The 142,047-nt window shown below is 51.8% G+C and overlaps 2 protein-coding genes across 3 annotated transcripts; both read right to left on the reverse strand.

Moving 5' to 3' along the window:
* Positions 1–2,017: 2,017 nt before the first annotated feature.
* LOC308514087 (apolipoprotein L2-like) lies at positions 2,018–14,934 on the reverse strand (the record flags this gene model as incomplete). Of its 2 annotated transcripts, XM_081084132.1 has the most annotated exons (6): positions 2,018–3,312; positions 4,568–4,688; positions 6,883–6,991; positions 7,178–7,219; positions 14,338–14,440; positions 14,821–14,934. In XM_081084132.1, 3 exons carry the CDS (start codon positions 6,911–6,913, stop codon positions 2,445–2,447), a joined length of 1,020 nt encoding a protein of 339 aa, XP_080940258.1. In that variant the 3' UTR covers positions 2,018–2,444. The 2 variants fall into 2 exon arrangements, with proteins under 2 accessions (XP_080940258.1, XP_080940257.1); XM_081084131.1 differs by lacking the exons at positions 6,883–6,991; positions 7,178–7,219; positions 14,338–14,440; positions 14,821–14,934 and having other exon boundaries at positions 4,568–4,728.
* Positions 14,935–19,750: 4,816 nt separating this feature from the next.
* On the reverse strand, positions 19,751–109,537 carry MYH9 (myosin heavy chain 9). Its single transcript, XM_081084770.1, has 41 exons — positions 109,333–109,537; positions 77,530–77,881; positions 73,057–73,213; positions 60,139–60,166; positions 59,357–59,450; positions 55,174–55,266; positions 54,627–54,690; positions 53,745–53,843; positions 53,198–53,341; positions 52,286–52,381; positions 51,369–51,487; positions 49,557–49,709; positions 48,169–48,342; positions 46,656–46,829; positions 44,793–44,907; positions 42,624–42,817; positions 42,228–42,349; positions 41,341–41,410; positions 40,478–40,638; positions 39,604–39,712; positions 39,073–39,204; positions 38,453–38,659; positions 37,830–37,967; positions 33,119–33,242; positions 31,887–32,058; positions 30,896–31,108; positions 30,387–30,531; positions 29,370–29,576; positions 29,067–29,171; positions 28,693–28,845; positions 27,762–28,010; positions 26,261–26,473; positions 25,925–26,137; positions 25,453–25,614; positions 24,644–24,772; positions 23,704–23,792; positions 23,491–23,614; positions 23,071–23,279; positions 22,397–22,505; positions 22,127–22,299; positions 19,751–21,290 (listed from the first exon to the last, which is right to left on the reverse strand). The coding sequence occupies exons 2-41, from the start codon at positions 77,860–77,862 to the stop codon at positions 21,173–21,175; spliced, it is 5,883 nt and encodes a 1,960-aa protein (XP_080940896.1). The 5' UTR covers positions 77,863–77,881; positions 109,333–109,537; the 3' UTR covers positions 19,751–21,172.
* Between the last annotated feature and the right edge of the window lie 32,510 nt (positions 109,538–142,047).

Below are 142,047 nucleotides of genomic sequence, written 5' to 3' on the forward strand. Positions count from 1 at the left end.
GCTACTGTAAAAAAAGAAGGAATTCTTACCATTTGCAACAGCATGGATGGAACTGGAGACCATTATGCTAACTGAAATAAGCCAGTCAATGAAAGAAAAATACCACATGATCTCACTCATTCATGGATAATCAAGACCATTATAAACTGATAAACAAAAATAGATACAGAGGCAGAGCAGCATCAAACAGACTGTCAAACTACAGCAGGAAGGCCGGGGAGGGTGGGAGGGCAGGAGTGGGGTGGGTAAGAGATCAACCGAAGGACTTGTATGCATGCATATAAGCATAACCAATGGAAACAAGACACTGGGGGGTATGGGAGGCCGAGGGAATGTCAAGGGCGGGGGAGGAGACATATGTAATATTCTTTGTAATACTTTAAGCAATAAAACAAAATTAAAATAATAAAATAATAAAAATAAAAAGTCACTGCTGGGGGGTGCGGGTGGCCTGGGAGAGGTCAATGGGGGGAAAAGGAGACATATGTATCACTTTAAACAATAAAGAATTTAAATTAAAAAAAAAAGAACATACAAATCCCCTGGCTACTAATGCAGTTCTTAGAGAACATACTTTATTATGAATATGTATTTGAGCAGCTTCATTCATAACTCTAAAAGTCATAACTGTACCTATTTTAACACAAAGCTGAGATTTTAAGGTCAATGAAGGCTTTTTATCTTTGTTTCCTGATGTATCCCCAACATTTATTAGTATGTTTCTAGATTTATGCCTTGAGCTCCCTAATTGAAAATTTGTTCTATCATTCTTACTGCATTGACAATGTAAGGTTTTGGTAGGGACTGAAAGAGAAAGTAAGAGGAAGCATGAATTACCATATATTAATTGGTTTTTATTTCTAATAGCAAGAACTTCAATGCCTTTAGCTTGTGCCTATGCAGGTATAGAAAATGAATAATAAACAAGTCATTATCTTTTAGAATTTATTTTCTTAATGAAGTTAAATAACTAACTACTGTCTGTCCAATAACATATGTGAATTTCTATGTAAGACATAAAAAAATTTCTGTAATCTTTTGTTTTGCTTGGGTAGATGTGACCATACTTGGGTCTCTTGAATAATTGCTTGGACCACTCCTATGCCACCCATAGTGTTTCAAGGCCAATGTACTTGATCTATTCATATAGGCATATTGCTCTGTGGTATTAATTAGGGAATTGTTAAAACACCTGTGATTATACTTTTAGCTATTTGGTTACACAAGCATTACTATTTTTCATTAAACTATAGATAGTAATTTAGAAAAAAAAAAGTCACTGCCTACCTAAGATGAACCGCTGGAAGACAAAAGTGAGCTGGAACTGGAAAGCAGGGCTAGAGACCAGGACCAGGGAGAGACGGGGTTCCTGCTGGGACGGTGAACCCGGGGAGGGCCAGTCCAGGAGCCACTGTAACTCCCATATCCCAGCAACTCAAACTCTTTCTCCTTCTCCCATTGTCAACTGTTTAGTAGTCAGGGCCTTCTCGGTGCTTATTCCTCCACTTCTCTTTCTTTATTCATGACCCCAATGTCTTTTTTAGTCCAAATAAATCCCCCCTCTCCCCCCCAACTCTCTTGTCCCCTCTCTTCCCTGATTCCAGGTCCAGGTTCCTTCCTTCTCTTTGACCCACCTGCCATCTGCATGAACCTCTCCTTTGCTGTGCTCAACACCTTAACACACAGTTAAATCCATTCGATCTCGCCGGCTTTTCCCTTCTAAGTGTTTATATTGTAAATCAGAAGACGCCTTAATCCAGTGGTTCTCAACCTTGGCTGCACATAGAATCACCTGGGAATCTTTTTAAAATCCTGATTTCTGGGCCTCATCCTCCAGAAATTCTGTTTGTTATGGGGTGGGGCTACAACATTAGTAACAAAGAAACAGAATTTCTGGAGGATGAGGCCCAGAAATCAGGATTTTAAAAAGATTCCCAGGTGATTCTAATGTGCAGCCAAGGTTGAGATCCACTGCCTTACTCAATAAGCCAAATTTATTTGGAGTCTTTTTCATTTCGCTAACACTAGAAGGCCCAGAGGAAATATTGCTTCTCAAATTCTGGGGCCCAATATGGTGGAGTCCTTTCTATTTATACGTTTTTCAGCTTTTTGTCTTCTGAATTTGGAACAAGACTTCCAGAACTTCTGAGTAAAAGTCCTGTGTGCTGGGCCAGGGCCGTGAGACCAGACCTCAAGGCCTGGCCTGGCGCCAGCACTGACAGCTCTGTCTGGGGCATAGTTTATGGCCTCTCTGGAATGGGAGTAGTCTTATTTTTCCCTATTATTTAAGCACGTAAATGTTTACAGAAGCCAGAATAGCAGGGTTAAAACTTTAAAGGGCAGTTTTTACCCAAGATGGAGGTTACCATGCTTCCTAACAAGGTCAGTCCATGCCTTTGTCTCCCAAACACCCCTGCTCCCTGCTCTGTGTGGGGATCATGAAGTCAGGGATCCTGTAGTCTTTCGTGAATGCGGGTGAGTTCTTCCAATCTCCTCTCCAGCTCCTGGGCCTGCTGCCTCAACTCTCTAGCTGACCGAGCCTTTGCGCCCTCATGTAAGTGCTTTGACTCTCTCACTATGTTCACTACATCGATGAGAAGGAAAACGCCTGCAGCGGCGATCCCAGCGATTCTGGCTCCTTTGCTCATGGCCAGAGCAGTGCCTCCAAAAGCTTTCTGCAGCTGCCTGCCACCTTGGGCTGACACTGCCCCCGTGCTCATGACGCCCGTGGCCTCAGCTGCTAAGACAGGATTGGATTTGGCCAGATTGAAGGCACGGGCATTCTTCACAATATTTTTCACGGATTGGAAGCACTTCGGTGCTAAGAAAGCAATTTTGGTTGTGCTGCGACTTAGAACCTTCTCGACCACCTTCTCTGTGTCACTGCCGGTTGGCACTAGGCGCCTGGCTTTTGCTTTAGCTGACGCGTTCTTTGAGGCTTCCACGATGCCAGTGGTCACACCGGTCACAGCAGCTGCTGCCCCCAGTCCGATCCCAGTTGCCGAAAGCACCAAACTAGCTCCTGCTGTCACAGGTGCCAGAGACAGGCCAACGATGGTCAGGATGCTAGACACAGCGCCGGTGGAAGAGGCCGCCACTTTGGAGATGGTGCAGTCCCTGTGCACCTTGTCCACCTCATCCGCAAGTGCGTAGAGCTTTCGTATGCGTTCCTCAAGGTCCTGTTTCACCCGAGGAAACTCCTTCATGAAGCTCTCCCAATGCAGCTGCTCTGCTGAGGGCATGTCTTCGTCCTCCTCGGCCATGAGTGCTTCCAGCTCGCGCAAGTCTGCATAGAGTGCATCTGCCTCATCCCTGCAATCATGAAGGACAGGTGATTAACGAAGACAGGAGTATGAATCCCTAGAGCTGAGGCCACTAGCGATGAGCTGGTGCGGGAAACCCTGTCCTCTATGGTGGGAACGTGTATGTCTACTCAGAAGCCCTCAGATTACACCACATTGGCAGGCCCCATTCTGACTGGAGCGGTCACTAAGCCACACTGCCTCCCTCTGGTCAGAGTTACTCCATGGAGAAGAGAAGAGGGTCCCACAGGGAGGTCAGGGGCCCTCCAGCTCGCAGACAGGGTTGGAGGACATAATCACCCAGGGCCCTCTACCCCCAGCAGAGAGGGGATCAAGTCAGGGAAGGAAAAAATGTGCCCCCTGACCCCCAACACAGCCCTCCACTAGGCCCCTGGCCTCCTCAGGCCTGTGCCAGGTGCCTCAGCTGCCTCACTCTAGTCCAGCCCCGCTGCCAAGCCTTCCTACCATCCTCCCACATGGACAACCCTTGCTCCATCCAGACCCCGGGCTCTGCCCCTGCTCCAGGCCTCTCAGGACCTCAGGACAGGATGACTGCACTTACTTCCTCGCCCTGGACCCTGCAGTTCACCACAAGGCCTTCACCACAGTCCTATCAGACAGACTTGCTATTCCATTGAAGAGGAAGATGACAAAAGCCCAGAGCCCCAGAGCCGGGCAGAGATTCAGTCAGGATTCAACCCAACATAGTGCCGCTTCCCTCCAGCTCTCCGCCTTCCAGGCCAGCAGGACCCTGCAGAGTCTGTACAATCCCTTTCTTAGGGAGAGCAGGCTCTCTAGCCACAATCCCCAGGGACACACACTGTGCCAGGATTTTCCTGGCTTGTCCCACAGGAAGTCCTGCGTGGCTCTCACATCCAACAGGAAGACGCTTGGGCCCTGTCTATTCCCAGCATCTTTTTAAAAGTTCATGTCAAGTGTCCACCTACTATGTGTCAGTCATTAGGCTAAACAGTTTACACGCATTGTCTTATTCTCCTCACAATGAAATAGAATAGATGAGTAAGACAGAGAGTGGTTAAGTAACGAGCCCAAGGTCACCTAACCCTCCCCCTGCAGGCCTCATCTTTTCTCATCCTGAGGCCCTTCTCTGCCAACGAATGATATGAAGGAAATGTTCCTCATGGACTGTTGAGAAGGGACTTCTTCCACCCCAATCACAGGATCCTGCCTGGAGAAGTGTGCCTGCCAGAGGGATCTAGATGCAGGGGAGATGGGGGGACAATGCAGGCATCCCCGGAGGTTACCTGGACAGCTTGGCCCCAGCCACAAATCTCTCCCAGGATTCATCACTCAGCAGGCGCTGCAGTTTCTCTTTGTTCCTTGGGTCCATTAAATACTCAATGGCATCAACAAAGTCTTTGCCCTCTGGATGGGAAAAAAAAAGAAGAAGGTTAGAAGAAATCATGGCAGAACGGAAATGGAATTGCGTATAAACAAAGTGGTTAAATGTTCATTTTCCTGAGAAGCTGTCACCTGGGGGACTTATATTTTTTTTTAAATATATTTTATTGATTTTTTACAGAGAAGAAGGGAGAGGGAAAGAGAGTTAGAAACATCGATGAGAGAGAAGCATCGATCAGCTGCCTCCTGCACACTCCCTACTGGGGATGTGCCTGCAACCAAGGTACATGCCCTTGACTGGAATCGAACCCGGGACCCTTCAGTCCGCAGGCTGACGCTCTATCCACCAGTCAGGGGATGGGAGACTTATTTTTTAACTCGGGGGAACTTTTGGTGAGTCACCTGGTGTTATGGACAGAACTGTCCCCCCAAATTTATATACTGCAGGCCTGACACCTATGTGACTGTACTTATTCATTTATTTTTAATATGTTTCTATCGAGAGAGAAGAAGGGAGAAGTATAGAGATGGAAACATCGATATGAAAGAAGCATCAATCAGTTGCCTCCTGCATGCCCACTACTGGAGGTTGAGCCCGCAACCCAGGCATGTGCGCTGACTGGGAATCGAACCAGTGACCTCTTGGTTCATGGGTCAACACTCAACCACTGAGCCACAATGGCCAGGCCCCAAGTGACTGTATTTTATAATTAGGGTTAAATGAGGTCATAGTGTGGGACTAATCCAACATGAATGGTGTCCTTATGAGAAGGGGGAGAGGCACCAATACTTTCCCTCCCCCACTTGTTTCTATTTTTTTTCTCTCTCTCTCTCTGTATAAATCAATAACTTTTATAAATCTCTAAAAAATGTGTGACTCTCAGGGATTTGGAGACTCTGGAAATGCAGATGAGGGACTGGGGTTGGTGTATGTTTTGTGTGTGCTGAGACAGGATGGAAATGTGTTTCCTGCCATATACACACTAGACATATTATTCTTATTTCACAGACAAAAAAAGTGAAACTCAGACAGGAAAAGAAGACCCAAGCCAAGAAGCAGAAAGCTCAAAGGTGCAATCAAAGGTCACTGGTCATATATTTCCTTACATTAGGTCAAAGCATCCTTATGTTTCAAAAATTCATGTGATTTCTGCATTCTACGCTAGAGTTCACCTCTAGGATTTTTTATAAATTTGAAAATAATGTTTCAGACCACACACCACTGATGGAGTAAAACTACCAGGCAAAGAGGATTCCTCCTGCTTCTCACAGGTGCTCCAAGGTGGGCAGTGGAGGGGTGTCTTCAAGTGGGTGGGGGTTGGAACCTCATCTCTAATCCTGTGATCAATCAGTATCAGCTCTCCCCCCTCCAGGCTGGTCTCAGGGGCCACAATTCCCCTGGGCACCTCTGACCCCACCCTCGCCCACTCCTTAAACAAGAGGTCATCTTATTTATCCTTGGGAATGGACATGAGAGTCTGCTCAGGAGCTGCAGGCTTCTGATCTCTCCTCTCCTCCCTTATGCTACAAAGGAACAAGTTTTATCCTCTCGGGGGCGGCGGACGGGGGGGGTGCGGGGGGGATTTTGGTAGCCTAGGCAATGCAGTGTTGATTTGGGTGGGCGAAGGGGTGTTTTTTCCTTTTCTTGCTTCACCCCCTGAGGGAGAAAGTAAACTGGGGTTTAGATGGAGGAAACCCAGAGCTCTGCATCTGTGTATTTGTGGGCTAGGATGTGGGTGGGTGTGGGAAATAACAAAGCTGGCCTCTGCAGGGGTATCTGATATCATCAGAAGAAGTTCCTGCCTGACAGTCACACCTGGTACCCAGGTGTTTATAATTGGGGCACAGGTCAGGGACCCAGCACAGCTGTGGGGGTGGCAGTTCTCTGGAGGGAAAGGTTTCCACCAGGAACTAGCAGGTTCCAGGTACAGTGAACAAGAAATTCCCACCTCCCATGGGCTGTCCTGGCCTCATTGGAGACATTGCATGAGTTGCTGAAGGTGGCAGGCAGTGAGCAGCCTGAGGAGAGAGCCAGGAAGGAGGTCCCCACATAGACTTCTGGTTGAGGAGACTCCCCTTGACCCTCTTGGGGGCTCAGGGACACTCGTCAATCCCCTTAGAGGTTCTTGATTTCTCTGTAGCTTAACCCAGCTTGGAGGTGCCTCCCTCAATTCTAGATCATGAGCAGGAACCAGCTAGGGAGGAGGAAGATGATTACCTGGGCAGATCCCGTCAGCTTCTGAGGTCATGGTGTCAGCAGTGGGATCTCAGAGTTTCCCCTTCAGCTCACCAGTCTGTGTCCAGCTGGAAGGAGGTGTCGCTTCACCCTTGGGGAAGAGAAAACAAATTGTGGGGTTGAAGGTGAGCCAGCTCAGCAACAGGGAGCAGCGAGGGGCTCCGTCTCAGGAGTTTCTTTCAGGGAAAGAAGGCCGCAAGTGCCAAGATGGACTCAATCCACTGTGATTCCCTGTCTGCTGGGCTCTGCCAGCTGCTAGTTAAGAGAAGGTACTCACCTCACTCCAGCCCACTCCAAGCCCAGTGACAGTCCCCTTGTCCTGTGGGGGCAGAAGGACAAGCCCATCAGACAAGGAAACACACAGCTGAGGAGTCATAAACCAAAGAAGTAGCAACACCAGACACAAACATGGGAAGCAAAGATGGGCAGGAATGTTTTGGAAATGACTTGAGGTTGGGGACATGTGTGTAGACTAATCACTCAGCTAATATTGATGGTGTGTCTACCACAGCCTCCTCACGAGTTCCCTCATCAAACACTCTCACACATTCCACGTGGTGGGTGCCATGGCGGCTCCCATTGGGACGTGGAGGAAACCATCACAAAGTCTAGTTTTTCACCTAAACTCGGGTTAGCCCAAGTCTCACAGTAGTGCTAGAGCTAGGACTCCAGCCCAAGTCTTCCTGATCCCAACGCCGTGTTTGTGAGGACTACGCTTGACTCTCTTTTATATACAAAAATGTTTATTAATGTGTCCGTGTTACTTGCAAATGACTCTTCTCATTCCCAAACGATGTCTTGCACCCTATGCCAAGTCTCTGTGGTGATCAATTCCTGGGGCTGTAGCTTCCCAAGCCTGCACCCCTCTTGCTTCTGCAAGACCCTCATCCCATAAGGCCCTGGGGTCCTGCGGCCCTGGTCCCAGCCCTGCAGCCCTGCTGTGGACTGCCCAGCTCTCCTGACACTGCCCAGTCCTGTCTGCTTCCCATGCCCACTGGTAGATGTTAGCTTGTTTCCAGTTCTTTGTGAAAATAGTGCAGAAACATCCATTAGGCATAAAAGTTCGTCTGCATTTGAGATTGCTTCCCATAAGATCCTATCTAATAAAAGAGAAACATGGTAATTGGCGTACGACCGCTACCCTTCCCATTGGCTAATCAGGGCAATATGCAAATTAACTGTCAGCCAAGATGGCGGCCGGCAGCCAGGCAGCTTGAAACTAACATGAGGCTTGCTTGCTTCAGTGACGGAGGACTGCAACATTCCCCGCCTGCCGCTGCAGGCCTCTGAGCTGCAAGCAACTATGTAACAAACATAGAAGCTAAACAAAACCCCAGAAACCTGCCGGGCTTCAGCCAGCCGGATCGCAACATTGTAAGCAAAGGCCAGAAACCTACTTTCAGCAGCGGAGGCCTAGGAGCTGGAGCCAAGCCTCAAAGCTAAAGCTGGCCCAGAATAAAAATAAAAAAAATAAAAAAAGGAGCGGTTGGGAGCTTCAGTCACCCCCAGCCTGAAAACAGCCCTCAGCCCCTCACCCAGACTGGCCAGGCACCCCAGTGGGGACCCCCACCCTGAAGGGTGTGACCAGCTGCAAACAGCCATCATCCCCTCACCCAGGATGGCCAGGCACCCCAGTGGGGACCCCCACCATGATCCAGGACACCCTTCAGGGCAAACCAGCTGGCACCCACCCATGCACCAGGCCTCTACCCTATATAGTAAAAGGGAAATATGCCTCCCAGCACCGGGATCAGCGGAGCCGCGAGGCCTCCCGGCACCGGGATCAGCGTGACAGGGGGCAGTGCCCAAACCCCCTGATTGCCCTGCAGCTCTGTGTGTGACAGGGTGCGGCACCCCAACCCCCTGATCAGCCCTGCTCTGTGCATGACAGGGGGTGGCGCCGCAACCTCCCCATCGACCCTGCCTTGAGTGTGACAGGGGATGGTGCCCCAACCCCCCAATCGGCCCTACCCTGAGCGTGACTGAGGGTGGAATCACAACCTCCCGATCGCCCTGCTCTGTGTATGACAGGGGGTGGTGCCCCAACTCCCCAATCGGCCCTGCTCTGAGCCCGACCAGGGGCTGCACCTAGGGATTGGGCCTGCCCTCTGCCACCCGGGAGCAGACCTAAGCCAGCAGATCATTATCTCCCGAGGGGTCCCAGACTGCGAGAGGGCACAGGCCGGGCTGAGGGACCCCCCTCCCCACCGAGTGCACAAATTTTTGTGCACCGGGCCTCTAGTATTTAATAAATAGAATGACTGGGACAGAGGATATCACCATAGAAAAATTCCTTTATGCCTAGAGCCACACTCTAATGCAAACAAATTGCACCAATGTACATTTATGCCCACAGGATATGAGGCGTCCATCTTTTCCATCTCCCAGTTCATAGTACTTTTCAAACACACACACACATCTTAAAAATCATAACATTTACCACCTTAACCATTATTTTTTAACATTTTTTATTTCTTGTCTTTTTAAAAAAATATATAATTTATTCAGTTTCTACAGAGAGGAAGGGAGAGGGATAGAGAATTAGAAACATCGATGAGAGAGAAATATTGATCAGCTGCCTCCTACACACCTCCTACTGGGGATGTGCCTGCAACCAAGGGACATGCCCATGACCGGAATCAAACCTGGGACCTTTCAGTCTGCAGGCTGACATTCTATCCACTGAGCCAAACCAGTTAGGGCTACCTTAACCATATTTAAGGGTACAGTTCAATAGTGTTAAATTATATTTACCCTGTTGTGCAACCAGCCTCCAGAGCTCTCTTCATCTTATAAAACAGAACTCAGTGCCCAGTAAACAATAACTCCCCATCCCCCCTCCCAGGCCCTGGAAACTGCCTCTCTACTTCCCATCTCTACGGATTTGAGTGCTTCATACACGTGGAATCACACAATGTTTACCGTCCTGAGATGGTTTTATTTCACTTAGCATAGTGTCCTCAAGGGTCATGCCTGTTGGAACATGGGCCAGAATGCCCTTCCTTTTTAAGGCTGTAATTTTTCTTAAAGGATTTTTGGGAAAGTTTATTTGATCCAAACTGCGCAAGATCTAAAATGCTCTGGAGAATAACAGTCACTCAGCTTCTTCTCTGCATTTGAAATGAAGGAGGGGATGTAAGGAAGGTTACATGAAGTTGGGAGAAAGCAGGTGGGGATTGGATTTCAGGAAAGTCAACAAGGGTGTGGTCTCTTCTTTAAAAAACAACAACCAGCAATGTTTTTATTGACTTCACAGAGAGGAAGGGAATGGAAGGGAGAGATAGAAACATCGATGAGAGAGAAGCATCAGTGGCTGCCCCCTACATGCCCTCTGCTGGGTTTCAAGCCCACAGCCCGAGCATGTGCCCTGCCTAGGAATCAAACTGGTGACCTTTTCATCCATGGGACAACACTCACCCACTGAGCCACACCGGCCAGGCCAGATTGTGCTCTCTGGAGAGTGGTTATTTCAAAGGTGTGTTCACCTAGATGCACAGAAACAATGGGCAGGGCTTCCTTAAGGAAAACAAACCTTTTACTAAGAAGTATATGCCTGGGATGTGACCCCCCGCCATGACCTGTCCAGCTAGAAATGTATGATCACATCACCCTGTGAGGTTAGTTGGCACAGAACCCATTTTTCATCCATGGTCCCCCTTTTGATGCCAAGTCAAGTTGAAGGATGCACGGATGATCAACCTTTTGGTAGGGTAGTGTTGTCTCACAGCGCTAGGAGGGCTCTTTCTTAGGAAGTGTCTGTGTCCACCTTGTCTTGGTGCCCATTGGGATGGGGCAATACTGTAATTCTGGGCTCTGGCCCTGGCTGGGTAGCTCAGTTGGTTAAAGCATTGATCCAGTATGCCAAGTTTGTGGGTTTGATAATACCATGCACATATGAATGGCACATGCAAGAATCAATCAATGAATGCATAAATACATGGAACAATCGATGTTTCTCTCTCTCGATTGAAAATCAATAATAATGAAAACACTCTGGATCATTTCAGTTCCATGAACTATCATGATGGAAAGAGACCTTTCCATGGAGAGGATTCTCTCAGTTCTGTCTGGACTACCTTGCCTTGGAGCCCAGGGAAGAAAGGAAATGCTGATTGTAGGCATTATTTCTAGAAGCAAAACAGCATTTATCAACTACCCCTCCTGAGACCTGCCTGACACAGAGAGCCAAGGAACTTGCTGGTATACTAATAGCTGATACTAAGGTGGCTCACCTGCATGGTCTTTGCTCTGCCTGGGAATGCTCTAAGACTTTGCAAATAATGGTTCACATTCTTTTAATAACCTTTGAACTATGTACCATTTGTATCTATAAACACAGGGCCAGGTCTATTGTCTGTTGCCCCTCCTGACCCCGGGTACCCTCTGCGCTCCTGGCACTGATGGTTCAAGCCTGGGGTGTGTCCCTTGTTGGGGACACAGAACAACGAGCCACTCAACCACACAGCAAACCACGGTTTCACTCCATTTGGTTTTCTTGTTGATCTTGATGAAAAAACTATGACTCAGATTTCACACAAATTTCCCACTGATTTAATGTACTTCTGACAGTTCTATCAGCTTTCTGAGAGTTCCATTTATTTCCTCCTGTCTCCTTCCTGAAGCCATCACATTTTATATGAGGAGAAAGAGGAAGAGAGGAGTGTGAAAATCTGATTCTGACGCCTGGCCTTGAGCAGGACATCCCAAAGTCGCTGCTCCCCCAGGTGGGGCGCCCAGGTCTGGGGCTCAGGCCCAGCTCTGTCCAGCCCCTCCCACTCCTGCTCACTACCTGCTGCCAGGCACTTTGCTTCCTGCACCAGAGTCTCCTTGAAGGCTGTAGGTACCATTACATCTGTCCTGCATTAGGAAGAAGAAACATGCAGATGAAGAAGAGGAGGAAGAACAAAAAGCTTCCACAACCCTGCCCATGTCGTGCAGGTCTGTGCACTGAAGGGTGGAGGTTTTGGTTCTCAGTCAAGGGCATGGACCTGGGTTGCAGGGTACATCCTGAACCAGGTGAGGGCACAGGGCACATGTGGGAGGTAACAATTGATGCTTCTCTCACACATCAATGTTTATCTCACTCTTCCTCTTCCTCCCTCCCTCCCTTCCACTCTCTCTAAAAATCAATGGAAAAAATATCCTCCATTGAGGATTACTAAAACTATCAAACAATCAAACAAACAAACAAACAAACACAAAAGCTTCCTCAAAAAATCAATCAATCCCAAAGGAATCTAAATGTAAAACCAAAAGGAGAACTATAAGCGCGGGGAAAGAAATGTTAAAACTCATGTTGACTATTTAAGGGTACAAATGACTCTTCTCATTCCCAAACAATGTCTTGCACCCTATGCCAAGTCTCTGTGGTGATCAATTCCTGGGGCTGTAGCTTCCCAAGCCTGAACCCCTCTTGCTTCTGCAAGACCCTCATGCCCTAAGGCCCTGGGGTCCTGCGGCCCTGGCCCCAGCCCCGCAGCCCTGCTGTGGGCTGCCCAGCCCTCCTGACGCTGCTCGGAACATAGCTAATCAAGATGAAAATCCCAGAAGCCATAAAGGGAAACTGTGACTGATTTGACGTCTTAACAATTAAAGATGGTAAAGGCTACCATAAGCCAAGGCAGAAACTGTGAGAGACGGGGCCACTGTGTGCAGTAGGTAGGTGGACCACAGGTGACTCGCTGTCCACACCACACAGGAGCCTACGGATCAACATGGAGAGACTGAACCCAGATTCTTAAAAATGGGGAGACACAGGAAGAAATCATTCTCCAAAACAACAATGAGGTACCATCTCACACCTGTCAGACTGGCTATCATCAACAAATCAACAAACGACAAGTGCTGGAGAGGATGTGGAGAAAAAGGAACACTCGTGCACTGCTGGTGGGAACGCAGACTGGTGCAGCCACTATGGAAGACAGTATGGAGTTTCCTCAAAAAACTAAAAATGGAACTCCCATTTGAACCTGTGATCCCACTGCTAGGAATATATCCCAAGAAACCAGAAACACCAATCAGAAAGGATATATGCACCCCTATGTTCACAGCAGCACAATTTACCATAGCTAAGATCTGGAAACAGCATAAGTGCCCATCAGTAGATGAATGGATTAGAAAACTGTGGTACATCTACACAATGGAATACTATGCTGCTGTAAAAAAGAAGGAACTCTTACCATTTGCAACGGCATGGATGGAACTGGAGAGCATTATGCTAAGTGAAATAAGCCAGTCAATGAAGGAAAAATACCACATGATCTCACTCATTCATGGATAATAAAGACCATTATAAACTTATGAACAAAAATAGATACAGGGGCAGAGATGCCTCAAACAGACTGTCAAACTGCAGCAGGAAGGCTGGGGAGGGTAGGGGGGCAGAAGCGGGGAGGAGGGGTGGGGTGGGGGGTAAGAGATCAACCGAAGGACTTGTATGCATGCAAATAAGCATAACCAATGGACATAAGGCACTGGGGGGTAGAGGAGGCCAGGAGATTGTCAAGGGCGGGGGAAAAAAGGAGACATATGTAATACCCTTTGTAATACTTTAAGCAATAAAAAAAAAGAAAGAAAGAAAGAAAGAAAGAAAGAAAGAAAGAAAGAAAGAAAGAAAGAAAGAAAGAAAGAAAAAAATCATTCTCAGGGAAGGGGCTTGCCCAGCGTCAGGCAGCTCCTGGGGGCAGAGGAGAGCCCACCCCTCCTGGTGCTGGAGGCTGAGAGGGATGTGGTGTGAATAAGGCAGCAGCTCCCAGGGGTGTCTCTGCTGTATAGACACAGGGATCTGGGCTCAGGCTCCTCCAGCTCAGACACCCAGGACCACCTCCTACGTCTCCCAAGCCCCACGGCTATGAGCGAGGCCAGCCAAGAGCAGCGAGGCAGAGCCCACCCACCTCCTGCTCAGGGTCTCAATGGGGCACCCGGGCCAGTCATTCCCCTCTCAGGGCCTCAGTTTCCCACAAGGCCCGGCACTAAGCTGAAAGGGTGAGTGAAAAAATGTCATGATTTGAAATCTCAAAGGAAATCCTTTGTCCCATCAGCCTCAGGGCAGCCAGGCTGCAAGGAACAGAGGCTCTTACTCACCTACCGTCCCCCAACGTTTCTGCTTCCCCCAGCACCCCTCTTCCTTTGGGGTCACTGGCTCCTGTCTCAGGGAGTCCAGGCCTAGCTGAGCTGGCGGGAGGATGTGAACCCACCTGAGCAGTGTCCCCCTCCCTCTCCACTGTTTAGGGGCACTGGGGTGGGGAGGAACGTCAGACAAAACTGGTTCCAATCCGGGTTCTGTCACTGCTACATGTGCCCTTGGGCCCATTATCACCCCCCTCCCTCCCGCCCCCCAGCTTCGGGTTCCCTCATCTATACAATAGTGACAATATCCTTGTCTTAGAAAGTGTGAGGATGGGAAGATGGGGAGGGGCTCCTATCCTCCCAACTTACCTAGAATTTCCCTCTGGAAGATTTAAGACAAGACCCACTTTTCTTAGCTGTGCACATCCACTCGGCAGCTGTGTCTGCACAAAAACCTCGGGGTCCAAGGTATCTGGGAAGCAAAACCGAAAGCAAATGCCCAGGTTCTGAGAACTCAGGGTCAACCACATTACGGAACCTGCACTGTGCCAGGCGAGCCCTGCTCTGCCTACTGACGCCTTAGAGCAATCCCAGGTCTGACCTCCCAGGTCCTTCTCCGCTCAGCCCATCCTGCCTTCCTTAAGTTTCTAGAAGGAACACCTGCCACAGACAGACAGTGGGATCCTGGGGAGCTTTCTCCCTCCACCCCATGGGGTTGTCCCCAGAATCCTTCTCTCTCATCCTCCCCCACACACCTTCAAATGCCCCCCTTATTCACCCTTCTGTCCCCAGCAATGAGCACAGTCTCTGAGCACAGCAGATGCTCACTGCCTCCTTGCATTGCCTTGGTACCTGCTCCTATTGAAGGCCCCGGCGAGGCAGTTTCCAGACATTTGCTTTTGTAGGTCCTTCTGCCAGGAGCACCTGCTTCTCCGCTTGGAACAACATGCTCATCCTTCAAAGCCCAACTCTGGGATCACCTCCTCTGAGAAGCCCTCCAGCATCTTCCTCTCCCAGAGGCCACTGTCCCCTGCAGGCTCTGCTCCCCTGGCCCCTGGGGGAGGCCCAAGGCCACTATGTCCGCGTCTCCCCTGACCCTTTAGATCAGGCCCCTCTGAGCCTGTCCCTGGTGGCAGAGTCAGAGCCTCGGAACCACAGCGACCTATCCGAGGAGGCCCTCCCTGGTGGCCATGGCCGTCTGTGGGAGCACAAGTTTGTGGGTGTCGGCAGAGAGAAGCTGGCTGTTTCCTCTCCGGGCCCCTTTCCTGTTGACAGCAGATCTCTCTATAGGAAGCCCAGTGTCGCCGTCACATAGAAAAGTCTGAAAATGAAAGGGACGCAGGGCTGAGTGCGTGCCAGGCACCGTGCGGGCACCTTCCCGGCCTTTCCTATTTGATTCTCACACCGGCTCCAGGAATCACCACCTGGATTTTCCAGATCAAGAAACAGGAGGGAAATGGCCCCGCCTGTAAGTGGTGCCGCTGTTGGGCTTTTCTGCTTTGCTCCCCGCCCCCCTTTTCAGGCGGGGGCTGGGCATGGACCCCAGAGGCCAGCATGGCCCCTCCATGAGGCCTGCTCATCCTGGACCGATATCCATGAGTTGCCATGGCCACTTCCCCCAGTGTTTCAGGGAGGGGCGGCAGAGTGATGATGGTATTGCATGAGGACCACACACCTGAGCCTGACATGATCCCCCAGCAAAGGCCTGGTTTCAGAGAAGAGGAAGCCAAGGTGAGGGGAGAGGTGGGCCTTGCACCAGGCCACTCAGGGGAGGGGCCAAGACTCAGAGCAAGTGTCACAGTTGGCCTCTGGCGCTGTTTACAGTTATTTTTTGTCTTGTTTTTCCTGTAACCTGCCTTCCTCCTGGTTCCTCCCCCTTTCACTGGCCTGACTGCCGCTGGTCACCCCACACCCCCTGTGAGGAGCAGAATCACGCCAGACCCACAGGAGCAGAGTCCCGTTGTCCAAAGGGCCCTCTGATAAGAACACAGAAAGGACCCCAGACAGATGTTTGTGGGCTCCGTGAACCCACAAACACTCTCCTGGCAGAACAACAGGGGCGGGGGGTAGAAAGCCATATGAGGGGAGATGGGCGCCTCTTGGCATGAGCTGAGATCACCCCACTTAGGGACCCAAAAGACCCTATTACGTTGGGCTCAGCTGGACCCCCGACATCACAAGAAAGGTCACCTGGGATGATGACAGCTCTGAGTTGGGGTCGTGGACAAATTCTTTGTTCAATAAGCCTTCTCAGCTCCCAGGCAAGCCCCGCCCACCCTGCCTCCCTCAGGATGTGAGGAGAACCCCCACTCAGGGGAAAGGTAACCCCAGAATCACCGGGAAAGGGGTCTGGCATTGCCACCAGCATCGCCTGGTAGAGGCTGGAGGAATCACCAGCTGGAGGCGCTCAGCCAGCACCCTCACCCAGCCCGGCCCAGACTCTCCAAAACGTGGGGAGGGGAGCTTGGCTCAGACACGCTGGACACGAAGAGTTTTGCTTATAGGGCAGTGGGAGTGGGCAGGAGCATGTAACTCAGGGGGCTGGTGCCGTCATCACAGTGGCTCGCCGACGGGTACCTTGGGCTGCAGAGCGCAGGGCACTGCACTCCATGCCAACAGCACCTGCCGACCTCACGGGAAGTGGCCACTGGCCTCAGCCCTTGTTGCCTCAGCCCTTGTTGCATCTCCCAGAGGACAACCTCCTTGTCTTTCCTCAGGTGGCAAAATTGGGCCCCGAGTGAGCAACAAATGTCAACGTAGGGCCAGGACTGAGAATAAAGATGACAAAACTCAAACCCATAATGTTGTGTTGAAGTCAAGACGAATGCACTGTGTTTAATGTCAGTGAACGTACAACGTGTAAGCGAACTGGGCACATTCTCAGAGTTACCAGATTTTGGATGTCAATTTAAAACAGGAAATGGAGTGATTTATCTCGATTAATGATTGTAAGTTGAAAATCACTCTGCTCAGAACAAAGGCGGAGAGGAGGGAGCCTCAAGTTCATCAGTTCCCAGCACAGGAGGGGTGGGGAGTGGCGGGCAGGGGTGCAGAGGCGGCTGTGAAAACCACGCCATCAGACACCTCTGAGGCACCGCCTCCCAGACTTCAGAAGTAGTAACATCCTGCTTCCGGAGGCACCACCTCCCAGACAAGTAATAACATCCTGTCCTGCCTAGTTGGCTCAGTGGATACAGCTATGGCCCTCGGACTAAAAAGTCCCGGGTTCAATTCCGGTCAAGGTCCTGTACCTGGGTTGCAGGTTTGATCCCCAGCCCTGGTCGGGGTGCAGGTGGGAGGCAACCAATCGATGTGTCTCTCACATCAATGTTTCTCTCACTGTCCCTTCACTCTCTCTAAAAAAATCAATGGAAAAATATTGTCAGGTGAGGATGAACAACAACAAAAAAGTAATAGCACCCAGTTACTGAGAAAGTCAAGATGGCAGCTCCTCAAAGATTAACCGGAGGCTGACATCACGATTCAGCACTTCTCCGCATGCCCCCCAAATTCAAAGCAGGGTCTCGAAGAGATACCTGTCCACTCATGTTCACGGCAGCATCACTCACAACAGCCAAAGGTGGAAGCTACCCAGGTGTCCATCGGTGGGTGAACGGATAAGAACTCTGTCACACACACGATGGAGTATTACTCACCCCGAAAAGGCCATTCTGACAGGCTACCGCATGGAGGAACCTCGAGGACAATATGCTTACCTGTAATGTCGTCACAAAAGACAAATGCTCTCTGACTCCACCTGTGAGGCACCGGGGTAGACAAGTTCACAGACAGGAAGTAGTCAGGGGCTGGGAGGGGAGGGGAGGAGACCTGGAGTGCTCCATGGGGACAGATTTCCAGTTTTGCAAAACAAACAGTTCTGAGGATGGAGGGTGGTGATGGCTGCACAATGTGAATGGACACAATGCCGCCGAACTGTGCCCTGCAAAAAGGCTGAGGGTGTATTTTGGAGCGCATCCTATCACGACTTTCTCAACATTTAATTCACCTTAAGAAGCCCAGCCCTTATAGGAAAGAAATAGCAGCATTGAGCCCTTTACACCCTGGGAAGCATTGTCACCCCCGCAATTCTAACTCTCGCAGGGCCTGCGAGGAAAACATGTATCACACCTTCCCAAACAGAAAACCAGTTCCCACGGGGTGACATGCTGGCCCTTGGAGGGAGGAAGCTGCTGGTCTGGTTCCTGTTTCGTTGTGTTTTGGACCATAAACCATTTCCCTACAGCAACAGAAGTCCTGAAAGTGTCATTTTCTGCCCTAAACGCTCCCTCTTGGCTCCAGATTTGTCAGAAAACGTCCGCACCTCAGCCCTGGCCGGGCAGCTGTAGGTTAGTGTCGTCCTGACACGCCAAGGTTGGGGTTTGGTCCCCGGTCAGGGCACGTCCGGTCAGGGCACGTGCAAGAGTCAACCAATGAATGCATAAATACGTGGAACAACAAATTCATGTTTCTCTTTCACTCTCTCTCCCTGCCTCTGTCTCTAAAATCAAACAATAAATAAAAATTTTTAAAAAAAGAAAGAAACTTCCACACCCGTTGGTCAGGTTGCAATGAGGTGGTGAACCGGAAACCCAACCCAGGAACGTCCGATGTGAGTGAATCAGGCAGCCCGGAAACCGCATTACTGAAAAGTAGGACAACCCCCCCAGTCCTATGGGGCCTGGCCCCACCTCCCTCCCAGGGCACCTCCTGCTGCTCCCTCCCTAGGGAGGAAGTGCGCCTGCTCAGGGGCTCGACTGGTCAAAATGTCCTGTCCAGCCCGGCCAGCTTGGCTCAGTGGTTGAGCATTGACCTATGAACCAGGAGGTCAAGGTTCAAATCCCTGTCAGGGAACAAGCCCCCTTTGGGGGGCATATATATATCACACATTAAAAAAAAAAAAAAAGAGAATGTCCTGCCCTGGCCGGTTTGGCTCAGTGGATAGAGCATGGCCTGCAGACTGAGGGGTCCTTGGTTTGATTCTCACCAAGGGCACATACCCAGGTTGCAGGCTCGATTCCGGTATGGGGCGTGCAGGAGGCGGCCAATCAATGATTCTCTCTCATCATTGATGCTTCTCTCTCTTCCTCTGAAATCAATAAAAATACATATATATAAAGAATGTCCTGCCCAGAGGCTCCCAGCTGTCCTTAGCAGCCCTGCTGGCCAGTGGCCCAGGCTCATGGCTGGAGTCCACACCTCGCGTCAAGTGGGTGCCATCTCCCTTCTCTGAGGAAAACCTTTGCTCCCTCCCCCTTTTGCAACTGCGGGGACACTGGTCTCCTTACTTCCCTTGTCCTCCTGGTGAGCAAGGGCCTGGTTTATTTACGCTCCGCCTTTGTTAAAAGAATGAATGACTGAGCCCAGCTTTGACAGTCCCCTGAAGGGCCTCGTGCTCCAACACCTTCAGGCCCACCCACCAAGTCCCCATTCCTACTCCCAGGGCGCTTGGGCGCCCTCCATAGGGCAGACTCTGCACTGTCTGATGACTAAGGAAGCCCACGAAACTTAGTACCTGTCTCTTCCTTGAGCCAGCTCAGTGTCAAGCACATAGCAGGCGCTCAATAACTAATGACCTAAGGCTTAAAGGAGACACTCCTAGCTTCCTTGGCCCGGGCCCAGCCTGCCTCTCTCTCTTTTTCTGCATGGCTGCCGCCCACCCAGGCCCGCCCCCAGCACGCTGCCCTGCTGGCAGCTTCCAGGATGCAGCACGCAGGTGCCCGCTGCACAAACACAGCACAGTGCCTCCAGCCCCCGCTGCGCACAGACTCCACAGACACAGGCTCATAGCACATGGACTCTTTATTGTGACGCTCAGTGGAAACCTCTGGAACCAGCTTCCTGTAGTGGTGACAGCTGCAGCACATGCTAAGGCACTTTTACTCTAGAAAAAGGGTGGGGTGCGAGTTCATTCACTCCTTTGTGACAGCAACTGGGACCTGAATTCAGAGCTTTGGAGGCATATGTAGCTTTTACACAGCTTCATGATTTGTGGACTTTGTTTCTTTAAAAAAACACCTTCTTTGCCATAAGTAAGTCTAAATGCAGCATATACATAACAGTTAGGAATACAGGGAATCAGCAACCAGTGCAGACCAGTGTAGGACACGCTCCTCTTCCAAACAGGCTCCAAAGGAAGGCAGTGACGAAGACCAGGGGCTTTACCATTTATTAAAGGGGAAGAAAACCTTTTACTTTTCTCCTTTCAAAAACATCTGTGCAGATGGTGGGTTTCTCAATGCGACCGAGTCAACGGTGCCGATCAACGACCCTCGGGCCCAGTCCTGGAGTAGGTCAAGGTCGTGTGGGAGGGTCACTGGCCCCGTCTGATGCCCTGGCTGTCAGATCTGGGACAGTCCCTTAACCATTAAATATATTTGGTCCCCAAGAGTGTTGGGAGAAGCCACTGCTGGCCTTTCCAGCTTGCCCCTAGGCCCTGTCTGCGGGCCCCCGGCCTGGCTGTGGCAGGGCAGGCTGCCCTCCGCAAAGGAGGGGAAGGGGTCATCATTGCACTTGAGACGTTCTAGAATCAGGAAGGGGACAGTGCACTGCCCAGTGGGGGTGGGGAGGAACGATGCCCCCTCCCCCAGCATTCTGTGCCCTGCACAGAGGTGGCGACCCTGGGCCTGCTCTGGCCGAACCACCCAGAGCCCACGGCAGGGGGCCGGTGGCAGAGGGTGTGAGGTCACCGCGTGTGATTGCCAACAGCAAAGAAGGGGGTGGGGAAGAGCTGGTGGCAGAGGGGGTAAGGTGACGATTCTTCTGGGGTGTTGGGCTATCAAAACTCCTTAGTCTGAAGAAAAATAGATTCGTAGAAAACTCTCTTGCCCGTCCCCGGCGGCTGCCCTTCCGGCCTCACCACCTTGCGCTTTTGGCAAGAGGAGGCTGAAGACCTGCAGGCCACTCTGTCCCCAGCCAGGGGCCCGGGGCCCTGACTCTTTGGTATCAGATTCTCGGGGTGGGAGGGAGGGTGGGGAAGCGAGGGCAGGCGAGGGGAGGGCGGCAGCAGAGAAGCCAGAGGCCCTCACAGGCGGGGCAGGGGGAGGCACAGGCCTGAGGTCCCCTGGCCTGGTGACAGGGGCTGGGGTCACGGTCACAGCAGTCCCAAGGAGGTGAGGGGTGCTGCGGGGGCTAGAAAGGGGAGGCGGAGTCATCCGTTGGTCGTTCGGTCTGTCTGTCTGTCCTTCTGGGGCAGAAGGCAGAGAGGTTATTCGGCAGCTTTGGCCTCTGCCCCATCGGCTTTGCCGTCCACCTCGTCGTCCGAGCACTCCCCAGTGCCTTTCCGCGCCATCCGGCGGGGCACAACAAATGGCAGGTCCCCGCGCCTGCAGGCAGAGGCAGAGGGTCAGAGACACCACAGCGACCCCTAGAGGCAAATGGGCGCCTAACATCCCACAGGAGAAGCAATGCTGGCCTCTGGGGCCATGGCCTCCACACAGGCCAGGCCGGCTCTCAGGGAGCAGGTGGTTAAAGTGGAAGCAAAACCCACCAGGAAATCAGGACGGATGACAAGGGGGAAAGGCACTAGAAGAGATGGAGTCGCCTTCTGCAACATGCCTCCCTTTCCTCAAACTTAGTATAAAACAGAGATGGAGATACAGGAACACAGTGTGGGAAGCCCAGCACCTTCCTCCCACCTCGTGTAAGAAAGTAGTATTCAATTAATAAAAAGCAGTGCCCAATGCTGACTAAAGGTCGGCTCTGGTGGACTGCATGCGTGAAAAAGGACTGCCGTGAACAGCAGGCAGCGGAGACTGGGGAGAGGCCTCCCGCAGCCCCTTCAGCCTTGAAGGCTCGCTCTTCCTCCAGGAGCGAGAGGCCCTCTGTCCTGCAGGTGTGGTGAGAGGGCAGCAGCTGCGTTCAGCAAGCGCTCACGGCACCGAGCACGGGCCGGACCCGCAGCTGCCTCGCACCTTCTAGTTCCAAACGCCCAGCATGGGACCCTGCCGCCGGATTGGGAGCGGCCGCGGGAGCAGACTTTGCAGATGGGATGGAGCAAGTGACCTAGACTTCAATGCCCATCCACAAGGCGGGGCCAGAGCCCAGAGGGCAAGCAGAACCCGGGGCAGGGCCCTGACGCCGCTTTCTCGGCCTCCAGGGCTGTGCTCATTCACTTGCGAAAGCAGAAATGACGGGAAGGGGCCGGGGAGGCAGGGCTCACCTGAGCTTGTTCTTGAGGGAGCTGACCTCCCGGTTCATGGCGTCCGCGGTCTCGGTGGCGTCCTCCAGCTCGCGCTGCAGCTTCCTGCGGGAGGCGTTGGCCCGCTGGGCCTCCTCCTCGGCCTCCTCCAGCTGCCGCTTGAGCTGCTTCAGGCGGGTGGACGCCTTGTCAGCCTGTGGGGATGTGTGGCCAGTGGCCATGGTTAGGCGTCCTGGGCGAGTGTGGCCTGTACGGCCTCTGGCCAGCCCACCGCTCTGCCCACAAACACACCTGGTCCTTGAACTGCTCGGCGTTCCTGCGCTCATCATCCACCTGCAGCAACACGTCCTTCAGCTTCTTCTCGGCCCGGCGCACCTGCTTGCAGGCCGCCTGGCGCTCCCTGCCAGGCACAGACAGTGCGGCTTAGGGGGACACCCTCCTTCAGGGGGTCCGGCCACACCACAGGGTGGACCACCCACTCCTGGCCTCACTGCTACTTCCCCCCAGGGAGGCCTTGGTGCTAAGGCAGCCCCTCTTCACTGGACACCCACTGTGAGCCTTGGCTTCTGGGAGGCACTTAAATTGGCCCCATTTCAGAGATGGGGAAACCGGGCCTCCGAGAAGAAAAGGGACACATCTCAGAGCATATGTGGCCCTAGGAAAAGGGAAAATTGAGATTGGGGACCCAGTGGGACCCCCACTACCTCCCAACAAGTCTCTGCCTTGCTGAGCCCAGACTGTGCCCAGGTGGTTGTGAATGTCTACCTCTCTCTGAGGCAGCCTAACAGACAGCCACACCCTCAACTTCAGAGGTGGGCCAAGGGCTCCTCAAGCTCTTCAGGCCCCAGGGAAACGGAGGAGAGCCCGTCGGGAGGGGGAGATGAGCTGCAGGGACAGGACGCTGGTTCCTGACTACACCCAGAGGGGCCTGAAGCTTGCTCAGGTGACGGGAGAGGGAGACCTACTTCGTCTCGTTGTCCAGCTGCTCCTCCAGCTGCGCGATCTTGGCCTCCAGGGCAGTGATGGAGGCCTTGTACTTGGACTTGACTGTGCCCTCCATCTCCTGCAGCTTCACCTTGAGCTCCTTGTTCTGGCGCTCCATCTGCTGCCTGGCGTTCTCGTTCTTCTGGGCGTGGCTGCGCTCGAGGTTCAGGTCTGTGTTGATCTGATCGATCTGTGGGAAGAAGGGCTCGTGAATGGAGGGAGGCTGGGGGCAGACCCCACAGATCCCCTTATAACACCAGGTCCCCCAAACTTAGCAGGGCCAGGACATGCTCCCCTAAAAAATCAGGAAGCTGCCGGCTTGGCCGAGGTGGCACTCAGGACCCACAGCCCGAGCGCGGGGCGGTGCCGAGGGAGTGCCCAGGCAGCCCAGCCCTGCCCACCTGCAGGTTGGCCTTCTTCAGCCTGTCGTTCACCAGCTCCGTGTTGCCCTGCTCCTCCTCCAGCTCCTCCTCCAGCTGGGCGATGCGAGCCTCCAGGCGCCGCTTCTCCTCCAACGCCAGGGCTCTGGGGAGGCCGGGGAGGAGTGAGAAGGGGCCAGTCCCAGAGGGGGTGAACCCCCCACAACACCCACCTTTACTTAGTGGCTCACTCACCCTTTGCCACTGCTGTTGGCAATCTCGTCGGCCAGCTCGTCCCGCTCCTGCTGGGCCTGACGCTTGGCACGCTCTGCAGCTGCCAGTTCCTGCCACGAGAACCCAGAGTGTGACCCGCTGGCAGCCCGCTGCCCTGAAAGGCCACCCCTTCCCTTCCTGGTCCTCTGCAGTGCCATCCTCCCCAAGACCCTGGCGCCCCCTCTAACCCCCTTCTGGGCCTGCCTCCTCCATGAGGTCCTTTCTCATGAGCCCCTCTGGCTCACAGGCCCGAGTCCACCCTCAGAGGTCACATGTGAGGCACCACAAGTTTAAAAAGCACCCCGCTCCCTGCCATCTAAGTGCTCGGGAGTAGGCCTAGAGCCAGCGATGTAGCGGAAAATAAGAAACCGTGTGGCCTAATGGGGCATGCTGGTCCCTCTTCATCCTGGGTAGACCAGATACCAGGAGGGACGAGCTAGAGATGTGACTTAGGACCCGGGTGTGAGGGCTCTGAAAGCCAGGTGGAGGAGAGGGGATTGACGCCCAGGGTGAGGGGCCATGGACAAAGGCCCTCATGTGACCATGGAGGGAAGGATCCCACCCAGGCCCAGGCAGAGCAGTCAATTAGCAAGAGCGGACGAGGACCTGCCTGCATGCCTGGCCCCCACTGCAGAAGACTGCCCAGACCCTGAGGAATCTATGTGCCTCATGTGTGATAGACAAGGGTTACTCGGCCCACAAGCCTCTGGGCAGGACCTCTCTTAGCCACGAGGCCATTCACAGTGAGAGGTGGAGGTTACAAACTGAAATCCTGCAGGGAATTCTTTCATAAAGACCCAGCCCAACTAAATCCTGGAGTTCCCCTGGCTTATTTTCAACCCTGACCAACAAGAGCCCAGTGGAGGCCCTGCACTGCCACCTGCTGGCCAGAGACCCAGATCGACCCTTTGGCCCTGATCACCTCCTGCAGCTGAATCATCTCGGCCTCCATGCTCTTCAGCTTCTTCTCGTTCTCCTTGGCCTGCGCCAGGATCTCCTCGCGGGAGGCCCGCGTGTCATCCAGCTCACGCATGTAGTCCTTCATCTGGGCCTGTGGGGGGAGGAGACGCTTGGTACCTCCACCCTGACCCCAGTGGCCACTCATGTCCTGCCCACCCCACCTCCCACCTCCCACCCCCCATCCCCTCCAAGGGACAACCACCAACAACAGCACCTTGTGGCTGCCCTTTTCCTTGACACCACAGGGAACAAGCTTAACTGAAAGGGCAAACAGTAACCAAAGACAAAATGTTCCTTCACCCGGCGCCATTTTATACTTATTGACCGCCAGGATCTACGCAGCATACCCTGGGCTGCGTCCGTCACCGTGTCCATAGGACCCTCGTGGCTCGTGTTTCACTTCCTACAACTGCCTGTTGGCTTGAATCCTGTGCTCCGGCCCCATCCCCCCCTGCCCCCCCCCCCCCCCCGACACCTGCTACTCTGCCAGGTTATCCCGACCACACACAGGAGCACATTTCCTTTCTCTTCGCCTGCCGTCTGTTTTAATCCTACAGATCGTGGTCAAGTAGCTTTCAGATTGTTTGTTCCCACTCAACCGCTGGGCCTGAGTCCCCGTCTGTGAGACAGGCTGAGGGCACCAAGACCTTCCTAGGACAGGGGAAGGCGGCACATCCGCATTCACGGGCCACCCCACTAGCCTCCCAGCCCCACGCTGATCCCAGCACCACCGTGTGCAGCCAGATCTGCTGTGGTCGGGCCTGACCTCACCTGCAGCTTCCGCAGCTGTTTGATGGCTTCATCGCGGTTCTTATTGGCCGAGTCGATGTGGGCCTCCAGGTCCTTCAGGTCCAGCTCCAGCTTCTTCCGAGCGGCCACTGCCAGTGAGCGCTGCTTCCTCTCGTCTTCCAGCTCTGCCTCCATCTCCCGCACCTGGGGGGGATGCCGACAGCTCGAGGCCAGACCCACACACAGACCCTAGGCCAGCTCTGAGCCCAGGTGGGTTTGGCCTAGCTCTGTGGATCCATGGGGCTCAGGGGCCATAATCATGATATGATCACTCATTCCCCCACTTCCCCAGGACAGAGGACTGGAAGACATGGCCAGGGAGCCTTCCACCATCCAGGCATAGGAAGGAGAGAGGGGACATCTGCTGGAAACCCGGCGGGGTGGGGGATTCCATGCCCACCTCTGCCCAGAGGCCAAGAAGGCCCTGACCCTGGAGGAGGAGGGCCATACGCACCTGTCTGACCAGCTGCTTCTTCTTCTCCTCGTTCTGCTCGTCCCGGCCCTGCAGGTCCCGTTCGAACTGGGCCTTCATGGCCTGCAGGTTCACCTCCAGCCGCAGCTTGGCATCCTCGGTGGCCTGAAGCTCATCCTCCAGCTCCTCCAGCTGGGTCTTCATCTCCTCCACCTGCTGCTCCAGGGCCCGCTTAGACTTCTCCAGCTCGTGCACCTGCCACCGAGGGCACCCGAGTCAGGAGCAGAGGGACAAGAGGTCCCCGAGGCTCAGTGTCCGATCCCCCACTAATCCTCGGTGCTGCCCCACACAGCCCACGCGGCCCCTCCCGGTACTCACACTCTTGCCCACGTCGTCCTTGGAGCTCATGAGGTCCTCCATCTCCGTGCGGAACTGCTTGTTGAGCCGCTCCAGCTCTGCCTTCTGCTCCATGGCCTCCTCCAGGGCCCGGGCCAGCGACAGCGCCTTGGTCTCCTTCTCCCGGGCCTCCGCCTCTGCCCTGTCACGCTCCTCCGCATACTTGGCAGAGACGGTCTTCTCCTCCGCCAGGAGCTGGGAAAGAGACGGGCGCCATGAGACTCGAGCAACGGGCCCTTAGAAAGAGCTCAGAACCTGCGGACCCCAGGCAGGTAGCACGTGCAGACTGGAGGAAGGTCCAGCGCTGGCTCGGAGGGGAGGGGCACCAGGAAGAGCAAGCACAAGCTGCTGCCTGGGCAGCCCAGCTGCCTCCCAGGGTGACAGGCACTGTCCCGTGTGTAACCGATGAGGGCACAGATCGCCTCTGCCAGCAGGATTTAGGTCCTCGTTTTGTCACTGACTAATGGTTCTCTGTCCCACAGCTCCCTCCATAAGAACCACAGGAAACATGGCCGCTCAGGCCTGGGAAGGCTTTGCTCTCCTGAACGACCTGAAGGGTGTGACTCTGGCTGCTGTGGCCTCGCCCAAGGACGTGAGTTTAAATCCCCCTGGTGCCCATTCTCCACGTGGGCCTACCCTTGCTGAGCCTTATTTTCCCACCTTCCCATTCCCTTTGCCCCGTCCCTCATTTCGCCCATGGACCTATTTCTTAAAGGACCAGCGAGTAAGCGCTTTAGACTTTGCAGGCTGTGTGTGCGTAGCCACTGCCTGCCTCTGTGCTGATAGCAGGAAAGCAGCCAGAGATGCCAGACGAAGCGGCCTGGCTGAGCGCAATGCGCCCTCTGCCCCAGCGGCATGAGGCCGGGGAGCTGAGCCCTGATTTCTCCCACTTTCTATCCCAGCCCACGGTCTGCCCGCTATATGCTGCCTCAGGTCCTTTAGAACGAGGAAGAGGCATGAACACATGCATTAAAAAATCGGTTCGTTATAGAAAATGTGAAAAACATAAGAAACCAGAAAGCGGGAAAGTCACTCCTATCAAACGAAGATGCCCTGCTCCGAGCACTTTCCCTTTTTTGTTATTAATTCTCACCCGAGGATATTTTTTCCATTGATTTTTAGAAAGAGTGGAAGGGAGGGGGCGAGACATGGAAAGAGAAACATCAATGTGAGAGAGACACATCAACTGGCTGCCTCCCGCACACGCCCCTACGGTGGGCCTGGGCCGAGGCTGAGCCTGCACCTGAGGTACGTGCCCTTGACCGGAATCATGACCTTTCCGTCTGCAGGCCACCGCGCTAGCCACTGAGCCAAGCCGGCCAGGGCCAAGCCCGTTCTCGCCAGGCCCCTCAACAAGTGGAAAGCCACACCTCTGAGCGCCTGCTGCTAGTGAGGGGATCCCAGCGCTCCCTCGGTGTCCGCGGCCGAGGCCGAAGCCCTAGTGTTTGCAGAAGGAAACGAGGAGCAGGCGGACGGCACACACCTGGTCAAACTTCTTCTGCTTCTTCTCCAGGTTGGAGACGCTCTGCCGCTGGTGGTCCAGGTCCACGAGCAGGTCGTCCAGCTCCTGCTGCAGCCGCGTCTTGGTCTTCTCCAGCTTGTCGTAGGCCGCCACCTTCTCCTCGTAGCGCTGGCTCAAGCCCTCCAGGTCCTTCTGCAGCTTCCTCTTGGCTTCCTCGGCAGTCTCCAGGCACCCCACACCATCATCCATCTTCTTCCTCATGTCGGTCACCTGGGCAGAAGCAAGGAGTAAGGAGACACCCAAGACGGCACCTGTGCCCGAGCCGGCTGGGACTGGCCTGCTACCTCATGAATGGAGGCCAGGAAGCCACCCGTTATGGAGCCCTCCCTCTTCCACCGGCAAGAGAAGCCGAGTTTCTGCAGAGAGTGTCTGCCGTGGACATGGAGTGGAGCGCAGGCCAGCTCTGCGGGGCCTCTCCACTGTGACCTACCCCTTACAAGGGCTCACCCAGAGGCGAGCATCCTCGTCACCTGCCCCAGGCAGCAGGGCCAGTGCCCTCTGGGGAATTGGTGTGCGGGAGCCAGGAGGACCCAGACACCGTCCTGCAGCCTCCTCCTTGCACCTGGACACAGAGCTGCCATCATACGCACGTGCTGGCCACTCTTCCCCCCAGACCACGGAGCGGACCGCGCACCCATGCTGAGCTCAGGGCAGGCCTCCCGACCGGGCACATTTAAGTCCCAAGACAGGACCTAGAACAGGGCTCTTGATCGGGTTTGGGTGTGGGTCCTCTGACAGTCTAGAGCAGACTACGAACTCCTGGGGACCCTGGGCTAAGAGCCCTGGGCTGGAGAGGGCAGGAGCTCCCTGAGGAAGGGCACCCAGCACTGGCAGCCTGGGTGGCCCAGTGGACCAGCAGACAGGGCCTCCTGCGGGGGAGCTGGCACCGAACCTGGGCCTGGAGGGTGGCCATCTGCTTCTCCAGGTTCCGCTTGGCCTCCTCCTCCTCCTCCAGCTGCTCCTTCAGGGAGTTCTTCTCGTCTTCCACCTGCTTCAGCTTGGTGCTCAGGCTCAGCTTCTGCCGGTTCTCCTCCTGCAGTAGCTCCTACACGAGGACAAGAGGGGCGCGGGGTCAGGAGGGACAGCGTCAGAGCCGCGCAGCCCACACACCCCTGGCAGGGGAGCAGCTGGTCCCTCGGACTCAGGGCACGGCCGGGAAACCCTGCTGGGGAGCCAGAAGGACCCAGAGGTGTGGCAGGTGATGACATGTAGGCACTGCATCCTCCCAGGAAAGGCCCAGCTGCAGAGACCTGCCGCCACCCTCACCTGTGTGTCCTGCAGCTGGGACTCCAGGGTGGAGAAGTCCTTGGTGAGCTTGCTGGACTTGCTGTCAGACTGGGTGAGGAGGCCCGTCACATTGTCCAGTTCAACCTGCAGGGACGGTGGAGACAAAGGCATGAGGCTGACCAGGCCTGCCCCAGCTCCGTGCTCTCAGGCTAAGCTGAACCAGAAGCCTCGCCAAGGAGCCAGTTTGAAGCAAGAAAAAGAGCAGGAGCCTGGAGAACTGGGCCCGGCCGAGGAGCTGCCGAAGGGACACTGCCCAGGCCCAGGTCCCGGCGGCGTCCTCACCTGCAGCTTGGTGACCCTGTCGGCCAGCTCCGTGCGCACGCGCTCTCCGTCGTTGAACTTCACCTGCAGCTCCTGCAGCTGTGCCTCCACTTTCTTCCGCTTGTGCTCTGAGTCCCCTTTGCCCTGCAGCAGGGCCTTCACCTCGTTGGCCAGCTCTCCTCGCTCACTCTCCAGGGTCTGCTTGGCCTTCTCAAGGTTGGCTTTCACCTGGTAGGGAAGGAAGCAAAGGTGTGAGAGGGACATCACCCACGCCCTGTCACGAGGCTGGTCTTTCTAGTACCATCGGGAGAACCGCTGCCTCTGCTGGAAAATGATGTTGGGTAAGTTTGGGAGGTGACCTGCTTGCCAGCGCCCGGACTCAGAAGGCTCACACTTGATCAGTACTCATCACTCAGCCGGTGTGTGACACCCGTGTGTGACACCAGCACGTGTCCTCGTCTCTGAGGCCTCAGCTTCTCCACCTCTAAACCAACCCCTGCCCAGCCTCCCTCACGGGGAGAGGGAATGTTAACGTGTAAGACGCTGTCACTGCTGATATGATGGCGTTAGTGATGATATTACAGAATGAAGGAGATTATAACTGTTCACAGTTAGACATCCAGTAAAGCCTCTTTCAAATTTGATGTTCAAAGTAATGATGTAATGTTCTTCCAAAAAATAAAGTGGAGTTTACAGAACAAACATGACAATCCCATTCTAGTCTGCACCATGCTGGCCACAGGGTCCTGGGCAAGTCATTAACTCCAACTGTCACATGAACGTATAAGACAGGCCTATCATTACCTCCTTTACAGAGGGGGAAACTGAGGCATGGGGGTAACTATCTGCCGAAGTCACACAACCGCAGAGGGCCGGAGCTGAACTCTGACCTCTGACCCTGGCAGTCTAGCTGGGGAGCTGCTCTGTCCCACAGGACTGGCCCAGAGAGGCAGCCAGTCTCCAGGAGGACCCGCCCCTGAAAGGTGCCAGACCCCCCAGCTGAAGTCACGGAGCCCGTCCCTGGGGAAGCCCACGCACCCGCTTTGTCTGCTCCAGCTGCTCGGCCAGCTCCTCCACGGCCTGTGAGTGCTTCTGCCTCATCTCCTGGATCTGGGCCTCATGGGTCTTGGCCTCTTCCTCGAGGGTCTTCTTCAGGATATTCACTTCCTGTTCACGTTTGGACCTGGAGAGAAATGCCCTCAGAATGGAGGCCAGGGAGCCTGGAGCGGGGCTGCCCCTGGGGCCAGCCAGTGCACTGGGTCTCCCGCCCCAGCTGTCCATCCTCTACAGGCATAGGCACTGCACAGGCTTCCGTACCCTTCAGCCTTAAAGCCCAGCCTGTCTCACCCACACTTCAAGCCAGGTTCTTGAATAGGGCTTTGGTAGAGAAGATACTGAGGAAGCTACAGCTTCCACACTCTGTGTATTCACACCCACTCTGTGTGTATTCACACACACTCTGTATAGTCACAGGCCTGGGAACCACCCCTTCCAGGCCTCGGCCTCCTTTCCCGTCTGTGGCTTGGCCAGTCTGCCCCATGGCACACCTGAGCTCCTGCTGGGCAGCCGTAGAATCCAGGGTGTCCTCCAACTCTGTCTTCAGAGCCTCCAGCTCTTCCCCAAGGTCCCGCTTCTGCTTCTCAGCTTTATTCCGAGAAGCACGCTCTGACTCCAGGTCTTCCTGCAGTTCAGAGATCTGAGATTCCAGCTCACGGATCTTCTTCAGGGCCATGTTCTTCTGGGTGGCTTCTTCCTCCACTCTGCCAAAGAAACCAACACCAAGATGAGGCCATTTCACCTTTAAGGAGCAGAGTTTGCAGATAAGGCTTTAGAGAAAAGCAGCCAAAGCCACTTGTGGCAGCCTGAGTCCTGGCCCTTAGGAGCCTCACTCAGCAAAAACAGTATCTGAAGCACACCATGCCAAAGAGTTAAGGGCAATGCCACTTTGAGGACGGAAAAAACCTCAGAGAAATCATTTCATTTTCCAAACTGAATTCTAGTGCTTTCAACATAAAGAGAAGTTCAAATATTAAATAAATAAAGAAATAAATCGCTACAGTCCATGAAGACTGCAAAACAATAAAAATACAAATGTGCCACAGATTTTAGGTGATAATGATGTATCAATGTAGGTTCATCGACTGTAACATATGTATACCACTCTGGTGTAGGATGCTGATTGTGGGAGAAGACTGTGTGTGTGTGTGTATGTGTGTGTGTGTGTGTGTGTGTTGTGGGGGTGGTGGTGGAGAGTATCAAAATTCTCTATACTGCTGGTTCAATTTTGTCGTGAGCTTAAAACTGCTCTAAGAAATAGTCTATTTTTTTAAAAAGCATGCCTATAGTCAATGGCTTGGTGATAGTATGGATGACTTTTGGGGATTACAAACAAACAAACGACAGGAAATGTTTTGTTGTGAACTGGTTTCCACGACAACAGCAGAGCAAGCACTCACAGCTCACTGAGGCACCAAGGCCCATAGCAGGCAGCCGCAGGAAGTGCTGGCTCTGGCCCCCTGGTGGCTGACACTGGCTCACCTGGCCAGGGCAGCCTGGACCTCCTCCTCTTTCTTGGCCAGCTGCATCTTGAGCTCGGCGATCTGAGCCTGGAGCTCGGCGATCTGGTCGCTGAGGTCCGTGGAGTCTCCCTCCAGCTTCCGGCGGGTCTTCTCCAGCTCCTGACGCTGCTTCTCCTCTCTTCGGAGGCGCTCTGAGAAGGAAGAACGGGGAGAAGCCGACAAAGCCCTTAGTGGCCATAGACCTTGCTGTCTTGGTTTTTAATTCCTTTTTTAAAATATATTTTTATTGATTTCAGAGAGGAAGACAGAGGGGAAGAGAGATAGAAACATCAATGATGAGAGAGAATCCTGCATGCCTCACACTGGGGATCAAGCCGGCAACCTACACATGTGCCCTGACTGGGAATGGAACCGTGACCCCTGGTTCATAGGTCATGCTCTACCACTGAGCCACGCCGGGTGGGCTATTTTTACTTCTTACGTAAACACTGCATATTATAAAACACATATGAGGATTAAAGGGTCACAATACAGACACTCATACCAACTCTAGGATGAAGGAAAGAACATCATCCATGATTTCCCCTATCACCCGAGTCCACTCCTCTCAAGGGGGAGGAGCAAGTGGTCCACAGACAGCCACAGTTCTGCAGGTCCACCCCATTCTCCTCACCACAGATCCCCAGGGCACAGGGAGACAAGAACACGATCTGTCACTCTGTCCCAAGACAAGCAAGGACCTTGTGATATGGGTCTAGCATTGAATAGCACACACAGCGTGTCCACAGCATTAGGCCCTTTAGTTCTCACAAATGCCCTTTCACTGTGTCCCCTTGGAGGTGAGTAAAACTAAAGCTCATGGAGATGAAGTGAGAGGCACAAGATGACACAGCCAGGAAGCGCAGGCTGGGTAGGGGTGGAGGAGGTCTACCTAGAGCCTCTTAGGAAGTCTCCAAAGCTGGTGAAAGCCATGGTGCACGATAGAAATGCCAGGGCTTTACCCTGAACGCTCCTCACTTAGGGGTAGCTCCCTCCCAACCACACAGCACCGGTGCCTGCTGGTCCAGAGTCCCATCGGGACCAGATGCTGGACCCTAGATATTGAGGGCAATGTGTGGCTGGCTGCTGCGGACCGAGCCTCACCCATGTAGAGTGGGCATGACACCAGCCTGGCGCTCCTGCTCCCGGCAGTGACGCCCGGCCTGGCCCTGAGTGGTGGATGCCTCGGGTTCCTGCCCATCACCCTCTTACCCTCCAGGTCGGTGATCATGGCCTCGTGTTTGTTCTTGAGCTTGGCGAGGCTCTTCGATTTCTCCTCCTCTTCCGTGAGGTTGGTGGTGAACTCGGCTATTCTGTCTTCCAACAGCTTCTTCTCCTGTGGGGTTGGGGGTGCAGAGTGTGAGGAGGTGCAATGTGAGGAGGTGCAGTGTGTGTGAGGGTGTGTAGTGTGCGTGAGGGTGTGCAGTGAGTGAGGAGGTGCAGTGTGTGTGGAGGTGCAGTGTATGAGGTGTGTAGTGTGCGTGAGGGTGTGCAGTGTGTGTGAGGGTGTGCAGTGTGTGTGGAGGTGCAGTGTGTGTGGAGGTGCAGTGTATGAGGGTGTGTAGTGTGCGTGAGGGTGCGCAGTGTGTGTGAGGGTGCGCAGTGTGTGAGGGTGCGCAGTGTGTGAGGGTGCGCAGTGTGTGAGGGTGCGCAATGTGTGTGAGGGTGCGCAGTGTGTGTGAGGGTGCGCAGTGTGTGAGGGTGCGCAGTGTGTGAGGGTGCGCAGTGTGTGAGGGTGTGCAGTGTGTGTGGGAGGGTGCACAGTGTGTAAGGTGCACAGTGTGTGTGAGGGTGCGCAGTGTGTGAGGGTGCGCAGTGTGTGAGGGTGCGCAGTGTGTGAGGGTGCGCAGTGTGTGTGGGAGGGTGCGCAGTGTGTGAGGGTGCGCAGTGTGTGTGGAGGTGCAGTGTGTGTGGAGGTGCAGTGTATGAGGGTGTGTAGTGTGCGTGAGGGTGCGCAGTGTGTGTGAGGGTGCGCAGTGTGTGAGGGTGCGCAGTGTGTGAGGGTGCGCAGTGTGTGAGGGTGCGCAGTGTGTGTGGGAGGGTGCACAGTGTGTAAGGTGCACAGTGTGTGTGAGGGTGCGCAGTGTGTGAGGGTGCGCAGTGTGTGAGGGTGCGCAGTGTGTGAGGGTGCGCAGTGTGTGTGTGAGAGTGCGCAGTGTGTGTGTGAGGGTGCGCAGTGTGTGAGGGTGCGCAGTGTGTGAGGGTGCGCAGTGTGTGAGGGTGCGCAGTGTGTGAGGGAGTGTGCAGTGCGTGTGTGAGGGTGCGCAGTGTGTGAGGGTGCGCAGTGTGTGAGGGAGCGCAGTGTGTGTGTGAGGGAGTGTGCAGTGTGTGTGTGAGGGAGTGTGCAGTGTGTGTGTGAGGGAGTGTGCAGTGTGTGTGTGAGGGTGCGCAGTGTGTGAGGGAGTGTGCAGTGTGTGTGTGAGGGTGCGCGGTGCGTGAGGGTGCGCGGTGCGTGAGGGTGCGCGGTGCGTGAGGGTGTGCAGTGTGTGGGTGCGCAGTGTGTGGGTGCGCAGTGTGTGAGGGTGCGCAGTGTGTGGGTGCGCAGTGTGTGAGGGTGCGCAGTGTGTGAGGGTGCGCAGTGTGTGTGTGAGGAGGTGCAGTGTGTGAGGGTGCGCAGTGTGTGAGGGAGTGTGCAGTGTGTGTGTGAGGGAGTGTGCAGTGTGTGTGTGAGGGTGCGCGGTGTGTGAGGGTGCGCGGTGTGTGAGGGTGCGCGGTGTGTGAGGGTGCGCGGTGTGTGAGGGTGCGCGGTGTGAGGGTGCGCGGTGTGTGAGGGTGCGCGGTGTGTGAGGGTGCGCGGTGTGTGAGGGTGCGCGGTGTGTGAGGGTGCGCAGTGTGTGTGTGAGGGTGCGCAGTGTGTGTGTGAGGGTGCGCAGTGTGTGAGGGTGCGCAGTGTGTGTGTGAGGGTGCGCAGTGTGTGTGTGAGGGTGCGCAGTGTGTGTGTGAGGGTGCGCAGTGTGTGAGGGTGCGCAGTGTGTGTGTGAGGGAGTGTGCAGTGTGTGTGTGAGGGTGCGCAGTGTGTGAGGGTGCGCAGTGTGTGAGGGTGCGCAGTGTGTGAGGGTGCGCAGTGTGTGAGGGAGGTGCAGTGTGTGCGTGAGGGTGCGCGGTGCGTGAGGGTGCGCGGTGCGTGAGGGTGCGCGGTGCGTGAGGGTGCGCTGTGTGAGGAGGTGCAGTGTGTGTGTGAGGAGGTGCAGTGTGTGAGGGTGCGCAGTGTGTGAGGGTGTGCAGTGTGTGAGGGTGCGCTGTGTGAGGGTGTGCAGTGTGTGTGTGAGGAGGTGCAGTGTGTGAGGGTGCGCAGTGTGTGAGGGTGCGCAGTGTGTGAGGGTGCGCAGTGTGTGAGGAGGTGCAGTGTGTGTGTGAGGAGGTGCAGTGTGTGAGGGTGCGCAGTGTGTGAGGGTGTGCAGTGTGTGAGGGTGCGCTGTGTGAGGGTGTGCAGTGTGTGTGTGAGGAGGTGCAGTGTGTGAGGGTGTGCAGTGTGTGAGGGTGCGCAGTGTGTGAGGGTGCGCAGTGTGTGTGTGAGGAGGTGCAGTGTGTGAGGGTGCGCAGTGTGTGAGGGTGCGCAGTGTGTGAGGGAGCGCAGTGTGTGTGTGAGGGAGTGTGCAGTGTGTGTGTGAGGGAGTGTGCAGTGTGTGTGTGAGGGAGTGTGCAGTGTGTGTGTGAGGGTGCGCAGTGTGTGAGGGTGCGCAGTGTGTGAGGGTGCGCAGTGTGTGTGTGAGGGTGCGCAGTGTGTGTGTGAGGGTGCGCAGTGTGTGTGTGAGGGTGCGCAGTGTGTGAGGGTGCGCAGTGTGTGAGGGTGCGCAGTGTGTGTGTGAGGGTGCGCAGTGTGTGTGTGAGGGTGCGCAGTGTGTGAGGGTGCGCAGTGTGTGAGGGTGCGCAGTGTGTGAGGGAGTGTGCAGTGCGTGTGTGAGGGTGCGCAGTGTGTGAGGGTGCGCAGTGTGTGAGGGAGTGTGCAGTGTGTGTGTGAGGGAGTGTGCAGTGTGTGTGTGAGGGTGCGCAGTGTGTGAGGGTGCGCAGTGTGTGAGGGTGCGCAGTGTGTGAGGGTGCGCAGTGTGTGAGGGAGGTGCAGTGTGTGCGAGGGTGCGCGGTGCGTGAGGGTGCGCGGTGCGTGAGGGTGCGCTGTGTGAGGGTGCGCAGTGTGTGTGTGAGGAGGTGCAGTGTGTGAGGGTGCACAGTGTGTGAGGGTGCGCAGTGTGTGAGGGTGTGCAGTGTGTGAGGGTGCGCTGTGTGAGGGTGTGCAGTGTGTGTGTGAGGAGGTGCAGTGTGTGAGGGTGCGCAGTGTGTGAGGGTGCGCAGTGTGTGAGGGTGCGCAGTGTGTGTGTGAGGAGGTGCAGTGTGTGAGGGTGCGCAGTGTGTGAGGGTGCGCTGTGTGAGGGTGCGCAGTGTGTGTGTGAGGAGGTGCAGTGTGTGGGTGCGCAGTGTGTGAGGGTGCGCAGTGTGTGTGTGAGGAGGTGCAGTGTGTGAGGGTGCGCAGTGTGTGAGGGTGCGCAGTGTGTGAGGGTGCGCAGTGTGTGTGTGAGGAGGTGCAGTGTGTGGGTGCGCAGTGTGTGAGGGTGCGCTGTGTGAGGGTGCGCAGTGTGTGTGTGAGGAGGTGCAGCGTGTGAGGGTGCGCAGTGTGTGAGGGTGCGCAGTGTGTGAGGGTGTGCAGTGTGTGAGGGTGCGCAGTGTGTGTGTGAGGGTGCACAGTGTGTGTGAGGGTGCGCAGTGTGTGTGAGGGTGCGCAGTGTGTGAGGGTGCGCAGTGTGTGAGGGTGCGCAGTGTGTGAGGGTGCGCAGTGTGTGAGGGTGTGCAGTGTGTGTGTGGAGGTGCAGTGTGTGTGATGAGGAGCAGTGTGTGAGGGTGCGCAGTGTGTGAGGGTGCGCAGTGTGTGAGGGTGCGCTGTGTGAGGGTGTGCAGTGTGTGAGGGTGTGCAGTGTGTGAGGGTGCGCAGTGTGTGAGGGTGGTCAGAGCTTAGTGTTGGCTGAGCACAGACACTAGGTCTCTTCAAAGTATGCCTCGTCCAGAAGTTTAGGACGGAATGGAAGGACAAGGACTTAAACATTCCACTCATTAGGACTCCTTGGATCAAAGAGGTCACTTTGCAAGGTCACTACCTCCCTTTAAAGAGCCGGATAAGCTTCCCTGATTGACAAACGTGGGTACCCAAGCTCTTCTTGGATTTTCCCTTGGGGCCCAGGTAAGCAAGGCTTCCGGGCGGCAGGGTGAGGGAATTCAGGCACCGCCTTCCCCAGGCCCCGTGCCTGTCCACTGGGCGGCTGTGACCTCCCACCTCCTCATGCCCCAAAGTGCCCTAGGCTGCTCCCCTCATGGATCCATGGGGTGGCCACCCCTGGAGTCCTGATCTCCGTAGGGTCTCCCCACAGCAGCACAGCCGCCGTAATAGATACAGGCCGTCACTCAGCACGAGCATCTGGCCCCTGCGTCAGAGCTGCGGGCAGGCATCCTGCCACTCTGACTCCCCCCAGCCCTCGGGACCGAGGAGGGCATTCTGACCGTGCCCCTCCTTCTCCTCTAGCTCGCTCTCCAGCTTCGATCTGCTCATCAGCGGACAGGGACCCAACTTGGTTCTCAAAAGAAACAGTCCCCACCTGGAGAAGGCTACGGAGAAGCACTCACACCTCAATGCCCAGCCACCGAGGGCCCAGACCGCCCCGGAGACTAATGTGCAATGTCACGCCGATGGTTCAGCTCTACCAAGTCAGGAGCTTATGAGGAGCTTTTCTGAGAAGAAATGTCAAACCTGTCCCTTGGGAACCATCCCTTCAAATATGACCCTGGCACCCGGGGGCCAGGGGCACCCACGAGGGGGCACAGGAAGGATCTGCTCCTGAGCAGACGCCGCGGTGCTGCAGACGGCAGAGGGGAGGGGAGGCTGTGGCCTGGGCCTGGCCCGCCCTCCACAGCCCGCATCCCGCCCGCGAGGCCTCACCTTGGCCAGCTTGCAGTTCTGGTCTTCCAGGATGATCTGGTCTTCCTCCAGCTTCTTCAGCTTCGCCTCGGTGGTCACCTTCTCCAGCTGCAGCTTCTGGCGGGCGCTCTCCTCCTCCTCCAGCTGCTCCTCCAGCTCCTGTCACAAAGCCAAGGGGCGTGAGGAGGGTGGGCCACACAAGCCCGTGGGGTGGCTGAGACGTGGCCCACCCACACGTGGGGTCACACAGTTAAGACTGGGGCATGCAGACAAGAAGCCTGGTCCAGTCATGGGGTCGCTTGTTCTGAGGTGCTTCCCTTGGCAAGCTCCCCGCCGTGAGGACGTGGCAGAGGGCAGAGCAGATCGCCCTCTGCTCCTCAGAGCGGCCGGCGCGGGACTGGGCCGGGAAATAAAACTGACTTTGTGCTCAGTTGGGCGGCACATGGAGAGCTGAGACACACATTTGAGAAACTGCCCCAAAGAGAAAGCCCCTCAAAGATTGTCCCAAGTTGACAAAAGGGGAGGATCGGCCCACCATGGCACTTCCATTTCCGTGTTCTCTCCAGTTCCCGCGTCACGGCTCCTCACGGCACCCTGTCCCCTCCTCCCCGTGCCTGGTGTCCAGGGGGGCGGAGCTGGGTTACCTGGATGTTTTGCTGCATTTTCTTCTTCTCCGCCTGCAGGTGCTGGCAGCGCTCCTCCTCCTCCTCCACCCTGGCCTCCAGGTCATGGCAAATCTCCTCCAGCTCCTGCTTCTTGGCCGTCAGGCGGGCCCGGAGCTCCTCGGCTTCGGCACACAGCTCCGTTTCAGCCTGCAGCTGCTCCTGCAGCTGCAACTTCTCTGCCATGAGCTGCAAACAACATGTGCAGAATGCAAGTTCCTTCAGCCTGCTCAAGCCGCTCCAGGGCAGACGCTCCCTAGCTCAGGCTTCCAGAGGGAGGACCGTGCTGACAAGAGCAGTTTCCATCTTGGAAGTGCTAAGTTCCCAGCCACTTTCTAACTATCACGTCCTCCATCCTTTACCACTATGACAGGAGCTGCACACCAAGATTAAGTGCTGCAGCTGGGCCTCAAACCCAACACTCATGAGCTTTCCATCCCATTGGGCAGCCCCTCTACATCACATAACCCTGAATGAAGTCTACAGAGAGATCGACCGTTTCCTAGGGAAACATCTCCTTGAACGTGCCTCTCCTGCAGAGGGCCAGCAGGTGGCAGCACTGGGACCAGCTGCACTGTCTGAGCGGGTCCACAGACACTCACCTGGGACTGCAGGGTCTCCATCTCCGTGAGCCTGTTCTCCGCAGCCAGCTGCTTCTCTCGGACCTTCACCAGCTCCTCCTCCTTGGCCATCATCTCCTCCTCCTGGCGGCTGACCTGCAGCAGCGGCTTGACCTAGGAGAGGAGATGGAGACAGACATGCTCAGCTGAAGACGTCTGTCCGGACAACAGCCATGAGGCTATCCCCTCACCCGCAGAAATGTGAGGGGTAACCAGGCACGCTGTGGGTACACACAGGGGCAATCTTTCTGGAAACCAATTTGGTGGGAGGGCAGTGCCCAAGACACGTGTGGCCGTGGCAGGTGGGCTTTCCATCGTGGAAGCTGCTGTGTGAGCCACTCTAGGCCGGCCTGTCAGCAGGCCATGGCCATCCACACCGGACAAGCACCACAGCTCACATGCCCCGGACCCCATGGGCAGGGCCACCCTGGAGTCATGCTGCCAGGCATGGGGGAGGCAAAGGCAAAACGCCTCAGGGCATGAGCCCCGACGGGAGGCCCGTCCAGGACCTACCTTGGTGAAGAGCCGCCACCACTGCCAGTTCCGCAGCTTGAGGTAGGCGGCACAGTTCCTCTGCAGGACCTTCATGGCCGTCAGCTGCTGCTGCCGCTTGGCAAAGGCCCTGTGGGCGAGGGGCACAGTCAGCACCTCAGGGCAGGGGACAGACCTCTAACCTGTCAGTCCTGATCTTGCTCCCAGAAGCTTCTCCAGAGGGATAACCCTGCCTGGGCACCTCAGGACAGAAAAAGAGGCTGCCCTTGGGGTTGAGTCCGATGGGTGACCTTGCAGAGGGTGGCAAGGACCTGGGTCACAGGCCCACCCTCCTTCATGAGGTGGAAGAGCTTGTACACTAACTGCAGATCCAAGCCAAGCGTGATCGCTGGTCATTCAGTCGATCTACTAACTTCAGCTTCTCACCCTCAAGACAGCCACTAGCGGGGCCCCTGGATGAGCAAAGGCTCTGGCTCCCAGCGCTCGGAGCTTAGGCTGCAACCTATGGCCCTGGGCTCAGGAGACCAATGTCCTGCAGCAGGTGAGCCCCAAGGGCAGCCTCCTCCCCTGGAAACTCAGGGTGCTCTGGGGACAGACAGCCAGGCTCCGGGTGTCATCCCCACACGACGGACACAGCAAGAAATACCAGTGAGCGGGAGCCTTCCCGGCAGGGAAATCTAAGCACACTCACCACCTGTCAACCTGGTCACTTTAAACATCAGGCGGAAATCCAGGAAGCAGGGGATCAGGGAGAGCCACCTGGGCCTCCCTTAGGCGGATACCTGACTGGCATTAGGGCTCCCAGGCCAGGAGGGTTCGAAGGGCCGAGTGGAGGGCAGGCTAGGGGACTGGGCGGGCTATGACCTCCCTCCTCCTGGGTGTCTCTGGAACTCACTTTCTGGCCAGGTAGCCCCTGCAGCAGGCCTGGAACCCGATGATGACATCAGTGATCTTCAGGTCCCTCTCCTCCTCCAGGTGGGCCAGGACGCCGGCCCGGAAGAAGACCTTGCTCTGGCCGATGCGGTACAGGTTGCTGTCCAGCTCCAAGGCTTTGATCTAGACAGGGGAGAGCAGCCATGTAGTGCGTGCCACGCAGAGCCCTCAATCAGTGAATGCTGAGATCCTGCCTCGGGTGGGGAGTGTGTGTGTGTGTGTGTGGAGGGAGGGATAAGATAGGGTCAGTCCTGGAGATTCTGCTTCGCTGCTTATCCTGGGGCTCAGGGGATGCTAGGAAGAGGGGCATGTGGGTTCCAGCATGGGCAGGGTTGCAAGTCAGACTTGAGGAAAACACAGAACCTCAGCTTTAAAGGGAATGTGAAGTCCTCTCTTCCTCCTCCCCCGCCTCTGCGTACTACAGTCATGCTCTTCAGAAGCCCAGGCTGCCACCCTCCAACCAGGCACCAGCATCGCGGTCACGGGAGAGGAACACACTCCAGAACAGGCCAGGCCCAGGTTTAAGAGGAGGTGATCCTCGGCCTTACCCTCTATGAGCTCACGTCTCCTAAGCTATAGAATGGGGATGCTTTAATTAAAAAAAAAAAAAGAGCTAACAACAGAATAAATAATAATACCTTCCTCACAGTAGAGCTGTGGGAATTAGAGAAGGGAATGAAGAACGGGACCTGGAGCATCGGATGGCCAATGGAGTATGGGTGTCACGTGACCCACAGGGCACCCCGCCCCCCCAGTCAGACGGGCACTGGCCATGTGGGCGCACTCCAGCCAAAGGTCCTTGCAAGCAAAGGGAGCTCAACTCACCATGAGCACACACGCCTGCTTCCCATCCATGAAGCCCTTAGGGATGGAATTGGGCGTCAGGATTTCGTATCTAAGGAAGAGAAGAGAAGCCAGGTCATTCATCCCCGTTCAATGCATGTGGCCTGGAATATCCGTGAGAGAGGGCCACCCCAACAGTGCGGCAGACTAGAGTTCCTTCCACGTTTCAAGAAAAGAAGACACTTTGTAATATGTTAAGCAATAAAAATTTAAAAAAAGAAAGAAAGAAAAAAAAGAAGACATCTGGAGAACGCCACCCTGCCCTTCCTTAGGCTGACGGCACAGGAAGCCTCAGCATTTCCCGGCACGTGAACAAAAACTCAACGGTGGACTATTTAACTCACTCAAAGGTGAGCTTTCGGTTGGACTTTCTGGTTGCTAACTGCCCGGTCTCCATGTCTAGAACCCCAGAAGGCCACTCATCTCTTCCTGACATGCTGCTGGGCACTGCCAATACACAGGATGGTCCAAGAAATAGAGGGCTGGTCATGATAGTAACTGTCACTAAACACAGTCACTAGGCAAACAGGACAGTGTCATTAACGCGCCTCTCCGCACACATGACGAGAAGCTGCAGTGTTCTATGACTTCCATGTCCTAATGTTCCTTTAATGCCCAAGTCTGGCTGATCTCTGTAAATTGCACAGCGCCTCTAACTGGAGCAAACAGTGCCAGGCCCCGCAGTGGTTAGGCATGAAAGCCAACAAGATTACTTTCATAAGAAAAGCAGGGAGATCCTTTTTGATGTAGCGGGTGGAGCAGAGAAGGAGCGTGTGAGGAGCTGGCCAGACCTCGGCGCTCGGTGGCCGAGGAAGAGGCTTCCTTGCTGGAAGGCCCTGCCGGGAGGGAGGCCTGCAGGCCCCACTCACCTCTGCCGGAACTCCTGGAAGACCACGCGGTTGGGGAAGCCCTGGCGGCAGATCCGAATGCCCTCGAGAACCCCGTTGCAGCGCAGCTGGTCCAGCACCAGATGGGGATCCAGTTTGCCAGACTAGAGAAAACACATGCGTGTGGTCTTGCTGCGGTGCCTAGGAACTCACGGCGAAGGGTGGGGGGCCCCTCTGACTCAACAGGGCCAAAGCCTCAGGAGTCCCAGCAATCCACGGGCTTTGATGCTAAGTTACACGATGCAAGTCCTGGAGAGGCTACAAGATGGCGCCACCAGGCGGCAATGCAACTTCAAGTGCAGCCCACCCCCTGGGAGCCCCGAGTGCTGTGAGGGAGGAACCACTGCTGCTGGACAGACCAGGGCGGGACGCCCGCACCTTCTTCTCGTGGTTGGGGATGATGCAGCGGACGAAGTTGGGGTTGGTGTTCCTCAGCGTGGCCATCAGCTTGGCCAGCTGCTCCTTGTAGAGCTGCCCCACGGTGCGGAACATGCCCTTCCGTGTCTTGAAGGCCCCGGGCAGCGCCGTCTCTGACATGCCGGCCACCTGGTCCAGGCCGATGATGCGGTCCACTACAGAGAGCACACAAAAGCACGTGAGTGCCCAGCGGCCCCCGCAGGGCAGGAGAGAGACAGACATCTGGACAGAAAAAGACGTGAGACTACAGAACAGCAGGAGCCTTTCTGCTTAGTCCACAGTCATCCCCAGTGAGGAGCACACTTGACCTCATGAGCAGGAAGCAGGAAAGGGGGAAGGGCTGAAAGCTGCCGAGATTGGTCTCTCCTGGGCAGCAGCCATAGCTCTGTCCACATCGCTTATCCTCAGCCCACTGGAGCAGCTACTCCCAGAGACACAATAAAGCTCGCCATGTGTTTGGAACAGTGAGCCTAGCTCTCCCTCCCTGGCTCTGGGTGGTGTGAAAACTTGTCTTACAGGATCCTGTAGTCCTATGGTCATAGCTGGGGAAAAAAAATCAGTACCCTGAATTCCATTGCCCTTCACCTGAGCACGGCCTAGGAGGCAGGTGGGGCACCAGAGCTACATGCCCTTGTCTACAGCACTCAGCACTCAGCACTCATGGTTCGCCATCAGGGACCGCCCAGGCAGCGCTCTCTAAACCCGGGACCTAGAGCTGCGTGGTGGCATCCGAAGTGGAGTCCTCCACAGAACCACAACCAACTGCGCCCGTTCCACTCCAGATTCCTCACACTCTGCGACTTGCTCTGTCTCCAAGCTCAAGGGTCTTTATCATCTGCACCAACCCTCTGAGGAGCTGCCCTTGTCACTGTGACTCATGCACAGAAGCGATGAAATGAACTGCTTCCTCCACGGCATAAACAAAACAACAAACGAACCCAAAGCAGCCAGCGACCTGAGGTCAGGTTTAGGCAAGAGCCAATGTTAAACCGGAAGCCGTCCGCTGCAAGATGCAAAGGTTACAAATTCTGTGACAGTCTGTTCCCTACTCCTTTATGGCCAGATCTCGATTATTTATTTGAAGACAGCAAGGAGGACAGAAACTCAAGACAGAAGCCAGGAGTGAGGATGGACCTGATGAACCAATTAAAATGGAAGGCATTTTTGACCTTCTACACCCAGGGCCCCTCAGCTTGCCCAGAGGAAGATCAAATATGCACCATAATAACTGGCTTCCTGTGGGCCTGTGCTGCCCCCTGGAGGCAGGTGTGGGGCTTGTGGAGTTTTTGGTGAAGGAACACACAGATGCCATTTTATTTCAGAGGCACATGCACAGGCAGCTTCACACCTACACCTCATGCTGAGAGCCCTGAGCCGTTCAAGCAGTAAGACGCCACCTTCAAACGCCAGCCAAGTGGAGCTCTGAAGAGCATATGGGTTTTTAAACAAAGTTTTGTCCTTTAAGATCTGTAACATGAGATCTCCTGATTTGGCTGGTTCTCTCCCAGGGGCCTGCGATGGGAGGAGCCTTCCCACAAGGCCGGGCAGACCAGGGCGGCGCAGTCAGGCAGGACAGCCAACAGGCAGGACGACGTAGCAGAAGCATTTGCCACAGCCCTGGATGCACCACACACAAGGGCCGCCACTCGGGTGGCCAGTCACCTGGTTCTACGTGGAGAATGGGAAAGCGTTGATAGAAATAGGCTCTCTGAGTGCTCTGCATCTCTGCAACAGAGAGGTTAAAGCAAAACCCAGGCAGAGGGAGGAGAGACCGACAGGACCGTGAGAAAGCGCAGCTCCAAGCCACCAGCCTACCCAGAAGAGGCGGCAGCGCAGGGAGGTGCGGACAGGAACCTGCGTGGCCGGGCTTTGGGCCACCTGTGACTTCCCACACGTGGAAAGCGCTGTGGCTTGCCTGCAGACAGCAAAGCCCTGAGAGGAAGTGGCTATGCAGCACATTCAAGGGCACTCAAGGGCAGCCTCAGCCCTTCGGCTCAAAGAGACACTGTCATGGGAGTACAATCCCCCCCTCGGACTCTGTCAGGTGGAGACGCACCCCTTGTTTTGTGGCTCAGCCACTGCAAAGGTGGGGAGAGCCACAGGGAGACGGGGTGGGGGCAAAGGGCATACCATCCTTCCACAGCTCCGAGACGAACTTGTCTGAGGACTGGTGCAGGAGCGTGGCGATGTTGTCATTCAGGGGGTCCATGTTCTTCATCAGCCACTCGTCGGCTTTGTAATCCACCTGCAAGAGTCAGAGTCCTGAGTCACAGGCTGCTCTGGGGACGTGACACCACAGCCTCTCGGAGGACATGTGTGGGCAAGTTAAAACACATGAACACCCCTTGACCCGGTGTTTCTATCCCTAAGAAGGAAATGATGAGTGACAAGGGCAAGGGACCAGCAAGGAAGATGTTTCCTGAGGTGTTACACAGACAGCAAACAATTTAAAACAACGCAATTACCCAGCCTACCAGACTAAGAAAACTATGCTGCAGCTACACAAGAGAATATTCAGGGTGGGTTTTTCTATTTCATTTTTAGGTAATATGACAATAAAGAAATATCCTAGAAAGAAATATACCAAAATGTTTAATATTACTTTTTAGTGATAGGACATTTTGCCTTTTGTCTTTTCAGGATGTCCAAGTTTTCTCTAATGAGCATGTATTCTTATCTTTTCTGAAATATGTCTTAAAAATACAAGTAACATGTTGTATCTTCATTGCAAAGACCCCAGAACAGTAAGAGCAGAGCAGCAGGCCGCCCTGGCCCCCTCTGTCCAGCCCACACCACAGCCCAGGGCTGACTGCTGTGCTCTGGCTGGTGGTCACGTGCACTACTGTCAACGACATGGTGATGTGGCTTCTTTTTCTCTAGGAGCAGAGTTATGTCCTGGGAGATGACCAACCCCAGGCCAGTGTCCTGGCCACCTGCGCACAGCCAGCCTGCTGGTCCTCTTAGCTGCTGCGGCACAGCCCAGGTGCCCAGGGGTGGATGCGCACGGCCAGTTTCATCATTGTTCAGACCCCCGCAATGGGGTTCGGGTGTGCCCTGGTTTTTGCATTATAAACAACGCTCAACAAAAGCCTCCCCGTGTGGTCACTGCCCGTGCATTTCTAACAGGCGGAAGTAGAGGTGCAGGCTCGGGCATCACCTTAGAAACTGCGGAAACAGTGTTTTTGTTTTTTTAATGGGTAGTTTAGTCAAGAGTTGCTTCAGCAGCCTAGGAACGTGAGGAGCGAAGTCAGAGGGCTGGGCAGTGGGGCCATGTGCCGGAGCAGCGGGCGTGGACTCGTGTGGCTCAGGAGCAGTGCTGTGAAAGCCCCCGGCTCTCCTCACCGGGTCACGCTGGCAGTAACAAAGCTTTCACCACTCAACCACACCCGCACCTCCCCATAATGACTGTTTGGCAAGGTCTGGAGACATTTCTGCTGTAGGGAGGGTGCTACTGACCTCTAGTGGGAAGAAGCCGGGGATGCTGCTAAACATCCTACACAGCACAAGACAGTCACCGACAAGAACTACTGGCAGTGCGGATGCTGAGAGGCCCTGCCTAGAGCACTGACCTGTGCCCAAATGTGACCCTGTAAGGTGGGAGTCGCCCCCGTTTTCCAGATGAGACAATCAAGGCTCAGAGGATGAGGAGCCAAAAGCCACACAGCAGCAGAGCTCAAACTCCAGAGCCCATGCCTTTAGCACAAATCTCATATCCGCACTAGAAAATGTGCCTAAGAACAACACACACAGCATTACCCTGAGTGCCTTACAGGATGGCGGGAGCTTCTGATGAAGTGCAGCACGTGACGGGGCTTTGCAAGATGGGACAGCTGTGTGAATGCTGACTACTGCCACCAGCACATTATCGGACGCGTCACTGGATGAGAATGCTATGCCCCGTTCCTGCCCTGGGGCTGCCTGGCTCATGGTCTTGGAGTCCCTCCCATCCTCCTGAGAAGGTCCAGCCGCACTTCCTGTGCGCGTCCCACTCACCTTGCCGGCATAGTGGATGATGCAGAAATCAGCTTTGTCCTTCAGCTGCTTGGGCTTCTGGAACTTGGGGTGAGTGCCCTGCTCCTGCACCACCTTCTCCACAAAGCTCTTGTCGGTGGCCTTGGGGAACCAGCACTCCTCATCCAACAGGGCCAGGATGCCAGGGGGACCTGCCTGGAGGAAGCACAGCATCGCCCAGGTAAGCGTGCGTGGGAGCTCCACCCCAGCCCTCCCCTCACAAGAGACCAAAGCCTGGGGTTTCCGGGAGTTTTCAGAACCCCCAGAATCTCACCAGAAGGTGGGCACACTTCCCCCACAGGAAAAAGAAAAAAAAGGAGCATTACTGAAAGCACTCCATGTGGGGATTCTAATTTAAAGAGACACTTCTGAGGTCTAGGCTGTGGCCGACACACCTCAATCCAATGATCCATCACAGGGATTCTCCACGCCAGTGCTCTGAAGTCACCTGGTGGGCTTCCTGGACTGTGCAGACCCCGATCCATGTGCCCAGGGGCTGCCCTCAACTGGCGCCCCAGCCCCTGGAGTCACTCTGCGACATCACCCCACACGCTCTGTCTGCACAACCATGTGGTGAGACATGACTTTTAGGAAGAGAAAGTGCGCAGAGCCCCTGAGCTGCCCGTACTGGGTACACCGTGTAGACTGCTGACAAGACGCAAAGCCAGATGCGTTCTTGTGCACTGGAAAACTCCACTGAATACAAGCTCATCACAAAACAAGTAAACTGTTCCATGCCAGGATGACGGAGAGATTCAAACCCCACCTTTGAGTAACACTCTAAAAATGCACAAACTCCTTCCCAGGCCTTCGGACCACTTCACACTTCAGTGTCAGTCTGGTGCACACGTTCTGGAGCAGCCCAGGATTCGGGGAGAACGTGAGTTCAGTGCATTGAACCCTCATCAAGACATAATCCGCACACAGAAACGGCTCGGGCTCCAAAAGAGCACAGCCCTGAAACCTAACCCACACCGCACCGGGTGGAGCTCTCCATGGAAACCGACGACAAAGGGGAAGGGCTCTCAACCTCCCGCATCCATCAGCAGTCAGTGCTGTGGGACAGGAGTCCAGTGCTGGGTCAGTCCTGAGAGGACAGACCGAGCCTCCGCGTGTGCCAGAAGCAGCATTCGGCAACCTGGGTCCACACAACCCCACACAGCGAAGGCATCTGGGGCTAGGATCCTGCCACATAAAAGCCTGCCTGTTTCTTCAGGACAAAGAAAGGCTTGTTGAGCTCACCCCTCGAGTAGATACTGGGTGGTCTTCTGGGGCTGAAGACAGGAAACCCAGGCACCAGCCCCATCCACACCTGGTCGGCAGCTGCCCCAGGCTGCCAGGCACCAGATCTAAGCCCAGAGCTTATGCCTCCAGGTTGCTCGGACGGTAGGACTAGACACCCACAACCAGCATGGGTGGGAGGTAAGAACAGGGTCCCCAGAGGGAACGAGTGAGGCCAGGCCGGGTCTGAGATCTGAGCAGGGATGGCTCTTACTGGCTTCTCGATGAGGTCGATGCAGGGCTGCAGGTCAAGCCCGAAGTCGATGAAGTTCCACTCGATGCCCTCACGCTGGTACTCCTCCTGCTCCAGGATGAACATGGTGTGGTTGAACAGCTGCTGCAGCTTCTCGTTGGTGTAGTTGATGCAGAGCTGCTCGAAGGAGTTCAGCTGCAAGGAGGGAGAGCAGTGTCAGGGGGCTGCCCACCGTGGGGCCACACCCACCATGGGCCATGCCCACCGCCCCTTAGGAAGGAGTGGAACAGGGATTCAGGAAGGACCTGCTGGGACACCTCAATGCTGCCCCTGTGGAGCCTGTGGAGCCTAAGTGATTAGGGGCCTTCCCTTATCACACCAGTAGCAGTTCTTCATTTCCTGAGGCCCGAGGACCTCTCTAGCAGCCTAGTCAAGCCCTTCTAAGCATAATACTTTAAAACGCATAAAATAGATGAATTATGAAAGAAAGAAGTTATGTTATAATATAATTATCAAAATACTGAGACACAGTAATACATTATGCTTCTTTATCAACAAGCACAAGGGCTTGGTAACTCTTAAAGTTTTGAAGTAGAAATGAACATACACAATTATTACATCTCTGTCACAACCACAACATAGGAAAACCTACTCCCAGTGCAGCTGTGGTTGGTGGAGTTTGCTCAATTCACAATGGAAAAAATGTGTCATTTCAATGAGAGGCTGGTGAAAAACAGAGGTAATGTTTACCCCACCCAAGGGCCTGGTTCCTCTGGAATCTACCATGGGCCCCCGGGTTCAGAAGCTCTGATTTACCAAAACTATCAGCTTTTTCCTACAAGGTCTCAAAGTCCTTGTGGGCAGGGGCAATGTCTTGTCCCAAAGTTCAAGAAATATTTTCTAGAAGAATAAATCCACAGAAAGACCTGCCCATGAAGCCCCCCAGGACGCCAGCTAGAAGTCCCATTTTCTCCAGCATTTCTTTTGTTGTTGTTAATCTACACCCGAGAATATTTTCCATTGATTTTTAGAGAGAAGGGAGGGGAAAAGCAGAAAGAGAAACATCGATGTGAGAGAGACACATCGATTGGTTGCCTCCCTCCCAGGCCCTGACCAGGGTTAGGGATCCAGCCTGTAACCGAGATTCATGCCCTTGACCAGAATCGAACCTGGACCCGTCAGTCCCCAAGCCGATGCTCTATCCACTGAGCCAAACCGGCGAGGGCTCTCCAGCATTCCGGTTGGCAAAGGGCATGCCTGTTTCAGCTTAAAATATGCCCAATGCTAGGAAGGAGATGGCCAATTTGGTTGCTGTGGAACTAGCGGAAAGAGGATTCACAGACAAGGAGAAGGAGCCAGAGGCCAAGGAGGCGGCAAGGAGGACATGGGGGCAGCAGGAAGAAGCTCACATCGAAGATCTCGAAGCCGGCGATGTCCAGGATCCCGATGAAGGAGGCGCCCTGCCGCTTGGTCTTGTCCAGGGCCTTGTTGATGCGCAGCACCAGCCAGCGGAACATGCGCTCGTAGGACGCCTTGGCCAAGGCCTCGATGGCAAAGTCAGCCTGGGGGGAGGAACACCAGGGGACAGCGCGTCAGGTACCAGGAGCCTTTAAACCTGAACCCTTCGCCCCAGTAATTTCACCTGCAGAGCCCTCCCCCAGGGAAACAGCCCTAAAAAGGGAGAAAAGCTTCGTGCACACAAACATGTTCACCGCAACGTTATTCACAACGACGAAGAGTTGAAACAACCTGACTATCCAACAATTCAGACGCAGTAACTTAGAAAGACATCTGCAAAGACCTTTTTAAAATAAATGGGGACATACTGAAGTACCTACAAGAAATGACAAGCCGTCTGAGATTTGATCCAAGTAATGTGGGGGGTGGGGAGAGGAGGCGCAGATAAGGGTAACGGTGAGCCAAGACTGGCCATGAGTTAGTCACCCTTGAAGCTGCCTGTGTGATGGGCACAGGGGCTCATTACACTGTCCTCCCTACTTTACCTGCAAATGTTCGAAAAGTTCATAATAAAAAGCCAGGGTGACAACTAAGTTTGAAATAAAAAGAAGGAAAGGCCTTGCAGGAAATAACAAGCTGCCCAATGACTGTCGTTGGGGAGGAACTAGGGCAATTTTTTCTTTCTCTAGACTTTTCTGTAATTCCCCAATCTTAAGTGCTTGTTTGTATAGCATTTTCGTAATGAAAAAACAAAGGTTCTAACTGCTAGGGAAATGAACAGTTGGTAATGATTATGCAGGCTGCCTTTCGAAAACAATGTCCTTGGCTCTCTCTGCACAGAATCACCCGCAGGCTGTTGGCCACCAGTGTGAGGACCGGAGCACGGCACTCTGGGAAAAGGACGAATCAACTTGAACTTCAAAATATTTCTGGGAGATGGAGTAGCATCTTAAAAACGCCTATCGCCACTACAGAAACTAGAAACTGCCAACAGAGGGGATAAGTGGTCCTGGCTAGGAAGGACCTCAGCTCCCAGGGAGGCGGGCACAGCCGTGAGGCACAACAGAGGAAAGGCCTGCCCATCTCTCACCACAGGCAGCAAGACAGCAGGTGGTGGAGAGACAGCCGCTTGGCACGGACCTCAGGGATGGTGGAGGCCGCAGCCACCCTGGCACCAGAAACATCAAGTTCTCACTTTAGACCAGAACGGACAGGCCTGTGTCCTCGCTGACCAATCAGTCTAAGCATTGGCTTGATGCAGAGGCACATCGCAGCCTAAGACTCTATTACGGATGGCCCTTCTAGGCAAGCGGCCTGGGGCATGTTATGAACTTCTCAGGGTCAGCTTCCCCGTGTTCTTTTTAAAAATACATATATATTTTTATTGATTTCAGAGAGGAAGGAAGAGGGAGAGAGAGATAGAAACATCAGTAATGAGAGAGAATCATTGATCGGCTGCCTCCTGCACACTCCCTACTGGGGATCAAGCCCCCCCAACCCGGGCATGTGCCCTTGACCAGAACTGAACCTGGGACCTTTCAGTCTGCAGGCCGATGCTCTATCCACTGAGCCAATCTGGCTAGGGCTCGTGTTCCTAATGGAGTAAACATGACCTTGTTCTCAGAGCTGATGTGAGGACTGAATAAGGGAACCCATGTGACAGTGCCTAACTGAGGCATGGCCCAGAGCAGTCCTCAAACTGGCCCCTGCCAAGACCCTCGCTGAGGCAGCGGCCCAACCCCGCTGCCAGCGGGCACGCATACCTGTTCCTTAGTCTGCGCCTTCTGGACGTAATCCCGTCCCACCTTGATGCGAGGGGTGAGGATTCCTCTGGTGAAATCAGTCACATTGATACCCAAGAGGTGGGACACTTTCTGGGCAGCTAGTATTTTTCAAAGAGAAGGAGGGGAGGAGAAAAAAAGTTTTAATTAAACTCGAGAACAAGTCCCTCTGCCCAGCCTCTACAGAGAAGAAAGCTGTGGTGGTAACTGAGCCGGCACCACCAGGACAGCTGCCTCGGGAGCCTTCCCCTTCGACCCGGCGGGCACGGCAGGGAGGAACGCGTCCTACCCTGGGCCCGGCATTGGTCCCTCTGCACACTCTCAGCCTCACCTGCCAAGTGTGCAAGTAGGTCTTACCCACAAACAGGACCGAGAGAAGGCAGCCCACCAGGCCCCGATGAGAGGGGACTGAACAGCACTGGCCCACAGAAATACCTTTCAATCCCTGCACCCACACGTTAAACATTTTTCTAAAGCCCCTAAGCAGGGCACATTAAGGCTGATAACTTAAAAGGGTCATGTGCAGTGACCCACAGGAATAGCTGTGGCCGAGGCAGATAGGTGACAACAGTGTTCCGGGGCCCTGATGCGTGCACGGAGAAGCGTGCATTAAGCCGCAGCAGCAGCCGAAATCGTGTCTTACTGAAACAACTGGTTTGGTCTCAGGGACGAACAAGGGAAACCCTAGTCCACACGATCACGGCTTTCTACCTCACTCTGATGCTGCCTCCGTGAAGAAGGGTCGTGCTCAGGTGTTTCACAAAAAGTGCGAGTGATAGCCAGCCAGTAACACACAGAAATTAAAAAGAGTGGCGTGTAGAATTCCTACAAGGCTCCCTCCTGAGCTGACCCGAGCCCAGGCACCTGCCCCGTACTCAGTGGGAGGACCACGGGGTTACCTGTGTTGTCGGGCATGGATGCCTGGTCGGTGTTACGCTCCTTTTTGAAGACGATGTTGCCGAGCTGAAGAACTCCCGAGATGACCCGCAGCAAACCTGGGATGCAAGCAAAGGCAGCTCAGAACCGAGCAGAGGGTGGAATAAGCCCTGACTGGGCCATGGCCTAGTCCACGTGGAGGGCTCAGCACCTGGAGGGCTCGCTGCCTCCCGCCAGCGCGGCTGTCTCCGGGGCCTCTGGAAGACCTCAGCTTGAACAACCCTGTACTTAGATGCGAGCTGTTATGCTTCCCAACACCTCTAAATCCAGACCAACTAAGGATATGCCTCTAGCCCAAGGGCCATGCCACTGTCTATTTTAATAAAGTTTTATTGGAACACAGCCAGGCCCATCCACTTACATATTATCTATGGCTAATTAAAGGTGGCTCCAACCTTAATGCTAGGGAATGGGTGCACTCTCCCCAACTTTCTAATAAAGCCTCAAGGCCCTTTTCACCCTCGCCACCCAGAGAAATGAGAAGACATAGGCAGGTTCCACACCATTAATCATTCTAGGCCTCACCAACACAAAGATCCCGGCCCCCGGCCCCCACCCCTACCACACTCCCTGAGACAAGGCAGGAATATTCTACTTTCAGCAAATGACAAGGACTGCAAGGGCAGACATAGTCCCTGGGCAGGTAAGCACCTGTACTGTGTTCTCCTCTGTGTAAATGCCTGTGGTTCTACAGGGAACAAATAACCCTGAAACTCAACCCTGAGGTACCATCTCCCACACACGCAAGGCTTCCTCCAGCTTCTCCAGGGCTCCCCAAGAGCCAGAGCCAACAGGAAGCTCTCCCCAGGCTCATCGAGAGAGTGATGACCAGCCTGGGCCTTCCCTCCCTCACCCCCAGGAGGGCCAGCCTGTACCAATTTGCTCGTCTTCTGGGATGCTCATAATCCTCATGGCCTCCATGGTCTCCTGGAACAAGTCCTTGTCCTGCTGACCGGGGATGGTGACGTGCCCATTGGACAGGAAGCGGTACTTGTTGTATGGCTCCAACAGGAGGTCCGCTGTGAGGGGTGGAGGCAAGGGCGGTCAGTGACGTGCTGAAACCAGGGCTCTGGTCAGCGCTGCAACATCAGGGGCCTGGGAGACTGGGTAGTGCCCTCAAGCCCCGAGAGACCCCAGGAGCTGTGGAGTAGCCAGGATGCTGACTTTCCTCAGCGTGGGAGACTGACACGCGTGGAGCCCACAAGGCCCGTGATTCACAGCTGCTGCACCCACAGTCCGCCCTGGCTTTTCTCTGCATGGTTAGAAACGGAGGCCATGTCAGAATGGCCTGGGAAACAGAGCTCATCTGGCTTCTCCTCCCCAGACCTCAGCCGGAGTTTTATTTCCCAGCTGGCGTGCTGGCCCGGTGCGCAGGAGCCCCCATGCCCAGCAGCCCCCATGTCGGCAGAGGCCATGACTCACTCTTCAGGTGCTCTCCAGCCCCGGACAGGAGATAGTAGAAGATGTGGAAGGTCCGCTCATCCTTGGCTTGGCGGATAGCACGAGATTTCTCCAAAAGATCTTTGCAAACGTTGAGGAGTTGTGCAAGCTGGAAGGAAGGCAACCCCTCCATTCCCTCTATCCCCACCACAAGCCAGTGCACTTCACCAGGTGCAAAGAACGGCACAAAGAGGCCAAATAAAATGCAAGCAAACTCTCTTGGCTCTACCCTTCCAGGGGTGTAGCTTGTCCAAAGAGGAGCGTACACATTGGGACCTTATCTATTTCAAGAGCCCCCTTCCCACGAGCCCGTGGAGATCAGAAGGCTCCCCCAGAGAAGGCTGTCATGCTGGTGTGGGGAGAAATAAATCAGCCTTCACCCCAACTCCACCCCCAGGCACCACACTGGATGATCTTTGATAGGCCCGTCCCAGGCGAGGCTGGACTTCATCCTGCCCGTGAAGAAAAACCCGACTCATGCCAGCACCAGTTTGGCTCAGTGGATAGAGCGTCAGCCTGCGGACTGAAGGGTCCTGGGTTCGATTCCAGTCAAGGGCATGTACCTTGGTTGCGAGCACATCCCCAGTGGGGAGTGTGCAGGAGGCAGCTGATTAATGTTTCTCTCTCATCGATGTTTCTAGCTCTCTATTCCTCTCCCTTCCTCTCTGTAAAAAATCAATAAAATTTATTTAAAAAAAACAAACAAACAGCTCAGAGTTGGGCTTTCAATGAGCCGATCCTGGTACTCTTTCTGATGCCGCAGAGGAGGTGTCCTAACAGGCCCAGGGAGCAGCTTCCTCTCCATCACGGTCACTTCCCTCCGCGCTAGACCCAGCACTCTAGTTACAGTAACCATAAGGATACAAGTCTCAATGTTGGCTCCCACGATGTAGCCATTGACATCAAAGTTGATGCGAATGAATTTGCCCTAAGAAAAGACAATGAAGAGGTCAGAGGCCCCATCCTCCAGTCCCTACCTCCAGACGGAAAGCCTGGATGGAGAAAACCAACGTGCCTGGCAGCCCGGGCCCCGCACCATATACCACGTGGGCGCTCAGGACTCAAGTGCCCCCTGCTTCAAGCATGGAGCCAGGATGAGGTGCGGTGGTGCCAGTTCTCCGCGCAGGGAAGTGTTCCCCACTGCCTGGTCTGACCCAGGCTCTAACGGACTACAGTGGGACAATCGGGGACCAGCAGTGACTCCCCACTCCCTAGGCTGAAGAAGCTGCATATGGAGGTGCACACTGACTAGAGTACGGCCTGCTCTGCTCCATGCAGCTGCCCAGGAAGCACCAAGCTGGAATCTTCCTCACTTCTAAAGCGAGGGCACCTATTTGGAAGGTAACATGTGCCAAGGCTCTGTGTAGTATCCCCCACCCCACGAGCCAGGACACAGCTGGCCGCCACTCACAAATCGCGAGGAGTTGTCATTCTTCACGGTCTTGGCGTTCCCGAAGGCCTCCAGGATGGGGTTGGCCTGCAGCAGCTGCCGCTCCAGCTCGCCCTGGAAAGGACCCAGAGGTGCGGTGAAGGCCAGGGAGAGGAAACGGGGGCAGAGCCCCCTGCAGGCTTGGAAGGGAGGTGGCCCTCCATGCCAGCCTCAGCCTGGTCTCCACGTCACTCAAGAGCAACCTTCCCACCAGAACCTCAGATACCTTGATGGTTTGAACTTAGTTCCCTGGACTGACCGATCAGCGGGCCTAGAAAGGGGAAGTGGCAGCTCCCCCAGCTCCAGGAACCTGGTACAAGGACCCAGATCAACCCCAGAGGATGTGTACGAGGGCAGCCCATGAACCAAAAAGAGATACAAGGCACCATTCCTTCTCTGGGACAGTCTCCATCCCAGGTACCCTGGCTTCCCTCTGCCCTCCTTACCTCAATCCCCACCCAACAGGCCACATTTTTCCTATTTCATAGGCCAGACACAATTCATCTCATCCGTGTCCTAATACACACTGCATTTCCTTGCTGGTCCCTGCCCTACCACCCCCCAAACCCACTCCTAGCACATTAGGTGGGTGTCTGAGCATGGGATCGACAAGGGTTCTGAACTGTTTATTAACACCTACTTGTGTTAATAAACTCTACTTGTGGTCACATGATGCTTTGTGGTTGACAAAAAGTGCCCTTGTGCCTTCTTGTCCCTGGATTCCCATGATACAATGGGGCAAAACAGAGTAGCCCCATTTCACAGAAGAGAAAACTGAGGTTGAGGGAAGAAGAATGGTCTGGCTGAGGTTATGCAACTATCAACTAGCAAAGCAGGTATTGGAATTCGAGTCTACCACCAACAGCTGTCAGTCACCGCCATTCTCCCGCCCTTCGGGGCTCTACCTGTCAAGTCAGATCAACTTTGGAAGCAGCCATTGTCCTCCCAGCAGACCAGATAATAACTGACACTGGCTGGGGAAAATACGGATCTTGTTCACTTTAATACCTGGGTACCCTCTGGGGGAAAGAAGATCGTGCAAGGGCCGGGCGGGGTTCTGGATTTATTAGCAAGGCTGGAGCCAAGCCAGGATTTTACGGGAATAAAGGCCGCCGGTGAGTGATGAGAAGGAAGACTGGTAGGAGCAGCAGCTCCCCGGAGAGTCGTGAACTACAGTGTTCCAGGAACACCTGCCGCAGCCGGAGTGCTGAGGATGCAGGAAGCCCACTAGAGACTGGAAGGGGCCTAGCAGACCCACCTCTTCCCAGGCCTGAGGGAGTCTTCTATTCTCACACCACACAGCTAAGTGAAGGAGGGTCAGGCAGCCAGGTCAAAGGGCAGGGGTCAAACACCCACAGCCGGCTCTCCATGTGTGCCTGGCGCCAATGGTCATAGCACACTGGAATGCAGGCTTGGGAAGGCCTGGAAAGTCTGCAAGGCAGCCCACGGGCAGGAACTGGGTGAGTGCTGCTCCCCCACCCACTAAAACACTCCTCTCAAAACACAGGCCCGGCAGCCAGGCTGGCCGAGCCACTCCCATTCCCGCAGACAGATGGGAGCGGGGCCGGACAGGAACCTGGTGCGGCCTCAGCTTGGAGGTAAACCCAAGGCCTCTGTCTCGGGCCTGCAGGCAGTTGCCACGGAACACAGACGGCCAGACCAAACTCAGGAGCAACCATTAGGGATTCCAGAGGCCAGTTCTCTGCTGACAATGGGATGACTAACCTAGGGGTCTTTCCCTCTTGATACCTAATTGAGCACAGAGGAGACTTATTTTTTCAATGAAATTTGTGGGATATGAAGTTAGGAGTTACTGGAGGCCGTGTATGCTCATAGTTTGGAATTACCCATCTGGCTTCTGAAGGGCTTCACTGGCTGGGGGTTCTGGCAGTGGGCTACAACTAGTACATAAAATATAGGGGGACGGGGGAGGTGGGCAAAGGTCAGACTATGGAATTCCACCTTGGAAGTCTTTTTCTCAAGCTCTACCTTGCCAACCTGCGCCCAGCCAAAGCCCAGCCTTCCCACAGCAAGGTGAGGCCTGGGACGTCCAGTGGGTGGTCTTGGAATGAGCAATTGAGTCCCTCACTGCAAGGGGGAGAGAGCTCAGCCAGAGCGTGCCACGACAGGCCTCGGGTGGTAAGTTCAAGAGTGACTCGGGCCCTAACCGGTTTGGCTCAGTGGATAGAGCGTCGGCCTGCGGACTGAAGGGTCCCAGGTTCGATTCCGGCCAAGGGCATGTACCTTGGTTGCAGGCACATCCCCAGTAGTGGGTGTGCAGGAGGCAGCTGATCAATGTTCTTTTCTCATCAATGTTTCTAACTCTCTATCTCTCTCCCTTCCTCTCTGTGAAAAATCAATAAAATATATATATATATTTTTAAAGTGACTCGGGGCCCAGCTGTGTGGAAAACCGCCACACAGCTTCAGGCAAGGAAATCAACTCAGCTGGTCAATGGCCTTTACAATCCAGGGCCTGAGCAACAGTCAGAAACCAGAGGCAACCTATTCACTCACTGTGGTTGGACTTGGAGTCAGGAGCACGGTGCCCATTACACACCGAAGCCTGGGGAAGAGGATGGGACAAGTGGGCTCCCACTTATCACACCCTCCTCCACATGCCATGTTACCTAGGTGCTAGGGGCTGCCTTCCCCTCCGCAGCTGGAGTCTCGGAAGTCATGCAGATGGGTCTACATTCCTGCTCTCTACCAGGGACTCTAAGGTCACCCTCTACAGAGCCAGGCGCATACTAGGCATTCAATACATAGTTGGGAAATGGATTTTACAGCAAAGTCAGAGATGGAAAACCACAGCTAGAGAACTCCTAACCTCACAGCCCTGTTTTAAAAATAGGCCTCCTATAAAGAATGGAAAATGGGGGGTGGAGAGAGGGAGCAAAAGAAACTTTATTAGTTTCTAAATATAACTCCTGACGCCCCATGGAAAAAGATTCAGAATGTCTTGAGAAGTTTGGCACATGAAAAGTTACTTTTGGTTCCATTCCAGAAAACTGTACTCATTAGGACATTATGCAGGACACACCCAGGTCTGCATGCAAAGGGACACACACCCCTACTTACTTATATGCGCGGCACACAGCACCCCTGTAAGGGGGAGCCACCCAGACAGCGCAGTTCCCCCGCAGCCTGAGGGGATACCGCGGACACTCAGATTTGACAGGGAAAAGTGTGTGCTTGCGAGGAGGAGAGAGAGAGCACCACACAGGCATGCTGAGACCGATCCCCCCGCTCTGGGCAAGTCCAATGTGGGCCTTCGAGGCACTGCTTCTGACCACACAGAGGCGGCAGGTGAAGGGGCCCACCATCTCCATCTGGTCTGAACACTGCGCGTGGGGGGCTCCTGGACAGCAGATTCCCGCCCCACTGTGCCTCGGTCAGGGTTCTGCACGGGGCGTTACGCTACGGGGCCCGTGGGGAGTTCGCGGCAGGACTGGAATTGCTGAGAACAGCTAGGTGATGAGGCCCATAACCATTCTGGTGGAGCTGTCATTTCAGAGTGCACGAGAGGTCACCGTGTGTCACACCCAGCCCCTCCGCCCCAGACAGTCAGTGAGCTGAGCCTATGAGAATAATTCTAGCCGAAGAAAGTGACAATGTGTGGAGTGAAAAGCTGCTTAGGGAAAAATACATAATTCAAGGGCACACGATGATGAGAACACGCATTCCTGGTGCAGAACGTGCAGTAAACGTGCAGCTCACCTAGCGAGGACACTGCTGAGTTCGACCATAATCCACCAAAAGGGAGAGGGGGAAAAAAGGGAGGTGAGAAGACTTTCCGATTGCCCCTTCTCTCTTCGCTGGGGGCTGTCCACCCAGGGGCATTTCAACAGCAGGGAAAGCAGCAGGGAGTCAATTGCAGGTCTGCAAGTCTCCATCAGCTTGAGAACCAAGGTTTAGAATCTCTCTTCCAACCTCAGAGGTGAAGGCCACACAGCAATTAGCTGCCAAACCCCTGGGGGTTCCAGTTTCCATAGCAACTCCGAAAGTTGGGAGGCCAAGGGAGAAGTAGGCTGGCTACCAATGGACAGCCTCCTGCAGCGTCGATGAAGCAGGCGCAGCCTCTGCTCCTTCCCCACAGGCTCTCACCTAAGCCGAGCCATGAAGCATTCAATGCTCTTCCTCCTGGGGAGGAAGGCCCACTCACCTGGTCCTTCTTGCTCTTGTGTGAGGAGGCCACGTGAGCCAGATACTGAATGACTTTCTTGGTGTTCTCCGTCTTGCCAGCTCCAGACTCACCCCTGCCAAGAGAACCAAGGGAGTTAGGAGAGGCGGCAAATCCTTGAAGTCTGTCCCTTCCCCACTGCATGCTCTACTGCCCACCATTCTGTTGGGTGCCAGTGAGGGGCCCAACACCTAGTGGCAGAAGAGGGGACGGGCAAAATAACGCTGGTTCTGGGATCCTCACTCAGGCCATTTCCCATGGCCCACTGCCTGCCCTGGTCACTTGGCAGCCTTTGCATCCAAATGTCTTCAGAAAAGTCTGAGGCAGCTGTTGACTCAGGGGTCAAAGGCACTCATACATGTTCCTTCGAAGCTGCACTTGAAGGAATGTTCTGTACCACTAACTCCCGCCGCAGTGGGGTTTATTTATCTCCTTGTCAAGTTCAAAGGATGAGGATGAGACATCCAGTGTCCTCTTCAACCAGGTAAAGAAAGCCAGTGCTCAGAGCCAGAGGAATGCATGCCAGAGGGGCCAACAGATGCCGGCCTGCTCGTCAGGTCCTGAGGAAGGCGGCACAGCTAGATCTTTGCCCATGAGATAAAGCTCATCCGTGCTGTGGGAACACTGGGCAGCCCGTCCCCTGGGGGAGAGGCAGGGCTTGAGCTGGGAATAGATTACCCATCAGCCTAGGCTTTGGTAGGAGTCTCAAGGGGAAGAGCAGATCCAGTGACACATGGCCCCGCCACCCCAACAGAAACACTTACGTGCAGAGAATGGACTGGTCCTCTCGGTCTGAAACGAAGAAGACATCAGGTTAACTTCTGGCTCCCCTCGGGCTTCTGAAGAGCTGCCCGTTCCCAGGAGAGGCAGCCCCGAATGCTGCCTCTGCAGGGGGCCCTCCACGGCGCTGACATGTGCTGGCCCCATGCCTCACTCAGAGGAGGGACATTCCTGGGTAGCAGCCACTCATCCTCCAGGAGCTCCGACTGCCCACGCTCACTGCCCTCCCTGCCCCCGTGACACCAGAAATAGTCTGTCTCTCTCACTTCGGAGAAAGTCAATCTATGGAAAGCTCCCCAGGAACCTACTTTTCTGAGCACCCAGGTGGGGCATCCCCTGTGTGTTTATAACTGGGGGACAGGCTGTTAGAAATCAGGCGTGTGGCAGGCGTTTTCAATACCGTCCCCATCTGAGTAAGGAGCATCGGTTCGGAGGCTGGGTGAGGGGTGTGGTAGGTAAGGCTGGTTTGCAGGGGCACTGCCCTGGGGCAAGATGCCGCCTTGGTCACATGCAGAGCCTCTCAGAGCCCCAGCCTCCTCCTGGGATGGGGACAATGATATACATGTAGATAACATGCAAGAAAGCACCGGTGTGGTGTCTGACACGTGGAAGATGCTCAATGATGTCAGCAGATTTGTAACACGTGGGTCTCCGGGCCTGGCTGTCAGGCACTTTCTGCACCTACCCCCAGCTCTGTGACCCTCGGCGAGTAAGGACATAAGCCACTCAGTGCTCCCCTTGGGCGCAGGGGGAACAGTAATACCCACACTTGGAAGCTAAGTTTGACAGAGATGCTTTAAGATCTTCGGCCTGACCTATGTCAGTGCTAAGTGTGCAGTTTTAAGCAATGGCTGAAAATACAAACTCACTATTTCCTCTTTTCATCCCACCCCATGTAACACCCCCAACCCGCTTGAAGTCAAGTCTGTCTGAATCCAGGACTAGGCTACTTACTGGTATTTGAGCTGTGGAGAGGTATTTCATTCTCCAGTCTGTTTCCTTATCCACAAAATAAATATGCTCCCAACTCCCAACTCCCTGGGAGAATTAGTTTGAAGAACAGAAATGACATATGAAACGGCCTGCATGGTGCCCTGCAAATAGAATGTACTCCACAAGGGGCTGCTGCCTGTTCAGGAAGCTGCCCTGAGGGGGTGGTAGTGCATTGTCAGGGCCGGGAGCACTTCGAGTTGTTAGCACTTATAGCTGTTAGCACAGGTGCTGCACAGAAACCGATGGCCATCCGGAAGGACTCCCACTGGCCCCCACCTGGCCAGCCAGGGCCCTGCAAGGCGGCAGAGGGAAGGTGACTCATAGCTTCCTGTGTGCATGGCCTCAGGAGACGGATTTGCAGACGCACAGCGAGGTCTGCTTCTTGGCAAGTAAGCCTCCAGCATGCCTGATCTCACAGCACACAGGCCTGGACTCTTACTACCCTCGCTTCTCTGTCTGCGGATCACTCAGGAGAAAAAAGGGAGTCGGGACAGAAAGAAGGAAACCTAAACCTCAAACCTGACACAAACAGCAGCTGCCCACCCAGCTCCTCTTCAGCCTCCCCCTGTCCCCATCAAGAAATAACAGGGTGGGGGTACGGAGGGAACTCAGCCTTTTGCCTTCACACAACCCCCCACCACCCATCCTGCTCTCCACTGTGGAACGCTCAGAGCAGGCCCCACGGGAGCAACCTTGCTGCCTCCATCTCAACTTTCCCACAAAACAGAGTCCTTCAAGGCTGGGGCTGCGGCTGGGGCTGGGGCAATCTCCATAGGAAAGGCAGAGGGAAGGAGCTGGGGGCTAAGAGTTGGGGGAGACAGTTTCCATCACCTGCCCCCTAAGCACAGAGTAGCGACTGAGAAGAATCTGGGACAAACACGGTTGTGATCTGGGGCCCCAGCTCCCCCATCACATCTTCCTGGGCCGGCCCCAGCTGCAGGCATGTTTAGTCAGCGCTCACAAGCGGGCAAGACCGTACCTGTACGTGCTGGCAAGTCGTGAGACAAGCAGCAGCCTGAGACAAGCAGCGGCCGACACTACCATAAAAGGAAACATTCCCATCCCTCCCAGAAGGAACCGTTTTCCCAGAACTGCCTAGGCCAGGTCCCTGGGATGGCTGGAATTCCTCTAATTGTGTGAGGAGTCAGATGCTGAACAACAGGAAGCAGAACAGCCCGCTCCCCATCCGCCCACATGTGGGTACACACACATAGGTGCACATGCACACACAGGGACATGCACAAGCTGCACATGGACACGTGTGCACCACAAGTACATGTATAAGAGATGCACACACACAGGGCCACATGCACACAGATTCCTGCACACACTCAAATTCCAATTCCAGACCATGCACGCCCCCACCCCAGCTCTTCCTCTCCTCTGACCTTTCACCTCCAATCCCTGAAGCCAAGTTAGCACTGTCAACACAGCCTAAAAGGGAAAACTCCAAAACTTTCACTTTTCACTATAAAGAAGCCTCAATTCGCCTTGCCAGGACATGCATTTGGGCAAATGCTTGTGCAGAGGAAAACTGACGGGAGGCCTATCTTATTTTCTCAACTCTGGTCCCCAAGTCTACCTGCCTTCAATGAATGACATCCTGGCCCTTACATCCGAAGGGTCTTTCCAAGTCTTACAGTAGTTTTGGCTCTGCTATCGTGTGGCCTTACAATAACCCTGGGAGGTAGATAAGGCTGCATTGTCCCTGCTGTCAGCCTCCTCTTCTGGGCAGTGCAATGGTTAGAATTCTCAGCAGCCAGTCAGCTCTCCACCTGACTCAGTTTACTCTGCCAGACCCCTGGTGCATTCCAAGGAGGCCCCTCCTTAATACTCACTCTATAATCCCTTCCTTCCCACACAGGGTCATCTCACGGGCTGGGGACACCTGAGAGTCCAGCCCACTCAGTTGTTTTGGCTCAAGTCTTTATTTGGGCCCATATGAACTAACGGCTAATTTGAAAACGCCCTTCCTTCCTCCACACCAGAGGAGACAGACAAACAGGCAGGAACCCTGTGGCCCAGACCAGGGGGACACACCCCCCAGAGATAACCCCGTTCTGGGAAACGGGCTCCCTGCCGGGATAAGGCCCTCCACCGGACTTCAGAGCCTGACGGCTCCTGCCCGGCCTCCACTCGGTGGGGGTGGGGTAGAGACAGAACTATGACTGGGCAGTGGTTTTCCATGCTTTTAAAAGAAAGAGCAGCCTTTCCTCAGATAAAATCTTTCTGAATTCCCAATATGATGAATGGGGGATAAAACTGAGAGTTGCCTGCAAGGTGGAAACAGGGTTCCTTGGAGAACACTTTGACAACCACTGGTCCTGATGTCTGGAGTAGTGACATCAAGGAGAAAGCCACTGGCCACGTGCTCCAGAGCCCTGGTTCCAAGCCTCGCTTTGCACTCCCCCTCGTGATGCCCGGCCCCTGGGGCAGCACAGCACAGGTGCTCAGAAACTGTCCTTAACAGCCAAGCCCTCTGCTGCCCAGGTCCACGGGGCACTGTCCATGGAGCAAGAAAGGTTTTAAGTTACACATTGGTGGTGAGGCCATTCCCTCTCCTGATTTTATTTTAAACCCCCAGTGCCCAAGGCGCTCTGGAGCTGAAGCACATCTCCAAATGGACAAGTGTTTCCAGGCAGCTGAGAAGGTGGGCAGAGATGACCACAGATATTTCACCCCAGGACCAGACTTATGCTTGGGGCCTATCGCTCACTTCCTCTGTGAGAGGAGCTGCGATTCTTGTCCATAAAAGGCCATGAGGCTCACACAGCGGTGACATCAGCCCCGACAGGAAGTACAGAAGGAAGAGAATGGGCCTGGTTCACCAACAGGCCTGGTTCACCAACAGGGGCTCGGGGCTGACTCATTGGAGGCTCACAAGATAATGCCTCCTGAGGTTCGGCCAGAGCTGCTCTCTCAGGGCTACACCTACAAGAGCGTCCTGCCCCCAAGACGCATCTTCAAGTCAACCTGGTTTCTCGAGAACAAGAAAAAATGGCACAAAGGGCAGTTTCAGGTTGGGTGATGTGCTGCCTGGGGTGAGACTAATGGGATGACTCATGACAAACGGACCTGAAACTTTCCACCACCAAGGGATCTGTCTTTCATGAAAACTGAGAGCAGACCCCTGGGTCAGTCACTGAGGGAACCCCTACTCCAAGTCACCTGGGACAGGAAGTGTCAGGCTGCCCCACGCAAACTCCTGGACTCTAGAGTCCTTTCCCCAGAGAGCCTCTCGTGAACCCATCAGGGTCTTAATGGGCCAAATGCATTTAAAGCATGAAGAGAACTGTGGGTTCGAGCTCAGAACCTAGGGGCTGGGAAAGGCCTAGAGGACATCTGGTTCCACCATCTGCATCTAGAGGTCAGGACACCGTGTCCCGAGAAACCCAATGACTTGATCAAAGTCACGCAGGCCGGGCCAAGCACCCAAGCCTCTGGATGCCCAGTGCTTCCCCAGAGCGCTCCTTCAGGGCGGCACTGAGCCGCCAGCAGCCCTGCCTCCGTGCTGCCCACTCGCAAAGTGTCACGTGGGGCCTTGCAAGCTGTCTCCGAAGCCAGCCCCAATTCATGAGCTTGGGTTACAAGCACCTGGGAAGCAGAGAAGTGTGAAAAAGCAGGTGCAAAATAAAGCACGTTAGCCGAGGCTGCAGGTGGATGCCGGGCCCCGGAGGCCTGTGCCATGGAGCCCCTGGCAGCCCGCCTGCCTCGCAGTCAGCCAGCGAGAAGGCAGCCGCCGTCGGTGGCTCCCAAGCACACAACATGGTCACCGGTTATGTTCTCTCCAGGGCACAAAGGTAGGCCACGACCAGACAGATGCTCGGTCAGCAGCAACCCAAGCCGGAAGCCAGCTGAACTTGGCCCAGTGCCTCTGCCTACACACTCCCCCAAGGTAGGGCTGTGGTGTGAACCCTACTGAGGAGGCCCTAGTCCCCAGTTACAAGAGGCAGAGAAACCAGGCACCCTTGATAATTAAAAAGCAGCTCAAGAGACTGCTCTTAGCTTTCATTATGTCCTAGGGCGAGCAAAGCCCCAAGCAAGCCTTCTGTACAGGTGAGCTCCCAGTACACAGGCAAGCCTGCCAGAAACCACTGCTGGTTGCTTATCCACCTTTCCCATGGGCGGGGCCAAAAGCGAGAACGTTCTGTGGGTTACAGCTGAGGCAGCTGATAGATTTGTCAGGGTGGAGGGAAATTCAAAAGCCACATGTGAGTGCTGACGGCCCACAGCAAAAGCCGCCAGGACACTGGGAGGACAGTGACACCTGAGGTCAGTTCTGCTCTGTGACAACACTGCCCTCGGGAAAAAGAAACACAGGCAGAAACCTGGCTGAGTCCTGGGCAGGGAGGACTAAGCCACCGACCTCAGGTCTGCAGAGGGCTCGGCTCGAAGTGGGGGAGAAAGAGGAGGACAGGGGAGAAGGACAAAAGGCCATGAACAAGGAACTTACAAACACTGCCAGGCAAGGCTCAGGACAAACTTGGCTCAATGTTGGAGCAGAAACAGCCCTGCAAAGAGAACAATGGGCTTTGCGAAACACCCTGTTGATGAGTTGTGTCAAACTTGCTGGAGAAAATCAGGAACATGAAGATGCTTCCTGAAGAAATCAGGGGCTCTGGCTGCCCTGGAGAAGGGCAATCAAGTGAAATGAAAGGCCAGAATTTGCTCCCAGAGCATGGCTTTTTTCCTTGGCTTTCAGCTTAGACCTCTGCCCCATTGTTCTTGTGGACCAGTTCATGTGGGAGAAACATTATCTCCATCAAGAGTCACCAAGCCCAGTTGGAATGGCATCCTGAGCCCCAATCAATACTGTTTGTTTGCCAAAGAACCTCGGGTCCCCAGAGTTTATGACAAAGGTGGACACTGGGCCAACACCGTGGTCAAGACTACAGGAACTTTACAGAAGCCACTTCTAGAATCCTTACTCTTATCCCTGCAACTTTCAGCTCTTTTCTCTCTGTAGTTTTAGGGAATTCTTTTTCTCATCTGATAGCTTAATTCCAGAAATCGGGCAGGGCAAGGAAAGCAACCCTTTTCTCCGAACGCATCACTTTCAGCCCTGACATTGTGCAGCACGGCCCTACTGCAGTCTAGGAGCCAGCAATTGAGAGAACAGGAAAAACGGGCTGGTGAGCAGCATTCACCATGCAGCGCCCAGGAGGCTGAAAGCCTAAGGGGGCTTAGCCATTAGAGACTCACAGGTGAGCTTTTGTTGTTTGTTTTGGGGGAGCAGTAACAGAGGCATTAGGCCAAGTTTTCAACCACCCCCAAAGTTTCAGGTTCCAAGAGGGCCCTTCTTTCTTCTCTCCCACTTCAGTAGCCCAGAGCAAAGCACAGTGGACCTGTTGGGTTGGATTTAAAAACAAAACAAAAAGACAAACCCAAAACTGAAACCCTGAAAAGGATCCATTAACCACAGATCCCTCTTCTAGAAAGAACATTTTACAGAAATAAGACTGACAGGCATGACCACATTATAATTCAGCAGCCTCATTCCAGGGGCTGCGCTTTCCCTTCTGGGGGCATGACAAGCAGCCTCCCAGGGTCGGCCCTAAAAGTGCCTCCTGATGCAGGCTCGGTGCATGGGAGTGGGCCCAGGGCTGCGTGTCAGACGTCTGGGTCCCCACCAGCACATCACTGATGCTGAAGAGCTGGCCTAGAGCACATATGACATTCCCCAAAAGCCCCACCACGCTCTCCTGAAGCCCCACGGAGGCCTTAGCCACACAAAGCCAAGTTCTGGGTCCGTAGACTAGATCAGACAAGTGGTGTTATGCATTCACTGCAGGGAAGGCAGCTTTGACAAGCCACTTCCTGTGCGTGCTGGTACCCAGGGCCTGAACTCTTTGAGGAGAGTAAGCCACCGCCTAGAGGAAGCATCTGGCTGTCACCTTCATTAAGCAGAGGAGCGTGGACTGAAGGGACGCATGACTTGCAGGCAGGGACAGTTCAGTCCAGAAACTGCATTGCCAGACTCCTCTTGCTACCATTTAAGGGGCACTTACCACAGGCCAGAAGCCTTCCTTAGTTCTTGCAATAACTGTGCCATTTTATTAACCCAAGAGGTAGACGAGAAAAGAAGGCCCAGTCCGAGTAAGTGACACAATCGGGAAGTGACCCAAATCCAGCCCAACCCCACACTCTCTCCTCCACACCATACTTCCTGTTCACAGGCAAGCTGCTCCCTAGCCCTAGGGCCCAGCAGCTCCCTTTTGGTGACCAACCACATGAGGTTATGTCATTATCAAAGCCCCTTGCTACGCCAGCACCCTCAAGGCTAAGTGGGGCGCTCCCTCCGTGCTAGACTCTCACTCTCCTCCTGTAGTTTATTTACCTGCCTCTCTGGACTGGGCCTTGGTCTCCTTCAGGCAGGGCCACGACTAGCACACAGTAGGTGCTCTGATAACACAAGGAACCATGTGCAGGCACAGAGCACACCCTCAGGGCGAACCAATGCCGCACATGTGGCCCAGAGCTCCCTGCAGACAGTGGGCCTCTGTGTACCGCTGGCTGGCAGGGCCGAGCCACCTGGCTGGCACATTCCTACTTAAGTGGAGTCATCACATCTGTGGCTTCCTCAGCCGACTGGCCTGGTGAGTCTGTTCAAAGTCATGCTTTCCTGTGCCTTCGAAGCATTTCCCAGCCTCTCCTCAGAGACCCTGGAAAGCAGACAGCTCCTCGGAAGCAACCCCCACCAGGGCAGAAGGAATGCGGAGAGAGGGGCAGGAGGGCGCTCCTCCTCCAAACCAGCGGGCCCGGGAGAATTCCTCCAAACACCAGCCGGAGAAATGAGGGGCAATGGCGTCCCTGGGGGGTGGGCACAGGATGGAATCAGGAGACCCTGGGTTCTGGAGCTGACAGCCTTTGGGCCTTTGAACATGTCAGCTAACATATATAGGCCTGTCCCTTTTCCTGTGAATTAGAAGGGTCTATTCAGATGTAAAGACAGCGCTAAAATTCTGCCTTCATTGTTTACCCCAAAATGTTAGGCAACCACTGAGAGGAGTGTGGACACTCACGGGGCACTTTGAGCAACTGCTTGGTGACCCACCACTTCTGGTGCAGCTTCCGCTGAGAAGCAGAGCAAAGGGTTAAAGAAACAGCTCTCGGATTCGAATTCGTTTAGGCCAGGAATGGAAGCAAACCCTGCTGCCACACCCCCCAGAAATGCCGGGTGCTCATTAAAATACCAAAAAGCCACTGGAGGTGAGTGGCTTTCTAACTAATTAGCATAGAAGAGGGTGTTTTACCCTACTCTTACTGGGGAGATAATTGGGCTCAAGTCCAATTCTTTAACTAGCAGGTTCTGTAAGAATATACAGACTCATCCTCAGAGGGAGACCCCGAGGTCTGGCCCCAAAGAAAGCCAGCAGCACCAGTTCCCCACCCAGTCACACCTTTGCAGACCACTTCTGCTTCTGTCAAATTCCCCCGGCAACCCCCAGTACCTGCCCCTGACAAGTCCCTATTCCCCCCTAGGGCTGATGTCTGCCCAGCAAGGGCAGCCGAGCAGAGTGTGTGTATGCTCTCTCACCCTCCTTCCCCTCCCAGGCTCAGACAGTTCACTTGACAGAATCCTAAGGATCGGTTCAATCCCCCAGACAGGAAGACCCATCAACGGCCACGACAACAAACGAACCAACTATGTTACCACAACTTTAATTAAACCCAAGGCTGAGGATTAAAAGAACAAACAAAACTGTGCTGGGCACGTCTGGGCTGCACTATAACCACTCACTGACACACCTGCCAGCCTGCCCACAGGATCCGACCACCACGGTGCCTTTCCGGCCACCCCAGGCCTCAGCGCCCACACATTCCTCTGCGCTCTCAAGACACCTGCCGCAGTTGTGTTGGCACCAGGTGTAGGTAGCAACTTGCCTTGTTATACAGCTCCAGCCACAGATATGTGTTCAAACATAGCTTGTCTCTCCGCTTAGACTGCCAGGGCCTCCAGGGCCAGGATAAGGTACTAAACCTCTTGATATTCTAGTACTTTCTATCTCTTATCTCCATGGCCTAATGCAGGACACCATATGCTGCCATGCCCCATCCCGTGCCCATGGGAGATAGCACTCATCTATCCCAGCATTCCTTGGCATTGAATCTTAGCTCCTTGCCAACACAGGGCTGGGCAAACCACTACCCATTGATGGGAGCTGACACTCGGAGTAAAACCAATCTGCAAAGCTTATTAGTTCAATGGTTCTCCAGAAGAACATTTGGTAGCAACATCTGGGACATTTTGGTTGTCACAACTGGAAAGGGAGTGTGGTACTGGCATATAGTGGGTAGAGCCAAGATGGTGCTAAACAGCCTACAATGTACAGGACAAGTATCCCACCCCCCAAAAGAGAAGTATCCGATCCCAAATGACAAGTGTGCCAAGTCTGAGAAATCCTGACTTAGGTAGGGTAGCCATATAATTTATCATCTAAACTGACATGTTTCTGAGAGTGAAAGGGAGCGATATATTAATACTAACTCCAGGACAACAAGCACAAATCAGGGCCTACAGGCAAACCAGAGTATGTAAGAGATGAAAGACAGAGGGAGGTCCCTTCGAAGGGTCAAACAGCTAATCTCATTAAAGTCCCCAAGCAAAGCCACCAACTACCCTATTTGCCAGAATAAATGCTAGTATGTCATAAGCCACAATCAGCCGAGAAGAACTCTTTTTTTACTTCTTGTGTAAAGAAAGAGCAGAAAAGGAACTGTCTAGCCGTGCCTTTTAAGATGTGAGTGGCAGAGAACAAACCTGTCCCCCCCAAAGCCAGGGGGGCGGCATGTGCTAAGACGTGCTCTCCAAAAGAGAGGAGCTCATTCTAACAGCCTGCTGACCCCGCCACTCCCTGCTGACACCCGACTTAAGGTGAGAACCCTATTCTCAGGAAGTTTCTTTACTAATGAACCTTCTTGTCACAACAGGGGCAACTGCTGTTAGTTAACTTCCTCCTTGCCCCAAGACAAGAGACCTATTGCTAATTTCTTTGCAGGTCAACTGTGAACAGTAAGAGGAACTTGGAAATGTCCTCAGTCAGTCAACATGGGAGCTTAAGAACTACAGCAAGTCCAAGATTAACCTGAAGGTGAGTGGAAACCTCTCAGGTTGAGGGTTAGAGAGCATGCGGACCCATCACGGGCACACACCACTAAAAAGAAACACCGGGGCCTCAGTTCCCGTGCCCGCAGATGCATTTCCTCTCCCGGGTCTCCACAGATGAGGAGTACTTTCTGTCACCCACTGGCCCTCAGAATTTGGGGCAGTTCCTCGGTTCCTATCAAGGCCATTCCCATTATGGCCAAGACTTCCTGTCGGCACAAAGGAAACCTCCAGCCCCCTGCACAGTCTCTTTATTTTTTAGAATTATCTCTAACTTGTGGAGCTGACTTTTGCCCCTCCATTTTGTTGCTGCTGTTGAACAAATAAACCATGAACAAATCTTTTTGGGAAGCAATTCCACAGGTTGTCGGGAAGTCCAGTCCTAAGAATGCCAACTCCTGGTGCCTTGCTCTGCATCGTTACATTATTCTTGTCATAACAGCCAGTCTAAAAAGGAAGAAAGCTCACTCGCTAGGACACGGTTCAAGTCCAGCATCCAAGTGTGGGAGCGTCCTGATTCGGTAGCACAGAGCTCAAGAAGACCCCAGGATGCAATCCTTGCACTTGGCCGATTAAAAGAGCCAGGAGAAAACTGACTCATAACCTCCAGAGACAGGACAGGACTCAGCTCTTCAGGAACCTCACAGGCTTTCTCCCACCAGACTGCCGTAGTTAGCACTTGGAAACAGACATACTACCTTAAAGCTAAAGGGTTGCTTCCTTGAAGAATTTTGATAGACATGAACATAAGCCAAAGGCTAGGCCAAACTTGTTCATCATCCATAATTCATCAAGCCTGGCAATGAAACACCCTCTCCACAGCACTATGGTATAATATAGACAAGACCCACATGCTGCCATTTTAAACCACTAAACCAGAGACAAAGTTGTTATCATAACAAAATTCATTACTATCACTGCCTAGATTGATTACAAAGTTTAAAGAAATAAAGGATGCACATGTAATAGGACATGAAAAACCACTATCAATATAAGATATGAAAGAAATATATATATATAACATATGAGAATATAGCCTGCCTGAAAGTTGGGCTTGACTCCAAATTACAGTAAATGCACCATATGCCAGGTCCCTGGCTAAGCTCTGAGAACCAAAAGGCAAGGTGAGTCCTACCCACGTCTAGGAGAGAAAAACAAATATGTAAACATCTAATTCAAATAAAGTATGACCAGGGCTCTTATGCAAGTCTGGCCCAGATAGCCTCCCTGAAGGGCAGTAATGCTTCAGCCGTGTCTTTAACAAAAGAACAGGGACTTGCCAGGCATTGCGGGCACAGGGAACGGGTAAGGCGGCTTGATAAAAGGAGTTCCAGGTAGCTGGGAAGCTGGAGGTGGGCAGGAGGCCAATCACAGAGGGCACTGTGTGCTGCTGGAGGGTTTGAGTAGAATCCTGGGGGCAATGAGGAGTCTTTTCCAGATTTTTCAAGATTTCTAGTTGAGATTTGATCAGATTTGCATTTTAGCAAGATGACCCTCTGGTAGAAACACTAGAAACAGGGCTCTATTGAGAGTGAAGGTTAAGAAGCCATTGAAATCATGCAGACAAAAAATTGTGAGGGTCTGAACTAAGGCCAGGACCATGTGGATAAGAGGTCGAAACATGACAAGAGATAAAATCTACAGAAAGTGCGAATGACTTGGAAAAGAGGTGAGAAAGATCCAGGTTCCAGGCTTGGATGAATGGTTGAATGGAGAAATGGCAGCTGGGAGCACATGGGGATCAGATGATAGGGCCAGTCCTCAGTCAGAAAGTGATGGAGAACCTATTTGAGTGAATGCAGCCATCACCCAGAGGAATACGTGGAGGGAGTGAGCGGACAAGACCTTGGGGAGCATCAATGTGTGAGGAAGCGGGAGTAACAGGAAAGAACCACACAGATGGTGAGGGCAAAGATAAGGGGAACCAGAGAGAGGGTCACAGGAAGGAAGGCTTTCGAAAGGGAGTGGTCAAGATTGTCCAATGCTGGGGAGAGGGTAAGTAAAATAAGAACTCATGAGTACACTGGATTTCCCAACATGAAGTGAGGGTGACCTTTGTGGGACAGTCTTGAGAAGTGGTGGGGCCAGACATCACAGATACTTTCTCTAAACAACGCCCCTGTGGACCTGGCCGAGTAGCTCAGTTGGTTTTAGCATCATCCCATACACCAAAAGGTTGAGGGTTCAATTCCCAGTCAGGGCACATACACAGGCTGTATGTTCAATCCCTGGTGGGAAGTGTATAGGAGGCAGCCAATTGATGTTCCACTCTCACATAGATGTTTCTCTCTCTCCCTCCTCTCCCTCCTCCTCTCTCTCTAAATATGTATCAGGTGAGAATTGGGGGGAAATAAAAAAACAATTCCACTGTGATGGGACAGAGAGAGTAGAGAAAAGCTAGAGTGGGGTTCAGAATTCAGAAGAGCCCTCGTGTCTGTTTGGTTTTTTTAATGGGAAAAACTGAAGCATGTTTCCACTCTGTGAGGAAATGAGAAAGAGGTGAAAAACAAGGAAAGGCAGTAACTGGTAGAAGAAGGGGTCCAGAAGTGAGAGGACTGATGCAGGAGCTTTTGACAAGAATGAGAAGCCGGGGAAAGCTTCTAGGACTTTCTATCAACATATAAACATGTCCTTTGATAGCCAATGGTCTTGACTCTCACACAATGGCTTACAGACCTCCACAACACACAGCCCCGTCACCACTGATCCAGCCACTAGATCACCGTCACTAGTGAGTGAGCACCTGCACAGGTGTCAACAAGGCTGCAGGGGAAGACAACCCCTGGGAGGCCGCGGCACTCACCTTGCATCATACTCCTGTAGGCGGAGTCTGTGATGGCGTAGATGTGAGGGGGCATCTCGTGCCTCTTCTTGCCTTTATACATCTCCACAATCTCTTCAGAGTAGATGGGCAGGTTCTTATAAGGATTGATGACCACACAAAACAGGCCTGAATAGGTCTAAAGAAAAGAGCAGCAAATAGGAATGGGTTAGGAAGTCTTCTCAGTGGTGCGCAAACTTGTGGCAAAGACCTGCTGGCTCCAAAGCCGCCATGGTGACCTGAGTGACAGCGCTCCCTGGGCCCCTTGCTCTCTGGGCTCAGCAGACCTGCTGCACATGTGGGCACACCAGCACCATCTGCTCTTTCGGTGAGGGTCCTCCCTCAGTGGCATGACTGCTACAGGCTTTACACATCCATGAGTGTGTGCATCAGAAAAGAACTGTGGCAAGTTTCACAGAGAGCAGAAATCCAGTTACAAAACTCAGGACCAAGGACAAAAAGAGATGTGTTTGTCGTGAGATGCACAAAGAGAAAAGGATTCAGCTGTAGCAAGCAAACTGTGTAGAAACACAAATTATTCTACCCTGAAGGCCTCTCAGAGATAGTTAAGCCTAAACTTTCCTAGCACTGGGAAGAACTCACTATGTTCCTCAACCAACTAGATCTTTTGTGGGCTAGTAGATCATGGACAGATACTTCCCTCCCTGGAAACTTCTGGAGACATTCACAAGGAAACCTCTCAAAAACTTAGATCACTTTCATGTCGCCTGTGAGCCTTCTCCAAGACCCTGGTCTTCTGTTAAAGGGAATCCAAGTTGTCAATAGCCTTAATGTGAGGCACCCAAACATACACTCAGTGCTCTAAGTCTGACTTGACCAGGTTAAAATTAGACCCTGGAGTCATGTGTCCTGAGTTCAAGTCCCAACAAGGGCAAGTTTCTTAACTTCTCTCTCCCTCCATGTCTCAATCTGTAAAATGGGGGTGGAAGAAGGTGGGTGAAGCAAGGCCTAGATGCCATGATTCACACACACCTGCAGTCCTACTTAGTTAATGACAGAGCTGGGAGCAGACCCCCCCTCCAGTGGGGACCTCCTTGGTCACAGAAGCCAGTTTTCTGAGCTCCTCTCGTCTCTATGTTGTTCTCATTACAAGCGGCCTCCACCCTCACTGTCTACAGTTTTGCTCCTTGATCCAATAGCAGCCAACGTCTGAGGGTTGCACTATGGGTCAACCCAATCCCTTGCTATGGGTTAACCCAAACCCTTGCAGCCCTACCTCTCTAATCCCACCAAAACTGAAGCTGGATCTTGTGGTTGAACCCACAGACAGGGTCCACCCAGGAACCAGTCATGAGGACAATGGCTCTAGCCAGCGTTGGCGAAAGGCTACAGCACTTGGATGCTCCAAGCAGAAGTTAGACTGAAAGCAGAATTCCAGAGGGACCCACTAACCATACACTGTTCTGCATGCAGAAGAGCAGCTCAGTTTGGACATGAACAAGTGGGTCTGCCTGGCTCTTCTGTCTGGAGGGCACACAAAGCCCTCAATTTCCTTTTTTCCTGGGATAATCAGTCATTTGTTTTCTCTCCAACTACTCTTGTCACTAGGGACCAGGAAAGCTCTGAAGCAAAGAGTTCTGAATGTGGTGCTGGCAACCTGAGGGTTGGGTATTATGGGAAGACAGGAGTGCAGCCGGGACTCCTGTTTCCCCTCCCTGTGACTAGTGGGTGGTGATGAGATAGAGGCCAGAGAGCAGCAAGGTCATCCCAGAAGCTCAGAAACAATTGAGCTTTGTTCCTGGGTTTGAGAAAACCCACACTCTAGGAAATCCAGCCCGATGAAAGTGAAGGACACATGGCCACACATTTAGGGCGTGCCACGGAGCCAGATGTTTGGGAACAGCTGATGGTCACAGCAGAGGGGCTAGGGGTGACTAGGACAAGTCTTTCTGACAGCTGGGTGGGCAGATGGTCCTGTGGAGAGTTCTATGGGGCCTCAAAGTTCTCTGGGCTAATCCCACGAAATCAGTGGATTTGATCAAACTGAGCCCTGGGGAATGAGCACAGCAGCTCAGGTGGGAGGAAGGAGGCTCGGCTGCAAGCCACTCTCTCTGGATGCTCGTGGAGGCGCAGACACTGAGCAAAGTGGCTTTGCTCCCACACGGGCCACGCCAGGAAGCTGCTCCATTCACGGGCCACAGAGGCTCTTTGTGCCTGACCGCCCCCTATCCCAGAGCCTCACCCCCCAAAGAAACAGACAGAGCAGCTGTGGTGCAGAATTAGCCACACCGCCCACAAGGCCAGGCAAACATGCTGCACAAAGGCTCCCGGTGTCGCAATTTGGAATGTTGTGTGCAGAGAGGTGGACTGTGAATCGGGGGGAAGGGGTGGCCACCCCCACCCAGGCAGCCCCACCAAGTGGCTTTGATCTCGCCACAGTTCTGCACCTGCTGGGGTCTTCATTAGGGCAACTGCAGCGACAACCAACTTCCTTCCTGGTGACAACACTTAGGAGGAGGAGGCTGGTCTGAGGCAAGAGGAGCTGCACACGGGAGGTGACAGCAAAGGAACAAAAAGGAGGATTTGTGCCTCCAGCCAGAGAGTTCTAGAGAAAAAGCTCAGGTCCTACCCACCATGCCCGCCTACTGAGTAAACCCACACTTTAGAGGAAAGATGAGGCAACTAACATTGACTGCACTTTAACAAGTAATACCCCTAGTTGAAGCAGGGAAAGGCCATTCGCAGCCAGCTGGCATAGGCAACTGCATGCAGGCCTCCGGCTTGTTTCACACGCAACAAATCGCTAACGGGACCCAAGATGAACAGTGACACCAGTAAAAGTCCAAGCGGAGGGAGACTTTAAGGTCCCTTCGGTTTTGCAGGTCACTAATTCTGAATTTCAGCAGTTAATATCACGAGGGGCAGGGGCTTTTCAATTTGGTCCAGACAATATTCTCACCAAGAAACAGAGAAATATCTGGGTGGAGGGAGAGTCAGGAAGCCGAAGTTCCAGTCTCAGCCCTGCCAATGCCTCGCTGTGTGACTCTGAGCTAGCCCCTTGCCCTTTCTGGGCCTTACCTCTTCCCACCTGTCATATAAGAAGGATGGGCTAAGCTGGCCTGTATAGAAGGACTTTTCCAGGTAGGCAGTTCTGTGTCTCCTCACTGACAGGTCCTTGACTAATCAAGCTCATCCCCACAGGGTGGTCCATCAACAGCAAGAATGAGGACCTCATGACCACAGACCAGCTTTGCGATCAGCAAGGCAATGCAGTCCTGGCACACAGTCTAGCCCAGTCAGGACTTCTGGGCAATCCAAAATGGCCCGAGCACACTGCAGGGCACTCAGAAGTGCCAGTCGTGTGGGGTAAGGGTAGTGCCCTGGGGAAACGTGCGTTGAAGTCGCCGTGAAATTGTACAGAAAATGGCTGGCTCTTTGGGAGTCTCTCACCCTCCCTGTAACAGGATGAGCCCGGTGTCTCCTCTATGATACACATGATCACGGGCAAACCACTCAGGCCGAGACTCAGTTTTGCCAGCTATAAAATGAGAAGGTTGTAATGATCTAAATGTTTTCTTCCTCCAACTAAAAAAAAATGTTGAGAACTGTTTTATTCCGCTCCAAGGCCAAAAAGGCCAAGGTGAATACAACAGCATAATTAAATAAAGAGCTATTTTAGGAATAATAAGAACCAGATATTTCTTCCCTACTGGAGACAAAACCAGAAGGAAATATCTCTAAACTGAACAGAAAAAATTGGGATGGATCTGAGAAAGAACTCTGTGACCCTAGGGCCAAAGGAGCTTGGAGCGTGTTACCAAGGGAATGAGTAAATAAATGCTCATCTCTTGACGTTTTCTACAGGGTGATGAGCTGCCGTCCTGCGAATGTAACCCTACTAGCTGGAGGAAAGGGAAAAGACCGCCCTGTCTTTTGCATGCTGTGGGCCTTTGTACATGCTGTTCTCTGCACTGTAAGCCTAGCATGGGACCAGCCTAAAGTGCTGGATGAACTAGGAATCCAAGCCTGCCTCTTGGTAGCTTGCCTCTCTGCTCAAAGCACACTCCTTAGGGAAGCAAGCCACACTGACAGATGTGAGGGGGGAGGCAGGAAGGGACCAGGTGGTGCAGGAGGAACAAGTGGGAAACCAGGGCACACATTCCCCTCCTTGAGAAGGAACTGATCACACTGGCCCTTCCTATCTCCACCAAGGACAGTGCGTGAGCGTACCTCACACATGTCACATCCTCCCTACACCGACCTAAGCCAGGCTTCCTGTTGTGGTTTTGGCTATGGAGAGGAGAGATAAAAGTCACGCTATGAGAACATTCCATTAGGATGTTCAGATACTGAAGTTCAAGGATGCTAACCCTGCATTCCTTCAAACCCCCTTCTCTCCCAGAGAGCCAGCACCCAGGATCTTGGCGGGGGGGGGGGGGGGGGGGCGCGGGGGGCAGACCTAGAGCCCCCTGCCTCAGAGTCGGGCCCACTTACATAGATGAGCCCTGAGTAGTAACGCTCCTTGAGGTTGTGCAGCACCGAGGCTTCATTGAGGCACGTGAGCTCCGCCATGTCCTCCACCTTGGAGAACTTGGGCGGGTTCATCTTCTGGATGTCATCCTTGTTCACCTTCACCTTCTTCCCGTTCTCCACCAGCTCCACAATGGCCTCATCGCCCACCTCTTCCTTGAGGCTGGCGGGCTCAAAGCCGCTCTTGTCAGAAGGCACCCATACCAGCTTCTTGGCAGCCCAGTCAGCCTGGGCCAAGGGGTTATTGATGAAGTTTTTATCCACATAGAGATACTTATCAGCAGCTTGCTGCGCCATGGTGACTTACAGCCAGGACCTGAGAGAGAAAAAAAGGACAAACGTTAGATATAACTACACTAGCCACACAAGAATCGCTAACATGCACCTCTTATCTTTGCAAACTAGATAGTATTACAGTGCAGTAAAACTCTATATAACCAGGCTGCACAAATTGCCAAAATTTCCTTGCTTCTACTTTTGGGAGAAAGATGTACATCGCTGAGAAAACAAGGTAATATCAGGGATGCTGTAAGAAATTAATAGGAAGGTATATTCTAGGATCGATACACGATCAACTAATCTATAAACAACTATTATGCCACATGACGAGCACTAAGAGTCTCAAAGATAGGTGTAGTTATAGTCATGCTGCCATGCCTATAAAGGCAGAAAAATGACCACACAATTTAAGAGAACTTCCAACAAAAACAGGTTCCTAATTAGCCAAAAAATGGGCAATTGACTACAATTACACACAGTGGAAATTTCCAGTTTTAAAAATTTTTTCTTATTTCACAGAGTCAACCAAAAGAAAATAAAACACCAATACGTTGCCCTAACCGGTTTGGCTCAGTGGGTAGAGCATCAGCCTGCGGACTCAAGGGTCCCAGGTTCAGTTCCGGTCAAGGGCATGTACCTTGGTTGCGGGCACATACCCAGTAGGGAGTGTGCAGGAGGCAACTGATTGATGTTTATCTCTCATCGATGTTTCTAACTTTCTATCCCTCTCCCTTCCTCTCTGTAAAAAATCAATAAAATATTATTTTTTTAAAAAAACACCAATATGTTGCCAATACATTTTAATTCCATCTTGACAATAAAGCCCAAAGAAATGCGGCGAGAAGAAAAGAAGCCAGTGCTTCCCTCTCTGAAGCACCAGTGTGCAGAGGCTACCCTCATAATTAAGGGCCAGAAGAACGTAAGCACATGTGCGTTTGCCTGTTTTGAAACTCATTTGCAAAATAAAGATGATGAAATAATAACCCCTTACACCTGTGTGGTTTTATTGTTCATAAAGCGCTTTCACATATATTTTGCTATCTGGAGAGATCCTTGTCATAATAACCCTGTGAGATTGGTAAGGTACGTGTTATTATCCCATTTTACAGATGAGGAAACAAAAGCTCCTGGAGGTAAGGGCGTTGTGCAGTCACCCAGGAAGAGCTCCGGACTCCTGGTCCGTGGCCTTTCCACAGTGGCAACCACAGAACTGCTTCCTATGCAAAGGCTCAGGCTCAGGCTCGGGTCAGCTCAGAGAACAGCTGCTCTGAGTGAACCAAAAGCAGGACTCAGAAACCCCAGGCAACAGAGCCAGCCATGCCACTGGAGGAACCGCCCAGAAGCCCACTGCCTGCTCAAACACAGGCAGGCTTTTCCCTGCGAGATCGAGGTCCCCAGCCCAGGCACTGGAAGCCAGGAGGACCCCAGATCCAAACACAGAGTCACACAGGCTTTCATGCTTCCAGATTCCAAAAGGGACTTGGATGCCAAGGAAGCTGGAGGGTTGGGAGGGAGAAAACAAAAGGAAAAGTCTGGGCTGCCCAGGCCTTCTTATCTGGGCTCATTAAATGGTTTCCAGATCAAGGCTAAAGGGCTCCCTTGGACTCACTCCAGGAGGGGCTGTTTTCCAGGAAATCTGCTGGTTCCCCCCAACAGGCAAGTCCAGGGAGCAGAGCCTGGCAGCCTCCCCAGCTCCCCCAGCTGGTGGCTTGGTTTACATTTTCAGCACAAGCAAACCCTGGAAGCCCCTCTCTGGGGACCAGGGCACCATCCACCTGCAAGGACCACCCCCCAAGAGAAGGCAGGGCCCAGGGTTAGGCAGCAGCAAACAAGGCATGAGCAGAACAGCTATAAACCACCTGGCCAGCCCTAATCTTCCGTGTGGGTCTGGGGTCTAGGCAGGTGGCATCTTACTTCCAGCTGTCCTTGCTTCCACACTGGCCAGTCCATTCAAGCAATTGAAGGCTTCTCTCCGCCAGCATAAATACCAGCTGTCATCTGCCTGTCCGTTGTTTATCTGACCACTGGCCAGTTGGCCTCTCCAAAGTCTCAGGATCCCAGCTCCCCAAACCAGTCTCCCCATTGTTCACTGCCCTGCTCAGGAACTTGCAATGACTGCCAAGCACAGGGTCTCACAGGCTGCTGGTTCTCAATCGTTTTGCAAACCGTAAACTCATAAAAGGTAAGACAATCTCCCATCAGAATGCAAAAAGGGAGTCACCTGAACTTTGTCCCCTCCTAAATCCTAAATCTGCTGCTGGTTAAGAGTTCACTGACCCAGCCCAGTGAAACCTGAGGATATACTACATCCTTTACAAGATCCCTCCAAGAGAAGGAGGGAAAGGGACTGTCATTAAGTATGTAGATACTACCAACATCAAGTTCTGTTTATTTCCAACCTCACTTAACCATCAAGCACCAAAAAAGAGCTTTTATTACCCCCAGTTTATAAATAAGGAAACAGGCTCAGAGACAGCAAGTCGTTTGTCCAGTCTCCCAGCCCAGTCATGACGCAGGATCCTAACCCAGAACTTCCTGGCCCCCAGGCCTGGGCTCTTCCCGACACACTTGTGCCTGGGGTCCCACAAAACAAAAAGTCAGGCTGGCACTGAAGCTGGGCTGAAACTGTTGATAAGCTGAGTGGGACATGGGGAGCGCAGAGGTAGGCATTCCACAGCATTCAACAAATATTTACTGAGCAAGCGGGCAGGGAGGCTGAGAATGAGCCTTCCTGGTGTGGACCATGTGGCCTGTCAAAAAGCAGAGCACAGCCTTGGCTGGTGTGCTCGGTGGTTGGAGCATCGACCCACACACTGAAGGGTCATGGTTCAATTCCCAGTCAAGGGCTCTGTACCTGGTTGCAGGTTCGATCCCCAGCCTGGTTGGGGCTTGTGCAGGAGGCAACCAATCTCTTTCCCCTCCCCACCTTCCCTTCAACTGGCTCTAAAAAGCAATGGGAAAAATATCCTCCAGGATTTTTAAAAAGAAAAGAAAAGAAAAAAGCAGAGCACATTAAAACTCAATATTCTCACTCCCCTGGCCTGTGAGCTGCTCCAAGCAGCCCATCATTGATGGCTAAATGACTCTGGCCCTCATCAAACTCCATTTCACCCCAGCAACACCACCCCTGGTGGGACCAACAGCCAAGAACCTATCTGGAGGCCTGGCATCACAGCAGCAGCTGGGCTCCCTTCAGGCTGCAGGCCTGGGCACTCGGCCTACCCTGGAAATCGGGTAGACTGCCCGGCCCTTTCATTGGTGGGTCTGTGCTGGAGGGCCATAATGCGCAGGTGACGGGGAAAATCCATCCAACCCACCGCCCTCGGCTGGTCGTTCGACCCGACCTTCAGGCCTCAGAAGGAGGGAAGGGGCAGTTACAGGCCAGCCCTGTCCACCTCCAATACCTATCGGAGACCTGGGGCCAAGCCACAGTTCCTGTAACAGAGGGAGACCCACTGCGTTCCCTCAGAGCTGGACCAACACAGAGGGCCGTGGTGCCAAGGCACCCACGGATGGTGGGCTTGAGGAGTGCCCACTCGCCTCAGTGCCTCTCTCTGGGCAGAACTCTTCATTAAACATGGCTGGGCGCTGCTGAGCCAGGCCAAGGACAGAGCTATCTGGTTTCAGCAATTCTGCTGGAATGACGCGGGGGAGCAGTAGTGCCAAGATCAATACACGGGCTGGATTGGTGGGGAGGACCACAGAGGTCACGATAAACAGTGGGGTTGCAGTTAAAGCCCTCCCACCCAGCCTGGACAGGAACATCACATTCAAGCATTCGGAGGCCACAGGGCTGCCGCTGAGCGCCACCTGTGTACGGTAAAGAGGCTCCCAGGCCCAGCGGCTGCTGAGTCTGTGTGCCCAGTGGGGAAGCCGGGGATGCGGACAGGTTACCACGCACCTCTAAGGATGCAGGTGGAGTAAGCCACCACCGTCAAGAGGTGTCAGAAATGAAATGAGGGGCACTAGAGAAAGGGTACCAAGGAGGCAGTCTACCCGATGCAGCAGCCAGCATGCCCACCCCATCCTGGGACCCTGCTAAATAGTCACTTTGAAATTAAAAAAACAAACAAACTGAATGTAATGTAAAGGTTTTCAAAATAAAGAAAAATATCTCCCTAAATTCCTGACCCTCTCCCCCCAAAAATCAGTTTTTTCTCTCTCTTTTTTAAAAAATATATTTTATTGATTTTTTTACAGAGAGGAAGGGAGAGGGATAGAGACCTAGAAACATCGATCAGCCGCCTCCTGTGCACCTCCTACTGGGGGTGTGCCCGCAACCAAGGTACATGCCCTTGACCGGAATCGAACCCGGGACCTTTCAGTCTGCAGGCTGACGCTCTATCCACTGAGCCAAACGAATTAGGGCTCTCTCTCTTTTTAATATATCAGTTTTCTCTCTTTTATTTTTTAATGGTCCTTTCTAGTCCTGGGTCACAGAAACACTTGATTTTTAACTACGTTAGGCAAAGAGCGAAGTTCACATTTGGTATTTTCCCTACTTCCTGTGACCATTTCCCCTGAGGGCCATAGTTTGCTTGTTGACCATTTTTACCAAAATGCTTCATTTTACAGGTGATGGTGCAGAGGCTCCGAGAGGGAACTACCTCCATTCAGTCACAGAGCTGGGGGAGCCAAGACTCAAACCCAAGACTCCTAACTCCAAGGCCACTTCTAATGGCTACATAATATTCCAAAGTGATTTTTAATAACTCGCTACCTACTAGATTTTTTCCTCTTATATAGTGGACCATCTTGAGATAAATTGCCAGAATTACTGGATCAAAATAATCTGGACATTTTTATGGCCCTGAGATATGTTATCAAAATGTTTGCCAAAGGGGTTGATGAGCACAGCCACTGGAGCAGCAGCCACACCAGCACTTAGAAAACTGTCTGCAGGAAAGACCTTGCTGGCTCAGATTAGGGGCCCTCAGGAAGCCCTGGGAACGGGGCAGGGGTGGGGGGGCTTGGCCAGCCAGCAAGGAGTTAAGGAGAAAGAAGGCCACTCTTTCCCATTGCAGATCAGATCAGGCTGAGGCAGGCCCTTCCAGGCCCTTCCCATGTGGCTTCCTGTGGGTGCCAGTCCAACTCCAAGAAACCCAAGTAGTTGCCTTTTTAGGCCATAATCGAGAGGACACACCAGAGGCTAAATTAGGACGCTCAGGAAATGATGAAACTGAAAGTAAATAGGTTAACCAAAAACCTCTGCTTTCAACCCAAAATGTAATTCCTCGATTATTTGCCTTCTCTCCTTCTCCACTGCCATCCTCCCGCCCCCCACCCCGCAAAACATCTACTTGGACCTTTCACTCCTTCCTGTTTTCCCAAAGAATCCCCTCCTCCCTCCCTCCCTCCCTCGGGTTCTCTTTTTACTTACTTGTGTGCTTGTCTGGAAAAGAAACCACTAGCCCCTTAAAGACAGAATTTATTCTACTAGGACAAATCGTTGGTCCAAAGACTGAGCGTTTCCATTCCTAGACAACTAGGATTATGTAAAGCCTTCCATGGGCCAATTCTAGGCTTGGAGCGTTGAAGGCAGCCCACCTCATCAAAGATACGAAGCACGGAGAGCCTGCTAATAAGCTCTCTGTTTTCTCACTCAAGGCCGGCAATCATTTTATAGGGTATATATTGTCATATTCATTTTACAGGTGAGGGAAATGAGGCTCAGACAGGTCCCAAAACCCAGGTTCACACTCAGACCCATTCGGCTTCAATGCTCTGCTCAGTTTCCACTCAGGTTCCACTGAGAACCCCTGGTTAAGCAAACCAGTAAAACAGACATTAATTTGCCAATTTAAAGCTGCAAACCCCATATTCTCTTTGTGCTGGTTTGTACAAGAGACTTCTCCCACTTCTAAATCGCTAAGCAAGATGTAAGAGGATGTGGGACATGGCCTTGGGCGAGCCATTTAAGTTCTCTGAACCAAGGTTCCAGACCAGAGACCCAAGCTTCACCCCAGACCCTGGAGCCCTTTTCCAGCATAATCAATGATGGATGCGAACAGCTCCTCTGATTGTTTTTCATCCTACCCCCATCCCAGGGAGCACAGGTGGATATGCCCCTTCTCTTTCTCCTTACAGCCACTGCTTTTTTAAATTAATTTCAGAGAGGAAGGGAGAGGGAGAAAGAGGAAACATCAATGATGAGAATCATTGATCAGCTGCTTCCTGCACGCCCCCTACTGGGGATCGAGTCCGAAAGAAACTCGGGCATGTGCCTTGACCGGAAATCGAACCATGACCTCCTGGTTCATAGGTCCATGCTTAACCACAAGGGCCAAGCCAGCCATTGCTTTTGAGTTAAATAAACTATTAAGGATGGTTCTATGAAAGCAGCTACTGAAATAATAAAGAAAATTTCAAACCCATTAGATGTACTCAGTCAACCAAATCATACTGAGGATCTATGTGCAAAAATATTGTGACAAAGGTATAAAGGACACCCAAGGAGTTTATCATGTACTGGATGACACATATCGCTGAAGTGCCAATCTGGGGCTTTATTTAGAGTGGACAGAGCAAGCTCCTGGGTTTTCTGTCCTGTTAACTGCTGCACCCAACAAGCATGGTGGGCGCCCAATAGATAGATGCCACCTGGATTAAGAAGTACTTGCTTGTGACCTTGGGCACATGCCACCTCTCTGGCGCACTGTAAATGCAGATAACATTTCGTGTCACCCTCTCTACCTCACAAGGCTGTTAGTTCAACACTGAACATAGGTGACAATGAGACAGGACGCTTGTCTTTGTGTAACAGTCACTGCAGAGGGGAGACCGTGTAAACAACCAGCTCTACACCACAGGACTCTGCAGGAAGACAGGAGCGAGCAGCTTGCTGTGGAAACAGAGAGAAAGGGGTAATTGAATGGAAAACGTGGAAGCTCGAGAGAGAGTTCATAGAGATGACATTGAAGCTGGATCCTGGAAGATGGATGGAACATTGATGTGAGTGGGGAATGGTAGAAAAGGATCCCAGGCCAAGGGAGAAGACGGTGCTGTTTTTCACGAACCATAAAAGGACGTGATCAGGTAAGGGAGGGTTTCTCAACCTCAACACTGTGACCATTTCAGGCCAAGTAAGTCTTTGTTGTGAAGGACTGTCCTGTGCAGTGTAGGGTAGTTAGCAGTACCTCTGGCCTGTACTCACTAATCAACACAGCACCCCATCCCCGGATATACCAACCAAAAGTATCTCCAGACATTGCCGAAGGTGGTGATTCGGGAAGAGGGGCGGCAAAATCACCCCCAGTTGAGAACCACTAATGTAAAGGTTAGTATGAGCAAATGTTGAACAGAAGCCAGACCTCAACTTTGTAAAGACTCTCCCAACAGTGAACTGCACAAGCCCAATCTCTTTAAAACAGAGAAGTCCTCAGAGTAAAATAATTCCCGGGGCCCAAACAATGACCATCCTGGACGACACCATCACTAAGGAGACTGTCCCTTGTAATACACGGAATTTAAGGGATCTGCCCAGAACCCACTACTGGACTATAACGTAAAGACTCCTAAATGCCCGATTTTTAAAAAAGAATCAGGCAAAGAAGGCACATGTGCCTCCCCAGACAGGGCCTGAGTCTCCAGAACCTCTGACACAGTAGTTCAGACAGTGACTCATAAGCAGAGTTCATCAGCATCAAGAGGTCCAGGCGACTAATGGAAGACAGACAGGCAGCAGCCACACTGCGGGAGGGGGAGGGGTTGCTCTCATGCTGTATCAGCTCATCCCACCATCCTGGGAATGCCATCAAAGGCTATTTTTTAATGGTTTTGGCAAAACAGTGTTAATTCCAGGGATGATACCTAGATGAGTGTTTCCCACCCAGAACTTTCCTCCCAGACCTTGAGCACCAACCAGACAGGTGTCTCCATCCTGGAGGACCCACAAGCACCATCATACCTGAACTCTCCCGTACCCCCCTCTGCCCCAACCTGCACTGTCTTCTGGGTCTCCATCTCTAAGAAAGACTGGTCACCTGGTCACCCAAGACAATCACTGTAAACATCTCCCTGGAGGATGAGAAGTGCTCTGCCAACCCCACCGCTGGTGCCCAGCTCCAGTCCATGACCACAGCCCCTCCTTTCTAAGCTGCACAGCTGCCTCCTTACTGCCCTTCCCCTGAGGCTTTCCACCCCCCTTGTTGCCTACAGGATGACTTGGCAGCTCCATTTCTATTCATGCTACTTCCTATTTTACTGATATCACCACCAGTTCAAAACAGTTGAATGGCTTTACATCTCCAGGACAAAATCTAACCATCCTTGCATGGTGAGAAGGCCCTTGCTCTGCCCATACATCTCCTCCAATGCTCCAGCCCTGCCTCTTCCTCTGCCCTTCTCTGCGGCTTAATCCATTCCTGCTCACATCCTTCTCTGCGCATGCCTGCAGGCCTTGGAAGAAGCTGGTATGTCCTCTGCACCAGGAACCCTTTCTCAAGCCTCAGTCCAAATGCTCTCTCCTCTCGAAGGCCCTCCCCTGTTTGCTGCAAAAACACTTCCCTCCTCTTTGTGTCCCTCCCGCTCTGCACCCACACTCATTATTTGCAGCCTTATCTGAGGACAGAAGCGGTCTCGTTCATTTTTATTTCAAATGTCTAGCACAATGCCTGACCCAGAGCAGGGCTCGGTTAAAGTTTCCTGAATGAATGCATAAGGAACAAGGCAAAAATGAGGAAGGAGTGGTGGGGAAGGTTTGTTAGAAGCTGGAAAATCCCCTTGAGCTGTACAGAGGGCCAGAGAGTTGGAGAGCTGACCCAAGGTGAAAGCACGCACAGGTCACAGCCACCTACTCTGTTACAAAACCCAAGCCATTTATGGACTACTTTTTTTTTAATGGACTAATTTTCTTATATCCTCAAAACAAAAAAGGGGGAAAAAGGATTAGAGCGTTCAATCCACAAAGAGATGCAGGAGTAAAAATTATTTCTTGGTCCCCAAGAAACTTTTCATAAGGTTGACTAAACCATCTCCGTTTTCTGGAAATTTCTAGTGTCCCCTGATTGACCAACGTGGAGGCGCCTACCATCTACCACCAGACACACCCCCATAGGACCTCAGCTGGCATAGGCTAGCGGGCAGGCATCAGCCCTCGCTGGGACCCATGGGAAGGCCTCAGGCTGCCCTCCTGCCGCTTCTGGAGAAAAACTGAGCAAGTGCTACAGGCGTCAATCTTTGGTGCCAACTCAAAAGAGAGTGACAGAACTTAGAAAAACCACTGCCATGTGGAGCGCCGATTCTTCAAACCCCAAGACAGGTATTTACAATGCACAATAAGAGAATGCAATGGGGTTGAGTTTGGAGTCAGACGTACTGCGTCTCAATCTCCTGCTCACAATTCCTATGATCTCAAAGCTGTTAATTAATACCAGGAGAATCTCCTCACTCTAGAATAAGAAAAAATGCCTACCTACCATCACAGGGATTATAACTCAAGTTCCCAGCAAAGAATCCAACACTTAATAATAGGAAGTCCCCTCCCAACTCCTGTCTCTTGTCCTCCTGACCTAATTAGTCTTAATTCTTCCTAGAAGGACACCTGGGGCCTATGAAAAGTTTCTACAAGTTTGGTGACTCTCCAGGTGACATCAGTCCAGAGAACAACGTGGCACAGTACGGTGACTCCCGAACACAGTGATTTTGCTTGAGGAAAGAGGGTTTCATGGCCCAGGAAGGTTGAGCCCGCTGCCACCCACAGCCTCCCGGAGTCGCATGCACACAGCAGTTCTGAGAAGCCTGCGGCAAGGAAGCCCGCTTCCCTCTGTCCGTCAGGCACAGGGCCCAGGAACATTCTGCAGGAAACTTTCTCGATGCTGACCTGAGAAACGCAGGTCTGGTGGGATGTGCGTGAGACCAGCAGCAGAAGAGCTGGATTTGAGTGTGGCTTGGTACTGCCCAGCTGTGCGACCCTGCACAGCACTCAGATGCTGCTATCAGGCTCCACCAAGGACAGAGATGTACAGGAGCCTCCTGTAGAAGCAGCAGGGCTATTAAAACAGTTATCTACAGGGAGGGGTCAGCCACTCTGCCCCCAGGGCCAGCCTTACTGCAGCTCCCCACTTTAAGGTGCTCATCCTCCCCAGGCTATGAAGTGGGGAGGACCAGGGGCTGCTGAGGACTGGGAGGGCTGCAGAGGGCCCCCTCCCTCCCAACCTCAGGAATGTTGTTTGCTTACAGAAGAAGCTGGGACTTGTTTCCCTTAGCAGTAGTCCAACCCCAGCCTGTGCTGATGCTTAGCAGATAAGAAAACCAGACCAGAGACGGGGGCAGAGAGGAATTTAGCACCAGAACCCCCAACCCACCCCCTTTGCCCTTCCCTCCTCAGAGAGAGACCCATGGAGAGACTTCCCAGAACTCCTGAGAGTCCCAGGGAACATGAGAAATGCTGGTATTTGCCTGACTGAAGAAGGCGAGGCCTGCAGTCATGCTGACTTTGCCCTGCACCCAACGACCCCAGAGCATCGAAAATGGCACCAGAATTTTGTGCATAGATTCCCCTCCCCCTGTATGTGTAAGGAATGGGGGGTTGGGTGGCCCGGGGGGGGGGGGGGGGCGGTAGCTGAAGATGAGGCTGGAGGGGATAAACTCAGCAGCTTACCCAGGATCTTATCAGCCATGTGGAGGAATGTAGATTTTATTCTAGGGATAAGGAGAGGCCACCTCAGGAGGTGGGAGGTAGGGGGGGGTGACATCATTGGATTTGTATTTTTAAAAGATCGCCCTCCCTGACCTCAATTTAAGGGGGCAAGGCCAGCCGTTGGAAAGTACCATGGATTAGCCAGGAGGGGCTTTTTTATCTAGAGAGGAGGAAAGAGTTCTATGAGGCGGCTAGGGGAAAAGTGGTTCAACGCCATGAGAGGGGCAAATGTGGCACAGATTTCACCGTCTGAGCTGCTACTCCAAACAGTCTGGCCCAGGGTCAGGAACTCTCCCGCCATGGATCTCACGCATCAGGTGCCACGCAGACCAAAGTGCCCAGCGGAGTTTCCTCCACTAAGATACCACCCCCGTCCTCAGGGCCTCAGATACATGGCTTTGGGCACAGAAACTATTCCTTAATAAATGAATCTCTTGACTAATCAATCAGGGCACAAAGCAATTCGAGCTTGCAGGCAGCCCCCTTCAGAATGACAGCCCGTGGCCTTCAAAACCCAACAATCTTTGCAGCCCACCTCTCTTGTCACCTCCAGACACCCTCCTCTAGCCATGGCTCCTGGAAGATGTCTCTGCTCCCAGATGGCCCAGGCAGCCTTTCCTAACACCCTAGTATGTTATTCATCTCTACACCCCCCACCCCCGCAGTCCACAGTGCAATCTGCCTTACACCAGAGCCACTGCTTCTCTGCCTGTCCCACCAGCGTCCCTAGAACTCCTTGAAGGCAGGGACTGTCCCCTGCTCCCTACTCAGGTGCTGACTGAGCCCAGGGTACGGCACAGAGCAGGTCCTCGATCAGTACTTGCTGAAGTGACGTGAGCTGCTCCAAGTGCTGGGTTTACGCTCACTTTGTGTCATCTGGGAACCTGGCTGTCCAAGAGCTCACCGTTCCAAAGGCAACCCCTCCTCACCCCTCATGTCTACTGTCGAAGGAGAGAGGGAGAGAGGCGGGCAGGTACATGAGCGACAGGTTCAGCAGCTCTCACTAAATGGGAAGAGGCCGGGCCACAGGCTGGGTCTGTGGATCTGCAGGAAAGTCATCTGCACTGGGCCCTTGACCTTACTTGTAAAGTAGTCCATATTTGGATAGTGAGGTCATACCCGTGCCTCACCTACCTGGTAATGACCTTGCACTCAGCAGTCCAGGAGAAACTGCAAAGAGAAGCAAGTAATTTCAGGGACAATATCCCCTCCTGAAGAGCGCAGATTCTGCCCTCAGACTGGCCCCCAGTTTGACAAGGCTGACAAGTGGTTGGCTGCCTGCCCCTTAGGAATGTTCACCGAACACACCGAGCCTGCTGTCCGGCAGATAGCATCTCCCGAGCTTGCTCGAGCTGTCCTCACGCGCACGGGCAATGTGAACCATTCAGGTTCCGCAGCGAAGTAATTCCTTCCCTCTGGTCCTGCTGAGAGCGCGGTTTTCCTTTCCTCAAGCAAGGGAGCGGCTTGCTGAAACCCAATGCAAAAAAGTAACCTCACTGCGAAGATGTAACTATGGGCAAGCGCTGGCTTCCTGCATCCACATCTGGAGGCTGAGAAACTCGAGGCAACATCAGGAACAAAAGACAACTTCTGAAAACTCCTCAGCCCAGAACCCACCAGGCCTTCGGCAGCGTGCTCTTCTAAGTGATGTAGAAGTAATACTAAAATAACAGAACAGTGTAGCCCAGTGGTTCTCAACCTTCCTCATGCCGCGACCCTTTCATACAGTTCCTCATGTTGTGGTGACCCCCAACCATAAAATTATTTGTGTTGTTACTTCATAACTGTCATTTTGCTACTGTTATGAATCGTAATGTAAATATCTGATATGCAGGATGTATTTTCATTGTTACAAATTAAGCATAATGATTAATCACAAAAACAATATGTAATTATATATGTGTTTTCCGATGGTCGTAGGCAATCCTTGTGAAAGGGTCGTTCGACCCCCAAAGGGGTCGTGACCCACAGGTTGAGAACCGCTGGTGCAGCCACTTGCACCAATAGCCATCCTAACCCTAGTCTGGCTGGGCTGAGAGCTCTAAGGCCACAGTGTCCCAGTCACCGCGGGGTCCTCACTGCCCAGCATGCAGGTACTGAAGTAATGGAGTCTCCCAAGAAGTCCAAACTCCCCAGACTCTCTGCCACCCACTCTTAAAGTGCCTCATGCTAAGCCCAAGAATCCCACACCTTATTTTCCAAACATAAGTGACTCTCGTGTGGTTCATCCCCCCCTGAGCAGGCAGAGCAGCAAAGGATCCAGGACCGCATCGCTGTCCTATTCTTCTCACCCTCCCTCCTTCCAGCCAAATCTGATGTCCACTGATCTTTATTTTGTTTCGGAGAGACTGCGACTGGCCAAGGGTCAAGAACAATCTTCCGGAATTGATGGAGCGGGTCATTCAAGTCACTCCACTAATGAGCTTCATCACTGAGAGGAGAGAGGCCTTCCACATGGTGATAAGCTCATTCATGACCTTTACAGACAGCATCTTCGAAAGCACCAGACTCAGGAGGCAGCCTGGCTGGCTGTGGAATTCCAGACCCATCGCTGAGCCAAAAGAACAAACTTTGCCGGGCTGACGTGGCCCCGGGCCTCGGTTTCTCCATTTGTAAAATGGAGGTGCTAGCATTCACCCCCCAGGACAGCTGTGAGTTGCACAGTACAGAGTGCCAGCCCTGTCTCTGCACTGTGGTCAGAGCACTGCTCCACTCACAGGACTATTGTGAAGATCAGAATGAGCTAACGGAGGAGTGGTACTTGGTGGCGCCCTGGGCAGCCAGCTACCCTCCCCCACAATCTTTGCCTCTTCTCTCAAGAAGTCTGTGTCGCCACTGAGCTCATAATGAGTCAGTCACAGGCGCTGCCCTCACACAGCCCACTTCAGGGGTTTGCAGTCACATCCTGCCTAGCCTAGCGCAACATGATTTATTCCACCCCAGGAATGCAGCTCATTTCCCAGAATTTTGTAAAGAACTTTAAAGACTGTGATTTGCAAGGGGCTCCATTTACAGGCTCAGCTGGAGCGGCGGGAGGAGACCCAGCAGCTCAGACCTGTAGGTGGGACCAACACAAAGTTGGGGCTAAAAGAAACTCTCCCCAGAGCATCTCATCCTGGGGGTACCAACATTTTCTTTTTTATCTCAAGCCTCCAGAAAAAAAATAAAAAGTAAGAACTTTTTATCACAATTATACACAAGCATGTCAAACAAAATAAAACCTACGAATACATCCTATGCACTCCGATATTTGTCATTTGAATCTATTTTATTCCATTTCTAAAAATGCTGGTTGCCATCCACTAAATTTCACGACCCACCCATGAGGCTGGGTAGATGAGGCTCAGACTGATCCAGAGACTCCCCCAAGATCACACAGGGAATTAGCCCAAGCACAAGCTCAAGTCCAAAGCCGAAGTGAGCCTCTGTGGGGAACATGTTCCTCTCCCACTGCACCCACCATTTGATCAGGACCACCTCAAAGAAGCCATGGCAGGTATCCTTACCGCACCCCCTTCCCCTGCACCCCACCCTCCTCCTTAAAAAAGAGACTCAGAAGCTAGGGGGGTGGGAGGAATGTGTGAAGCCACCTGCCCGGATATGGCTGAGGAAACATCCTTTGAGCACCTGGAGTGCAGGTGGGTGATCACAAGGACAGAAAGAAAGAGCCCAGTTTCCTCAGTATCCAGAATAACAACAGGTCAAATCTCCAGTCAAAACATCACCACTCAAAGCGCCAGTCCCAGGCCCGCGCTGAAGAGACACCCAGAAGTGCTACATTAAAGTTTAATACAAGAAAGATCAGATGGTGGGGGCTGGGTGAGAAAGGTGACGGGATTAAGCAAAGAAACAAAAAGACTCATGGACACAGACAACAGTATGTGATTGCCAGAGGGAAAGGGGGTGGGGGAGGTAGAAGAGGGTAAGAGGAGGAAAAATGCTGACGGAAGGAGACTTGACTTGGGATGGTAAACACAATACAATATACAGAAGATGTGTTGTAGACCTGTATACCTGAAACCTATAATTTTATTAGCCAATGTCACCCAATAAACTCAATTTAAAAAAAGATCAGGTGGGCCCTAGCTGGTTTGGCTCAGTGGATAGAGCGTCAGCCTGAGAACTGAAAGGTCCCAGGTTCAATTTTGGTCAAGGGCACATGCCCGGTTTGGAGGCTCGATCCCCAGTAGGGGGCAGACAGGAAGCAGCCGATCAATGATTCTCTCTCATCATTGATGTTTCTATCTCTCTCTCCCTCTCCCTCTCCCTTCCTCTCTGAAATCAATAAAAATATATTTAAAATTAAAAAAAAAAGATCAGGTGGGAGAAGTAGGCCACGGTACAGAGATGAGATTGTGGAAGGTGCTCCCACATTTTTATCTGCCTGGACAGCATAAGCTACCTGTAATGAACAAACCCTCGTGCCGATAATAGCATGCTGATCTGTTCACACACACACACACACACACACACACACACACACACTCGCTCTATAAACAGGAAACCCAAAGTTCCCATGTCTCCGGATCAGTGATTCTTAACGCTTTCAGTCACCAAGGACCCCTTTGAGGGCTGTGACCCCTTGGCCTACCATCTTAGGGGCTCAGAGACCCTCAAGTTCAGCCTAAGAACTTTTAGGGGCCCCTGTTGACGAGCTCAAAGGCAAAGGGGCACTGGAGTGGCCTCCTCTCCGCCAAGGCAACATGAACAAAGGCAAGAGGATCCTCTTCCTTCACTTCCTGCAGAGGGTTAAGCAGACTCTCACAAAAGAGGTCTGAGAGCAGAGCTGCAGTCCGGACAACCAGCAGTGACTTTGCGTGGGCAGCGGAGGTCCCTTCCCCAGGGCAGCTCTGGATCACTCTGGATCACCCTGGACCGCAGGAACAAAAAATCCAAAACTGGACGGAGAGCCATCTCTCCTTCCTTGGGCCTTTTCTCCCGGTGCCAGGCCTGGGCATACAGGCTGCAGCCAGGGTGGACAAGCAGCATTCCAGAACCGTCAGCCTCCCTGGGGAGAATGACCCCAATACAAGCCATTGAGTGAAAATAAAACCCACTTATTTCACACTGTATAAAAAAATTAAATTGCAGTTCCCTAGAGCAGGCTGTGGTAGCACCCTGGTCTGAAAAGCCGGCCGACCCCGCCGCCCTTGAGCAGGTGGGTAGCCTAGCCACAGGGATGACCTCACACATCCTTCACCAGGAACCTGGCCGCTGCTTATTTGACCACCCACCAAGAATCGCTCCTTTGCCAGAACCAGTCTGGTTCCAAAGGGGCCAAGGCTGAAGCTGCAGGTGAGAGAAGGGACGGCAGCAGCCCCTGCCCTAGGGAGCTGCCGGATTCAGGCAACACCATCCTGTCCTGGGCAGCACCCTCCCCCACCGCCCAGAATGTGCACACATACGGACATGTGCACATGGACACGTCCACACATACACACACCTCAGAGGATGCGAGCGATCAGGCAGGCGTGGATGTGAGTGCTGCGGTCTCCACGCACTGGCTGAGGAAATCTGGGCATGTTACTTAAACGTTCTGAACCTCTCTTTCTTCATCTGGAAAATGGGAATCAAGCCCACATGGCAAGGCCATGCTGACAACCGCTAGTACTTAGTTCTGAGTGCTTTTCGCCCGAGAGCGCACTAACCCACACAGCAGCCCTGTGACGTAGGTCCTATTACTGTCCTGTTTTGCAGATGCAGAAGTTGAAGCCCAGAGTGTTTAAGTGACTTGCTGGCTGTTGCAGTCTGTACCCTGGAGGGCTCATCAGGCTCCAGGGTCCGTGTGCCAGTGCACGTGGCCCACAGCCTCGGAGCACATGCAGGGAAGCTGCAAACACAGTGCACCCAGCAAGGAGGACCAGCCAGGACAGGAAAACACCGTCAGCCACCAATCAGGAAGGGGAAGGAACCTCAGGTGACCCCCCAGTTTTCCTGTCACCCAAACCAAAGCAGTAGTAGCGGTTCTCCTGGCTGATACCAAGCCCCTCAGCAACCGTGTTTGCCCTGCAAAACTCCTTTTAACTTGATTTCTCTAAGATAAGAGTGTTGGCCCGAGCTGGTTTAGCTCAGTGGATAGAGCATCGGCCTGCAGACCGAAGGATCCCAGGTTCGATTGCGGTCAAACGGCATGTACCTCGGTTGCAGGCTTCTCCCCAGCCCCGGGCCCTGGTCAGGGCATGTGTAGGAGGCAACCAATCGATGTGTTTCTCTCACATCGATATTTCTCTTTCCCTCTCTCTGAAAATCAATGGAAAAATATCCCTGGGTAAGGATTTAAAAAAAAAAAAGATAAGAGTGTTGGGGTGGGGAGTGTTTATCTCCCTGACGCCTCCCCGCTGTTCCCTGTGGATCCCACTGAAGAGCCAGGAATTTTTTTTTTTTTTTAATTTTTAAACATGATTTTTAGAGAGCGAGAGACACCGATTTGTTGTTCCGTGATTTATGCACTCGTTGGTTGATTCTTATAGGTTCCCTGACCAGATATCAAACCGGCAACCTGGGCACATCGGGACAATGCTCTAACCAACTGAGCTACCTGGCCTGGAGGAGTGAGGAATTTAATGAGCTCCTAGTCATCAGTGACTCCCCACCACAACTAATATGGAATGTCCCAGATGCAGGAACTACAAAGGATGCCTGGTAAGGCCCGAAGTGCTTTGAATCCTGCCCCAGAGCCTGATCTTTCTTTGCTCAGGTCCAGGAGTATCACATTCTTCAGATTCTTGTCTGAAAGCCAGAAGGGGGAGGGGAGTCCACTATTTCAACCTAAGGATAATTAAAGCAGGGACTTGTTTACTTTTAGGAAAAGAAAGCCTCTTTAATACGCCTGCCCAGGGTGTGTGGTGCTCTGAAGGTCTGCACACAAGGGGCTTTACAACCTGGAATGCCCCTGGCCCAGTGTCCTCACTCTGAGGATACAGCGAGACTCCAGGCAGGCGGCTAGGAAGTGGCAGGGAGGGGACCTGCCTGCCGGGTCTTCAGCCTCAGCTCGGAGGTCACTGTCCATTCTTTCCTCTCTGACATGAGGTTGAACATGCTGGCCAGACGTGTGCAGAACTCAGGTAGGTTTGGCGGAAGGAGTAGAAACGACTGGAGGTGAGAAGTCAGAGAGCGGAGGGAGCCCTGCGAATTCCACGGTGCTCAGCATCAAGTAATTAATCCCATAAGGAGGCATTTTTCATGAGCACTTGGAGCGACCCAGCCACCTCCTCCTCATACTGGCAAATGCGGGAATCAGTTGGTGGGCGGCAGGCTGGCTCTGGGCGGGAGGCAGGCTGAGAACAGCGTGCTGGTGGGCTAGGGAGCTGAGGGAGAAGAGCTGCAGGAACCAGGCTGACAGATTTCACACACCAGGCCGCCCACCCCCACCTGCTAAACATTGATTTGTGTAGGATGGAAGGGGGGTGGGGGGGGCTGTATTTTACACCTGATACCATAAGCCAGTGAGGCACTGGGTCCTAATAACCACAGCTTCAATGTTGTGTACAAAAGCATGCAGTCTGCAGCCTCCAACTTCACAGACATTTTCCATATGATGGGTTAAGTGGGATGAGAGACAGGTATGGGAAATAACCGGCCTGAAAATCAGAGGACCAGGGAGAGGATCTGAGATCTCTCACTTGCTACCTAGGGCCAAGACACTTAGGTTCTCCGAGCCTCAATTTTTCCCAGCTATGAAATGGGAACATTAATACCGCCATTCTCGTGGGACTAGGAGACTTTTGTTTGACTTCAAGCTTCATAGTGATAGAAATAGACTTAACGGGGTTTTTTTTAAAAAAAAAAAAAAAAAGGATATATTTATAGATAGCCTGGCACTATGCTGGACAAGTTACGTACAAATAAAACATATAAACAATAAAGCTAAACTTTATTTTCTCATTTTCCTCATTCCACAGACAAAGAAAACAGGCACGGAAAGGATGCCTGGCTTAACCAACATCAGAGCTGGCAAATGGGCAAACCAGGATTAGGTCAGAGGGTCTGACTCCAGAGCCCCTGCCTGTGTACATAAGTACTAGACGTACACATCACGGTGGCTAAGCCTCCGGACCGGACCCAAAGGAATCCAGACAGCCTTGCACCCAAAGTCACACCGCGCTAAGGGACAGCGCTGATGTTGAACCAGGGTCTGTTGGACCCACACTCAGATATGAATATATTCACCCATTTCTCAAGCACACAGTAAGTACCCACCTCGGGCCAGGCATGCACACGGGTCCGAGGGGCAACACCTCTAATGAGAGAAGCGAGAGCGGCACAGGGAGGTGTGAGACCTTGTCGCCTGTTCTGGGAGCGTTGACAAAGCAAGGGAAGCTCTTTCCCTGGCAGCCATCCCACGCTTTGGCCTGCAACTGGTATTTTATGTTTATAGTCCTGCACCAGTTTTCTCCAAGTGTCACTCCTTGCTCGTGTAAAAACAGTGTTCGCGGCTCCTCCGAGGGGAGAGCCACCTCCAAGAACACGTGGTCCAAAGAACTGTGTGGGGATGCCATCACCCCAGTGAGAAAGGCAGAGCCCCATGGGGGCTGGGAACAGCCAGGGGGTGGGGGGCAGTCCTGGTCCTTCCTGCGGGCCCAGTTACTAAAACACCCTGATCAGAAGTGGAACTGGGGAGCAGAGAGGAGGAAAGGGGCAGAAGGAAAAGGTGCGGGGGGGGGGGGGGGGGGGGCAGAAGGAAACTGACATTTATTGGGTTTTATTAACCATATTTTACAGGTGAGAAAACTGGGACTCAAAGCAGTTAAATAAATGGGTAAAGTAGACAAGTCCTGGAGGGCTCATCCCTCACACCTCAGGGACTGAAAAAATGTTCTTGAATTAGAGAGGCCTTCACTGACACCCCCTCACTCTCTTCTCCCCTGTTGTGGGGTAAATTGTGTCCCTCCCCCCTCAAAAAAAGTCTTATGTTGATGCCTTAACCCCCAGGATCTCAGAATGTGATTGTATTTGGAGACAGGGTTTTTTAAGAGGTGATCAAGTTAAAATGAACCATCAGGGTGGGTCCTACTCCAATCCGCCTACTGTCCTTATAAGAAGAGGAAATCTGGACACTTGGGGGACAGCTTGGATGCTCGTGCACAAAGGGAAGACCATGTGAAGAGGCAGCAAGGGCGCAGCCATCTGCAAGCCAAGGAGGGAGGCCTCAGAGGAAACCAACCCTGCCAGCACCATGGGCTTGGACGTCTAGCCCCAGACGGTGAGAATAAATGTCTGTTGTTTACGTCATCCCGTCTGTGGTACTTTGTACTATGCCCTCACCTGTTCTGTCAGCACCTGCCACCATCCTGACCTGCCATGGGCTTGTCTGGCTGACAGAATGTGAACTACAGAGACTTTGGTGGTTTTATTCAGTCGCCTATCCCCAGCATTTGAGGCATATTTAATCAACTACTAAACCGAGTGAAAATGGGATTCAAACCCAGCTGCTGCTTCTAAAGTCACCCACTCCCTTCCCACACCCCGCAGTCTCCTTCTGCTTTATCTAATTCTCTGTTTCTTGCACCCACTTCTCCTCCTCCAATATTATAGCTGGTCAATAATTAAAAACAGTATAAACTCAAAGATAATCTCTAGCCTATAATCAGCACCAAGTAATAGTGTAAACAAGGTGACAGGAAATAAAGAAAGAAGATACACAAAGGACCTCGCCTCTGCCACCAGGGAACATCTACCAAGTGCCGAAACCCCTAGCTCAGGTTTCGTCTTATTACTAATTCTAAGTCAATATGTAAAAATAAAGTTGGGTTAAGGTGCAGGGTTTGCTTTGGGTTTTATGAGTGTGTGCTGAAGGGGGCATTGAGGAACACAGCTCTCCTAGTCAAACCTCAAACCCAAGCGGCCTGGAACTGAGCCAAATCCCCACTGCAGGCTGAAAAGGGAACTCAGGTTGACAAAGCCTGAAACACAAACAAGGCTGTGCAAGTGTCCCAGTGACCACGTCTGGGGCCACTCCCGGCCCTCTCATTCCCTAGGTGGGCGGGTGGGTGGCAGTAAGCCTGTGGCTCCTTTCAGAACAAGTGACTTGGCTCCTGCTCTCCAGGAACACAGTGGAGTTCTGGTCAGGCTCCCTAGAGCCAGGAGCTGGGGCTGGAGAAAACAGAGACAGTGGGGGCTGGGAAAAGGAAAGATGCCGGCAAGGAAGCCATATTATCTGGAAGGAAAGAAAATTCCAGAGCAAAGACATTGCATTCCAGTTTCTCCCATCTTCTCCCTCATGCGCTGCCCAGCCCACCCCTGAGTAACTCCCTTACTATTGTTAACATCTATCTGTTCAAAAGCAGCCACTAGGATTCTGAAACTTCCTCTTTGCGACAAAACTAAACTGTTGCAACTTGTTGCTACAATCGAGAGGGTAGGAGCCACAGCACAGCCTAAGTGGCCTGCCAGTAGCTTTTAGACATTTTGGAGACCACCCCACTCGACCTCACCCCCCTGTTGCCCCACCCTCAGGTGCCTCTTGCCCATGGGCACTGAGGGGTCCGCTCGCTGTCGACATGAGTCCTGGGAGTCTATGCCCCCTCACTTCCTCCCAGCTGTCTTTTCTGGGCCAGGGCAGTACATGAACCACTCAGGGAGGGGCAGCTGGTTGAAGATCTTCCTCCAATGAGCCCAGAAAGATCTCCCAGGTCTATGTTCTTAAGCTTTCTCACCACAAATGACAAAGTGGTTTTACCTGTTTTCCCGCGACTCAAATTGGGCATCTGAGCTGCCACTTTCTCCTGGGCTCACCTTTATCACAACCCACACCACCAGAGTGAAGTGGTTTTTCCCTGGGCCCAGACCATAAACCCCTGAGGGCAGGGCCTGTAACGTCTCATTCATCTACCTCCTAACCACCTAGACAGCGGTTCTCAACCTCGGGGTCGAACGACCCTTTCACAGGGGTCGCCTAAGACCATCGGAAAACACATATATAATTACATATTGTTTTTGTGATTAATCACTATGCTTTAATTATGTTCAATTTGTAGCAATGAAAATACATCCTGCGTATCAGATATTTATATTATGATTCATAACAGTAGCAAAATTACAGCTATGAAGCAGCAACGAAAATAATGTTATGGTTGGGGGTCACCACAGCATGAGGAGCTGTATTAAAGGGTCGTGGCATGAGGAAGGTTGAGAACCGCTGACCTAGCAGTGTCTGCCCTAGAACAAATGCTCAGGACCTATTTGCTGAATGAATGAATTTCCAAAACAGTCAATAAAACCCAATAAGCTTTCTGGCAATGTAAGTAATGCTTCTTCTCCTCCATTAAAATAATAATTGTGGCAATATGGTCAGAAAGCCCAGAAAGATGCAAACGGTGGATGGGGTGAGGGCAAATCTTCTCACCAGCTTTGCTAATATTGTTTGAGATATACACTACACCCCCTTTTTTAAACTCTAAGGAGGGAACAATTATGTTTCTCTCAACAATCCATGATAAATCTCCCCCAAGTCCTCCAGCTGGAAACGGCATGCTGACCACACACCCAGAGGGCACAGGCAGAATTCCCAGCAGCCACTCAGGAGTTAAGGACCTGGGAGTAGAATCCTGCACTCCCACATTTCCCAGGAAATGGCCAGGGGAAAGGAGGCCTCAATGAGCCATCTGAGCTCTGTAAAGACTGGGACAAAGGGCTGGGCCTAGAGCTCCTAAAAAGAGGAAATCTTTTACCAGCCCAGTGACTCAGAGGGCCTTGGCAACCTGAATCACCCCTGAACAAAGCACCGCCAGGGTCTGAGCAACTGAACAAGGTCCCAGCCCTTCTTCCTGGATGTACTATGCCACGTCCCTAGCTTGCAATCAGCTCAGATGCCGCCTCCTCCAGGAAGCCTTCTCAGACCCTCCTGAGCCTCTCTCCCCTGCGCTCCCCCCAACCCCCCAACCCCACCCCTGCACTCTAGCTGGCAGGACACCATCAGCTCCTAGAAACTGCTTCCTTCACCTCCACGTTCCCAGCCCCAGCCCAGTGCCTAGCACATAAGAAGCTCTGAAGAGCGTTTACTGAACGATGGTGGACAGATGAACAAATGAAGAAAGGAAGGAATGCCAGTCTGTTGGATGCAAGTGGGCTGAGGTCAAGAAGAGCCCAATGGTCAAGATGGTGGCAGGCCGCTGGCTGGCTGGCTCCCTGGTGAAGACCGCCAGGGCCCGGCCACCAGTAGGCAGGCACAGCGGCCAGGGTATGCACTGCCCGGGGGCAGTCTTTTCACCTGCCCTCCCTTAGGACCAGCCACACACATTTGAAAAATGACCAGTTGAGGTTAAAGGTGAAGTCCGTAGCCAAGGCAACACTATCGAACTGGCAACCTCTCTCTGAGAAGCCAATTGCACTAGAGAACAGGGGGACCCATTCTGCCACGGCCCAAAGTCTGCTCCTTCCGTGAATTCCCGGTCACTGGTGAGAGAGGGCCCAGGGACCAGCCCATCCCCTCACTGTCAAGCCCTGGAGTGAAGGGCATCTACAAGGTCACACCAGGGCCTAGAGTCAGAGCACCCATGTTTGAATCCCTGCTCAGTCTCCTCATCTATAAAATGGGGATATTTTCCTACCTCATGAGAATGAGGCAAGAAATGAGATAATTCAGGTAAAAGCACCAGCACAGTGCCCAATAATATTTAACTATTATGATGATTGCTAATATTAGCAGAGCTGGGAGGACTTCAACCCGGACCTCCTAACTCCCAGCCTCTTCCTTCCCCGCCCACCATCCCCATCTCCCTCCACCTTCCAGGCAAGTCTAGCCTCCAGGAAGCTGGCTCAAAGGCTCAGAAATCCCCAGCCACTCAGCGTAGTACGACCTTTCTCATGTGGCAAATCTCTCTCCCAGTGTCCCAACCCACGGTTAGAGGACAAGGAGGCACTCTCTGCCCTCCGGCCCCACTGAAACCCCACCAAGCCTGGCACAGTGCAGGCCATGGAGCAGGGGCCCAAGGAGCCTCGGTTATTGACTTGGCAAAAAAAAAATTGAGGTCAATACTCTCATACCCAATAGTTAGTTCTTAAATATTAAAAAATAGACCAAACCTTTAAAACGGCTCCCTGCTACCACCTTCCTCGCCCCAGAGGTTTCCAGACAAGTAAGCACCTTGCATCCAAATTCTGTAAAATGGAGAGATCACTATTAAGGGCACTCTAAATCGCTGGCTGCCTGGGCCTCCGTGTCGCCTGGCTTACAGGCAAAGGCACCAGTGAGACTGGAACTCCGCTCCTACAATGAGGACCAGGGGCTGACGGAGCCAGGCACCGGGCAAGAACCGGGGATCCAGAGAGGGGGAGAGCCGCCTCCTGCCTCCAGGTCTTCACAGTCCAGTGGGTTCTAAAATCCTCTTCCCCTTCCAGCCCAGTTAGATGAAGTCACCCAAACTGTTCCAAATGCCTGACTTTATGTTTATCAGACAGGAAGCTGCCTTCTCCAGCCCAGTGACTTAAGGCAAAACACAGGAAACGCGGCGGCTTTTGAACACAGACAACTCTAAATGAAGGTAGTGCTTTGCAGCAAGCTTTTTTAACATGCTTCAGCCAGCTCATAAGCAGCGCAGACATAACACGTTGAATTGTATTGTGTGGTCAGAATGCAAAGGTTGCAGGCCTTGAAACCTCAGCATCCAGCCCAGGAAATCTTCTGGCAGGTTCCTCGGTCACCACACCTTGTTCTCAAGGGACAGGCTTGTGAGACAAACTGAAAATCTTTAAAACCTGAACATGTATTTTCTACCATCTGATGATGTTGGTGATAACATAAGAAAAAGGAGGAAGCAGGGGAGAGAAAAGCACCACTTCACTTAACACATATTTATATGTTAATTACAACAAGCCTAAAAAGGCAGGAATCTCCATGGTGAAGAAACTGAGGCTCCAGTGTTAACAGTTAGGAGAAAAGGTGGGGGGGGGTCTAGTCCTAGTTCCATCTGACCCCAAAGCCTTTGTTTTGGTCCCTCTGCTGTAGGTCTCATGCTGAAAATACAACGAATCGATCACCCCAGACATTAAATTACTTGAAATGACTAGAAATGAGGACTGGCTGAGGAACACCGGAAAGCCAGTGTCTCTCAGAAGGGCCCACCCTGCTGCCTGGCACGACCCCATGTGAAATATTGATTTTTGAGCTGTGGGAACTTTCAGCCTAAATGGCCTGTCCAACTGGAAGAAGTTCAGAGAAACCCGAGAAACACCTCCCACCCTATTTCTTAATCCCAGTGCCCACCCCCCCCAAAAAAAACGAAAAAGATTAAGGGTGGGGAAGAATAGACTCTTGAGGAAAGATTAAAGGAGCTAAGTATGTGTTGCTTGGCTAAACAGCGCATAAAAGGGATGATAACAGTTCAAAACACTTTTAAACGAGGCCACATCATTTTGAGAGAAAGGCACTGGGGGTGAGTGAAACCAGGGCCAAAGCTTTCTTTTACCAACTCGCAGACAGATGAGCTTGGGCAAACCACTCCTTTTCGAATTAAGGGAGAAAAATTACACTGTTCTTAATATCCCTTCCAGCTCGGGCATCCTCTAATTCTCAGTAAATTCAATAGGGAGATGTTATTGTTCTGTTGATTTTTCTTTTAAGCATTAGAGTTAAAATGAAAGGGAAAGAAACCTAGACACATGTTCCCAAACTGTAAAGAAACGTCCATGGAAGTGAGAGGGGACCTCCTCAGAGGCCCCTTGTTCCTCTGGGTAGTACTGGAGGGCCCTGAGGACAAGGACCCCGGAGAGGCACGGAAGCAAAGACTGGCTGGTGGGGGAAGATCAGCTCCACCTTCAACTTCTCCTGCAGCCCAGCCCAACCTGCCCAGGCAGGAAGCCACACCCTCAGTGGCAAGTTCCAGAAGGCCTTGCAAGGCTCCCTCCAGCCTCAGCAGGAAGGTTCGTAGTGCAGTAACCCACCGGCTGAAGAAGGTACCTACAGACCATGCCACTGTGAGGCTTGGAGGGTCAGGCTGGGGGGAAGCTCCCAAGAAGGCCTTGTCCTCAGCCCAAGGCCAGTCAAGAGCCTTTTCTGGGCCCACCTGCCCAGGGGCCAGGATGTTGTGTTCCATTCTGGGTGCTGAATCACCTCGGGCCTGAGAAACTAGTCAGCAGAATGAGGGCCTGAGAAATTCCAACAGAGCAGCCAGCCTCAGTTACTTTTTAAAGAGACATGCATCAGACCCAGAGGGCAGCTCCCCTCCTGCTTCCCAAATATTTGGTACCATCAAAGCACGAGGGGCAGATGGGGGCAAGGGGATTTGGCAGGCCAGGGGATTTGGCAGGCCAGCATCCAGCCTTCGAGCCCATGTGGTGGCAGGCCCATTTTAGACCTAGGCTCATTCCGTATACTCATGGGTGACTCATGCCACTCCTCCTGGAGGCCGGAGGCTGCCTGGCAGGGCACAGGCCTGGCAGAGACCCTGAAGGGGTCTTCCACTGCCTTTGCCACAGTAAAGAGCTAACTCAGCAGAGAGCAGAGCTGGCAGCTTCTCCAGTACCCACGCCATGCAAGATGAAGATGGGCTTCCTGAAGAAGGGCATGGGGGTCCTCCAAGTCAAAACACTCTTCTGATCACATTTTCTCAAGAATTTGGGCCTTTCCACTGTTAATACCTAAGAACCACAGGCCAGATGTCTGAGGGATAACAGGATGGAGTGGGAAGGGGCACACTAGTGACTGAAATGACCTTTAGGTTAGAGGACCCAAGAGAATAAAGGCCTGGTATAGGCTTCTGGTCAGGTAGACTCCCCAGGAAAGGACTCCAGGTAATTTGGAGCCAGCGGAACTGTGGAAAACCTGGCAAAAGGTCATCCTGAAATATTTTCCAGACATTTACAGCAAAGAAAAGCAATCATCTACCATTTTCCAGAATATGAGGGAGTGGATCAGAGTAGACATTTGTTAAGGGTTACTCTGGTGATAATATGACATCATGGAGAAGAAAACAGTACCCAAAATGTTCCAACCACAAGAGCAAGTCAGTCAATTTTTAAAACCTTCCCTCCTTCCTTGCACACAGTAGGCACTTAATAGGAAACATAGAATCTAGAGCAATGCATTTTAAAACTAAGACCTACAAGATTGGCCAGCAGACCCTCTTGTTTTTATAGGTAATAAGAATAAGAAAATTTTTAAGTTTTTTATGATTTAAGAGCAATACATATAAAAAGGCATTTAATGAAAAATAATGCTCACCCCACCCCCCACCCCCCACCCCCAGTCTCACTTCCTGGGCCCTTTCAAGAGGTAACCACTATTACCAGCATCTCAATATCTTTTCAGGCACAGAACCAAGGTGACACAGCATGTTTCACACAAAGAGACCACCATCTATACTACTTCACATCTAGTTTCTTCCACTTACAACATATCCCGCAGAGCATGGCCTATCAGTGCATATAGATCGGCCTCATTTTTTAAAGGGCTGTGAGGACTGCCACTGTACAGCTGTGCCATGATTTATTTGACCTTTCTGATGGGCAGTGAGCTTATTTCCTGTCTTTGTCTATGACAATGCTGCAAACAATATCCTCAACATTTCCTTTTGCACATTTGAGTTGATCTGCGGGGCACATTCCTAGAATTCAGACAGAAGGACTATGCTTTGACAAATATTGCCATCAAACTACCTTCAAAAAGGAGAATTGTGCCTAGCCAGTTTGATTCAATGGATAGAGAGTCAGCCCGCTGACTGAAGAGTCCTGGGTTCAAATCCCGTCAAGGGCATGTACCTTGGTTGCAGGCTCAGGCCCTGTCGGGGCACATGCAGGAAGCAACCAATCGATGTGTCTTTCTCACATCAATGTTTCTCTCTCTCCCCTTCCCGTCCATTCTCTCTGAAAATTAGTAAAGAAATATCCCTGGGTGAGGATTTTTAAAAAAAGGAGAGTTGTTACAACTCATATGTCCATCAATGGGGCAGGAGAGTACCTATGAAACTGGGGCATATTGGAGAAATTAAAATGACTGAATTTCGCCCTAGCTGGTTTGGCTCAGTGGATAGAGCCTTGGGACAAAAGGGTCCTGAGTTCAATTCCCATCAAGGACACATGCCTGGGTTGTGGGTTCGATCCCCAGTAGGAGGCGTGCAGGAGGCAGCCGATGGATGATTCTCTCTCGTCATTGATGTTTCTATCTCTCTCCCTCTCCCTTCCTCTCTGAAATCAATAAAAAATATATTTTTTTTAAATGCCTAAATTTGTCAGTTTTCCCCACCCTCTCATCCATAATTAGTGGGCTCATAAACTGGTGTGATGTCTTTGTAGGCAATAATGGCATTTTCTACCAAAATCAAATGTTCCCTCAGCTAGAACTAGAAGTCAGGTCTCCAGACACTCAAGGCTCTTTGCATGCTACCCCTTGGCAATGTCCCAGACTAGAGCACTGGAAACCATGTTTTAGAGCTCAAACTTGCAGTTAGTTTGCGCACCTTCTACCCAGGCCAGGGCCCAGAAATGAGGCTGCTCAGCACAAGCTCATCAAGTGCGTCCGCAGCCATCAGCGGATGGGCCCCAGGACACTTGTGCTTTTACCACTTAGGCTCCAGAGGCCACGAGTGCTGCAAACACACACGCACGCGCACAGGCACCAGCACACCTGGTTAGAAGTAGACAGGGCACTGAGCCAGGAGCCAGGAAAACCATCTACCCCTCCTCTTCTGTTTCCTCCCCTGACAACCCAGGGAATTAAGGCGGAACGTTTATATATTTTCTTAAAATTTTACATAGCCACTCTACATACCTTACATAGGCCCTTTCCGTACCTTATTCCTTTTAGTTCTCACATCTCACCCTGTAGGGGAGCTGTCATGATTCCCACATGGGTTGTGTGACTTGCCTAAGGTATTAAGCTAGTAGTGGCAGGGTCAGGACTGGAGTCTTGTTCTGAAGCTCACAACCCCACAATTCTCAGCTCTGAGAATGGGATTCTGTAAGTCACAGGAGCACCACTTCCCAGGGGCAGCCAGGGCTCCATTCAGTCACTGGAGGACCTGAGCCCAGAGGCTCAGTGCACCAAGGGTTAAGGCCGAGGCAGTGACTCTCTGGGGCTGCACAAAGAGAAAATGCACTTCCTGCCCCTGCGGCAGGGATGCTCTTTAATGCTCAGCAAATTAGGACGTTTGTTTAATTAAGAGGACACACAGATTTTGTTATTCTAAATATTTCTGGAACATGATGCTTGGGAGGAAGCTGTTAAGGCTTGGATTTTTTTTTTCTTTGCTTTGGGTTTCTCTTTCTACCCCAAGAGAAGCACAAGGCCCGCCTCTGAAGAAAACAACAGCCAACCCCTCCTCTCCTTTTGAAATAAAGATGTCAAGCTGGTAAGGGCTGTCTTAAGTACTTTACTGAAGGATTAGCTACAAGAGGAAGTGAAGAAAGCACAGCTAGCCTGGTCTCTAGCAATACCCTACCAGGCTACACAACAGTGCTGCATTTTTCCTGTGCCTTTTTCCGTTTAAAAAGCTAACAGATCCTTGTTTTGTTTTTTCTGGATCAAGAACAGGCGAAAGGCAGGCTGTGATTAACATGCATCCTTCATCCTGCAAGAGAGAAGTTGTCCCATCTCCAACCCCCGGGGTTAAAAAGTTTATAAATAAAAAGACAGAATACCAGGGCTCTGACCCCCTCTTTCCTCTCCCCTCCTGTGCCCCTCAGACAAGCAGCCACAGAATGCACCTCTCGGGCGGCCCTTCCCCAAGCAGAGCCTGCCAATCTGGGCACCTGGGTCTGCCAGCACCTGGATCTGCCCACAGGCACTGCCAGGACTTGCTGAGTGTGAAGAGTAGAGCTCTTTGGTGTCACCCCACAGCCATCTGGGGGGCACAGCGGCTCTCAAATTACACTGAGCAATCTCTTGACGCTTTTAATTACCCCTCAATTACCCACTAAATGAGTCCTCGCTTTCCAACACCCAGTGCTTGCCCTGTTTGCAAACCGGCACTGGGCTCCTTCCTCGAGGCCGCTTCCCTCCTGGCCTCAGACAGAAGTGGCCCCTATTGGAATTCCTCGAGTCCTTTGTCTACAGCATGCTCGGGACACTCATCAGAGGCCGCCTTTGTATTTCAGTCACTGGGCCATATTTCCCCTCGAGGGCTGTGAACTCCTCAAAGGCAGAGGCCTATGGGTCGGTCTCCCAGGATGGGCTGGCTTCTTTCTCCGAATCCCCATGACTCACAGTACCTTTCTGGGGTCTCTGTCATCTTCGCCTCACATCAGAGTCATCTACAAATTTGTCTCAGCTCTCCCCTAATTGCCGGAGGGCAGGGGCCAGGTCTTACTCAACCTCACACACCCCCTTACCACCTGGCAGAGTCCCTGGCACAGAGAAGCCAGTTAAATATTTGCTCAATTACACATCTATGTACCCTCCCCTCACTCCCAGCAGCCTTGTATATAAACTAACTAATATTAATCGAGTGATTGTCTAAATGAGCCTTAAAGCAGCCTCTCTTCCTACAAAAAAAAAAAAGAATAACCAGGTGAGTTACCAAGAGGGCCTCAAACAGTGGCGTCAGAAATGGCCACAGTGTTGCAGGAAGGCTAAGGCTCTCTTCCCCTTCAGGTTACTCAACAGTTACTCTGAAATCTTGTCAAACCCAGAACCGAGTGCAGCGAGCCCAGCGAACCGAGAAGCGGCTGGGCCTCTCAATTGCCCAGCAGAGGAAGCCGCGTGTCTCCAGGACCTGGGACTTCCCAGGAACCTTTCTCCCGACACCTGGCTGCTGGGTGGGGGCTGGGTGGGGCCGCAGACAGCAGCCCTGGCACTCACCCTGCCACCGCTGCCGCCACCTCAAGGCAGCCGGTGAGGGTCCTCCGTTGCGAGGGATGGAAGACGGGTGCAGCCCTGCTCTGGGCGTGGCCCCAGGACAGGATGGGGTGAGGACCCCTGCACGGGAAGTAGGGGCTGCGGGTACAGAAAACCCCAGATCTGGCCCAAACAGGAACGATGCAATCGCCCAGGCCCAGTCCTAAAAGCACAGGATCCAACTTCCCCCCAACCCCGCCCGGCCACGCCCGGGTGGGGCGGCCCCAGGTGCGGTGGAATCAGGTGCATGCCCGGGAGGCACAGATGGCTGCGGGCGGTCCCGGGCCTCCTTCTCCCGGAGGGAAGTCAAGAGTCGAAGGGCGAGGGGCTGCGGGGGGACTGGGAACTCTTCCTGCCTGGCAGCCCGGCGCCCGCGGGTCCTCCTCCTGCAGGCGCCCGCCGCACCTCTCCCCGTGCCCTCCCCTGCCGACCGCTCGCGCCGCGCAGAGGAGGAAGTCGGGAGCGGAGGGCGGAAACCGCGCCGAGCGCAATGTCTGCGGCGGGGCTGTCCGAGTCTGACTCAGGAGGACGCCCTGACAGCTGCCAAACGGTCCCCGCCTGCCCGTTACCTCCGCTTCGGAAAGGCCTTCGAGAAAACTTCCAAAGGGGCCGCGGCCCCGAGCCCACCCCCCCGTCCGGGTCCCAGGGACAGCGGCTCCCCGGAAGGGGTTAAAAAGTTTGCCCAACTTGGGCACTGGGCGAGGCGAGGGCGGGGCGCGTGCCCGGCAGCAGGGGGAGGTCGAGGCTCCCCGGTGCCCCGCCGGGAGTGAGCCAGGCGGGGGTGGGGTTGGAGGAGATGAGGGGTTTCCGGGGAGCGCTGGCCACGACCGCCTCCCTCGGCTCCCCGAGGCCGCGCTGCCAGCGGCGCCTTCCCGAACATCGCGCCGGGGTCCCGCTGCCCCTCGGGGAAGGATGCGGGGCCAGCCCGGACCGCAGCGCTCGGGTCCGCCCGCCCGCGCCGGTCGCCGGCCGCGCCGGGGCCGAGAACCGCACGCCGGCCCGCCGGCCAGACGCCTGCGTCCAGTCACCGCCGTCCGCACCCGCCAGCCCGGGGCGGGACCGACTGGTGCGGCTCGCTCACCTGAACCTGGATCGGCCCCGGGGAACAGGCGCTGCTTCTCCCGAAAAGGCTTTCTCGAGCGCTCGGGCGACGGCGGGGTGGGGCGAGCGCGCGAGGCGGGAGCTGCAGCAGGTCAGCCTGGCTCTGCTTCCGTGCCCTGCCCAGGAACCGCGGTGATCTGCGCGCCTCACCGCACCCGGTCGGCTCCTCTCCGCCTTCCCGCCCCGCCCTTTCAGCCGCCCGTCCATTCCTCGCGGGCGCCGGCCCGGAGGCGGAGCCTGGAGGGACGATCCCGCCCTCCTGGCTGTCTCACCCACTCCGACCTGTTCCAAGTCTTGATGGACAGACATATCAGCCTATGGAAATAGGTAGGGGCGGTGCCTCTGAGTCCAGAGGGGTGGGGATTCATCCGCTCCACCTCTACGCTCTCTCCACCTTCCCCCCGCGCTCCCTAGGCGGGAGCCCCGCCTACTAGGGCGGGTTCAGCGGACAGCCAGGTTCCAGGGAAGATTGACACCAGAACGAGTCCAATCAGGAGGAGGAGGCCCTCAATTCAGAACTGGGATGTTGGTGCCTTGCCTGGGCGGGGGCGGGGGCGAGGTCGGGCGGGAGCGGACTGGGAAGGTCCAGGATTCTGACACCCCGCCCCGCGAGCAGTTTTCCCTGTCCCGTGTCATCCTAGCAGAAGAACAGATATTAAGTACCATATATGGAAAAAGTGCTATTTTACATAATTATGATGGCCTGTGGGGCGTACAAGGACTCAGCCCCGGATTCCTTGTGGGCGCCCGGAGTTCCATGTTCGATTCCTAACCCTCTCCATAGACCGGGCACGCTTGCCTGCCTTCTTTCAGGCTCCAGACCTTTGCTGCCACGGTTTCCCACTGCCTGGAATGCCTTCCAAGCCTTTCTTTATCTCCACGTGTAAACTCGCACACTTTTAGGTATTTGGTGCAAAATATTTTCTTGGGTTTTTTGTTTGTTTTTTAGGTAGGCAGAGCACTTGGCCAATACAAGAAGATTTTTTTAAATTTTTTTAAAAGAATGTTTACACTTACCTTTTAATCCATCTAGGATTTATGTTGATTTTGGAGGAAGAAATCTAATATAATTTTTGTAACAGGCAGTTGTCCACATACCATTTTCTCCACTGATTTCAGGTACCACCTTCATCACCTATGGAACTTCTATATGTTTGGATCTGTTTCTGAGTTGGATCCATTGATCTTTCTGTGTGTTCCTGTGCCAGTTCCCCAATATTTTAATGAAGGTAGCTTTCTAATACATTTTATATATAAGAGGACAAATTTCTCATTATTCTTTCCTTTTGGAATTTTCATGATATCACGACTAAACTATCCTTCCAAATGAACTTCAGAAAAAGTTTATGATATAAAGGCAAAAGACTCCTGGCTGGATAGCTCAGTTGGTTAGAATGTCCTTGTTCCAATACATCTAAGTTTCGGGTTTGTCCCTGGTCAGGGCACATACAAGCATCAACCAATGAATGCATAAATAAATGGAACAAGAAACTGATGTTTCTCCCTTCCTTTTTCTCCCCCATTTTTCTCTCCCTCTCTCTTCCTTCCTCTATCTCTAAAAATCAATTAATACTTTTTTAAAAAAGAATGTGATTGTGGGAACTTCTGGGTTTTTTTTTAATTGGAGAAGTATACAGATATGGGTTTAAAAGTTGTTCGCAACATTGTTTATAGTCATTAAATATTATAAATAAATGTACAATATAATGAATCACTTAAAATTTTTTTGATACATCCATATGTTGAAAGTCATTAAAATGTTACATAGATTTGTATTTACTGATTTAAAATGTATTAAGTGAAGAAAGCACTTAGAATGCTGTTGTAGCAGGATTTTATTTTATGCAGTGTGTGCCTGTGTGTGTGAAAGAGAGAAAGAGAGAGAGAGAGAGAGAGAGAGAGAGAGAGAGAGAGAGAGAGAGAGAGAGGTTTAAAAGGCATTATATTAGCTTAACAATAACCCACAACCATCGGACCAACTTAAAAGGCACTATATTAAAGTATAAATAGAGATTATGTCTTGCTAGATGATTGTGACTGATTTTTTCCTTTGCTTATCTGTATTTCTAACATAAATCTCTTGGATAACTTTTCCAAAATGGAAGAAAAAGACTCACTTTGATGTAAAATCTCTTCCCTGACCCTGTAGGCCAGTTAGGTGCCCCTCTTCTGTGCTTTATTTGTCTCTGTGGACCCAGAACTAACACAAGTCTTAGCATAAATGGTCCTTAGTGAATGCTGGAGCAGGACTCAGAGAGCACCTGTTTCCTTATCTTTTTTACTTAATTTTTAAATGATGTTAGAGAAAGAGAGGAAGGGAGAGAGAGAGAGAAATATCGAGTTGTTCCACTGATTTATACACTCATTGGTTGCTTCTTGTATGTGCCCTTACTGGTGATCGAACCCACAAACTTGGCGTATCAGGATGATGCTATAACCAACTGAGCCACCCGCCAGGACTGTTTCCCTATCTTTAGGGATGGGTAAAGTCACAGGGCCTCACCCAGCCTCAGGAATGTTGGGAGGAACAGAGGACCATTGCTGCTGCTGCTGTTGTTATTATTACTTAGCAGAGCGTTATTGGTAAGGGTCATTTCCATTTTCCTCATGGGCCCAGCCTCCTGGCACCGCCCTCTCCGGGGAATACAGGTCACAAAGAAGATGGAAGTCCTTTGTTGGCCAACCCTGAATTCTCTTCTCCCCATCCACTAGCACAGATGCTCCCTAACTCCGACAGCCTTGCCACAGACCGTCCAGCCTCACCCTGCCAGTCTCCCAAGATCCTACACCCTTGATAGTATCTATTTTTGTAAAAGTAAAAAATATATATTTTATTTATTTTGTCTAAGTGTTACAATAGTGTTATGGTTGATATAGAAAATACTAAAAAGAACGAAAAGGTTATCGCCCATAACCTTATCACCACAATACAGCAACGATTAACAAACTTTGTTATTTCCTTCAAATCTTTATATACACACATATTTAAAATAAAATTGAGAGGTCCACATATATATGGTCAGCTGATTTATTACAAAGGTGCTACCTCAAATAAGTAAGGAAAAGATGTCTTTTTAATAAATGGTGCTAGGTCAACGGATAGGGTTAGGGTTACATACACATGTGGAAACATGAATCTTGACTCCTACCCTCAAACCATTGACAAAAATAGTTTAGGCTGGAACAGAGACATAAATGTGGAAAGCAAACAATAAAACTTCTAGGAGAAAGCAGAGGAGAATATTTTCATGACCTTGAAGTAAATAAAAATTTCTTAAATATAGCCCAAAAAGTATAAAACATAAGGGAAGATTATTAAGTTGAACTTTATTAAAATTAAGAATTCCTTTTCATCAAAAGACACATATAAGCAAGTGAAAAATCAAACCACAGACTGGGAGAAAATATTGACAAAACATAGATATAACAAAAGACATGTATCCAGAATTTATCAAGAACATTGAATATACATGTATGCCCTATGATCCAGCAATTCTACCAGTGAGTAATAACAGATATATATCAAAATGTTCATAGCGGCTTAATATGACCAAAACTTAGGAGGAAAAAAGGTCTATGAATGGTAAAGTGGGTATATTGATTATGCCCATACTATTGATTCCTACACAGAAATACAAAAGAACAAACTAGTGTTACATGTAAAAAGAAGGATGATGCAAATGTCCATGAACTGCTGAATGGATAAACGAAAGGTGACAAATCCATACAATAGAATATTATTCAGCAATAAAAAGGAATAAAGTACTAACACAGACTACAACATGGGTGACCTTTAAAAACATTATGCTAAGTGAAAGGAGCCAGTCACAAAAGGCCACAACAAAATAGACCCAGAGACACAGAAGCATGGAACAGACTGTCAAACCTCAGAGGGAAGGCGGGGGAGGATGGGGGCGGGGGCGAGGGGAGAAGAGGTCAACCAATAAACTTGTATGCATCTATGCACAACCCATGGACACAGACAATAGGGTGGTGAAGGCCTGGGGTGGGGGCAGGGTGGGAAAGGTCAATGGGGAAAAAAAGGGGGACACATGTAATATTTTCAACAACAATGATTTTTTTTTTTAAATGTCCAGAATAGATAAATCTATAGAGACAGAATGTAGATCTGTGGTTGCCAGAGGCCGGGGGGAGGGAAAAATGGGAAGTTACCGCTAATGAGTATGAGGAGTATTTTGAGGCAATGCAAGTGTTCTGAAATTAGATCATGGGGATGATTACACAACTCTGTGAGTGTACTTTTAAAACCACGAATTACATATTCTAAAATGATGAGCTTTATGGTAGATGAGTTGTATCTCAATAAAACTGTTTCTAAAGCTACCTTTTAATGGATGAATCTCAGAGGTATACTGTTGAGTGAAAGAATTTAGATACCAAAAAAAAAAAAAAAGGAGATGCTGAATGATGCCATTTGATGTGAAGTTCTAGAACAGGCAAAAGCAATCTCTAGTGACAGAAGCCAGGATCGGGGTACCTCTGCAGAGAGTTAGTGACCAGGAGCGGACCCAAGGGAGCCTACCGGAGTCTTACAATGTTCTCTGCCTTGAACTGGCCGGTGGTTACAGTGGGCCTACACATATGTCAAATTCCCTGATGTGCACACTTAAGATTTGTGTGCTCTACTGACTGTAAATTATGTGTCAATTTAAAAAGGGAAATAATAAAATCGGAGTAAAATGTAAGCTACTGGGAAGATAAATAAAAGCTATATGGGATTCCTTTGTACTAATCTTGCAATTTTCTATAAGTTTGTAATTATATAAAACTAAAAGTTCCAAATAGCATGAAGAAAGAAATAAAATTCAGAATATATATATATATATAATCTTCAACATCTTGTCAGCTCACCTGCCTATAAACATATTTCGGATTTCCCTGTCTTAAAACCAGAAAAAAGGACTATTATCCAAAATATACAAAGAACTCTTAAAATTTAACAGTAAGAAAACAAACAACATGATTTTTTTTTAAACAGTCTTAGAACTTTTTTTTTTTTAATATATTTTATTGGTTTTTTACAGAGAGGAAGGGAGAGGGATAGAGAGTTAGAAACATCGATGAGAGAGACATCGATCAGCTGCCTCCTGCACACCTCCTCCTGGGGATGTGCCCGCAACCCAGGTACATGCCCTTGGCCGGAATCAAACCTGGGACCTTTCAGTCCGCAGCCCAACGCTCTACCCACTGAGCCAAACCGGTTTCGGCAACATGATTTTTAAAAAGACCTTACCAGACACCCCACCAAAGAAGATACACAGATGGCAGCTAAGCATATGAAAAGATGCTCCATGTCATATGTCACTGTAGAAACACAAATTAAAAAATAACAAGACACCGCTACGTACCTATTAGAATGGTCAAAATCCAGAACACCGAGAACATATAATGTTGCAAGGATGTGAGCAAAAGAAGCACAGTGGGAGTACAAAATGCTACAGCCACTTAGGAAGACAGCTTAGTAGCTTCTTACAAAACTACACATAGACTTACCATATGACCCAACTGTGCTTCCTGGTATTTATCCAAAGGAGTTGAAAGTTATGTCCACACAAAACCTGCACAGAGATGTTTATAACTGCTGCATTCCTAATTGCCAAAACTTGGAAGCCATCAAGATGTCCTTCAGCCCTAGCTAGTTTAGCTCAGTGGATAGAGCATTGGCCTGGGGACTGAAAGGCCCTGGGTTCGATTCCAGTCAAGGGCACATGTCTGGATTATAGGCTTGATCCCCAGTAGGGGGTGTGCAGGAGGCAGTCGATCCATGATTCTCTCTCATCATTGATGTTTCTTTCTCTCCCTCTCCGTTCTTCTCTAAAATCAATAATATATATATATATATATATATATATATATATATATATATATTCTTTTTTTTTAAAGATGTCCTTCAGTGGGTAAATGGATAAATAAATTGGGACATCCAGACAATGGAATATTATTTACTGTGAAAAGGAAATGAGCTATCAAGCCATGAAGACATTGCACAACCTTAGCTGCATATTACTAAGTGAAAGAAGCCAGTCTGACAATGTTACCTACTGTATGTTTCCAACTCTATGACATTCTGGAAAAGGCGAAATCATGGAGACAGTAAAAAAAAAAAAAAAAAAAATCAGTGGCTGCCAGGGGCTGGGGGGAGAGGGAGGTGAAGAGGTGGGGCACAGAGGACGCTTAGGGCAGTGAACTGCTCTGCACGGTGCTCTCATGGTGGAGACATCCCACATTCTCCCTCCGTCCCGTCACCAGGCTTTTCCAGGGAGTGAGCAGTCTGCCTCAGGCCCTCGGATACCTCACCTCGTCCTCACTGGCCTTGGCCCTGGCGCTCCATGACACTGTCTTCAGAGGTCAGCAAGCTGAATGCCTGGCTCAGGCCCTGCCTTCCTGGGCAGCACTTGAAACTGCTTGACATTCCCTCCCCCAACACAGGCTTTCTCAAAACTCCCCAAGGGGACTGGTCACCGTCCTTGGTCTCCCTTCCATGATTGCTCCACAGCCCCGTGGCCAGCCAGGGTGGCTATTCACCTGGAATGCACAGGTTTTTAAAGGCGGTGCTGCTTCTCTTTGGTTGGTACATGTGTCATACCTGTGGTTCCATATTTTAAATATCACCTTCCCAGGGGCTCACATTGATTGTTTTACTAGGTGGCAGGCACTGTGTTAAGTGTTTTGTTTAAACATTGTCTCATTAAGTCCTCACAATGACACGGGGAGGTTCGATATGAATATTATTCTCCATTTTACAGAGGAGGAAGCTGAGGTTCAGAGAAGTTAAGTGACTTGCCAAACGCACGCATCCACTATGTGGCAGAGCCCGAGTTCAGCCCACGAGCGTGGCCGTCGGAGCCCAGGCCCCAACCACGACAGCACGGTGGCCCCTCTTTTCAGCTCTCTTCTTTTCTCCTCCCTTCCTGGTCTGTACACTCTTTCTGGGGCTACTCATCCACTCCCCCACTTTCAACTATTGTATCCATATGAGTAACTTCCAAATCCGTACCTCCAACTCCAGCCTCACTCTGACATGCGGTATTATTTCTAATTTTTTGGGTAGAAAGGTATACATATAACATAAAATGTACCATCTTTAACCTTTTTTAAGTGTGCAGTTCAGTAACATTAAGTACATTCATCTCCAAAACGCTTTTCATCTTGCAAAACTGAAACTCTCTACCCATTAAACACTAACTTTCTGCTCCCCCAACCCCGCCCCAGCCTCTGAAAACCACCATTCTACTTTCTGTCTCTATGCATCTGGCCACTCCAGGCTCCTCATAAGTGAATCATACAGTATTTGCCTTTTTCTGGCCAGCTTATTTCACTTAGTGTATTGTTCTCAAGATCCATCCATGTTGTAGCGTCTGTCAGAATTTCCTTCCTTTTAATGCTGAATCATATTTCATCATATGATACACCACATTTTGCTTTTCCATTCATCCACTGATGGACTCTTCTGCTGCTTTCATGTTTCAGCTGTTATGAATAATGCTGCTATGAACATGGGTGTACAAATGTCTCTTCGAGAATCTGCTTTCAATTCTTTTGGGTGTATACCAACAGGTGGATCATATAGTAGTTCTATTTTTTGAGGAACCGCCATATTGTTTTCTATAGCGGCTGTACCATTTTACCTTCCCACTAACGGTGCACAAAGGTTCCAAATTCTCCACGTCCTCACCGACACTTGTTTCCTGGGAGTTTGTTTTGTTCTGTTTTTGATAGTAACCTTCCTAATTGGTATGAACGGGTATCTCATTGCATTTCCCTAATGATTAGTGATGTGAGTGTCTTTTCACATGCATATTGGCCATTTGTATATCTTCTTTGGAGAAATGTCCTTCACCCATTTTTTGAATTGAGTTGTTTGGTTTTTGTTATTGAATTTTAGAAGTTCTCTATATATTCCAGATATTAATCTCTTATCACATATATGATTTGCAGGCATTTCTCCCATTCTGTGAGTTGCCTTTTTACTCTATTGGTACAATATTCTTTACTTTAATTTTATTATTATTATTTTTTTATTTCAGAGAGGAAGGGAGAAGGAGAGAGAGAAACATCAATGATGACAGAGAATCATTGATTGGCTGCCTCCTGCACGCCCCCTACTTGGGATGGAGCCCGCAACCCGGGCATGTGCCCTTGACCACCGGAATTGAACCTGGGACCCTCCAGTCCACAGGCCGATGCTCCATCCACTGAGCCAAACCGGGTAGGGCAGTACTACAGTCTGATGCACAAAAGTGTTTCATTTTTATGAAGTCCAATTTGCCTATGTTTTTTTTTGGTGCATGTGACCTTCAGTCTTTTTGTTTTAATCCACATAATTTTTATGCTAAAATTATACATCCTCAACTAGATATTGAATGTCTATGGAAGGATATACAAGAATCAAGTAACACTGGCTGTTTTTTAGAAGAAGTGGGTGGCTGGGAAATAGTGATAGAAGAGAAACAATTTTCACTGAAAAAAAAAAAAACCCTTTATCGCTTAAATTTAGACTCATATAAATATATCCTACAGTTAGAGAAATCAAATTTAAATATGAAAACACAGGCTACAAATTTAAATGTAGATATAAAATAATACATATTTATTTCTTTAAGTTAGAAAATATGTTAAAGGCATGAAGGAAAACACCTAAATCACCTATTGTTCTATTACCGAAGATTCTCAGCGTGTCCCTTATTGTTCACTGTCTAGTGATGAACTCCCACCATCCGGTTCTTGCCAAACCTGTCTGCACGCCTGGCCTCTCCATGCCAACCAGACTCAAACCCTGAGGCCTCCTTTGCCCCGCCTCTTCCCTGGTCCCATTGCTTTCACTCCTCTCACCACCACCTCGCCCAGCCTTCCTCTCCTTCTCCAGACACTCTCATCCAGGTCTGGTTCTTGCCCTCCCCACCTCCACGCCAGACCATGACCTGCACTTCCCAAACACTGCCCCCCATCTTGTCTCTTCCCACTTCCACCCATATTTTCTGCCTCAGATGGATTGCCCTGGAGCCCAGCTATGAGCATCAGCTCAGCACAGACTTATTTTTTTTATATATATATATTTTATTGATTTTTTACAGAGAGGAAGGGAGAGAGAAAGAGAGTTAGAAACATCGATGAGAGAGAAACACCGATCAGCTGCCTCCTGCACACTCCCTACTGGGGATGTGCCCGCAACCAAGGTACATGCCCCTGACTGGAATCGAACTCGGGACCCTTTAGTCTGCAGGCCGACGCTCTATCCACTGAGCCAAACCGGTCAGAGCAGCACAGACTTATTGAGCTCTTGCTATGCGCCAGGCATGGTGCTCACCACGTGGAACACACATTGCCTCATTACATCCTCACCTCAGTCCTTTGATGTGGGTACTATTGTTCTCCCCCATTTCACAGATGAGGAAACTGAGGCTCAGACGAGTTAAGTAATTTGCTCAAGATCATACTTGATCTTCTTGGATTCTAATAGCATTAGGATTAGTATTGCTTCATTACTTTCAGCAACCCTACTCTTACCATCACTTTTCCCTCCTCGTTTTACAGAGGAGAAAACAGAAACAGACTAGTTAAGTAACTTGATCCAGGTTGTTTGGCTACTAGATGGGGAGACTGGGATTTGAACCCAGGTATACCGGCTGCAAAAACCAAAAACTCTTCCTTGGCACCGTCTCAGTAGATTCAGCCCTGGCCCCCAAAGTCCCTAGAATACACCCTGCCCTTCTCCTGCCCAATGATTTTCCTAGCACTTTATGTGTGAATCCCAAACTCCTAGCCTGGTATCCTGGGCCCCAAGCAAGAGTCTGCAGCCTCCGGGGCAGCCCTGTCTCTCCCTGGTCCTCTGCCACGGCAGCAGCTCACTGCGCTCTGAACCTGCCGTTCCACCAACTGACCACTGTCACACCACTGCTTCCAGACCTCCTCTGACAATTCTGCCCATCCTTCAAGACTCCCAGTCCCCCCAGGAAGTGGCTGCTCCCCCCACCGACGGCACCTGCGCATTTCTCTGACAGCACTGTCCTGTCTGCCGTGTGCTGCCTGCTCAGAACCCAGACTCTGCCACTAACTGTACTGCCTGTGCCTCAGTGTCCTCGTTTATAAAATGGGAGAAGGGTCCTTGCAAAACTGGGTTGTTGTGGGAATGAAACGGCCTAATGTATGAGAAGCACTGACAACAGAGTTAGCGCAGAGGAACTGCAGAAAGTGTTTGCTATCAGGATGGTGATTATGCATCTTCCTATCTTATCTCCCCCATGAGGTTCATTTTTTTCACTCCCCAAATACTTCCTGAAGGCTCATTCGTTGCCAGACCTTGGGCCAGAGCTGGTATTGGGTGGCAATCTGCAGTCTCTGCTCTGATCATGTCCACACGGGACACAGGACATCATCAGACAGGACAGGTGGCAAGTGCTGCAAAGACTTAAGTGCTGGAGGAGGCTGCGGGGGCAGAAGGGGACTTGTAGGTGAAGGTGGAGGAGAAGCTCATCCAGGCAGGAAAACGGGTGCAAGGCCCATCAGGGCTCTGAGCAGCTGGGTGCCCGGTGGGAAGGGTCAAGGAGCCAGGAGGGGTGGGAAGGGGCGAGGGCGTGCTGCAGAGAGCTGGCCTCAGACCAGATGCGAGGCAGGCTCAGCCTCTCCCAGAGCGCGTTAGAAATGCGGGGTCTCGCCCAGTCCCATTGAACCCAAATCTGTGTGTTAACGAGCCCCCCAGGTGGTGCCTATCGTCTCAGGAAGTGCCCCGTGGTCCTGCTGAGGACCCTCCACTCCACGGAAATTGGAATCCCCGGGGAGTCTTCCATTAAACCAGTATCTCAGCGGGTGGGGCCCCAGCAGCCGTAATTTATAAATTTGTTATTAATTCAGCAAATGATGACTGAGCACAAGGACCACGCCGCCTCCTCGTTCCCTGGAACGGCCCTCAGGGCCCCTCTCTTAGCATCGCTCAGCAAAGGTTCTTCGTTATTCGTGAATCTGGTGCAATGGCTCTGGGCTCAGTTTACCTTTTCTGTCTCGGGCCCACCCTGATCTCCATGCCCTCACTCAAGAGTGCACACTTCCGCCGCCCTGACCGGTTTGGCTCAGTGGATAGAGCGTCGGCCTGCAGACTGAAGGGTCCCAGGTTCGATTCCAGTCAGGGGCATGTACCTTGGTTGCGGGCACAGCCCCAGTAGAGAGTGTGTAGGAAGCAGCTGAATCAATGTTTCTCTCTCATCGATGTTTCTAACTCTCTATCCCTCTCCTTCTCCCTTCCTCTCTGTAAAAAAATCAATAGAGTATATTTTTTTTAAAAAAAGAGTGCACACTTCCTCCCCAACTCCGGAGACTTTGAGTGTGGCAGCTCCTGCAGGAGGCCTCTCGGATCCCCCCTCCCCCACCCCCACCCCGGGAATGGATGTCCTCTGTCTCCACAGCACCCTTGCCCTCTGCCTGCCCGCCTCTGCCTGCCCGCCTCTGCCCGCCGGCCTCTGCTTGTCTGCCTCCAGACCAGGAGCCAGGAGCTTCCTCAGGACAGATCACTGCTCTGTTTGTGCTTGTATCCCCAGGACCTGGCAGGGGTACATGTTTGTAGAGTGAGTAAACAAATGAAGAAGCTAATAGATAATAGCTTATTATTCATCCATGCTAGATAATACCATGATTCATTTGTGTTCGTCCCACGGTGTCTTAGCAAAGACAGATGCCGGAGAAGAAATAACCATGCTTCTGTGTGTGTGTGTGTGTGTGTGTGTGTGTGTGTGTGTGTGTGTGTTTAAAGAACTTTATTGAGATATAATTTACATATCAGACATTTCACCCATTCAAAGTATACAAGTCAGTGGTTTTCAGTATAGTCCTGGGGTTGTGCCACCATCACCGCTATCTAATTCTAGGACATTTTCATCATCCAGAGAAACCCATGTCCATGGGCAGTCACTCCCCATTTCCTCCAGCCTCCTCCTTCTGGCAACCACTAATCTACTGTTTGTCTCCATAGATTTGCCTATTCTGGACATTTCATATCAATGGAATGATATGGTATGTGGTCATTTGTGTCTGGCTTTTTCCCCTTAGCACAAGTCTTCAAGGTTCATTTATGTTGTAGCATGTACTTCACCTCTTTCTATTGTTGAATGACATTCCATTGTACGGATTTATCACATTTTGTTTATCCACTCTTCATATGACGATACCCCATCTTCATGAACATATGCAGCATTTAGCTTTGCAATCGCATTTTTTAAAATATATTTTTGTTGATTTCAAAGAGGAAGAGAGAGAGAGATAGAAACATCAACGATGAGAAGAATCATTGATTGGCTGCCTCCTGCACGCCGCCTACTGGGGATCAAGCCCACCACCCAGGCATGTGCCCTTGATCAGAATTGAACCCGGGACCCTTCAGTACGCAGGCCAACGCTCTATCCACTGAGCCAAACTGGTCAGGGCTGCAATAGCATTTTCATGTCATCTCACTCATCTTGACATTTGCTGCTTGAGGAGTAGGTGTTTTTCCCCATTTTTCAGATGAGTAAATGGAGGCTAGGGTAAGCAGTTGTGACTTGCCAGAGATCACTAGCTATTAAATGGTAGACTCATAACTCAGAGCCCTTTTCTCTGCACCATTCTGCCTCCCTCCCTAATCCCATTTATGTCAAATGTCTCTCTGAGCCTCATAAACCCACTCTACAGAGCATCCCCAGCGCCCTGTGGCCATGCACACACAGGTTTGAGTGTGTGCTCAGGGAGGGTGGTTAGCCTTTATCTTATCTGGCTTATAAGACAAAGGTCTGCCCTCCTCCCAGCCTCAGTGCAGGCAGGCCATTTCCGAGTCCTGGCTGAGGGTGGGTGAGGGTATAGCTGAGTCCTTGACTTTGCTGTCCACTTTGCAGACAGGGGCCTCTCCCACCTGCCTCAGGGCCACCCAGTCCTATCTGGCCCATTTCCTCCTACTTGCCACACCTCTTCCTCTTCAACCACAGAGAACTTTCAACCACTAGGACGCAATTATTTGCTTACAACCTGCTCCCCCAAACCTGTGAGCTACAGATATGAAGGATCTTAATCATCTGAGTATCACAGGAACCGACACTTAACAGGGTCTCAGTCATGACTGGTAGAAGGAATGGGTCTTCCTGGATTTTAATAGTAGGGTCTACTGTCTATTGCATGCTTAGCACAAAACATTTTGTCCTACAACAGCCCTTCGATGTGTTGCCTAATCTCCTTTTTGCAGAAGAAGATTTGGAGACTCAGAAAGGTACTGTTTACAAGCCCAAGGCCTCACAGACAGTAAGAGACGTAGCTGGGATTTAAATCTAGGGACCTATTTGTTTCACCACTGGGGGGCCCCTCTTAGGATAAGTGTGAATTTAGAATTAAGTATAAAATTCAGAGTAGAGAAGGAAGGAAGGAAGGAAGGAAGGAAGGAAGGAAGGAAGGAAAGGACAAAGTTGTCCAAAGCTTCTCAAACTCTACTCATCTGTGATCTCTATTATTAGATTCCCTCCTCAGTTCTCAAGAGAGAAAAGCAGCTCAGAGAGGTTGAGTGACTACTAAAAACACACAGCTCAGGGGCAGGCTTGCTTCAGTATAGCAAAGTCACTACATATTTACTACAGTTTGCTTTGCTCAGGTGGAAGTCTTGGTTTCCACTGAAAAGCTTAAAAAGGAAATGAATAAATACAAACAGTGGAGAAATTGTCATCATCATATATTGCTGGTGGGATTGTGAAAAGGGGAAGTCACTTTGGAAACCAGCAGTTCCTCAAAATACCAAACATCTGATCCAGCAAGTCCACCTCTAGGTATTTGCCCAAGAGAAATGAAAACACACGTCCACACAAAAACTTGTACATGAATTTACATGAATGTTCATAATGGCACTATTGATTATGTCCCCCAGCCCCCAGTGGAAAAAACTAGAATGTCCATGAACTGATGAACGAATAAACAAAACATGGCATAGCCATCAATGGGATGTCATCAATAATAATAAAAGCGTAATATGCTAATTAGACCAGACAGCCGAAGGACCTTCCGGACGTCCTTCCGGACAAAGCCATAGCTGCGAGCCCCTGCACGAATTTTGTGCATCGGGCCTCTAGTTTGACAATAAAAAGGATGAATTTCTGACGCATGTTACAGCATAGACGGCTCTTGAAAACATTACATTCAATGAGAGAAGCCAATCACGAAAGGCCACACATTATATGAGTCCATGGACACGAAATGTCCAGAACAGGCAGACCTATGGAGACAGGAGGGAGATTAGTGGTTGCCAGGGCTGAGAAGAGGAGGGGATGGGGAGACATTGCTAATGGGTATGGGGTTTCTGTTGGGGATGATGAATATATTCTGGAATTAGACAGTGGTGACGGTTGCTTAGCTCTGTGACTATAATAAAAACCACTGAACTGTACACTTTAAAAGGGTGAATTTTATGGTATGTGAATAATATGTCAGGAAAGCTGTTATAAAAAGGATAAAAAATGGAATGGACTTTGCCTCTTCCAGTTCCATGAAACAGGTCTGTGAAGAGGGGAACCGCCAGCCCACGGGTCCCTCGCCCGCCCTGTGACAGGGAGCACGGCCTCCTCGCCTCCTGCCTGGCGCGCACCGCAGCCCCGCTTGGCATGTTTAACTTGGTGTGGGAGTGGCTCTCGGCCTCTCCTTTCCAGGGCGCATTTTTAACATTTGGCCTCACATTACTTCTGTGTGGCAAAGGACTGTATGGCCATAATGTACCCTTTGCTGGGAGGGCAGGCCATGTGGTGTGAAATTTGTTCCAAGATGGGGAAGCCATCTTTGCAGCCCAGCCCAGCTGGTGGGGATGGAGTCTGGGTGACGTCGCAGGATTACAGTGATTTGGAGCAAATGCAACTTGGACCCCCCCAGGGCCAAGCAGCTGGGACATAAAAGCAAGCACCCTGGCCCGGCCGGTGTGGCTTAGTGGTTGAGCATCAACCAACAAACCAGGAGGTCAAGGTTCGATTCCCGGTCAGGGCACATAACCAGGTTGTGGGCTCAGTACCCAATGGGGAGCGTGCAGGAGGCAGCTGATTAAAGATTCTCATCACTGATGTTTCTATCTCTTACTCCCTCTCCCTTCCTCTCTGAAATCAATAAAAATATATTTTAAAAAAATAAAATAAAATAAAGGCAAGGACCCTGGCTCTGACATCCAGGCATCTGCACTTGAATCTCAGCTCCACCAGTTACTAGCGGGTGGTCCTAAGCAGTCTCTTACTTGCCTAGAGCCTCCATTTGCTCACCTGAAAAAAGGAGGGTGGTGATTCCTACCTCACAGGACAGTGAGAGGATCCTGGCCATTCAAACTGCAGTCTATTCAGCCCAGCAGCAGCAGCCATGAATGAAGGGTGAGAATGAAATGAGATCATGTAGGTGAAAACCTGGCACAGTGCCTACCACACACTAGGTGCCACACACATGGATGTTTCACTGTTACATAGAAAGAGGGCCCGATGGGGGTGCCAACTCTGCCACTTCCTAGCTGTGTGACCTTCAGCTAGTCACTTGACCACTCTGGGCCTGGGTGTTTCCGTGCAAGATGGGTTTGATGAGGCTCATCTGATAAAATGTGTGAGAAAGTGAATGACAAATGCAAGAGGCCTATGTGTGTCCATGATTATCTTGGCCGAAGTGGAGAGAGTGAGATACGAGATTGTGGAGATAAGAGCGATGCTGAGGCATCCGACAGATGGGCAAGCAGAGGAGTGATTGAGGAAGCCCTGCTCTTGCCCAAGAAAGGCCCCTCCACCTAGAAGGCATTTAACCAAAGGAAATGGTGACAAAACTGCAAGTGCTGTTGGGCGGGATGAGGCGGTGCCTGCTAACGGGAGGCGGAGGCTCAGCTGGATGCCTCTTGTAAATGGGGGACACAGGCATCAGCAGCTGGGAGCATCAGTGCAGGGGGCAGGGGCGGACCCTATGCAAATGCCCATGTCCAGCTTTATGGTGGTTTCCCGTGGTCTGGAAATTCCCCCTCTGCTCACAGTTCTCCATCAGTGCTTTCCCACGGCCTGTTGGAGGACGGGAGCAGCTGACATTTATCTAGCACTGCGGCCGTGCCAGGCAGTCTCTGAGATTTCCATATACCCCCAGCTGTCATCCTCACACCCGCCCAGGGAAGTACGTCTCTTTAGATTTCCCATGTTGCAAGTGAGGCCACTGAAGCCCAGAGAGGTTAGTGACTTGCCCAACATCCCAGAGCCAGCTTCGAGCCCAGGACAGCTGGCTCTGGGTCCCCTTCTTAGGAGCTCTTATAGCCAGCGGTCCTAAGCTTGCCTTTTTTATTTTTTTCAACTAAGACTTTCTTTTTTAGAGCAGTATTAGGTTGATGGAAAAATTGAGGGGAAGGTACAGAGATTTCCCACTTATCCTCTCTCCCCACACATGCAAGGCCGCCCCATTATCAACACCTCCCCACCAGAGTGTTGTGATATTGTGATCTCTAAGAAATATATATTATGTCACTTATATAACCAAAATATATTTCTCATATATACGTGATCTTCCGGGATCACAGTTCCTAAAACCCTTGGAATTTCCTAAGTGATGAGAACAACAAAGGAGTCTTTTGCTATGTTAATGAGGCAACTTTTGGGCCCCCTGCAGAAGGATGGAGGCTGGTTGCCCTGGAGCCAACCAGGGAATCAGAGGTTGGGAATTTCAGTCCCACTCCCTGACCCCTGGGGAGGTTGAATCAATCCTTAAGGGCCAATGATTTAACCAATCGTGCCTTTATAACCCAACTTCTGTAAAAACCCAAAGGGATGGGGTTCAGAGAGCTTCCAGGCTGGGGAACAAACACATGGAGATTTCCGGAGGTGGCTTCTCGGCGAAGGCGTGGAAGCTCCGCCCCTTTCCCCATGCTTGCCCTGTGCATTGCTTCCATCTAACGCAGTGGTTCTCAACCCTCCTAATGCTGCGACCCTTTAATACAGTTCTTCATGTTGTGGTGACCCCCAATTTCATTGTTACAAATTGAACATAATTAAAGCATAGTGATGAATCACAAAAACAATATGTAATTACGTATGTGTTTTCTGATGGTCTTAGGCGACCCCTGTGAAAGGGTCGTTCGGCCCCCAAAGGGGTCGTGACCCACAGGTTGAGAACCGCTGATCTAACTGTTTCTGAGTTATACTGTTTTATAATAAACCAGTGATCTAATTAATAAATGGATTTCCTGAATTCTATGAGCTGCTCTAGCAAATCAAACCCGAGGAGGGGGTTGTTGGAACCTCCGATCTGTAGCTGGTGGGTCGGAAGCACAGGTGACAACCTGGAGTTTTGACTGAAGTCTGACGTGGTGGGGAGGGTCAGTCTTGTAACTAAGCCCTTAACCTGAGGGATCTGACACTCCCTGGAGACAGTGTGGGAACTGAGTTGAACTGCAGGACACCCAGATGGTATCGGAGGATTGCTTGTTGGTGTGGTAGAAGCCGAGGCTCAGGGAGATGCAGTGGCTCCTAGGGTCACACAGATAGGGCCCAAACCAGGACTGAACCCAGCACCAGGTTCTTTTCTCTGAAACGACGTGCTGCCTCCCTCGAAAAGCCTGGCTTGTTGGGTGTGGCTTCCAAAGGTTGTGCTATTGGTTACAGCTCAGTCACCGGGGTAGAGGCCAGGTTCACCACTCCTAACCCAAATGAGAACCAGTATTTGGTTGGTTCAGCTGCTACTGTCCTCCTAGGGTAGCCCCTTTGCCCTGCTTTAGTTTTCTTTATGACTTTGTCACCACTGGACAAATTATACACTGTGCTGATTCAGCCATTTACTCTTTGAAACGTAAACTCCAGGAGATCTGGAATTTATAGGGTTGGTTCCCTGCTCTATCTCCAGTGCCTAGAACAGTGCCTGGCATAGAGTAAGGTGTTTAATAAATGTTGGTTGAATCAATAAATGGCACTGGGCCAAGGCTGGGGAGCTGGGCCAATGAACCAGTGGGGATGTGAGGGGCTGTGTGGATGGGCAGTTCGATGAACGCACTCAGACAAGAGCGAACTAAGCCAGGAAGCACAGAGGTCAATCTTAAAGGGTTCAGGGAGAAGGCCTCTGAGTGGTCCCTGAAGGCAGGGTGGAACGTCATATATAAAGTGTAAGGAGAGAGGGCATCCGTGTGGAGGGAAAGGCCAGGGCAAATTCAAGGGCAAAATCATAGGTGCAGAAGGTGGATTGTGCACATAGACCAATCTGTGGGGCTGTGGCTTTGGGTTCAGGCTGATGGGCAGGTGGGAAGAAGGCTAGGGCAGATTGCAGAGGGGGCTGAATGCCAGGCTAAGTTTGACATTTATAAGTATCTGATAGTGTCCTAAGATCTATATCATCTACCAATATCTATATCTCTCTACACACATATGTGGAACGCACACATATGTACACATACACCATGAGAACCTATTCGTCTAAAAAATTAAAAATAATGTGTGTTTTAAATGTATGTTTTTTGTTTTTTCAAATATATTCCATTGATTCTCCACAGAGAGGAAGGGAGGGGGATAGAGAGTCAGAAACATCGATGAGAGAGAAACACCGATCAGCCGCCTCCTGCACACTCCCCACTGGGGATGTGCCCGCAACCAAGGCACATGCCCTTGACCGGAATCGAACCTGGGACCCCTGAGTCCGCAGGCCGACGCTCTATCCACTGAGCCAAACCAGTTAGGGTTAAATGTATGTTTTAATGGGCTCGCAAGGATCACAGTTTGGACATAAAAGGTTTTCTGATGAAAATCCCTTCCTACTCCCTCCCCAGACCTCAGTCCCCCCCGCCCCGCCCCCCTAATGTGTTCCGGCCCCTCCTCCCCCTCCCCCCCTCCCCCCCTCCCCCCAGGTAACCAATGTTACCGTGTTTTGCGTCCAGCTCCAGCAGATGCACACTTACAGCGAGGCCGCACTAGCGGGAGCGGCTGTGATTGGGGTGCAGGCCGTTCACGCCGCTGACCCACAAACAGGCGGCCTGACCTCATTCAAGGCTGCTAGGTGTTCCTTGCGCCCCTCCCACCCGAAGGCCCGGGCGCTTCACCGCTGACAGGTGGATTTCCTTGAGCCCGCCCACTCCTGCAGCACGAGCCAATTGAGTATATTATGCAAATGAATTGAATTCCCTGCTCCCTACGACGCGCTGCGATTGCGGAGCTGCAACAGGTCAGCCAGGTTCCTGTTCTGGCTGAGCTCAGAGAAGTCTGTAAAACTTCTGCCTTGGGCGAAAGGAGCTGGAAACTTCGGGAGCTGCAGAAGCGAAGACGGGCTTAAAAGCAATGCCGAACGGAGACCATCGCACCGAATCTCAGAAAACGAGGCTTGAGGGATTGCTCGAGGTCATGCGCCTGACCTCCGGGCTGACCCTCTCCCTCCCGGTCCTTCCTGCCAGGTGCTCACATTGTCTGATGAAATCACCACCTGCAGACCCGTCCCGGGCGCTTCACCCGCTGACAGGTTGATTTTATTGAGCCCGCCCACTCTTGCAGCACGAGCCAATTGAGTACATTATGCAAATTAATTGAATTCCTGGCAAAATAGGACACAGTTTCACCAGAAGACGCAGGTCCAAAGATTGGCTACTGAGTGTTGGGCGGGGCGAGGGGGGCGGGGGAGGGGGGACTCACAGAGAATCAGAAGCCGCCTCAAATCCTGCCCTACCATCTGTTCGCTGCGTGACTTTGGGCAATCCGTGTATCAACTTCTTAAGCCTCATTTCCTCACCTGGGAAATGGGAATAATCACACTGCTCCTTGCTCTGATGTGAGGATTGATGGGCCTAGTAAAATGGAAAACAGGGGATTTTTATCTCTGCAAGACCGTGATTGAGCATTTAAAGAGTATCACTTCGAGGTTAGAGAGACCAGGGTTTGAATCCTGGTTTTCCCAGTTACTTGAGGTGTGTCACTTAGGCAAGTCACTTTTACCTGACTCTCACTTTGTTTAACTCTAGAGGAAAAAATTCCATGGGCTCTTGTTAGGATTAAGTAAGGCAGCTTTATAAGGAACTTGGCACAGGACCACAGGAATTCCTGGAACCTCCGTTTCATCATCTGTCTTCTATATACAACAATAATGTTTTCCCTGCCTGTCTCACACAAGCGTCATGAGCCTTAAATGTCTTGTGACACGGTTTATAAATACAAGAACGTTACATCAATGTTAATTAGTGACATTGTGAGGCAGCCAGCGCCCTGGAAAAAGCATGATGGTGACCCTGGCTCTGCCTTTATTCTCTGTGTAACCTTGGACAGTTATTTCACCTGTCGAAGGGCCAGTTTCCTCTCCTGCTATATACCACCTTTATGGGGCCATTGGAAGATGGTGTATTGAAATTACCTACTATATGTCCAGCACACAACAAATTTTAATAAATGGTACATATTATTACCAGCAAGTTTTTCTTTAAGTTTCCCTGGATTTTTTTTCCAGAACTAAGGGAGAATGGAGTAGAAAAAGACTTGCTTCTCACTGTACACTCTTCTGTATTTTTCAACTTGTATTATGGGAATGTATTTTTTATTTCTTTTTTAAATACATTTTTAAAAAATATATTTTATTGTTTTTTTACAGAGAGGAAGGGATAGGGATAGAGAGTCAGAAACATTGATGAGAAAGAAACATCGATCAGCTGCCTCCTGCACACTCCCCACTGGGTATGTGCCCACAACCCAGGTACATGCCCTTGACCGGAATCGAACCCGGGACCCTTGAGTCCGCAGGCCGATGCTCTATCCACTGAGCCAAACTGGTTAGGGCTTAAATACATTTTTATTGATTTCAGAGAGGAAGAAAGAGTCAGAAATGTCAGTGATGAGAGAGAATCATTGATTGGCTGCCTCCTGCACACCCCACACTGGGGATGGAGCTCACAACCCTGGCATGTGCCCTGACTGAAATCAAACTGTGACCCCTTGGTTCATAGGTCGATGCTCAACCACGGAGCCATGCCAGCTGGGTGGGAATGTATTTTTTTTAAATAAATTTAAAGGGGGAATATAATAAATTATGTAAATGTAGTAAATAAAAATCAAAACACAGTCAATTAAAATTTAAAACTACTATTTACTCTCCTGGGTAGAGGCCCTGCTGGGGTAAGAAGCCCAAATGCAAAGCATGACTTGGTGCCCACATGCCAGAGTTCACCATGGAAAGGCAGGGTCGAGTTTTCTCCTAAGATCCATGGGGAACACTTCCAACCCCCAACCTCCGAAAGGCATGACTGTTCATTCCTTTGAGAAGGTATAAACATTCTCACAGCCGCTCTGAAGTCATGTTCTCTGAAGGGATATGACCTCGATTTAGCAGTCCTGGGGATGGATTTCCCTCAGCACCAGAGGGACTCAGGCCTCTGGGTGACTCACTCCTCCCCTCTGGGCTTGCCCTTCTACCCCGACCAAGGATAAATACCTCCCGAGGAGCCATAGCTCTCCCGCAACCCAATGCCTTACATGGGTATCAACCAGCCCCAAGCCAGCCAGCCAATCCTCACCCAGGCTTTCCCCACTGTCCTGGGATGCCTCTGGCTTTGGACAGCCTTCCTGTCCTTCCTCCTCTGGGGCCACAGTCGGGACTGACCACCACCCCTCTCCACCGGAGGCTCCCAGCTCGCTGCAGAAGGAAGAGCGGCAAGGCCCAAGTCCACGTGCTCTCCTGTGTCCGCTGTCACATCCTCGCTGCATGTGGTCAGGCCAGGGTCTACATCACACGTTGCCAAGGCAAGCAAGAGAGAGACTGATGCTTGGGGCCTGGGCTGTGAACGGCCTGGTTCTGTGAGTGGCACGTGTCACTCTCACATGTCTCCTTGGCCAGAACTCATCACGGGCCTCGCCCAGGGGAAAGGATGCAGGACAGTGCCAGGGTGTGGATGGCATGTCTGGTGAACATTGCTGCGTCGGCCAGAATCTTTCGACTCAGACATTTGGCCAACGTTCATTGACTCTAGAATCAGAGGACATTAGGGTGGAAGGAACCATCTCATCCGGTGAATTCCAGAAGCAAAAACACGTCGGGATCCCCTGAGGCCGTTGTAGAAAGAAATGCAGAGGCCTACTGAACCAGAGCCGTCTCAGACAGGAATCTGTATTTTTTCTTTAAATATATTGTATTGATTTTTTTTACAGAGAGGAAGGGAGAGGGATAGAGTGTTAGAAACATCCATGAGAGAGAAACATCGATCAGATGCCTCTTGCACACTCCCTCCTGGGGATGTGCCTGCAACCCAGGTACATGCCCTTGATCAGAATCGAATCTGGGACCTTCCAGTCCGCAGGCCGACGCTCTATCCACTGAGCCAAACTGGTCAGGGCAGGAATCTGTATTTTAAAAAGCTCCCAGGAGATTCCAGGTGGGGACTCACCGACAGAGCCAAATGCCCTTTTCCAGATGAGGAAACTGATCCTCAGAAAGGGACAGCGACTCTCTCCAGGCCACACAGGGCGTGAAGACCAGAACTTGGACTAGGGTCTCTGGTCAGGACTCTTAACACCCATGGTTGTCGCCTGCAGTCTGTCTGCCATAGCTTTTTTTTTTTTTTTTAAGTATATTTTATTGATTTTTTTACAGAGAGGGAGGGAGAGGGATAGAGAGTTTGAAACATCGATGAGAGAGTAACATCGATCAGCTGCCTCCTGCACACTCCCCACTAGGTATGTGCCCACAACCCAGGTACATGCCCTTGACCGGAATCGAACCCAGGACCCTTCAGTCCGCAGGCCGATGCTCTATCCACTGAGCCAAACTGGTTAGGGCTGTTTGCCATAGCTTTTGATAACAGCACCTCAGTTCTCCTTTGGGGAGCCACCAGCCCCCCAATTCTCAGCCCCCATGATTCAAGTGGGGCTGACCCATTTCCCAAATCTGGAGCAGGCACGTGACTCAGACCTCATCCCAGGATATGTCCTGAGAAGGTCTTGAAACCACGCCTGGCAGGTAGGGGGTAGCCCAGGATGTTTGCTGGAACTCTGTGAGGAACGAAGCTCTCCTGGCACTGAGGCTGCTAACTGATTGGATGCAGCCTGGAGCACTGGCTGGCTCTGCTATCATGCAGGGAGCAAAGCGGAGCCCAGGGGCCTAGAGCGGGCCCTGACAGCACCGTCCCGTACCTGCTCCCTCACGTATACAATGAGGAGAGTAATAGCACCCAAGACATACCAATAAAGTGCTCAGAACCAAGTAAGCACTCAATCACCTTAGCTATAATTTTTTTTTTATGTTATGTATATGTTTCCACAATAAAAAGGAAAAAGGAACTCCAAATGTTCTTTAATAAATGCTCTAATAAACATTTTACATTTTTATGGGGGAAGAAATCAAGGAATCAGCGTTGAGGGAGCAAAGCAGAGGGCTGTGATCCCTTGTTCCAGGGTTCATCCAGGCAGAGTCCCAGTGCCCCACCCCAGGAGGAGACATCTCTCTGCTAAGCCAGCTTTCCACCCCTCACCCCCAGGGCTGCCAGCTTTCCATCCCTCACCCCCAGGGCTGGGAGTCAGGCCGGCCTGCGCTGGAGTCCAGCCTGCGCGGCACACGTGCTGTGTCTGAGAGCAAAGTCCTTTCCCGTTCCGGGCCTCGGTTTCCTGGCCTCGTGCTCACTATGAGGCTCAGGAGTCCTCCCAACGCCCCTCCTGCCTGAGCACTTGATGACTCCATTAGCACGGACACCGCTCGCGGTCACTGGCCTGGAGTCCCAGCAAACGCAGCGCGTCCCACTTTATGCACCGGGAAGGCGACTCAGTGACTGAGTCCGGGGCCCCGATCCCGCTAGAGGAGCAGCGGCGAACGCACCTGCGGACCGTCCGCTCCCGCGCGGCGGTTTCCACGGGATGACTTGGCTGTAGGAAGTCTGCCAGGCTCCACCTTAGCTATGATTTTCATACTGGCTACTTTGTGGGGAGACTGGATGAGAGAAGGAAAATAAGAATTCTTCTCTAGGCTCTCAACCTCTTTCCCTAAGTTCCAGCCCCCTGAAGATACTGAACTCTCTATGCTTCAAGCTACAGGCGGGTGAGTAGAAAGTGACATGTCACAGCCAGGCGGTGGAGGGCTTGAAGTCAGCCCTCCAAGTGCTGCTGTGCCGCTTTGGGCCAGTTCATTTACCTCTCTGTGCCAGATTTTCCTCGTCCAAGAAATGGGTAAACTACTGCCTATCTCACGGGTGGAAGTGTGGATTAAGAAAAAGAACAGAATGGCAAGGGCCTGGCTCACAGCAGGCACTGACCGCCCCCCTTTCTCCCCCTTCCCCCCGCCCCCTCTCCATACACACACATCCATCCCTCCCTTCTCCCATGAAGCCAGGGTCAGGGGCCCTGCAGTGTGTTCCCTTATGTCGGAAGCTGCTGCTGGTTCCGAAAAGACCAGAGAACTGTTGCCTCCAAGGACTGTGGTTCGGTCCATGTGACCAGGATGAGAGTCGTTAACAAAAGGCCACCCACTCTCCAAGGTTTGCGGAAGAGCCTTGGCCTTCCTTTCGGGGCCTCAGATGGGGGTCAGGAAGATGCCCAGGGCGATAAATAAAGAGCAAAAATAAAACCAAAACAGTGTTTACTCTGAGATGAAAGTGCACTGCAAGGACTGTGGACAGAAACCACATGTCGGGGGTGCTCTGGAATGTCCCAAACTGCAATGGTAAGAAAAAGCTTCTCGGCCTGGGCTGGGCCCCAGGAGCAAGGCCAGGACTCCACCCGTGGCAGCCCTCTGGGCACCCTGGCACCTTCCAGTCCCGGAGTCCACGACCAATCACACCCGACCTCACACAGCCGGCGCCACCCATGCTGCCTCGGCCCCTCTCTTCCCTAGGGCCCCTCTGCCCACCTGGACTCCCTTTGTCCACACCACTCACCTTAGTCTCATTAGCTCTAGCTCATCCTTTAACACTGTGTTTAGACACCATCTCTGCTGGTAACCCTTTGCTGACCCTACTGCCCCACCTCCACCCCCAGATTCCCATGCTCCTGGTTCATCTCTACCACTGCAGTTCTACAGGGCACTGCAGTCACTGTGTGCTTGCTTCTCTCCCCTAGTAACTGTGAGCACTTACGGGTAGAATAGCGTGTTGGTGAAAGACTGTGGACTTTGGGGCGAAACTGCCAGGGTTTGACTCTTGGCTTCCCAGCTGTGTGACCTTGGGTAAGTTAATTGATCTCTTATGCGTCAGTATCTCGGCCTGTAAAATGGGGGTGATCACAGTACCTGCCGGTTGCTGTGTATGTCTATTCCCGTTATACATTCTGGAACTGGGGAAATAAAACCACAGGACAGGCCCGGCTGGTGTGGCTCAGTGGATTGAGGGTCATCCCATGCACCAAGAGGTCACCAGTTGGATTCCCGGTCAGGGCACATGCCTGGATTGTGGGCTGCGTGCAGGAGGCGGCTGATTGACGTTTCTCTCTCATCGATGTTTCTATCTCTCTCTCCCTCTCCCTTCCTCTCTTTCTAAAATCAATGAAAACATTACACACACACACACACACACACACACACGATGGTTTCGGGGACACCACTTGGCCAAGTGTTAGACAAACCTGAGCTAAAATGATCACCTAGCCTCCATAAACCCGTACGCTGACTGATGGACCATAATGACAGTTTTGAATCTCCTGGAATTAGTGTTAGTTTAGGCCATGAATGTCTGATTATTTCCCTTATTAGTGTTAGTTTAGGCCATAAATGTCTGATTATTTCCCTTATTAGTGTTAGTTTAGGCCATAAATGTCTGATTATTTCCCTTTCCATAATGCGCAGTCACCCTGGTAAATGACTGGAAGTCGCTTCAGGGAAAGATGGGAGAGATTAAGAGTATAACTTTTTTGGGCCCAGCTGGTGTGGCTCAATGGTTGAGTGTTGACCTATGAACCAGGAGATCACGGTTCGATTCCTGGTCAGGGCACATGTCCAGGTTGCTGGCTCAATCCCCAGTGTGGGGCATGCAGGAGGCAGCCGATCAATGATTGATTCTCTCTCATCGTTGATGTTTCTATCTCTCCCTCTCCCTTCCTCTCTGAAATCAATAATATATATTTTTTAAAGAGTATAACTCCTTGGCAGTGTGGCCGGGTCTCTTCTCCAGGGACACCAGCCTCCACTTCACTCAAGGTGTCTGGTCGATAAACTGGTTCATGTCTGAGAACTGACTGAGGGTGGTGACTGTTTTGGTGACTCGTTAGTGTCCGTTCACTTGCCCTAGAATTCTTGCACTTACACAGATCGAGTAAGAATTTAGTAGACTGCCCATCCATTTCTTTTCTAGGGGCACCATGATCTACAAGCCAATGCCACGAGTCTGTGCGAGTGTAAATGGACTTAAGTGGATTCACTTAAGTAAAGCGCTGGAATAGACTATGCAAAATAGAAGGGTTTTCTCATTGTCATTCCTCTTTACGCCCCCAGTGCCTGACAACAAGAAGCAGGTGCTCAATAAACGATTACAAATGGAGGGATGGATGGGTCGGTGGTCCAGGTGCAGCAGGAGTCTGCTCCTGAGACATAACAGTGTTCACCTGCGATTCAGCTAAGCTGGGGGCTGCGGGGCATCCAACCTGGGCCTGTCTGCATGGGGCTGGGGAGACTTCCGGGAAAGAACTCACCGGAAGGAAAAGAGAGGCCAAACATGGAAGCCTGATTTGAAGCCACTGGGCCCCGGCCAGAAGGGAGTATTATGCACACAAAGCAGAGCAGCCTGGGGTATGACCCTCAGAGTGTTTGTTTGTGAGTGTGGTTGTATGTTTGTATTTGGCTCCTAAGGACTTCCAGCCACACCAAGCTGACTGGAGGTACTTTCAGGGTGTTGCAATCCATCTTTGGTAGTTTATGCAAGACCCCTTTCTTCTTCTTTTATTTTTTTAAATATATTTTATTGATTTTTTACAGAGAGGAAGGGAGAGGGATAGAGAGTTAGAAACATCGATGAGAGAGAAACATCGATCAGCTGCCTCCTGCAAACCCCCCACTGGGGATGTGCCCGCAACCAAGGTACATGCCCTTGACCAGAATCGAACCTGGGACCCTTCAGTCCGCAGGCCGATGCTCTATGCACTGAGCCAAACCGGTCAGGGCGACCCCTTTCTTCTTTATTTCATGTTTTTCTTCCTCCTTCATACCCACTCCCATTCACCTCCCCAGGCATGCATGACTCCTGTCCGTTTTCTAAGGAATTCTTACGTGGTTCATTTTCAAAGATTAAGCCTCGCGTTGTTTCCTGTGTTGAGACCTACCTGTCCTCGTTGCTGTATGTACATCTCATTGTTGCTTCTGGCTGCTGCTCCCACTTCCCGAGCGCGGACCGGCTACATCTGGCCATGAGCCACGCTGCCCTGCGCGTCCCCGCCCAGGTTCTCTCCGGGATTTTTATGAGAGTTTCTCTGGGGTGATTACCCCGCAGTGGGATTTCTGGGTCAGAAGGTGTGCCCAGTTTTAACTTGGCCAAATCCCGCCTGGTCGCTTTCCCGAATGGCTGTGCCAAGTCACAGGTCCGCAGCAGTGCGGGCCTCCCGTCTCCCCTCCGTGTCACCAGCACTTGAGAGCACTGACCTTTCTAATCTGTGGAGAGTGGGGAGTGGTATCCCGCTGTTTCAGTCATTAACGGGACACCTGTCTTCCCTGCTGGACTGGGTCCCTGCGGGTGGCAGATGCACACAAAAGGTACATCTGGGTCCTTCGCATTCTGCTCGGTGCCGGCCACATACTTCGCGCTAATTTGTAGCTCAAGCTTGCCTTCTGGGGAAGGGCGATGCAGTAGAGCGAGCACACAGGAAGAGCTGCACTGAAGTCTCAGGAAGCCACTGGCCGGGAGGACATTCCTGAGGGACTCCCAGAGGCAGCTGGAGAGAATGTGAGGGGGTGGGTGTTCCCAGAGCAGAGAAAAGCCTCCGGGTTGCAGAGCCTGGCGTCTGTGTTCATCCAGGAAACTGGGCTCTGCAGGGATCAGGGAAGACTGGCAGGAGCTGCCAGGCAGATCCCCACGGACAGGCTTGAATATCAAAGGGAACAAAACAGCTGCTGGGCGGTTGGACAGAAGGGACTTTCCTCACATGTTATGATGATGATGATGATGATTAAAATTGGGGCTAAAGCAAAAGCCACGGATCTCTGAACTGTTCGGATCCAACGTCTCCCAGTGGGGCTTGCACAGAACCACTGACTGTCAAGGGTCTGGGAGATGCTTTTCTGCTGGAGGCCCCTGTTTCCTCATCTGTAAAGTGGGGACAATAATGGTGCCTACCTCAAATATCCGTAGCATGGAATACTACTCAGCAATAAAAAGAAATGAACTACAGATACACACAACTTGGTTAAACCTCAAGAAAACGATGGCCAGGTAGCTCAGTTGGTTAGAGTATTATACCAATATGCCAAGGTTGTGGGTTCTATCCCTGGTCAGGGCACATGCAAGAAAAACCAATGAGCCCTAGCTGGTTTGGCTCAGTGGATAGAGTGTTGACCTTTGGACTCAAGAGTCTGGGGGTTTGATTCTGGTCAAGGGCACATGCCCAGGTTTCGGGCTCGATCCCCAGTGTGGAGCATGCAGGAGGCAGCCAATCAATGATTTGCTCTCATCATTGATGTTTCTATCTCTCTCTCCCTCTCCCTTCCTCTCTGAAACCAATAAAAATATATTTTAAAAGAAGAAAGAAAAACCAATGAATGAGCGGAACAACAAATCGAAGTTTCCCTCTCTAAAGTCAATAAATTAAAAATAAATAAATAGAACATTAATCTGAGTGAAAAAAAGCTCATTTCAAGAGGATACATGCTGCATAGCTGCACTTACAGTATATAACATCTATGAACGAACATCATTATAGAGGTTGCCAGGGGTTAGGAATGGGACGCAGGGGTCGTTGGAAAGGAGTGTTTTATGGTGATGGTACAGTTAAGCATTTTTTTTTTAACATGAAACTACACATGTGATAAAATTACATAAAGCCGCACACACACATGCATGTATAATTGGTAAAATCTGAATAAGTTCTGTGGATTGTACTAATGTCAATTCCCTGAGTTTTCTTTTTTAATATATATTTTTTTTATTTCAGAGAGGAAAGGAGAGGAAGAGAGAGACAGAAACATCAATGATGAGAGGGAATCATTAATTGGCTGCCTCCTGCACATTGGACTGACCAAGAGAGCCCGCAACCCAGGCATGGGCCCTTTACCAGAATCGAAACTAGGGCCCTTCAGTCCACAGGCCAGTGCTCTATCCACTGAACCAAACTGACTAAGGCAATTCCCTGGTTTTGATATGATACTCTAATTATGCAAGATGTTAACATTGGGGGAGGCTGGGTGACTCTATAATTATTTTTAAAGTTAAAAAAAAAAAAAAGAGTGCTGTACGGCCTGGGTTTCTGGCTCTAGTTTAGGTTCTTAACTTCCTGAGGCAAATCCCCTGCATCTCCAGGACAGCAGGAGCCCATCCGTGAAATGGGGGTTTTGGCTTATGTCACCGGTTTTCAAAATTTTATGTTTAACAGTGAAACCCATTGTCTCCCCCCAAATTTTACACTGTCGCAGACACTGTTAGCACGCCAACATTGTGAGCCCCAGTGGGACTTCTGACAGCACCTGCAACACTTCCCTGGAGGGCTGGACCTGAACCCAGGGTGGGGGGGGGGGTGGGGGAGGTGGCTAGAAGTGCTGAGACATGAATGCCCTCTAAGGCAGGGGTCCTCAAACTTTTTAAACAGGGGGCCAGTTCACTGTCCCTCAGACCGTGAACTATAGGCTGGACTATAGTTTAAAAAAAAACTATGGCCGAAACCGGTTTGGCTCAGTGGATAGAGCGTCGGTCTGTGGACTGAGAGGTCCCAGGTTCGATTCCGGTCAAGGGCATGTACCTGGGTTGCAGGCACATCCCCAGTGGGAGATGTGCAGGAGGCAGCTGATCGATGTTTCTCTCTCATCGATGTTTCTAACTCTCTATCTCTCTCCCTTCCTCTCTGTAAAAAATCAATAAAATATATTTAAAAAAAAAAAAAAAAAAAACTATGAACAAATTCCTATGCACACAGCGGCGGCAAAAACACCCAGCGGGCCAGATAAACGTTTTCGGCGGCCCGCGGGCCGTAGTTTGAGGACCCCTGCTCTAAGGGGAGCTGGTAGTCACACAGCCCAGAGCCCTTGCCCCTGGGGCTGGATGACTAGGAGCTGCATGTTCTACACTGGCTACAGGGGTGCCCAGGTGCCTGCAGTGGGAACTGGCTGGATAGCAAATGCTTCACCCGTGGCCCTTTCTCCCTGCCTCACTTACCCAGGCCCTTACCTGAGTTGCCTGGGAACACAATCCAAATAAACGACTTATATTCAGATCCTGTCTCAGAATCTGCTTCTGTTTCCAACCCAGTTAGAAGCCCAAAATGCAGAGCAAATAAGAGCTGTGGCCCCAGGACGGTCAGCGAGAGCTGGGCCACACGGGAACCTTCTGGAGGGTAGGCCTGCACACAAACCCTGAGCAACAAGTAGACGTTGGAAAAGAAGGGATTAAGGGGAAGGCACAATGGAGAGGGAAGCTCCTGAGCCAAGACACAAGGAGGGAAGACCCGGAGACGCTAAGTTTGTCCCTATCCTCTGCGCTGACCACGCGGCAGTTCCTCCCATATCTTTCCTTTCCACTCAAGACCATGTTCCTCTTTGCCAAAGAAAGTGACCCAAAAAGGATTGTGGTCACTTTCGTATCAGGGCCGTGGTGGAGACACACATCGGGCCCTTTCCCCGCTCCCCTGGCCTCAAGAGACTTCCCTAGTGAGACACCCAAGCCCCACAGGGGCTACTGCAGAGCACCTCCCAAGCTCTGAGCCGGACCAAGGAGCCCCAGGCAGTGCCCTGAGGTTAGACCAGGGGTGGGCAAACTTTTTGACTCGAGGGCCACAATGGGTTCTTAAACTGGACCGGAGGGCCGGAACAAAAGCATGGATGGAGTGTTTGTGTGAACTAATATAAATTCAAAGTAAGCATCATTACATCAAAGGGTACGGTCTTTTTTTTTTTAGTTTTATTCATTTCAAACGGGCCGGATCGGCCCACGGGCCATAGTTTGCCCATGGCTGGGTTAGACCCTAATGCACACTGGGCAGTGCGGTCCTAGGAGAGAGCACTGGCAAGGGAGTCCGGCTGCCCCCTAGAGAGTGGCCTTACGGAAGAGCTTCTTTCTCTTCAACAGCATCCACATACCAGGATCACGGGACAGGACATGTGAAAGGGCTTCATAAACCACAAACCATAAACAGTCGTTCTGTTCAGCTGTGAGCTATCATTCCAATGAGAGCAGAGCCCTTTGTGGCTGTGTCCCGGAACCTGGCACAGGGCCTGATGCACAGGAGGGGCTCAGTAAATGGTTGATGAATGAATGAATGAACCAACGAACAAACGAATGAGAGTTTGGATATGTTATCTAGCTCAACAATTCAATCCAACAAAGTATTGCTAAGGACCTACTATGTGCCAGGAGCTGGGGTAGGTACTGAGGAAAATCACAAATAAAATGAGATTTCTTAGCCTCAGAGCTTATGGCCTAACTGGGGAACAACCTCTTTTTGAGGCCTGTGTACCTACTCCTGGTATCCTGGTATTCATGTAATTTGAATCCAGCTCCAGGTCACTGCTCAGGCTGTCTGTGGTGGATGAACTCTAAGGTGGCCACATGATCCCACTTACTGGTGTTGACACCCTTATGTATTCCCCTCTCCTTGAGTGTGGGGAGGGCCACAATTTGCTTCTAAACAACCACACGTGGCAAAGGTGATGGGAATGTACATGCTTACATGTGTGTGACTCCATTACAGATGTTGTGACATTCTTGTTGTGAGGAGGTCTGTCTTTCTTGCTGGCACTGATAGAGCAGGCAGCCATGCTGAGGAGCCAATTTGGTGAGGAACTGAGAGAGTCCTCTCACTGACAACATAAAGAGCTGAATTCTGCTCACAACTGTGTGAGCTTAGAAATGGATCCTTCCCCAGTCAGGCCTCAGATGAGACTGCAGCCCCAGCCAACACTTCGTCACCTTGTGAGACCCTGAACAGAGGACTGAATGAAGCCATGTCCATATTCCTGACCCATGGAAATAGTGAGATCAGAAAGGTTTGTTGTAGACTGACATACCTCAAAGTGGGGTTGGGGGGATGAGAAGAAATAAACCAAAGGACTTATATACTTACTAGAGGCCCAGTGCACAAAATTTGTGCACTGTCCCTCGGCCTGGCCGGCGATCAGGGGTCTCCCGCTGGCACCCGCCTTGGCTGGCCTGGAGCCTGTGGGCTGGGGGCAGCTCCTGCATTGAGCATCTGTCCCCTGGTGGTCAGTGCACATCATAGCAACTGGTTGTTCCGCCATTCGGTCAATTTGCACATTAGGCTTTTATTATATAGAATATGCATAGCCCATGGACAGTTGAGTTGGGTTTCTGTCACTTGCAATAGGATAGTGAAGACCTGGGGGTAAGTAGAGACTGGGAGGAGGGAGGGAAATGGGGGGAAATGGGAGATATCTATAATACTATCAACAATAAAAAAATGCATTTTCTTAAAAAGGAAATGTTTGTTGTTTAAGCCTCTGTGGTTGTGATAAATTGTTGCTCAGTAGTAGATGACTTTTCTCCGAAAACGTCCTTGTGCCTATTTACCAGTCTTCTCTGGAGTAGACTCATGTTGCTTTTTGCCTTCTCAGCACCCCATTCTTCTCCTTCTCGTAACACAACCCAGTTTTCATGTGAGGC

The sequence above is a fragment of the Myotis nattereri genome (genome assembly GCF_964212035.1).
Source record: "Myotis nattereri genome assembly, chromosome: 2".
Lineage (NCBI taxonomy): Eukaryota > Metazoa > Chordata > Mammalia > Chiroptera > Vespertilionidae > Myotis > Myotis nattereri.

Coding starts and splice junctions, on each gene's coding strand:
- MYH9 (XM_081084770.1), bottom strand. CDS start 77,862: ATGGCGCAGCAAGCTGCTGATAAGTATCTCTATGTGGATAAAAACTTC. Junction 42,350..42,623: donor TCCCCAACCACGAGAAGAAG/GTGCGGGCGTCC, acceptor TGTTTTCTCTAG/TCTGGCAAACTGGATCCCCA. Junction 33,243..37,829: donor AGAACTGCAAGCTGGCCAAG/GTGAGGCCTCGC, acceptor CCAACCCCACAG/GAGAAGAAGCTGTTGGAAGA.